This window comes from Ambystoma mexicanum, chromosome 7q (genome assembly GCF_040938575.1).
Source record: "Ambystoma mexicanum isolate Mex_15411 chromosome 7q, UKY_AmexF1_1, whole genome shotgun sequence".
Classification (NCBI taxonomy): domain Eukaryota; kingdom Metazoa; phylum Chordata; class Amphibia; order Caudata; family Ambystomatidae; genus Ambystoma; species Ambystoma mexicanum.
In genome coordinates this window covers 106,116,459-106,260,637 of record NC_090941.1, presented here as the reverse complement: position 1 = coordinate 106,260,637, position 144,179 = coordinate 106,116,459, and positions in this window count along the sequence as shown.

The following is a 144,179-nucleotide window of genomic DNA, read 5'->3' as shown; positions in this document are numbered from 1 at the left end:
TATATTGTCAAATATTAAAGAGCTCACAGACTCCTGGTCTCCCTTATTTCTGTCCTGGTGGGGTAGATTGGAATCTATTAAAATGATGGTCTCTCCTAGTATTATGTATCTGCAGTATGTGCTTCCACTACCCCTTCCATGTTCATTTTTAAAATCCATAGACTCATGTTTGACAAGGTTTTTCTGTGGTACCAAGAAGCATAGACTTTCTATTTGTAAGCTCAAGTATACACAAACATCTGGTGGAGTGGATTTTCTGGATTTTAGGAAATACCTTATGAACTTTGTCCTGAAGCAGACTCAGATGTGGTTCACACATGACCAATCTATTGATGCACCTCAGTGGCTATGTCTGGAGAGAGCTATGGCATCCCCACTTCCTCTAGCGGATTGCTATCTGATTAAAAAAAAAAATAATAAATATACAAGCATTATTTTGTCATCTCGATATCTTCGAATATACCTGTATCCTCAGACTTTAAATCCTACCAAATCTATTTCACCATATCTTTAGTTTAATCCATTAATTAAAATTAAAGAAAACATTCCATCTTCTGGGGGCAGTGGCTCTCTCTTGGCATCAAATATTTCAATCCAATTTTTGCATATGGTGTTCCAGTTACTTTCAATGATTTTGTTTCTAAATTTCATACACCAACCTCATTTATACAACAATATGTACTAATAATTGATGCTATTATGGAAAACTATGAATCTCTCATGTGTAATAATATAACTGCAGATACCGATAGACTTAATTCAATGCACGGTTCCTCCTTGACTGCCTCACAGTTTTATAAAATTATTTGTGGTATCGCTTCAAATGTCACTAATCAAAATTGTACTCAAGTATGGAAACAAAACTACTATTCCTTATGATGATGAACTACAATGCCCTGCAATATGGAAACACATATCAAGCGTTACTACCTCAGTAAACTTATTACAACCCTTATTTTTTCTTCATCACAGAGTTTTTGTCACTCTGTCATTACTCTTTAAGTGTGGTGTCTCACAGGATGACAACTGTTGGAGCTGCCTCGAACCTTTAGAAACTTTTAAACAAATGATTCTTAATTGCAGTTTTGTTAAGCCTTTCTGGCTTAGTGTTTGGGGTGTACTCAAGAAAATATTTAATCTACAAAGTAACTTTTGTCCCCAAGTTCTTTTTATTGGTAATACTTACTCTGTTTTAAACTCACCCTACACAAGCGTAATGTGAACCAATTTAACCTTTTCATGTTGATAGTTATTAGGACAATAACATCTAATTGGAAACATTAAGACAAACTTCATCTTAAGATATGGTAGAACTCTTTGTGTAATATTCATAGATTAGAAACACACCTAATCAAATATGAATTAAAATGGAAACCCTTCATAGAATTCTTAACTAATACCACCTCTCATTAATAACCATATATCTATTTCATTCTGTGTGCATTATCCGTATCCACCCTTTCCTTTTCTGTTCTCCCCACGCATCCTTTTGTATGTGTTTAGTTACGTTTAGTCTTGTTTGTCATGTATTGTCATGATCCCTGCTTCCAAGGGGTCAGGACTTGCCCCACGACCTTGGAAGCAGGCCCATAACTCTGATCCCAGGAACCAGCCAGTCCCGATTGGGACCTTTTGGACCTTGTCCTGGCGTCAGTGGTGCCAGGCTCATGATGGTGACCGGTCCCGGCACTGGAAGTGCCGGGCTCATATCTCATATTAGGTAAGAGTGCTTGGTGGACCTACCTGTAGCAGACCATGCTGCTTACTTACCAGCTAACTGGTCTCCTGATCCTTCTCTGCCTGGGACTACTTTTCTGTCTGGGTGGAGCAGGAGCCACTCCCTGGAAGCAGAACACAGGAACTCTTCTAGAAATCTGGAACTCTTTTCTTACCTGGGTGGGGCCGTGGAAGAAGACGCCTAAGCACTACGGAAGGCTATTTAAATCACACCCGATTGGTTTCACGTGCTTCGCGTTATTCTGCATCTGCAGCAGGACGCTCACCGTGTCAGCTCCAGGAAACCTCCAGCTCCAGATCCTGTGAATACGAAATAACCTGCTGGGATCCAACCTTCAGTCTTCTTCAGTCTTCTGCAGCTCCTGCAAGATAAGGGCACAGGTTAGGCTAAAGCAAAGGCAGCGAATCTACTTACCTAATCCAACGGCAGCATCCGAAGCGCCTTTTTCTGCCTTTCTCTTCCGGCATCCGACATCTGCAAAGAGAAAGAACATCGGTCAGTAATATTTAACTACAGAGCCTGCTTACCTGTGTTACGCTCATACCAACTCAGCTCGCGCTGCATTCCGGCACCTGCAAGGCAAGATACTTCGGTTAGTAACGCTTAGTTACAAGACTGCTCACCTGTGTTACGTTTGCTTCCAATCTGTTCGCGCGGCTCCTCGGCACCTGCAAAGACAAAAGAGACATTACGGTGCATTCTACAGCGCTAGAACAGTCTTTCTACTTACGTGTCATTAGAAGGATAATCTTCATCGCCACAGCATCTGAAAAGGGAAAAGACATAGACTTTAAAACTTAAGACTTTTGAAAGAGAAGAGAACAATCTAAAAGGAACTTTATTACTTACAAGGCACGCTCGTGCATTAACGGCGTCTTCGCTCTCAGCAAATCCTCTGCTATCAAGAGGCAGAGCTCGCATCCAGTGAAGCAACTGGACCCAGCGCCCCTGCACAGGACGCAGGATGGAGAGCCCGGCAATTACCTATATAAGGTAAGCGCAATATCAACCCAGTTCCATGGGGAAAGAAAGGGCGAGAGGGGCAAGGAACTTTCCAAACCTTCCAAACACTAATACCTTGGTTTACCCTTGCAGACATCTCACTCTCCAGCTTAAACTGTCGGTGGGAAGGGGGCCCAGTCCGGGAGCAAAACGAACCCTGCGCCTAACACTGAAGACAGTATCCTCGCCAGATCAAGACCTGCGCCTCCGGGGGAACCAGGTGAGCGTTACAGAACGCGAAGCCTTACCACATAATTCCCGCTCAGGCGCAATGGAAACCTCAGACACAGACCAGTTGGCCCAATTACTCGGGGAGTTGAGGGCGGAAGTACACGCTGCACGTCAGGAAACAAATGCCCTAAGGAGGGAGTTAGTGGTCTCCAAAGAGCGAACAGACGATTTGGCTAGACAATTGCTGCAAGCCCAAGCTGGACAAACTCCTCTACCAACCCCAAGTGGGGGCCACGCTCCTCCAGCTTCCTCGAATCCGGTGCAAATCAATCTACCAGGAAATATACCTTTGGCTCCGCCCGAACGCTTTTCAGGTGATCCGAAAAGGTTTGCTGTGTTCTTCAATCAATGTCGCTTGCACTTTTTGTGCAGACCCGCCGCTTTTCCAACGGACCAGGCTAAAGTGGCCTTCGTGCTCTCTTATCTCAGTGGCAGTGCCGCAGATTGGTCTGTTCCTTTAGTGTCTCAAGATGACCCCATTCTCCATAACTTCCAGGACTTCCAAGCCAGTATGGAGAAACTGTTCGCAAGGCACTATCAGGGACAGGCCTTGGACAATGAACTTCTTTCACTACGACAGGGCAATCAAGATCTTCTGACTTATATTGCATCATTTAACAGACTAGTGGTGGAAACCGGATGGCCGGAGGATAAGAGGATCACACTGTTTTACAGAGGTCTGCGTGGGGAATTAAAAGACGTTGTGGCTCAAGTGGTAAATCCTCCACAAGACTGTTCCGAATATCTCGATCTGGTAGTGCAATTGGATCATCGTCTACAGAATCGGAAAGCCGATCGATCCAGATTTGAAACCCGACTTTTTTCAAGGCCACAAAGTTCTACGAAAGGAACTGATTCTGTGGAACCCATGCAAATAGGGGGTGTAAAAGGACCTTTAACCCAAAAGGAGAGAGAAAAGAGGAGACAACTGCAATGATGCCTCTATTGCGGAAACTCAGGGCACTTTCTTCGAGATTGTCCAGTGAAGCCCAAGAAGAAGATAGTAGGGGCGTCTGATAAAGGTACCGAGAATTCTGAGCCGGGAAACGACCTCGCCCGGCAAGTGTAGAGGTCCGCTTGCCGAGCGTGAAAACCAGTTCTTTGACCTCGCATTTCATCATGCCCATGGTCCCCATGAGTCCTGAACAACCTAATCGTATGCATGCCATTAAAGCATACATTGATAGTGGCGCAATCGGGAATTACTTGGACTGTGAACTGGCCGCCAGGATGAATCTATCTCTTTGTCCAAAGACGGTGAAAGACGTCATTACCACCGTGGATGGGACGGAAATAGCTTCCGGACCCGTAACTCACACCACCATGGAAGTAACGTTAGTAAGCCAAGATGGGCATCAAGAGAAGATCGTGTTTGATGTGATCAAGGCCCCGCAGTTTCAAGTCATCTTGGGAGTTCCTTGGTTGGAGAAACACAATCCTCAAATTGATTGGCGAGCAAAGACAATCCGGTTTCCAGAATGCGCCTCTACCTGCTACCCTCAGCCCTCCACCAAACTAGCTGCAACTGTTTCTGAGAGTCCACAACTGCCTCCTGAATACCAGGAATTCCAAGATGTCTTTCGGAAAGACCAAGCTAATTCTTTGCCTCCCCACAGATCATACGACTGTCAGATAGACCTGATTCCCGGATCCACTCCTCCGTGCAGTCGGATTTATGCCCTTACTGAACCTGAAAATCTCCACCTAAGGCAATATTTGGACCAGTACCTGGCTAATGGATTCATCCGTCCTTCGAAGTCCCCAGCCTCCTCAGCTCTGTTCTTCGTACCAAAAAAGGAGGGAGACTTAAGAACGTGTATAGACTACCGTGCCCTGAACCAGATTACAATTAAGAACAGGTATCCATTGCCATTGATCCCAGAACTACTTGACCAAGTCAAAAACGCCTGCATATATACTAAGTTGGACCTCAGAGGAGCCTACCATTTGGTGCGAATAAAGGAGGGCGATGAATGGAAGACGGCCTTTCGTACCAAGTATGGACTGTTCGAGTATCAAGTGATGCCTTTCGGGTTGTGTAACGCACCGGCTGCATTCCAGTTCTTTATGAATGACGTGCTCCGTGAACTCATTTATGTGTGTGTAGTTGTATATATTGACGACATTCTGGTTTATTCGTCCTCTGAGGCAGAACACCAAAAACACGTCACCGCAGTACTGGAGAGGCTCCGCAAACACAAACTTTTTGCAAAATTAGAGAAGTGCGTCTTTCATGTCACGGAGGTCGAATTTTTGGGATTTATTTTGTCACCTAACGGAGTTTACATGGACTCGAGGAAAGTAGACGCAATCATCAAGTGGCCCTCACCAACATCTGTAAAAGGGGTTCAAACTATGTTGGGCTTCGCCAACTTCTATCGCAGGTTTATTCCAGGCTTCTCTCGAGTAGTCCAACCCATTACAGCTCTCCTCAGAAAAAACAAATGTTTTGAATGGTCTACCGAGGCAGAACAAGCCTTTCAGGAGCTAAAGACTAAATTTACCTCCGCCCCGATTTTAAAACATCCCCGCCCGGAACTACCTTACATCGTCGAGACCGATGCCTCCAGCCTTGCTATGGGAGCAGTGCTTTCACAAAGAGATCCAGAAACCAACCAGTTGCACCCCGTGGCGTTTTGGTCTCGCAAATTATCAGCCCCAGAAATCAATTACACCATTACCGATAAGGAACTGTTGGCTATTAAGTCCGCCTTTAAGGCCTGGCGGCATTATCTCCTAGGAGCCCGACACACAGTCACTGTCATTACTGACCATCGTAATCTACAGTATCTTAAATCAGCCAAAGCTCAATCCTCCAGACAACTTCGCTGGGCATTATTTTTTGCCGAATTTGATTTTATAATCACCTACCGACCAGGCAATAAGAATGGTAAAGCGGATGCCCTCTCTCGAATTGGAGTAGATGAACACATGGTTAACCCTGAGCTCGTACCTATTATTCCTGAACAAAGAATCCTGGGTCTGATCGGCATGCAATCCATTGAAGAAATTGAAGCCCAGGTTAAACAACTTGTAACTCCAACAGACATACAAAAATGGCAGCTTCAGGGGGAAGACTTCACAGTAAAGAACGACTTATTATACTTCAAGGAACGACTTTATCTACCCTGTACCAGCTTACAAAATCAAGTCATCTCTTGTTATCACGACTCCTTAATGGAAGGACACCCCGGTATGGCCAAGACCTCGGAAAAGGTCAAGCGTCACTTTTGGTGGCCATCTTGGAGAAAAGACATCAGAAACTTTGTCATGTCCTGTGGAGTGTGCGCCCAGAACAAGAGTCCTAAGGAAAAACCAGCAGGCCTCTTACAACCAATTGAAATCCCACCTCATCCCTGGCATACCCTTTCCATCTACTTTATCACCGACTTACCTCCCTGTTCCGGATACAATACAATCCTGGTAATCGTAGACTTATTTTCAAAAATGGCACATTTCATCCCACTAAAGGGGTTACCGTCAGCAGCAATCCTGGCTCGAGAATTTCTTGAAAACATCGTTCGGTTGCATGGCTTTCCTTCAGTTTTAATCTCAGACAGAGGAAGTCAATTCATCTCCCACTTCTGGCGGAGTTGCTGTCGGTTGGCTCAAATTGATGTGAGGCTTTCCACCAGTCACCACCCACAAACCGATGGTCAGACCGAAAGGACCAATCAGACTTTGGAACAGTACCTACGCTGCATGCTGCAACAGACAGGAGGAACTTGGAAGGACATCCTTTGGATAGCCGAGTACGCTTACAATAACTCAGTCCACTCTGGAACCGGAAAGACTCCGTTTTTTCTTTTGTATGGTAATCATCCTCGAACCTCTAACCTGGATCCACCTCAGGATCTTGGAACACCAGCAGTTGACCACCTACATTCAACCATCACCCAAGCCTTCAAGGAAGCTACTACCCACCTTCAAAGGGCCAAGGAACAATACAAGAAAGGAGCAGATCAACATCGAAAGGAAGCCCCTCAATACCAAATAGGAGATCAAGTCTGGTTATCCACCAAATATTTACCCCTAAAGGGACCACGCACCTTTAACCCAAGATACCTAGGACCCTACTCTGTCACTGCCATAATAAATCCAGTAGCGGTCAAGTTGGATTTACCCCCTCGCATGAAAATGCACCCAGTCTTCCATGTTTCACTACTAAAACCTGTTCAACCAGAAACCCGATTGACTAAATCTCCTGAACCTATCCTAGTCGACGGAGAACTTGAGTTTGAAATCAAAAATATCCTGGATTCCAAGATCTCCAAATCAAAACTACACTACCTGATTGACTGGAAAGGCTACGGCCCCCAAGAAAGATCTTGGGAACCTGCAGAACATGTACATGCACCCCGACAAATCAAGAAATTTCATCGGACATTTCCTAACAAACCAAGACCTCCGGAGAAGTCAACCTTGGGAGGGGCCTTGAGGGGGGGTGCTGTCATGATCCCTGCTTCCAAGGGGTCAGGACTTGCCCCACGACCTTGGAAGCAGGCCCATAACTCTGATCCCAGGAACCAGCCAGTCCCGATTGGGACCTTTTGGACCTTGTCCTGGCGTCAGTGGCGCCAGGCTCATGATGGTGACCGGTCCCGGCACTGGAAGCGCCGGGCTCATATCTCATATTAGGTAAGAGTGCTTGGTGGACCTACCTGTAGCAGACCATGCTGCTTACTTACCAGCTAACTGGTCTCCTGATCCTTCTCTGCCTGGGACTACTTTTCTGTCTGGGTGGAGCAGGAGCCACTCCCTGGAAGCAGAACAAAGGAACTCTTCTAGAAATCTGGAACTCTTTTCTTACCTGGGTGGGGCCGTGGAAGAAGACGCCTAAGCACTACGGAAGGCTATTTAAATCACACCCGATTGGTTTCACGTGCTTTGCGTTATTCTGCATCTGCAGCAGGACGCTCACCGTGTCAGCTCCAGGAAACCTCTAGCTCCAGATCCTGTGAATACGAAATAACCTGCTGGGATCCAACCTTCAGTCTTCTTCAGTCTTCTGCAGCTCCTGCAAGATAAGGGCACAGGTTGGCTAAAGCAAAGGCAGCGAATCTACTTACCTAATCCAACGGCAGCATCCAAAGCGCCTTTTTCTGCCTTTCTCTTCCGGCATCCGACATCTGCAAAGAGAAAGAACATCGGTCAGTAATATTTAACTACAGAGCCTGCTTACCTGTGTTACGCTCATACCAACTCAGCTCGCGCTGCATTCCGGCACCTGCAAGGCAAGATACTTCGGTTAGTAACGCTTAGTTACAAGACTGCTCACCTGTGTTACGTTTGCTTCCAATCTGTTCGCGCGGCTCCTCGGCACCTGCAAAGACAAAAGAGACATTACGGTGCATTCTACAGCGCTAGAACAGTCTTTCTACTTACGTGTCATTAGAAGGATAATCTTCATCGCCACAGCATCTGAAAAGGGAAAAGACATAGACTTTAAAACTTAAGACTTTTGAAAGAGAAGAGAACAATCTAAAAGGAACTTTATTACTTACAAGGCACGCTCGTGCATTAACGGCGTCTTCGCTCTCAGCAAATCCTTTGCTATCAAGAGGCAGAGCTCGCATCCAGTGAAGCAACTGGACCCAGCGCCCCTGCACAGGACGCAGGATGGAGAGCCCGGCAATTACCTATATAAGGTAAGCGCAATATCAACCCAGTTCCACGGGGAAAGAAAGGGCGAGAGGGGCAAGGAACTTTCCAAACCTTCCAAACACTAATACCTTGGTTTACCCTTGCAGACATCTCACTCTCCAGCTTAAACTGTTGGTGGGAAGGGGGCTCAGTCCGGGAGCAAAACGAACCCTGCGCCTAACACTGAAGACAGTATCCTCGCCAGATCAAGACCTGCGCCTCCGGGGGAACCAGGTGAGCGTTACATGTATGTCTTAATCCCCTCCTCTCCATATATCAAAATACGTTAGGTTGATTTACCTTTCATGCCTATATCCATGCAAATATTCAATTCATCTCAACTGTTAATCTAGATTTCCTTTATTCATTGTTAACTCATATGTTCTAATCAGTTGTAGCATCCTATTGTTATTTTGTTTTATGCTTTGTATGGTTATTGACAATTATAACATTTCTTAAACAACAAAAAATTAAAAACAAGTTTCACAAATGTGTGTGGTCTCTGTGGCTCATGTTTTTGATGGCAGCATGACGGTATGCATCAGGAATTGGTTACCAGCAATATCCTCGGTCTTTTTGCCGCGTGTCAATGGAGAGAGCACTCTTGGTCAGCGAGCTATCATTTAGATTCCATGTAATATCACAAAAAACCCATTGCCTGTCAGGGCTTGCCTGGGCACTCTGGCATGAGCCTTTCCTCCACTATAGGGAGTGCTTGAATGGGCCCCTCCCCTTTTGGTTTTCAGACTGCACTTTAGGGCAATTTGCGCAGCGAACATTGCCATGTCCATGTTGAAGTTCAGTTTATGGGGCTTGGTCTGTCTGGCCTAGCGGTCGGCAGTTTGCTCCGATGTGAGAATAGGGATGGCATCGACCTGTGTTTCCAGGGAAAATGCTATTATGAAGGTGCGCCTTTCATGGTGCGATGCATGTTAATGCTGCAGTTGCGATGTACGTGGTTGTGATTTGCTTGGGCGGGTGCACCTGCGTGTGTACCTTGGGGCCTGGGCACTGCTTCTTCCGTGACAAGGGCATGCTTAGGGTGACAAACAAAGTGACAGGATTCATAGTGCTGGGAGTGGTCTGGTGCCTTGCTGGGTTTAATCTCTGAAGTTGTGGCAGGTGGCCACTTGAAATGACCATCACAAAAAGAAATGACCACCACAAAAATAAATCTGCACAACAGGCGCAGTAAAACACACGTTTTGTGATATGGTGGTGTGAAATTAGGGAGCCTTCCACAGCACAAGGAGCTGCCCATCGCTGCTGCTGTGAGGACAAAGAGACCCGTGTACTGTCTTTCTGTCTGTGTCTCTCTGATGTAATGATTGGAGAGCTGGGGCACAGACAGTCAACGTGAAGCAGGGAATCTGAAGAAACTCTCCCCAGCCTTGCTGGCCTTTAATGCATCCCGGTTGCCCTGCTAGGGAAACCCTTCTGGGGTTCCTACTGGCCAGGCTCTTAATGGCGAGGTCTCTTCCGTATCTAGGTGGGCCCCACTATCGTAAGTGAGCGCCCTGATGTCCAGGAGAAGACATTGTGGTCGAGTGACGAAGCCGGGATTCCAATGTATAATTATCTCCATTGACCGGGACCCCAGTATTCATTTCTCTTACAATGCTTATAAGACATCCTTAATGGTTGGTGGGTATACATGGTTCTTCCTGGTCATGTGCCGCCCCTTATATGGCACTTTTTTAGTAGTTTGAGTCCCATAATCAAAACACATTAATAAGCTGGGGCCATGCGCTCCCTCTTTGACTGAACTAAATGGCCATATTCCATTACCAGGTTTCTAGGCTAATCATTGTGCAATGTTTTTCATATGCAAAAGAACGAATTACAAACACTCTAAGACCATCAGGGTGGTACTATGGCTCAGTAAAAGCCATGAGCAATAACATAACTGTGTACATTGGGAACAAAATGGGTTTCTCCACTCATATGATAAAGTTTCCGCCATTCTCTCTACACCCACCCTTCCCTCAATATCTCTACAAGCCCCCACTCTCTTTACACACCTTACCCCCACTCTCTTCCCCTACCCACATTCTCTTCTCCCACCCAACCAACCTACCTCCTTTCTCTTCCCCACCCCCACTCTCTCTTCCCCCAATCTCTCTACCCCCATCAAACCCACCCCACTCTTTTTACCACCGCCCATCCCCCATTATCTCTACACCTACTCACCACCCATCCCCCACTCTCTTTACACTCACACATCCACCTTTCATCCATTCTCTACACCCACCCTTCCCACATTCTCTCTACATCCACCCACCCACCAAATTTTCCCCATTCTCTCTACATCCATGCACCCCCTCTTAGCCCAGATCCCCCAACTTCAGAGTACGAGAGCCGTGCAGAAAGCGCATCGGCAACAGCATTCCACGAGATGAGATGGCAGCCAGAAAGTAAGGATCACGGATCCTCATTAGTGCTGGTTTTGGAGCTTATTTGTACACTTCTTTGTGTGTACGATCCTCGATTTCCTACGATTTAAAGATGGCCACCGCATAAAACCCTTTGTGCTGCTGGGGGCTACTGCTCCCTGTCTGCATGGAGCTTTGATTGGCTCGCACGCATATTTCGGAAACACTGCAGGGCCGGAGGCGGAAGCCGGCCACAACATTCCAAGGGCCGCTTTTACAAGGACCTGTCTGCGGCTGTCCGCGGTGGGGCCACGAAGGGGCTGCATTATCATCACTGCAACAAACTTTTACTCGCTCACCTCCCTGGGAACTAGACCACGGAACAGATTACATCTCCTGTAAGTAAAACAAGCCGTAGAGCATGCCGAAAAATGTGGATGACATAACTTTGACCACATTGCGCCCTGCGCATTATCAATCTGTGTTACAGATTGAGTATTCCTTTGACTTACATGATATAAATATTCTTGATTGTTACTTGTGTTCAGGACCTGATTACTTTAGATGCAATTCAGAACAGATATGATCACCTTGTCAGACCTAACAAACTATGCCTTCTGAGAAATGTCTGGTATACATCGCCCACTTTATTGATATTCCTGTTAGGCTATTAGCCGGGAAGATTGTTTGCAACTAAATAATTGTATGCCAACCACTTCAGGCCCCCTCTACTCTAACGTCTATGTACCCATCCACTAAGACTTGCATATGAATATGTTATGATTATTAAGTTATCGTCGTAACTGCGCAACAAACCTAGAGGCAATCATTAGTGCAAATAAGTAATCTAGGCCCACCTATGTTGTGATAAACTACTTATCCCAATTTAGAACGTTAGTATTAGCAAAGTTGAGGCTGTTATACTGCGAATCCAATACTAAAAGAAGTTATGACAGCCTGGTTTACTCTTATCATCTTTCCCTTTTGTATTGTACCCTCTGATTTGCCATGCACAGGATCTCATTTCATTTCCTACTTTAATGGTCTTAGTAGGCCAGCGTGCCAGAGACACCACCCCATCCCTTGTCTCTCCCCATTCCTACCCAATTTAAGCCCATTCCAGCCCTGCCATAACCAGAATAATTCACTTGCAGATTTAGCCAAAAAGTTATATCTTCCCCTATCCCATGCAGTCCCACCATGAATAGCAAGGCCATAAGGAATTCCTATCCGAGTATAGGCACATTGAGATGTGACCGTCTTAGATTTCACATGTACACCACCTCGCCTTCTCCTAATATAGATCACAGTAAAAAACAATGTAAACTTAACCCAATACAAATCAGTACTAGAAATTAACGGTTCAGGTTGCGATCCATTATTTGTCCAAATATCAGCACTGGAACCACTCAAGCTGAGACTACCTTCACCACTCCCATTGCTGATTTACTACCCAAACCCCGAAAAAAGACCATCACATATACCAGTACGCATCAGGCCACCCGTAATAAAGGCAGTAACACCCACTCAATACCAATACCACAGACTCAACCCTTGAGTAAACTCAAATTAGCACTCATTAACGCACGATCCATAGCTGCCCATGCCACAGAAATACATGATTATATCATTGATCAGGGACTCGACATGATCATTGTGACAGAAACATGGCTCCACCAAGCCTCTGGACCTATCCTCACAATTGCCATACCACCTAATTACACAATCTTCGGAATGGATAGAACCAATTTAATAGGTTGGGGAGTAGCCATTATTGCAAAAGCTCCTCCTCAAACTAAGAGCATGCCCTATAGAGAATCCAGCGGGATACAACATCCTACTGACAAAACTTGTTACTAATCATAAAACTACTATTAACTTAGTAACAATAAATAGAGCTCCCAATAATAACTCCCAGCCAGAAATAGATAAACCATTACTACTTACACCATTTATCAAACCAAAAACTAAATGTATCGTCCTTGGCGCCTTAAGCTCGGATTTAACGATAGCCAGGATAACAAAGCAGAAGCACTATATAATGCCCTCAAAGACATGCTATTCACACAACTTGTGAATGCACCTACCCATAATAAAGGTAGAACGCTGGACTGGGTATTATCCATCAATACCTCATTCGGCAAAGAAACAACCACCCCACTGCCCTGGACTGATCACTATAGCATACATTTCTCAATATCATGCAATGATCCTGGTCCACCTAAGTCCACCACAATGGACTCTTACGTAACTAGAAATATTTGCAAACTATCAGCTGAAAACCTTGTCCCAATTCGAAAGAATAGCCTCTCTGACACGATGATTACAAATGACAACCCTTGCTCTTGCAGATACCTACCGTGACTGCCTCACAACTACAATAGATATGTTAGCACCCTGTGTCACTAAAACTAGACGATCGGACAAAAAAACTTCATTTTGGTTCAACGAGGAACTAGTAGCACTTAGGAGAATTAAAAATGAGTGTGAACATCGCTACATCAAATCCCACAGTGCTGAAACAATTGATGCCTTTAACAAAATGCTGCAAACAAAATTTATGAAACAGCCATTATTGCACACAAAGCAAATGTGCTCAACACTAGGATCAATAATGCATCCTCAGACTCAAAAGAATTATTCTCTATCCTCCAAGAGCTGGAAAACCCTATCCCAATCATCAATCCTGTTCAACCCAGCAAAGAGTGGTGCTCTGCCACTCAAGATGCTCTTGCTGCTAAAATCCAACTATTACAAAATAAAATCACTTCTAAAAGGAAAATATTAGCAGAAAAACCTACCAGAGTGGACGCTAATCCCTGTCCCACAATATGTAACTCCCAAACCTTCCATTTTGCTCAAGTCTCCCAAGAATTAGTGCTCAATACCATAGGTAAATTAAAGGCATCCAACTTCAAAGGAGACAACTTCCCAGTGCACCTAGTGAAACTATGCGCTCCCACCCACTCCCCTATCATCACTAACTTTATAAATGCATCCTTCAGCTCCAATCTGGTCCCAGCCAGCATCAAAGAAGCCTGGGTCACACCATTATTAAAAAGCCATCACTGGACCCTCTAAGTCCGACCAATTATAGGCCCACAACGACGTCCCATTCCTTCTTAAAATCATTGATAAAATTGCATATAACCAAATACAAACTCATCTCAAACAGAACAAATTACTGGGAGCCAGACAATCAGGGTTCAGACCGAACCATAGCACCGAAACGGCTCACATGGACCTCAAAATCTAAATTGAAACCATCAGAGATTCAGGAAAAATGGCCATACGACTGTTGCTGGCCCTATCAGCAGCGTTCGACCTAATAGACCATGATAAACTGTGCGATACATTAGCCAAAGACTTTAATTTCTCTACTGATGCCACCCTCTGGATCAAATCCTTTCTATCTGAACAAACTTCCAGAGTTGCTATTGGGAAAGATGTGTCTGACCCTATAGCGGTGCCCATTGGAGTATCCCAAGGTTCATGCCTCTCCCCCAACCTTGTATAATGCCTACACCAAACTCATATCCTCAGTATTAGACGAAATGGGTGTCATCTACACAAATGTTGCAGATGACACCCAGATCCTTATCCCCATCACCGGGGACTACGCCCAAGATACCCAGACCATTAATAAAAGGTACTCTGTCATTCAAAATTGGATGGCAATGAACAGTCTCTGTCTCAATGATGACAAGACTGAGGTCCTCATCTTAGCATCCCAGTCTAGAACAAACTCTCTCCATTCTGACTACAGATACATCAATATTGACGGAACCTTGATACCAGTACTCAAGCTAGTCAAAACTCTTGGTGTGGATTTAGATGCCAATCTCACCATATGCAAACACATCTCAGCCATCTCATTCTCCACGGCATACACAGCCAAACTCATTGCCCTGAGCCGGCAATTCCTTAAACCCGCCAATTGCATAACACTAGCCAGAGCATTAACATTAGCCAAGCTTGACTACTGCAACGTCCTCCTGCTAGGAACCTCTAATGCCAATATAAACAAATTGCAACTGTTTCAGAACAAAGCTCTTAGGGCGGCTCTAGGCATGAAGAAATCAGACCATATCTCTAACATTAGGCGAGAAAATTATTGGCTGCCCATCAAGGCCAGAATCATTTTCAAAACTCTATGTACGATATACAAATGTCTCATGAATAAAGCCACTAGCTACCTTAACAATATTATAAAGAAAAAAACGACCAGTAGAGTACTCAGATCAAACAATAAGTCACTACTAGATATACCATGCCATAAAAGTACCAAAGCAGGAGGAAATAGTTTTAGAGTCCGGGCCTCCACGTTGTGGAACTCCCTACCACTCAGAAGCAAAAATGAAGAATCTATTGCGAGCTTCAAAAAATCACTGAAGACATGGTTGTTTAACAAATACTGATCGACTAGGCCCCCCCAACTCCACCTCCCAAATGCAGATTCATACCCTTGACCTTATGTCTACCTTTGTACCTTGCAGGACCCATCTGGAACTTCTATGTGTGTTGTCTTTTTCTTAAGGGCCACTTGCCCTACTGTTTATCAAACTGTCACTGTAACACTGTATAAGAATTAAGATAAGCTGTCTGTAACCTCGCCGTGATACATTAGGGTCTGGGCGTGTAACAAATGAAATAAATAAATAAATAATCCTTCCCCCATTCTCTTCACCCACCCTTCACCATTCTGTTTAGACCCACCCACCCTTCCCCCAATCTCTCTACACCCACCCACCCTGCCCCATTCTCTCAAAATCCACCCTTCCCACTTTCTCTACACCCACCCTTCCCCATTCTGTCTACACCCACTCACCCACCCTTCTCCATTCTCTCTACATCCACCCTTCACCCATTCTCTCTACACCCACACACCCACCCTTCCCCATTCTCTACACCTACCCTCGCCACATTCTCTAAACTAACCCTTCCCCCTTCTCCCTACACCCACCCACCCTTCCCCATTCTCTCTATGCCCACCCACACACCCTTCCCCCATTCCCTCTACACCCACCCATCTATCCCCATTAACTCTACAGCCAACCATTCTATCTACACCATCCAACCCTGAGCCCATCCTCTCTATACCCACCCACCCACCCTTCCCTCTACATCCACCCTTCCCCCATTCTCACTTCACCCACACTTCCCCATTCATGCTACACCCACCCTTCCCCATTCTCTCTACACCCACCCTTCCCCATTCTCTCTACACTCACCCACTCTACCCCCACATTTACCCACCTGCCCCCACTCTTTTCTGACCCACGGACCCTACCTCGTCTCTCTCTTACCCACTCTCTCTACCACCACCAAACCCACCCCACTCTATCTACCACTAATTAACCTCCCCAATCTCTCTACAACAACCCACCCAAACCTCTCTAGAAACCACTTACCCAACTCACTGCCTCTCATCCTTCCTCTCACACACTTGCTTTATTTTTTAGACTGTCACTCTCAACCTTTCTCACTCATATTGCCTCTTGCTCATCATCAATGCACCCTCTCTTAATCATTTCCTCCCTTGCTCATTTCTTTTTCCTGCTCCTTCTATTGCACACCTACTCCCCTTATCCCATCCTCCTTTAAAACTTTACACCCTTCTCCTTTCACCCTGGTACCTATAAATGCAAAATGTAAATAACATTGGTAAATGCTAAAACTATTGGCATTGCCAATGCTTGTTTCACTTGCACTCTATCTTCTTGCCCTGCACTCCCCTTCACACCCTAGCACTTTGCATTTAGCACAAACATCCCCCACCTGCTACATCGCACTTGTTACTGCACTTTCACGATCCGAATATCACAAGGCCTAGTAGGACCGTTATTGTTATCTTTCTCCCTGGTCCCCCCCACTTGTGTTGTCTTGTGGTGCCTTGACACGCCATGTGTTGTATAGGCACCTTACAATTATCCAATAAAATTAAATTAAATTCCCATGGCTCCAGACTTGTTCTCCTCCTTTGCCTCCTCTACCCCTTACAATTACTCCAATCTCCTTGTGGTATCTCCCTCTCCAATACTTCTTCCTCTCATATACATGAACCAATGTCACTCATTGCCCCTTCCACTCATACTCTCTTCTACTTCAGTTCTCTCCCACTCCCTCACGCCCTTTTTTCCGCCAAACCTCCTTCGTCCTTTACATTGTCACCTACAAATCCTTGTTTTCCTTTTCTCATTGCTTATTTCTTCCAGTCACCCTTGTTCACTCGCCCTTTTCTTTGTTTCCCTCATTCATTGCACTTACATTCCATTCACATGTTCTCCTTTCCATTTTCTCTACATGTTTCTTCATTCTCTTTTTTTCTCTCGCTCTCACCTACCTCTTCCATATGTCTTTTCACTCATGTTGCTTTCTGCCCTGTCATTAATAGGGTTCCTGATTGCATGTCATTAAAAACGCGGCAAGGTTCTGAAAACTTCAAATGTTGCATCTAAATGTCACGATGTGGAAGTGGATTTGAAATCTGTGTGCCACTTAATATGTCGATACACTGTGGATATGTTACATGATGTGAATATTGAACCAATATGCCATCCAACTACTAATCATTGAATGCAAAAGCGCTTTATCATGTGTATTCTTATTTTTTGAATCTTTATTTTTCACTTTCTTGAAACACTAGGTTGTAGTTAATCTGCTGTAAAGTGCATGGGGTGTGCACTATTCATTCGTGGGACTGCACCGCGTACGCATATTGAAGGATTTGATGGAAATGGTACAGCATACATTTGAACACATTACAGAATGTGAGTAATTTAAAGGAGTTTACGGGCAAAGTTAAAGTTCTTGACAACCTGAGAAATGTGTACATCTGTCTGATACAATTTAATTGACATTTCTGTATAAATGACTCCTACGTGGGGAAACATTGCCAACTGCAATTCCTTGCCCAATCTACCCCCTCACTCACCAAATTGGCTCAGTGTCTGCACCAATTAAAGACACATTAGTCATGCCATGTCGGATTTGAGGATTTTCTTTGACATTTCTGGAGATACTTGGTATGACTTCACCTTAATACTATTGCTCTTCGCGTGCAGCTGCATGGAGTATTAGTGCTAAAAAGCACAAATACACATTGGGAAGGCTTGTTCGTCAAACAGCTTTGAGTCTGCACAGTGACGCACTTTTGTTTACCACTGTAAAACAAACCCATCCCTGGTACCTCAGAGAAATTCAACAGCAATGCCACAAACCATGTCATTATTATCGGGATTTACAGCACAGTATGCGGTTTGGCACTGTGGTAGAATTAGCCGCATTCTATTGATCTTGCTCGTCCTGCTGTGTGCTGCAGGGTTGACGGTGACACTTACTGTAACTACAACCTATTACATTAAAAAACAAGCAAATGAAATGATCCTCCCCATGGGGCTCTTGTAAGTAGATCATACCGAGCACCAATTGATTTTCTCCGGTCAGCCTCAAGTAATGGCATTAGATTAAAGGGTACTGACTTTGTAACATGTTATTATTACCTTTCATTATGTGGAATGGAGTCAAAATTGATGCAATGTAATTACTCCATAAATTGGGACTCCATGCCTGAGGTTTCTTAAAACCAATTAGCTAAAAAAGTATGAGAATCCTTTTTAGTCATCTTATATAACTTCTGTCATGACATTGCTTTAACGTTGTCAACTTTTCAGTGACTGATATATATATATATATATATATATATACATGCCTGACATAGTCATTGTTTATTGCTGGGTTGAGGTTAGTGGATCCAATTAACCTCTTACTGATGTATTCCTCCCAAGTACATTTCAGTCTTCAAGTATTTAACCACGGGCGTTCTTTAGGCTGTTGCATTATGGCATGAATCCACAAAGGGCCTACTTTACAATATATTTTGCATCACGCAAAGTGACTTTGTGTGGAAAAGTACAAGTTGCGCCATGCTAAAGACTTTGGGATGACAGAAGAGGTGTATGGAAGATACCGATTCCCTCCCCATGTCATCCTAGAACTGGTCAGGTAGTGGGAGAATGACCTGGCATCACCAACCATGTTCTTTTCATGCACTGACACCCCTGTTGAAGGTACTAACAGCTCTACACTTCCTGGTAATTGGATCATTCCGAGGCACCACAGCCATTGTTGGGGGAATATGACAGCACATTCAGGGTGCTCAACTTGCAATTACTCTCCCTTGACCACACAGGTGACGTATTGCTATAAGCACCTACTGTAGTATGCAAAATCATTGTGGTATGTTGTGTCTTGTACAATATTGCCACACATTGTTGCATAGCAGTAGAGCTGCACGAGGGACACCACCCTCATCAACAGGCACCACTCATTCCATTAGTAGGCCAACGTCCACAGGGATAGAACACATGCAATCAGGTTGAACAAAGATACTTCACCTAAACGGCAACCCCTGTGGAGCACACACACAGAGGCCACATCCCTGATGACCTTCACTGGTGCAATAGGGACAATCCAGCTTTCCCATAACAACACCCTGAGAATGGGTATCTGTTAGAGGCAAATTGTGAAAAACGACAAGGCCACCCCATTCACATCCATCACATCAAGTGCACAAACCCCCTACAGAGTCATAGCAAGTGAAAGTAACAGTGTCCTTGTTACAGGCACAACATCATAAAAAGAGTGAAGGCATCCCCAGGCATAATGTTGCAATACCATGTTTTCCAGTGAGTGGCATGCAACAACTGCAACAAATGCCTCACCTGTCTGCCATCTGCATGAAGTCTCCATCTGCACCATTTTAGCTGGATCTGCTCACCTGCACCCAACACAGATCAAATCTTAGAATAAAGTGAAGACATTCCCAGTAACAATGTACCATACCATGTGCTTCCCTGAGGGGCATGAACCAACTGCAACAAAGGCCTCATCTGGTTGCCATCTTCATGATGTCTACCTCCGCACCATTGCCACTGGACCTGCTCACCTCCACCCGAAATGGGTCAAATCCCAGATCACAGTGATGACATCCCCAGATACAATGTCCCCATACCATGTGCTCCACTGAGTGGCATACAACAACTGCAACAAAGGCCTTGCCTGGTTGCCAGCTTCATGATGTCTCCCTCCACACCATTGCCGCTGGACCTGCTCAACTTCACCCAGCACAGGTCAAATCTCAGAACACAGTGAAGACATCCCCAGGCACAATATCACAATGCCATGTGCTCCCCTGAGTGGCATGCAACAACTGCAACAAAGGCCTCACCCGGCTGCCATCCTCATGATTTCTACTTCCACACCATACCGCTGGACCTGCTCAACTCCACCCAAAACAGTAAAAATCTCAGAAAACAGTGAAGACATCCCCAGGCACAATGTCACCATACCACTTGCTCCCTTGAATGGATGCAATAACTGTGACAAATGCCTCACCTGTCTGAAATCTTCATGATGTCACCCTCCGCACCATTGCCGCTAGACCTGCTCACCTCCACCCAACACAGGTAAAATCTCAGAACACAGTGAAGAAATCCTCAGGCACACTGTTACCATACCATGTGCTCCCGTCAGTGGCATGCACCAACTGCAAAAAGGCATCACTTGGCTGCCATCCTCATGATGTCTCCTTCCACACCAGTTCCCCTGGACCTTTCTACCTCCACCCAAAACGATTCAAACCTCAGAACTCAGTGAAGACATCCTCAGGCACATTGTAACCATACAATGTACTCTCCTCAGTGGCATGCAACTATCTTCATGATGTCAGTCTCCTCACCTTTGCAGCTGAACCAGCTCACCGTCACCCAACACAAGTCAAATCTCAGAACACAGTTAAGACATGCCCAGTCACAATGTAACCATACCATGTGCTCCACTGAGTGGCATGCAACAAATGCAACAAAGGCTTCACTTGGGTGCCATCTTCATGATGTCTCCCTCCGCACCATTGCTGCTGGACCTGCTCAACTCCACCCAAACCAGGTCAAATCCCAGAATGCAGTGAAGACATCCCCAAAAACAACATCCCCAAAAACAATGTCACCATACTACGTGCTCCAGTGAGTGACATACAACAACTGCAACAAAGACCTCACCTGGCTGCCATCTTCATGATGTCTCCTGCTGTACCATTGCCGCTGTACCTGCTCACCTCCACCAAACACGGGTCAAATCTAAGAACACAGTGATGACACCCCCAGGTACAACGTCACCATACCATGTGCTCCACTGAGTGTCATACAACAACTGCAACAAAAGCCTCACCTGGCTGCCAGCTTCATGAGGTCTCCCTCCACACAAATGATGCTGGACCTGCTCAAATTGACCCAGCACAGGTCAAATCTCAGAACACAGTGAAGACATCCCCAGGCACAATGTCGTCATGCCATGTGCTCCCCTCAGTGGCATGCAACAACTGCAACAAAGGCCTCACCTGGCTGCCATCTTCATGACGTCTCCCTCCACACAATTAACACAGGACCTGCTCACCTCCACCCAACACAAGTCAAATTTCAGAACACAGTCTAGACATCCACAGGCACAATGTTTCAATACCATGTGCTCCCCCGAGTCGCACGCAACAACTGCAAAAAAGGCCTCACCTGGCTACCATCTTCATGATGTCAGCCTCTGGACCTCTGCGGCTGAACCAACTCACCTTCACCCAACACAAGTAATATCTCTGAACACAGTTAAGACATCCCCAGTCACAAGGTAACCATACAATGTGCTCCACTGAGTTGCATGCAACAACCACAACAAAGGGCTCACCCGACAGCCATGTTCATGCTGTCTCCCTGTACATCACTGCCACAGAAATTGTTATCTCCACCCAACACAGGTATAATATCAGAACACAATGAAGATATCCTCAGGCACAATGTCACCATACAATGTGCTCCCCTCAGTGGCATGCAACAACTGAGACAAAGGCCTCACCTGGGTGCCATCTTTATGATGTCTCCCTCTGCACCATTTCCTCTGGACTTGCTCAACTCCACCCAAAACAGGTAAAATCTCAGAATACAGTGAAGACGTCCCCAGGCACAATGTCACCATACCACGTGCTGCACTGAGTGACATACATCAACTGCAACAAAGGGCTCACATCATTGCCACAGGAATTTGTTCACCTCCACCCAACACAAGTAAAATATCAGAACACAAATGAAGATATCCTCAGTCACAATGTCACCATACAATGTACTTCCCTGAGTAGCATGCAACAACTGTAACAAAGTACTCACCTGACTGCCATCTTGATGATGTCTCCCTCCACACAATTGCCACTGGACCTGCTCACCTCCACCCAATCCGGATCAAATCTCAGAACAGAGTGAAGACATCCTCAGGCACATTGTAACAATACCATGTGCTCCCCTCAGTGGAGTGCAACTACTGCAACAAAGAACACAACCTGAACAAACATGTCAAGGCCATGGCCTTCTCTGCAGCATACTCAAATAAAAACCTCAATCTCTCTAGAAAATTCCTCATCCCCAGCAACTGCCTCACTCTAGCCAGAGCAACGATCGGCAGCAAGCTTGGCTACTGCAATGCCATCCTAGCAGGGACCTGCACCAAAAACCTTAATAAGCTACAACTCACAGAGAATAACGCCCTCAGAGAATTTTGGGGTCTCAAACGCTCAGAGCACATCTCCCAAATCAGACACGAAGCCCATGGGCTCGCCATGAAAGTGTGCATTGGATTTAAAATACTATCCACCACTCACCGCTGCCTCTACAACCAGCCCCCCATATCTCACCCACCGCATCTAAAAAAAACAATCTGCGAACATTACGCTCAAACTCCTCCATTTCACTTACTACCCCTAGATTCACCAGAAAACGATCAGGGGGATCCTGCTGCACCGTCATCCCTCCCACACTATGGAACACGCTCTCATGCCCAATCAGGAACGAACCATCCCACCTTGCTTTCCGCAAACAAGTCAAAATTGCACTATTTAGCAAATATGCATGAGTCTCTCTGAAACCATTGACCCGAAACTCTGTACTGTAACTACCTTTGCCTTACTATGCATGTAATCTAGCACTGTGATACCTCCCGGTCCTCAGCGCATATAACAAATGAAATAAATAAATGAAATTAAATAAAAGATCCTGACTACTATACACAACACATAAATATACTGCCGGAAACCTATGCACAAGTATGGTATGGATCCATGCAGTTGGTATTTTCATGCCTCCAGTTCTGCCATCTCCCCAAGTGGGATTGGAGCTGTGCATCAGGAAAATACAATGCTCTTTGTGCACCAAAAGGAGTTATATCATCATATTGCGCATCTCGGCTTCGCAGGTCCACTGGGTTCTACGTTGCCTCCAGCATACAGTCTGAATGCCTTCTGCTCCCTCACTGTGCTGCCAATTTACTCCAGTGACAAATCAACCCGACGGTCTCATCCCTTCTCACCCTGATGACATTTCTGAGACGGATCAGATTTTCCGTAGGGAGGAAGTACCTTGGACCCGAAGTGTGCTTCCATCTCGCAGGGAAATTACATAACAGCAATGTTATTTTTTTCATTCGTTTTTCAGTTCTAGTACTTCTTGGCTTCAAGCAGCTGCAATATTTCCAGCAATGAAATGAGTCTTTCTACTGGCAGGACTCTGCATTCACCAGGTTATGTTGTATTTCACACAAGATCCGTCTTTGAACTTTACCAGCTTTTCAGTGCCAGGAAAAGCAGAGGGGAATTGGATTTTTTAAACAAAAAAAGTGGCTTGCACAAAACCAATGGGTAGTGGATGCGTGTGTGTTTATGCTCACTGCTAACTCAAACACACCTTGAAACACTGTCAGGAAAAATGCGATATGAATTTGAAAGATTTAGGAAGGTTGCGGAACGTGGGGTGATCTGATTCCACTTTGATGGTACTTGCTTTCTGCAGTCCACCTTTGAGTGTGTTGCCCCTTGACAGGATGAACCCCGGCCACCAGAACCCCTGAGACATGGCACCCACCTGTGCACAGGAGATCGCAGGCAAAACAGAGTCCTTTTGGCTTCTCCCCCTGGTTAGATGGTACAAGCAAATTCAAAGTGCAGGGTGCTCATTGTGCAAGAAAAGTGCCTCCACCTATTGAGTTATGGGCAATAGGACCTGAACCACCTAATGCTTTACTCAACTGACATGCCTCAATCACACCATAAATAAAGGACAGTTCAAGGTGTGATTGGTGTGTTTTGTGGTTCAGACCTAATAGTATACACAACTTATAAATACAACTGCTGGCAACCTATGTAAAGGTATGGTGTGGATCCATTTAATTGGCATGTACGCTCATGAGCAGTGAGAGTCTCACCACCTTAGTTCAACTCCCTGTGACAGACACCATGCTATAGGACTAAATAATTTACCCTAAGAGATGTTATTGTACACCGTCAGAGCCCTGCCTGCCTCCTTTCAGACACAGCCGGGAAAGGGCATTGTGCGATAAGAAGAGTCGTAAGGAAGCTACTAATCCTATATATATGCCCCCTCACACCTGTTAAGACCACCATGGATCTGTTCCCTAAATAGGTATTCATCAAATCTAGCTACTGGAGCGGCAACCCAGTCTTTTGCTGCAATCAGCTCACCAAACGAAAACAATACTACCTTCTCGGTGAAGACAAGGACATTGTGGATCTCCATCAGTTTGTGGTGGTGGATGCCTGTGGGGCAACTCACTTACAATTTAACATGACAACACTGTCAATATATTCTATAACTCCAGCATCTGGTGCCCACTACTCCCATAGTCACTCACTTTCCCCTCATTCTCCAGTCACACTTTCGTATAGTCATCTTGGATGAAGGGTGTCCATTCCCTCTACCATACTACTCACCAACACCCAATTAGGAATGATTGTTTACAATCCCCTTGGCAGTCAATTGATTTTATTTTGATTTTGATTTTGGGAATTTATAGCGAGCACAGAACAGTCTTAACTGTATTCGGGCTAGGTGACAACTATCAAAAAAAGAATTTAACTGTATATGAGCAATGTGAGCGGTCTGTGATAGAGATTGCTTATCTAAACAAACAGGTTTTCAGCATCTTTCTGAAAAGTCCAAAGGACTGACATGCTCTGATTTAAAGTGGGAGCTGGTTCCACTATTAGGGACCAAACACACCAAATCTCCTGTCTCCACTGGATACCAGTTTGGAACGCGACACACACAGACCAGTAATTTGTCTCCAGAATGTAAGTCTCTGCTTGGATGGTATAGACAAATCATACCTGTAATATAGTCTGGTGCTAGCCCGTTGAGGCATTTGTACATCAGGCAAGCCACTTTGAATTGAATCCTATCCTCTACCATTAACCAGTGATGGGATCTACGCAAAGCAGAGACATGGCCCCTCTTCCACAGATGTCAAATCAACCTGATTGCCACATTCTGTGTCTTCTGTAGTCTGACAACTTGTTTTGCTGGAATCCCTGCCATCAGGCTTTTATAGTAGTCAAGGTGTGTGTTGGTCATTGCCCTCATCACCACTGCATGGTCTTCCAATGGGATAAACGGGAGGACGTTCCTCACCATCTGCACAGACTGAAATACTGCCTTCATCTTGGCCCCTACCTATGCTTCACTTCCCAGGTTCTCCTGCCACATGCCACCAAGGTTTTTGATTTTCTTGGCGTACTGGACTTCCTCGCCCAAGATCAAAGAGTGGCATCTGTCTCTCTACTGACATTTTCCCATTCAGGCCAAACAGTACTAACTCAGTCTTAGCTGCATTCAGCTGGAGCTGATTACATGCCATCCATCTGTTGATGTCAACCATACATTGATACATTTTCTCAAAGGCATCCTCAATCTCTTTTGTCTCAGTATAAATTAGTGTATCGTCAGCATAGGCGGGGAACCTCAAACCATGCCTCCTCAATATATAGAACACGGGACAAATGTACAGGTTGAAGATCAACAGTGATAAAGATGAGCATTGTGGCACACCACAGTCCAAGGTCAGCATCTCAGAGGTAAAACCTCCCAGAACCACCTGTTGATTCCTATCCGTCAGAAATGATCTGAACCATTTAACCACCTGTTCTGATGCTTTCCCAACCTTTCTAATGCATTGCAGCATAATCTGGTGGTCCACTGCATCAAAGGCAGCTGACAGGTCCAACATCAAAAGTACTGTAGAAACCCCAGCGCCCGCGGCCTCTAACAGATTGTCATGGACTGATAACAGTGCTGTCTCTGTCCCATGTTTGGGTCGGAATCCAGACTGGAGTTCATCCAGCAGTCCCTCGCTGTCCACAAATGCCTGGAATTGGGCACTGTTAGGCAGAGTCCTGTGCAGTACCCTTAGGGACCACTATACACAATTAAGACTACAAGTGGTAATACAAGTTCACCTTTGGTACAAGCCTGTACTACACTGTTAAAGTGGTAGCAGTAGCAGAGCAGCCAGGCCTATCTCAAGAGTAAGTGAGCAGTAGTAGAGATTACACAAAAGGACCACAATTACTGTGACTCAAGCAAACACTGACTCAAGGTTTCAGGTAAAAAGTATAAGTACATTTATTTTAAACCGTCTGTTCACAAAACACTTCACTTCTATAAATTCAAAGCCACACGTAAAATACACTACACACAACAACTTCCACTTATTCCAGCAAATTCAAGGTAAGTACATTAGGATTTGACAGACCGGTGTTGTGATACTAACGCGTACCCGCGGATAGAAATGCTCAAGAAGTTAAAACACACTTTGTACTTTAGAATTTCAAACAAGGGAAAAAGGGGTTAAACACTCACAGCAATACTTTTGTCAAGGCAAGGTACTCAGAGAACTTGTTCAAAGATACAGATTAAAGTCAATAGGCCTGCACCAGTGTCAATAGAGCAGATGCTCAGTTGCCGAGGATCACACGTTGAATAGTTCGAGATTCGAGATGCCAAGAGTACTTAGATATTGTTAGATGGAAGGAAAAGTTATAAGAGAGAGGGAGGGAAGAAAGAACAAATCTTCGTGGAGGAAAGGGTTCACACCGATTCCGGCTGGTCAGTCAGAGAGAACGACCAAGGGGGTAATTCATAGAATTCAGCGCACAAGTGGCGCACGCGGCTGGCGCACAGTGTGCGCGTGCGAATCCCTGCGCCAGCCGCGTGCGCTAAAATCCATTTCCGCGCACAGCGTATTCATAGATTCCAGCCACCAAAACCAGCCGTGGTGCACAGTGGCGCAGCGACCCTGCAGCAGCGCCAGTTACGCCCCCAAGAACGCCTCTCGCGCAGGGAAAAGCCATCAATATACCCAATCCAGCGCAAAGGGCTGCGCTAACCCTGTACCAGCACAGCAAGCAGGCTACGTGTATCACTGGGGTGCGCGGGAAGTACCTCACGCGATTCCATCAGGGTACGTGTATTTCGGGGTGCGCGGGAAGTTCCACACACGAATGGCCTGGGCGCGTGTATTTCAGGGGTGCGCGGGAAGTTCCACACGCGAATGGCCTGGGCGCGTGTATTTCAGGGGTGCGCGGGAAGTTCCACACGCGATTGGCCTGGGCGCGTGTATTTCAGGGGTGTGCGGGAAGTTCCACACGCGAATGGCCTGGGCGCGTGTATTTCAGGGGTGCGCGGGAAGTTCCACACGCGATTGGCCTGGGCGCGTGTATTTCAGGGGTGCGTGGGAAGTTCCACACGCGAATGGCCTGGGCGTGTGTATTTCAGGGGAGCGCGGGAAGTTCCACACGCGAATGGCCTGGGCGCGTGTATTTCAGGGGTGCGCGGGAAGTTCCACACGCCATTGGCCTGGGCGCGTGTATTTCAGGGGTGCGCGGGAAGTTCCACACTCGATTGGCCTGGGTGCGTGTATTTCAGGGATGCGCGGGAAGTTCCACACGCGATTGGCCTGGGCGCGTGTATTTCAGGGGTGCGCGGGAAGTTCCACACGCGAATGGCCTGGGCGCGTGTATTTCAGGGGTGCGCGGGAAGTTCCACACGCGATTGGCCTGGGCGCGTGTATTTCAGGGGTGCGTGGGAAGTTCCACACGCGATTGGCCTGGGCGCGTGTATTTCAGGGGTGCGCGGGAAGTTCCACACTCGATTGGCCTGGGTGCGTGTATTTCAGGGATGCGCGGGAAGTTCCACACGCGATTGGCCTGGGCGCGTGTATTTCAGGGGTGCGCGGGAAGTTCCACACGCGAATGGCCTGGGCGCGTGTATTTCAGGGGTGCGCGGGAAGTTCCACACGCGATTGGCCTGGGCGCGTGTATTTCAGGGGTGCGTGGGAAGTTCCACACGCGATTGGCCTGGGCGCGTGTATTTCAGGGGTGCGCGGGAAGTTCCACACGCGAATGGCCTGGGGGAGCGTGTGCGTGTATACCAGGGGTGCGCGGAAAGTTTTACACACGATTTCAGCAGGGTACGTGTATTTCAGGGGTGCCGGGGAGTCCTACATGTGATTTGACAGTGCGGGTCCTCCCAGGTGTTCCCTGTACACCCTCCACGGCCCCTGCAGGCAGCCCACACCACAGCGGACTACCCTGCATCCCTGGTCATGTCCCGCAGGCAGCCCACCCAACATGGGCATGCCCCCCAGCAAAGGCACATGTCTCCTTGAACTAATGAACACCAACTCATGTCCCCTTGCACCCCCACCCCCAGCACTGTGGGGCACCTGCCAGCAGGACCCCACCCATGTCCAACTCATGTCCCCTTGCACCCCCACCCCCCAGCACTGTGGGGCACCTGCCAGCAGGCCCCCACCCATGTACAACTCATGTCCCCCACCACCCCCCAGCACTGTGGGGCACCTGCCAGCAGGCCCCCACCCATGTCCAACTCATGTCCCCTTGCACCTCCACCCCCCAGCACTGTGGGGCACCTGCCAGCAGGCCCCCACCCATGTCCAACTCATGTCCCCTTGCACCCCCACCCCCCAGCACTGTGGGGCACCTGCCAGCAGGCCCCCACCCATGTCCAACTCATGTCCCCCACCACCCCCACCCCCCAGCACTGTGGGGCACCTGCCAGCAGGCCCCCACCCATGTCCAACTCATGTCCCCCACCACCCCCACCCCCCAGCACTGTGGGGCACCTGCCAGCAGGCCCCCACCCATGTCCAACTCATGTCCCCTTGCACCCCCACCCCCCAGCACTGTGGGGCACCTGCCAGCAGGCCCCCACCCATGTCCAACTCATGTCCCCCACCACACCCACCCCCCAGCACTGTGGGGCACCTGCCAGCAGGCCCCCACCCATGTCCAACTCATGTCCCCCACCACCCCCACCCCCCAGCACTGTGGGGCACCTGCCAGCAGGCCCCCACCCATGTCCAACTCATGTCCCCTTGCACCCCCACCCCCAGCATTGCGGGGCACCCTCCACCAGGCCCTCGCCCATGTCCCATCCATGCCCCCCTGCACCTGGGTCCCAACAATCCCCAATCATGTCCGTAATGGCCATCCTCCCCTGCCAAAAGGCCCAACCAACTATCACATCCACCCACATATCAAAGGCAATTACATGTTACACACCCAATGTAAATAATGCAAATGAACACATGTCTGTCACACACAATGGCTGCAAGTGAATGTTAAAACACCCAACATGACATGCATGAAAGTAATGAGATGATACGACACATTGAAGGATGAAAATAAAAATGCATTGAAAATCAACTAGAATGGAAATGAAATGAGAAAAACCACAAAGCAAAACAACAAAAAGAAGATGAATGTCCATGAAAAAAATCCAAAAAATCAAAAAATCCTTAGAAGAACTATTTACAAGACAATCCCGGGTCCATGAGCCCAACCAAATGAAACCTAACTATGTCAACTAACTAAAAACTGAACTATATACAAAAAAGTGGCGCATTGTCCAATCACAACCAAATAAAAAAAAAATAATTTAAAGGAAACCTACCACTAACTATATAACTATATACAAAGGCAGCGGGCTAGTCCGACGGCTCACTGGTTGTTGTCATAGGCCAGGGCACCATCGAACTCCCGTTCAATGGCTTGGAGGCGGGCATGTTCCCTGGCCCCGAGGTCCTGCAGGGATAATGCAGTGTCCAGCTCCAACTCCCTGCGAAGACCCTCGAGGCACTCAGCCCGCCTCAGCGCCCTCCGCATGGAGTCCTCCGCCCTGACCATTGTGAGCCGTTCCTCCTCTGCCCGCTGCCGCTCCGCACCTATCTGCTGGCACAAACGCTCACACACGGAAGCCACTCCCATTCCAGGGTTCTCCTGCCCTCCGGCCGATGCCTGCACCCCTGATGTTGATGGCCCCGAGCCATGATGCCTCCCACGTTGAGCCTGCTGCTGCCTCCGACGCAACTGCCTGTGCCAGCACGACGGCATCCAGGGTGATGGAAACCACCGACGCCGTCGTGCACGTGCCCTGTCCGATCATGCCGTCACATCCTCCATCTGCTGGGGTCCAGTTGCTGGTGTGTCCACCCCTGCTGGACCTCTGACTCCCGACTGTGGCAGGGATGGGATCCCCACCGAGCTGGCTGCATTGGTCAGGGCAGGTCCACAGGGGGCCCTGGTGGCATCTGGGCCGGAAGACGGCAAGGAGATCGACTGGCGTATAGTCTCCACAGAGGAGGAGAGGGCCGCCAGATTGGCCGACACATGCAGGAAACCCCCCAACATGGACGATCCCAATTGGGCCACGTCGGCACAGTGCTCTTCGTGATGACGTGCGTGCTCCTCCTGGGAAGCACGCACGGCATCACGAATCACAGCCGTGCGCATCGCGACCCCAATCAGGACCTTCTCCATATGGCCAGGGGTCCCCTCGTCCGCAGGTGGAGGGGAGTCAGATGACATGGACATCCCCTCTACCTGCGGACGGGCCTGGGACGGGGCATCCCTGCTGGTGCATGGTGGTGCACCCACAGGGTCAGGGACAGCGACATGCACAGGCCCCTTCACGGTGACCTGTGCTGCCTCCTGCCCCTGCCCCTGGACTGCACCACTTGCACCAGAAGGAATGCCCCCACCAGGCCCCATGTGCGCCTCAGTGGCGGCCTCCTCCTCCTCTGTGGAAACCACCAACCTGGATGGCTCCTCACCGTCTTCCGCCGTAGCAGGCCCCTGTGGGGGCTCACCCACCCCTTCCGCTGCAGCCGTGGGGGCATCCCCGCCGCCTTGCTCCACAGCGCCGTCTCCGCCCTCTTCTTCACTAGCCGCTGCGTAGAGGGAGACATAGAACACAAGCATCAGGGTACTGTACAATGGTCCCCTAGACAGGAAGCAATAGCAGATGAGTGCCACTGTCAAAGTACACTTCCATCATGTCCCTCCACAACACATGTGTCAGTCCAGGCAAAACACACACAGTGACAGTCATGGTGCATGCCATGGACATTTCCATACATGTCCAATGGACTCTCAAAACATACAATGTAATGGTACTCACATGCATCATGGGTCATGCCTATCACATGCACACACTTCACCTCAGTCACATCCATCTGGCCCCGTACACCCCAATCACAGTATATACAAGGATGACTAGGCTGCATCAGTGAATCTGTACATTGTCACAGACATGTGTCATGCATCCATGGCATTCACAAGTCACAGACACGCAGGTCAGGCACACAGACATGGATACCATATATGTACCTGGCATCAGCACCCATCCCTCACCCCCACCCATGTCCAGGAACAGAGACTGCCATGCTCTCATGTGTACAATCTGCATAGGGCTCCCCATGTTGCATTTAAACACATGCAACGACCGTGCAGTTCACACATTGCTGATCGCACATGCATTACCATGATGTCCCTGCACACATACATGCGTACATGGCCTATGTCACACATACAGGCAAGTATCAGACAACCAGCACACTGCAACATTCCCTGTCTCACACAGCAATGCTTGGCCATTTACCGCTCAACTCCAGACGGGTCTCCCTCTCAAGGACCTGGGCGTGGAGCGCTGGGTGTACGCGTTCCAGGACCCTCATCTGGATGGAACTCATGCGGCCCCGGCCCCCCTCCACGAGGCGCCGGGCCTTTATGAGGGTCCTGGACCTCAAGTCTTCCCAGCGCTTCTTGACCTTCTGGATGGTGCGGGTTGCCACCCCCTCCGCGTTGATGGCAACCACACAGTCGACCCAGATCCTCTCCCGTCCTTCCTTGTTGGCGCAGGACGATCCGAAGAGGGCATCATACTGCCCCAGGACTTGCTCCACCAGGACACCAACTTCGGTGGCAGTGAAGCTGGTGCCCCTCTGCTCCTCTGGCCGGGGGTTGCCACTGGTGCCAGATGTGGATGTGCCCGCGTGTATTTCAGGGGTGCGCGGGAAGTTCCACACGCGAATGGCCTGGGCGCGTGTATTTCAGGGGTGCGCGGGAAGTTCCACACGCGAATGGCCTGGGCGCGTGTATTTCAGGGGTGCGCGGGAAGTTCCACACGCGATTGGCCTGGGCGCGTGTATTTCAGGGGTGCGCGGGAAGTTCCACACGCGAATGGCCTGGGCACGTGTATTTCAGGGGTGCGCGGGAAGTTCCACACGCGAATGGCCTGGGCGCGTGTATTTCAGGGGTGCGCGGGAAGTTCCACACACGATTGGCCTGGGCGCGTGTATTTCAGGGGTGCGCGGGAAGTTCCACACGCGAATGGCCTGGGCGCGTGTATTTCAGGGGTGCGCGGGAAGTTCCACACGCGAATGGCCTGGGCGCGTGTATTTCAGGGGTGCGCGGGAAGTTCCACACGCGATTGGCCTGGGCGCGTGTATTTCAGGGGTGCGTGGGAAGTTCCACACGCGATTGGCCTGGGCGCGTGTATTTCAGGGATGCGCGGGAAGTTCCACATGCGATTGGCCTGGGCGCGTGTATTTCAGGGGTGCGCGGGAAGTTCCACACGCGAATGGCCTGGGCGCGTGTATTTCAGGGGTGCGCGGGAAGTTCCACACGCGATTGGCCTGGGCGCGTGTATTTCAGGGGTGCGCGGGAAGTTCCACACGCGATTGGCCTGGGCACGTGTATTTCAGGGGTGCGCGGGAAGTTCCACACGCGAATGGCCTGGGGGAGCGTGTGCGTGTATACCAGGGGTGCGCGGAAAGTTTTACACGCGATTTCAGCAGGGTACGTGTATTTCAGGGGTGCCGGGGAGTCCTACATGTGATTTGACAGTGTGGGTCCTCCCAGGTGTTCCCTGTACACCCTCCACGGCCCCTGCAGGCAGCCCACACCACAGGGGACTACCCTGCATCCCTGGTCATGTCCCGCAGGCAGCCCACCCAACATGGGCATGCCCCCCAGCAAAGGCACATGTCTCCTTGAACTAATGAACACCAACTCATGTCCCCTTGCACCCCCACCCCCCAGCACTGTGAGGCACCTGCCAGCAGGCCCCCACCCATGTCCAACTCATGTCCCCTTGCACCCCCACCCCCCAGCACTGTGGGGCACCTGCCAGCAGGCCCCCACCCATGTCCAACTCATGTCCCCCACCACCCCCACCCCCCAGCTCTGTGGGGCACCTGCCAGCAGGCCCCCACCCATGTCCAACTCATGTCCCCTTGCATCCCCACCCCCCAGCACTGTGGGGCACCTGCCAGCAGGCCCCCACCCATGTCCAACTCATGTCCCCTTGCACCCCCACCCCCCAGCACTGTGGGGCACCTGCCAGCAGGCCCCCACCCATGTCCAACTCATGTCCCCCACCACCCCCACCCCCCAGCACTGTGGGGCACCTGCCAGCAGGCCCCCACCCATGTCCAACTCATGTCCCCCACCACCCCCACCCCCCAGCACTGTGGGGCACCTGCCAGCAGGCCCCCACCCATGTCCAACTCATGTCCCCTTGCACCCCCACCCCCCAGCACTGTGGGGCACCTGCCAGCAGGCCCCCACCCATGTCCAACTCATGTCCCCTTGCACCCCCACCCCCCAGCACTGTGGGGCACCTGCCAGCAGGCCCCCACCCATGTCCAACTCATGTCCCCCACCACACCCACCCCCCAGCACTGTGGGGCACCTGCCAGCAGGCCCCCACCCATGTCCAACTCATGTCCCCCACCACCCCCACCCCCCAGCACTGTGGGGCACCTGCCAGCAGGCCCCCACCCATGTCCAACTCATGTCCCCTTGCACCCCCACCCCCAGCATTGCGGGGCACCCTCCACCAGGCCCTTGCCCATGTCCCATCCATGCCCCCCTGCACCTGGGTCCCAACAATCCCCAATCATGTCCGTAATGGCCATCCTCCCCTGCCAAAAGGCCCAACCAACTATCACATCCACCCACATATCAAAGGCAATTACATGTTACACACCCAATGTAAATAATGCAAATGAACACATGTCTGTCACACACAATGGCTGCAAGTGAATGTTAAAACACCCAACATGACATGCATGAAAGTAATGAGATGATACGACACATTGAAGGATGAAAATAAAAATGTATTGAAAATCAACTAGAATGGAAATGAAATGAGAAAAACCACAAAGCAAAACAACAAAAAGAAGATGAATGTCCATGAAAAAAATCCAAAAAATCAAAAAGTCCATAGAAGAACTATTTACAAGACAATCCCGGGTCCATGAGCCCAACCAAATGAAACCTAACTATGTCAACTAACTAAAAACTGAACTATATACAAAAAAGTGGCGCATTGTCCAATCACAACCAAATAAAAAAAAAATAATTTAAAGGAAACCTACCACTAACTATATAACTATATACAAAGGCAGCGGGCTAGTCCGACGGCTCACTGGTTGTTGTCATAGGCCAGGGCACCATCGAACTCCCGTTCAATGGCTTGGAGGCGGGCATGTTCCCTGGCCCGAGGTCCCGCAGGGATAATGCAGTGTCCAGCTCCAACTCCCTGCGAAGACCCTCGAGGCACTCAGCCCGCCTCAGTGCCCTCCGCATGGAGTCCTCCGCCCTGACCATTGTGAGCCGTTCCTCCTCTGCCCGCTGCCGCTCCGCACCTATCTGCTGGCACAAACGCTCCCACACGGAAGCCACTCCCATTCCAGGGTTCTCCTGCCCTCCGGCCGATGCCTGCACCCCTGATGTTGATGGCCCCGAGCCATGATGCCTCCCACGTTGAGCCTGCTGCTGCCTCCGACGCAACTGCCTGTGCCAGCACGACGGCATCCAGGGTGATGGAAACCACCGACGCCGTCGTGCACGTGCCCTGTCCGATGATGCCGTCACATCCTCCATCTGCTGGGGTCCAGTTGCTGGTGTGTCCACCCCTGCTGGACCTCTGACTCCCGACTGTGGCAGGGATGGGATCCCCACCGAGCTGGCTGCATTGGTCAGGGCAGGTCCACAGGGGGCCCTGGTGGCATCTGGGCCGGAAGACGGCAAGGAGATCGACTGGCGTATAGTCTCCACAGAGGAGGAGAGGGCCGCCAGATTGGCCGACACATGCAGGAAACCCCCCAACATGGACGATCCCAATTGGGCCACGTCGGCACGGTGCTCTTCGTGATGACGTGCGTGCTCCTCCTGGGAAGCACGCACGGCATCACGAATCACAGCCGTGCGCATCGCGACCCCAATCAGGACCTTCTCCATATGGCCAGGGGTCCCCTCGTCCGCAGGTGGAGGGGAGTCAGATGACATGGACATCCCCTCTACCTGCGGACGGGCCTGGGACGGGGCATCCCTGCTGGTGCATGGTGGTGCACCCACAGGGTCAGGGACAGCGACATGCACAGGCCCCTTCACGGTGACCTGTGCTGCCTCCTGCCCCTGCCCCTGGACTGCACCACTTGCACCAGCAGGGATGCCCCCACCAGGCCCCATGTGTGCCTCAGTGGCGGCCTCCTCCTCCTCTGTGGAAACCACCAACCTGGATGGCTCTACACCGTCTTCCACCGTAGCAGGCCCCTGTGGGGGCTCACCCACCCCTTCCGCTGCAGCCGTGGGGGCATCCCCGCTGCCTTGCTCCACAGCGCCGTCTCCGCCCTCTTCTTCACTAGCCGCTGCCTAGAGGGAGACATAGAACACAAGCATCAGGGTACTGTACAATGGTCCCCTAGACAGGAAGCAATAGCAGATGAGTGCCACTGTCAAAGTACACTTCCATCATGTCCCTCCACAACACATGTGTCAGTCCAGGCAAAACACACACAGTGACAGTCATGGTGCATGCCATGGACATTTCCATACATGTCCAATGGACTCTCAAAACATACAATGTAATGGTACTCACATGCATCATGGGTCATGCCTATCACATGCACACACTTCACCTCAGTCACATCCATCTGGCCCCGTACACCCCAATCACAGTGGATACAAGGATGACTAGGCTGCATCAGTGAATCTGTACATTGTCACAGACATGTGTCATGCATCCATGGCATTCACAAGTCACAGACACGCAGGTCAGGCACACAGACATGGATACCATATATGTACCTGGCATCAGCACCCATCCCTCACCCCCACCCATGTCCAGGAACAGAGACTGCCATGCTCTCATGTGTACAATCTGCATAGGGCTCCCCATGTTGCATTTAAACACATGCAACGACCGTGCGGTTCACACATTGCTGATCGCACATGCATTACCATGATGTCCCTGCACACATACATGCGTACATGGCCTATGTCACACATACAGGCAAGTATCAGACAACCAGCACACTGCAACATTCCCTGTCTCACACAGCAATGCTTGTCCACTTACCGCTCAACTCCAGACGGGTCTCCCTCTCAAGGACCTGGGCGTGGAGCGCTGGGTGTACGCGTTCCAGGACCCTCATCTGGATGGAACTCATGCGGCCCGGCCCCCCTCCACGAGGTGCCGGGCCTTTATGAGGGTCCTGGACCTCAAATCTTCCCAGCGCTTCTTGACCTTCTGGATGGTGCGGGTTGCCACCCCCTCCGCGTAGATGGCAACCACACAGTCGACCCAGATCCTCTCCCGTCCTTCCTTGTTGGCGCAGGACGATCCGAAGAGGGCATCATACTGCCCCAGGACTTGCTCCACCAGGACACCAACTTCGGTGGCAGTGAAGCTGGTGCCCCTCTGCCCCTCTGGCCGGGGGTTGCCACTGGTGCCAGATGTGGATGTGCCCGCGTGTATTTCAGGGGTGCGCGGGAAGTTCCACACGCGAATGGCCTGGGCGCGTGTATTTCAGGGGTGCGCGGGAAGTTCCACACGCGAATGGCCTGGGCGCGTTTATTTCAGGGGTGCGCGGGAAGTTCCACACGCGATTGGCCTGGGCGCATGTATTTCAGGGGTGCGCGGGAAGTTCCACACGCGAATGGCCTGGGCGTGTGTATTTCAGGGGTGTGCGGGAAGTTCCACACGCGAATGGCCTGGGCGCGTGTATTTCAGGGGTGCGCGGGAAGTTCCACACGCGATTGGCCTGGGCGCGTGTATTTCAGGGGTGCGCGGGAAGTTCCACACGCGAATGGCCTGGGCGCGTGTATTTCAGGGGTGCGCGGGAAGTTCCACACGCGATTGGCCTGGGCGCGTGTATTTCAGGGGTGCGCGGGAAGTTCCACACACGATTGGCCTGGGCGCGTGTATTTCAGGGGTGCGCGGGAAGTTCCACACGCAAATGGCCTGGGGGAGCGTGTGCGTGTATACCAGGGGTGCGCGGAAAGTTTTACACGCGATTTCAGCAGGGTACGTGTATTTCAGGGGTGCCGGGGAGTCCTACATGTGATTTGACAGTGTGGGTCCTCCCAGGTGTTCCCTGTACACCCTCCACGGCCCCTGCAGGCAGCCCACACCACAGGGGACTACCCTGCATCCCTGGTCATGTCCCACAGGCAGCCCACCCAACATGGGCATGCCCCCCAGCAAAGGCACATGTCTCCTTGAACTAATGAACACCAACTCATGTCCCCTTGCACCCCCACCCCCCAGCACTGTGAGGCACCTGCCAGCAGGCCCCCACCCATGTCCAACTCATGTCCCCTTGCACCCCCACCCCCCAGCACTGTGGGGCACCTGCCAGCAGGCCCCCACCCATGTCCAACTCATGTCCCCCACCACCCCCTCCCCCCAGCACTGTGGGGCACCTGCCAGCAGGCCCCCACCCATGTCCAACTCATGCCCCTTGCACCCCCACCCCCCAGCACTGTGGGGCACCTGCCAGCAGGCCCCCACCCATGTCCAACTCATGTCCCCTTGCACCCCCACCCCCCAGCACTGTGGTGCACCTGCCAGCAGGCCCCCACCCATGTCCAACTCATGTCCCCCACCACCCCCACCCCCCAGCACTGTGGGGCACCTGCCAGCAGGCCCCCACCCATGTCCAACTCATGTCCCCCACCACCCCCACCCCCCAGCACTGTGGGGCACCTGCCAGCAGGCCCCCACCCATGTCCAACTCATGTCCCCTTGCACCCCGACTCCCCAGCACTGTGGGGCACCTGCCAGCAGGCCCCCACCCATGTCCAACTCATGTCCCCCACCACACCCACCCCCCAGCACTGTGGGGCACCTGCCAGCAGGCCCCCACCCATGTCCAACTCATGTCCCCCACCACCCCCACCCCCCAGCACTGTGGGGCACCTGCCAGCAGGCCCCCACCCATGTCCAACTCATGTCCCCTTGCACCCCCACCCCCAGCATTGCGAGGCACCCTCCACCAGGCCCTCGCCCATGTCCCATCCATGCCCCCCTGCACCTGGGTCCCAACAATCCCCAATAATGTCCGTAATGGCCATCCTCCCCTGCCAAAAGGCCCAACCAACTATCACATCCACCCACATATCAAAGGCAATTACATGTTACACACCCAATGTAAATAATGCAAATGAACACATGTCTGTCACACACAATGGCTGCAAGTGAATGTTAAAACACCCAACATGACATGCATGAAAGTAATGAGATGATACGACACATTGAAGGATGAAAATAAAAATGTATTGAAAATCAACTAGAATGGAAATGAAATGAGAAAAACCACAAAGCAAAACAACAAAAAGAAGATGAATGTCCATGAAAAAAATCCAAAAAATCAAAAAGTCCATAGAAGAACTATTTACAAGACAATCCCGGGTCCATGAGCCCAACCAAATGAAACCTAACTATGTCAACTAACTAAAAACTGAACTATATACAAAAAAGTGGCGCATTGTCCAATCACAACCAAATAAAAAAAAAATAATTTAAAGGAAACCTACCACTAACTATATAACTATATACAAAGGCAGCGGGCTAGTCCGACGGCTCACTGGTTGTTGTCATAGGCCAGGGCATCATCGAACTCCCGTTCAATGGCTTGGAGGCGGGCATGTTCCCTGGCCCCGAGGTCCCGCAGGGATAATGCAGTGTCCAGCTCCAACTCCCTGCGAAGACCCTCGAGGCATTCAGCCCGCCTCAGCGCCCTCCGCATGGAGTCCTCCGCCCTGACCATTGTGAGCCGTTCCTCCTCTGCCCGCTGCCGCTCCGCACCTATCTGCTGGCACAAACGCTCCCACACGGAAGCCACTCCCATTCCAGGGTTCTCCTGCCCTCCGGCCGATGCCTGCACCCCTGATGTTGATGGCCCCGAGCCATGATGCCTCCCACGTTGAGCCTGCTGCTGCCTCCGACGCAACTGCCTGTGCCAGCACGACGGCATCCAGGGTGATGGAAACCACCGACGCCGTCGTGCACGTGCCCTGTCCGATGATGCCGTCACATCCTCCATCTGCTGGGGTCCAGTTGCTGGTGTGTCCACCCCTGCTGGACCTCTGACTCCCGACTGTGGCAGGGATGGGATCCCCACCGAGCTGGCTGCATTGGTCAGGGCAGGTCCACAGGGGGCCCTGGTGGCATCTGGGCCGGAAGACGGCAAGGAGATCGACTGGCGTATAGTCTCCACAGAGGAGGAGAGGGCCGGCAGATTGGCCGACACATGCAGGAAACCCCCCAACATGGACGATCCCAATTGGGCCACGTCGGCACGGTGCTCTTCGTGATGACGTGCGTGCTCCTCCTGGGAAGCACGCACGGCATCACGAATCACAGCCGTGCGCATCGCGACCCCAATCAGGACCTTCTCCATACGGCCAGGGGTCCCCTCGTCCGCAGGTGGAGGGGAGTCAGATGACATGGACATCCCCTCTACCTGCGGACGGGCCTGGGATGGGGCATCCCTGCTGGTGCATGGTGGTGCACCCACAGGGTCAGGGACAGCGACATGCACAGGCCCCTTCACGGTGACCTGTGCTGCCTCCTGCCCCTGCCCCTGGACTGCACCACTTGCACCAGCAGGGATGCCCCCACCAGGCCCCATGTGCGCCTCAGTGGCGGCCTCCTCCTCCTCTGTGGAAACCACCAACCTGGATGGCTCCTCACCGTCTTCCGCCATAGCAGGCCCCTGTGGGGGCTCACCCACCCCTTCCGCTGCAGCCGTGGGGGCATCCCCGCCGCCTTGCTCCACAGCGCCGTCTCCGCCCTCTTCTTCACTAGCCGCTGCGTAGAGGGAGACATAGAACACAAGCATCAGGGTACTGTACAATGGTCCCCTAGACAGGAAGCAATAGCAGATGAGTGCCACTGTCAAAGTACACTTCCATCATGTCCCTCCACAACACATGTGTCAGTCCAGGCAAAACACACACAGTGACAGTCATGGTGCATGCCATGGACATTTCCATACATGTCCAATGGACTCTCGAAACATACAATGTAATGGTACTCACATGCATCATGGGTCATGCCTATCACATGCACACACTTCACCTCAGTCACATCCATCTGGCCCCGTACACCCCAATCACAGTGGATACAAGGATGACTAGGCTGCATCAGTGAATCTGTACATTGTCACAGACATGTGTCATGCATCCATGGTATTCACAAGTCACAGACACGCAGGTCAGGCACACAGACATGGATACCATATATGTACCTGGCATCAGCACCCATCCCTCACCCCCACCCATGTCCAGGAACAGAGACTGCCATGCTCTCATGTGTACAATCTGCATAGGGCTCCCCATGTTGCATTTAAACACATGCAACGACCGTGCGGTTCACACATTGCTGATCGCACATGCATTACTATGATGTCCCTGCACACATACATGCGTACATGGCCTATGTCACACATACAGGCAAGTATCAGACAACCAGCACACTGCAACATTCCCTGTCTCACACAGCAATGCTTGGCCACTTACCGCTCAACTCCAGACGGGTCTCCCTCTCAAGGACCTGGGCGTGGAGCGCTGGGTGTACGCGTTCCAGGACCCTCATCTGGATGGAACTCATGCGGCCCCGGCCCCCCTCCACGAGGCGCCGGGCCTTTATGAGGGTCCTGGACCTCAAATCTTCCCAGCGCTTCTTGACCTTCTGGATGGTGCGGGTTGCCACCCCCTCCGCGTTGATGGCAACCACACAGTCGACCCAGATCCTCTCCCGTCCTTCCTTGTTGGCGCAGGACGATCCGAAGAGGGCATCATACTGCCCCAGGACTTGCTCCACCAGGACACCAACTTCGGTGGCAGTGAAGCTGGTGCCCCTCTGGCCGGGGGTTGCCACTGGTGCCAGATGTGGATGTGCCCGACATGGCAACCCCAGGGGCAGGAGTGGGTGGGCAACTGGGTCCTGGGGCTGGGCTGTGGAGCGATGTTATCCGAGTCGGGAGTCTTCTGTTCCAGCAGGGGTGGACACAGCAACTGGACCCCTGCAGATGGCTGATGTGCAGGCACCAAATGGCAGGGCACGGTGGCAGCAGGCAGGCAGGCAGGCAGGCAGCAGCAGATGGCACGTGGGAGGCTGCTCGGGGAACTGGGGGGCAGTAATTCGGCCTTCTGGGCAGGAGCGTGGCCTTCCGTGTGTTTTCGCGTGGCCAGCTTGATACGGAGTGATTTGGCACATGAAAATCCTGCACGTCAGCGTGAAAATCGAGGAAAGGCCCTTAGCGCGTAAGCGCGTCAGCACGCGTACGCGATTTCATTGGACCAAAGGCCCTTACAGCGAAGCGCGTCTGTGACGTTTTGCGCACGGGCGTTGCCCTGGCAGGGCTTGGAGATCCCGCGGGCCTTTATGTTCTGTACGTGCTTTTCATGCGGTGCGTGTGTTTTCCATCCGTTGGGGTTCACACCCTATTACTTCACAGCGGGTGTTGGCTACGCGTTCTTCTACACGCAAGGCAGACGGTGAGTGGTACCCCGCTCCCCCAGGCCCGATCGCGTGAAAAAGTTCACGCGAACCCCTGATATGTACGTAGCCCGCTCCCCCAGGCTCGATCACGTGAAAAAGTTCACGCGAACCCCTGATATACACGTAGCCCGCTCCCCCAGGCCCGATCGCGTGAAAAACTTCACGCGAACCCCTGAAATACACGTAGCCCGCTCCCCCAGGCCCGATCGCGTGAGAAACTTCACGCGAACCCCTGAAATACACGTAGCCCGCTCCCCCAGGCCTGATCGCATGAAAAACTTCACGCGAACCCCTGAAATACACATAGCCCGCTCCCCCAGGCCCGATCGCGTGAAAAACTTCACGCGAACCCCCGATATACACGTGCCCCGCTCCCCCAGGCCCGATCGTATGAGAAACTTCACGCGAACCCCTGAAATACACGTAGCCCTCTCCCCCAGGCCCGATCGCGTGAAAAACTTCACGCGAACCCTTGAAATACACGTAGCATGCTCCCCCAGGCCCGATCGCGTGAAAAAGTTCACGCGAACCCCCGATATACACGTGCCCCGCTCACACAGGCCCAATTGCTGTATGTTGCCACTTTTGTAATGCGCAGGGACGCTACCGCCTGCCTTCGTGTGCCGGACGTGTTTCGGCTTGTGCGTGTCTTTCGCTGTGCGTGGCTTTGCCCTATTCGATTCCATGAATACGTGTGGTTCGGGTGCGTGTGGGCGTTCCGTCTGCTTCCCTGCAGTACATCCCCAGTTACGCCCTTGTTTTCGAGAGTTGTTCCCCATTCCGCGCGTTACGCCCCATGTTCCGCCCACTTTCTAGTGTATGCGCCGAGGTTGTGCGCTTTCACTGTGCGCGTCGCGCACGTCTTTCGGGATGTTGCAGTGACGTCTGCGCCATGCACGGGTTTGTCGCACATCCCGAGGTAAACACGCGCAGGGACTTCCATGAATCGCACGCGTGCGCGTGCGCCTGTTTTTTTTCGCTTGCGCCTGCTTGCGCCTGCTTGCGCGAAGATTTTCGGCGCACGTTTGTTCCATGAATCGGCCCCCAAATGTGCAAAGTACCTTATTCCGTTGGAGAAAGCTGGCGCCACGGCAGTTGTTCCTGGTAGTTCCTGCAGACTCACGGTTCCTGTGGCTTCTGTCGTGGGGACAAGAAGGAGGATATCTGGAGCGATCTGCACTACCCAGGGATGAGGCCAGCAGCAGCGAAAAAGACAACGATGAATAAAAAGGTGCACTCTTTTAAATCAGGAGAGGGCTCTTCTGATGGCTATCCGGACTACTATGGCACAGCAGTGATTTCGACCCAAGAGAGGATTCTCTGACTGAAGAAAGGGTGAGCTGGTTGATCCACCAGGCTCAAGGGAAGAAGACTCCGGACTGGATCTTCTCTTGTTGTTGAAGTGGAGATAGCTCTGGGCTGCAGCAGGGCTTCACCGGGACACTGGGTTGCAGCAGCCGTCTTCTTCTTCGCTACTCTTTGGTTCCTTGCAGTTCCAGTGGCAACTCTGCCTTCTAGCCCAAGAATCCTGCCTTTTATGTTAAAATCCCCCATTCACACAGCCTGGTCAATCACTCAGCAGGGGGGTTGTCCAGCTCGGACAGCCACTTCAGCCAATCAACACAAAGTGTGACTTGGGTCTCCAAGGAGACCCTGTGCAGGGGGTGACTACACCCCTCCCTCACATTCAGCCCGCCTAGACACCCAGACGTCAAAGGAGGGCTTCTGGTCAGAAGCCCGCCAAAGGTCAGCACACAAAGGAAGCAAACCTGGTTTGCCGCACAAAGAAAGACCCAAGAAGGATGTTAACAAAAAGAAATGGTGATTAAACCCAACCAGAGCCAAAATAAAAAGTATTTGGGCAAGCGGGTTTAAAGTTCGAGGCTACTAAAATAGCCTAAAATGGTACCACGTTAAGTAACATAATCGCAGTAGGAAGATAGGGGTAGATACCACTGCCACCAGCCAAGTCTTAATGTTAAGGGAGCGAAACAATGCTCCAAGAGGCACAGATAAAAAAGGCTAAGAATTAACCCTTTCCGATACTCCATATAAAATGGTGTGTACTGGATCCGTGGTTAAAAGTGACTGTGTAAAGTTAATGACAGTAGTCAGCCCCAGAAACTGGAGTCGGTGGGAAGTCGAAAAGACAACCCTCTGTCACTGCTCTGAAGGTGCTGTGTAACACACAAAGGGTGGGGCTACTGAAGTGGTGTACTCCAGAGTCCACAATCACAAAAACTGTTGAAATACACATGGCAAAACACAGGGATGAGTAGGGGAAAAGCTCACACTCTTACCAGGTGGAAAAAATAAACTCCAGAAATCCAGCCAAGCTGTTGAGGGACTAGCTAAGGTAAATTAGCCATAGAATGAGAATTCTTCTTTACAGGCACATACCACCTTTTCTAGAATCTTGGTTGGCTAGATCATATTGGCCACCGGGTGGTATTTCTTTGGGACTACTGGGTCCAGGTTTTTTTTTTTTTTTGACAAGTGTTTCACAAATTCTCTCTTCTGAACATTTGGGACCTGGCCCTCCAGCAATGACTTATTCACAAATGCTGTTATAACAGGTGTGACATTAGCCACCAAATGCTTGGCGGTGCATGCCGGCTTTGCAAATGTCAGATCAATAGTTGGTTTTAATTGGAGAATCTAGCAGTAAATAAGTTCCTCGTTCATACACTGAAAGCGGAAGGCCTCTTTCTCTACCTCCCTCTCCCCTATATCCTCCTCTTCAGTAGGGTCCTCCTGTTTCTCTAGAGCCCTCATGCTTGCAATGCTCTCCTGAATGTTCGCAATCTTTTCTTTAAAGAAGCTATTGAACTTATTTGCTTGGTCCTATCAGGAATAATAGGGGTTGCCGTGCATGCTGGGCTCTAAAATCTAGAGACCACGGCAAACACTGCCTTTACTTGATTCCATGCCTGTTCAAACTCTCTATGTAGAATTTTTTTTTAAAGTTTTAAACAAGGTCGCCTTGTAAGATTTTAGTACCCCCTTGGCTCTGACTGCATCACTGCACAGTTTAGTTGACCTCCAAAGTTGGTTCGCTTGCCGCACTTGTTTACGCAGCAAGGCAAACGTGGGTCCAAACCTAGGTTTGGATTTCTTCATTTTTTTTCAATTTTAAACGGGCATAGTTGGAACATATGTCCTCTAAGATGCCCGTTCCTGTCTTGAAAAATTCTTCACATGGAAGCAGGACATCAATCCCTGCTAATCTTGCCTGCATGTCTTCTCCTGGAATTTTAGCCAGGTCTTCTATTTTACGCATTCATACTTGTGTACCATCCCTACCCCCTACTCTTTGTACCTTATTTCCCAACAATCCAAATAGTTGAACACAATGGTCAGACCATAGTATAGGGAGCGTCTCTTCTTGCTGCTACAAGGTCTTATAAAGTGATGTTGCCGTCGCCATAATCTATAGGCCATTGTTATTCAGAAGCTCAGCTGAGTCTGGATGTGTAGTACTCTTCAGCCAGATGTTCCAATTCTCCAGACACAGGAGTTATTTGTATTTACTCCCGGTCAGCATTATATACAGATCCAACTTCTCCAGAAAATGTCCTACTGGACCTGGTGGTCTGTACCCTCAAAACACTTTTATTTACCTTGAGTGGGACACTGTGATCGTAAATTCCCACATCTGCACATCATCCCCTCAGTCTCATTCATCCATGTGTGAGATGGCGAGAGAGTATTTATATACTATAGCAATACCTCCCGCTCTCCTATCCATTCGGTTGATTATCTGGATAACATAATTATCAGGCACTGAATTGTGAAAAATGGATTGAGCCCCCTCTATAAACCAGGTTGCTGTCAACAGAAGGAGCTTGAGGTCATGTTCCTAAATCAATTCCCACACCTCTACTGCATGTGCCACAGCAGATCATGCATTCACTAGTGCAGCTTTTATCACTATGAGCTCACCCTCCACGGTCTCTTGCCCATCCGTCCCTTGCAATCCTTTATTAATTCCCAACAATCGTGTTTTGTTCATGGAGATCGGACCCAAGCTGCCCCTCCCATTATCCAAGCCTCTCAACTGTTGGGCTTAATAATTTTAGCCAGTCACCTCTTCCACCTGGGGGGCATCTTACCTACGTATCTGCTTGTTGGAGAGGATTAGGAATTGGCAGTGTGTCCTGCTGACTGCCGACTCACATGCCGCAAACCGGCCTAAACAGTCAGTTAAGGCCTGTGCCAGCACGAAATGACGCGATCTAGCTGCATTGTGCGCAGGTAATTCTGGGGGATGCAGTTGGTCTGTTATCGATGCATAATGATATCTATTCCTTTCCTGTGTGCTCCATCCATGCCTAAATGCATGAGTTGGCCCCTATCTAGGGATCTTGTTAATTATACCTTAAACCACATAATAAGTTTCCCTGTCATCATGTGATTTGATTCTCTGACGAACTTCTAATTGGGACATCTCTATGTCAGAGACTCTGTTTACATCACCACACACCTGAAATAGAGCTGCACCTGCCTCATTATTCTTCTTCTTATTATTATTGTCACCATCATGGTACTTATCGAGCACGGACCCATCCCTGAGAAGCAACAGAATCACTCCACAGAGGTATACAACAATATAGATTCATATCAGAACACTTTCAGAGGTAACAATAGAACAGATATACAGTGGGGGTAGGATACAGAGGGGCACAGAGGAGGGATACAGCTGTACCGGGTGGCAGGGAGTAGAGGGGTGGGCTGTTAGGGAGAATTCTCTGTTTAGGCTGAATTTCCTAACCTAGTGAGTCCCCCAGCAGCTTTGCTGGATTTCTGGAGTTTGTTTTTTTCCATCCTCCCAAGAGTGAGACTCTTTTTCTCCCACTCTTGGACATGAATGTGGTTAATTCCTTTGAATGTCAATGTGTTCTATGGGCTATGGGGTCTTTTACTCCATAGGGTCTCCAAGTGTTGCTATGTGTGTTACAACGCACCCTCCGTGCCGTAACACTGGGGCGTCCTAGCGGACCCCCACCATAGACTCCATACCCGTGGACGGCCTACTGTCTCCCCGGGCATGTAAAGAAACCATTGGCTTTACTAGGCCTAAATTTACTAACAGAACTAGTACAAACCATCCTATTGTGGACGTACTAGTAGGGGTAATTCGATTACTCCTGGGTCTGTTATTCGAGGGGGCATTGTCCCGTCCCCCCTCGTCGAGATTTGGCTGGTGGCAGTGGAAACTATTTGTTATATTCAACCCCGAATATAATTCTATGGGATTCTTCCCATTGTTGGAGGTTAATACTTTTTCTCGTTAATCTCTAACATACCACCGGTTTATTTATCTTAAATAAATCTATCGGTTGGTATTTTCTGCCAGAACTCGGTTTTTAAAAATGGCATCTGTGTTCATCTCTGTGACTCCTAAACCAAAGGTTGAGCCCTTTTGTTCCACTTTTGGCGGGCGTCTACACAGAGGCCCTCCAAATTGGTGCCATTCTGTCTGGGTACCACAGGGGGTATGGGAGGGGGTTTAGGCACCCTGGACTGAGTTGCCTTGCCAACTCAAGTCGCACTCTGGTGTGATTGGCCCAAGTGCTGAGCCACCCCGCTCACCTTCTAGCGTGTTTTGATTGACAGCTAGGCTGAATGAATGGGGGTTTTCTGCATATAAGCAGGGCTTTTGGGACTGGATCTTCAGAAGTCGCCACAGGACCTAAGAATCTGACGAGGGTAAAGCTGAGCCGACCTGCAACGACGACACCTCTGGTGGAGCCCTGCTGAACCGACTCACCACTTCCCGACGACAGAGGAGATCTCCCGTCCGGAGAGTCTCTTCCCCTGACTGGTGGGAACAACCAGTCCCCTTTGCTTTTTCTTGGTTCCAGGACGTAGTGGTCGAATTGCCCGTGCAGAGCACCCCGGCAACCGGATAGCCACTACCCCTGTACCGCAACCAAAAGGTGGTGCCTTGTGACGGAGCACTCCGCGGCTGGTCTCTTCCCTGGTGGTGCAACGATCTTCAACTTTCCTTCGACGACGAGATCATCTCTTCTCTTGGCAAAGACCCGACGTGCATCCACCACCAGGAACAACTGCCCCCACCGGAGCTGTCTCTCCACAAACAAGGTACCGTGTTCGATGGCTTCCCGTGTGTCGGTTAGTGTGAGGTGTCTGAATCCTCGCCTCTCCATTGGGTCGCCTCCAAGCTTTCTTAACTTTCCGTTCTGAACTGGTCCAATCTTTCTATAACAATTTGCGACAAAGACTCGAAGTGCATTTCCACTGGGATACTTTTTGGGACATATCGCCTTGCCTCTCTCCGAGTGGGCCTGGCCTCTGAACTTTCAATCTACAGTAGACCCTGCCTTACTTGCCTTGCATTTGTTCGAAAAAGTGTTGGTACCGAGTTGATTTCATACCCTGCCTTTTCTCTCCCGTCCTAACGAATACTAGAGTGCCATCTAGGTTAAAGCATTCACCTCTGTCTGCAAATAAGTGGTGCCGTTGAACCTAGACTTGTCGAACTATTGTTAGGGGGATTAATTTTTCTTATAGTAATTGTGATTGAAGTTGTTTGCCGTATTAGTGCCCGAGTGTTTTTCTTAGATGTGTTTTTATAAATAAATAACTATATATCTTTATACCGAAGCCTTGTTCCGTGTTTGCTTGTTCTACTGTGTAAATTGCCCTATTTTGTATACTCCACATACTGCCTAACTCTTCTTGAGGGAAGTCTGACTGCTCAGCCACAGCTACCAAGTGAATCTGTGTGGTACAGACTGCTACCAAGTGGGTTTACTGCCAAACACCTGTAGTCCTAAATCTTTTGCAGTGGTCCCAGAGGGAACTGCACAGGTTTCCGCCTAACATGGGCGGCGTCTAGTGAGTGAGGTGGTGTGAGGGCTGACAATATGGCCCGGGTACTGAAGAGGAGAGACTCCTTGAAGAGGTGGGTCTTGAGTTATTTTCTGAATTGTAGGAGCATGGGGGCAAGTCTGATGCTGACGAGGAGGAGGTTCCATAGTCTTGGCGCATAGTCCTCAATCTCCTCGCCTTCTTCTCACAGAAAGCCCCCAGCTCCCTATCATGTTAACAGTCCTCACAGTCAATGGGTCAGTTATCTGTGAGTCACACAGTCACCAAGGAACAGCTACTCGCATGCAGTCTCTCAGAAGACAACATACTGCAATCCACAGTCAAGTACCCTTCACCACAGTTCAGAACCAACACGCAGCCACCATGACATCACGTCAGGAACTACAGAGGTGGAAGCGTATCCCCTTCAGTCTCAGCCAGATGTGTTTGTCAAGTTCCTGGACAGTAAAATAAAAAAAAAAACATAGTCTGAGCTCACTAAATGATATATGGGTTACATTTCTCCTAATAGTAGAAACATTGGATTCCTCTTTTCAGAGAGTGGCAAGTTCGAGCAAGAAAAGACCAGGAACAGAGTGGAGGCAATGGGTGGGCTTATTATTAGCATGAGATAACAGAGACACATTAGGGCATGTTTGAGAAAGTGCTTAGCTACGAGAAGCATGTTTAAACTCAAACCCAACTTCCACTCCCTTCTTTTGCATAACAAACCACAAGGAATGCTCCGTGTGAGTGCCTTTCTTGATGGATGGACAATCTTAAACACAGTCCTACAGCAGTACAATGTGAGAGAATATAAGCCCAGCCACATTCCCTGTGATGAATATAACGCAGGATTAGATACTAGCGTGGAAGCAACGGCCAGAGACTCTACAGAAATCTCACAGGGCTGGAGTGAACTGGGGACCAGCATAAGCCTTAGGAACTCCCTACTAGTCAACTATGGCTGAACAGTGAGTGTCTGAAAGACAGGTTTAGTTAATTGGTCATAGCACACAATAGAGTTGCGTGCAGTGCGTTTTTATGTGGTTTCCATTTCGACAGGATAGTCTAACCAACTTCTACCAAAGGACACAAGTATACCTCTGTAAAGCTCTCCGACGCCTCCTGAAGACAGGTCCACGTTCAACAAATACCACGATAACAACAACAATAATAATAATAATAATAATAATACTAATGATAATAATAATATGAATAATAATCATAATCATACTAATGATAATAATAATGACAATAATAACAATAATAAACATAATGATGTTGCTTTCTGTGGGCTCGTATCTTGGTAAATTATGGATTGTATGATGCGTCTTACAACCCCTTTCTGTAACATTAGTTTGCAAAAGGTTTACAACAAACACATTTGCAGTGTTAATCATTAAAATGTAAAACACTTCTTGCATCTTAGCAATTATCTTGGCATTTGTTCCTATTATACCTGTTTGTATGATATTTAATAGAAAGAAGTTGGCCAGTAACAAAACGGCTTGACTGAAGGTATCTTGCCCTGTCACCTACTTTATTTAACTGCAAAACATACCTGGAATAAACCTCATTGCCAGGGCATGTCACCAAAAATGCAGTAAATGGGATTATATTTAAAAAACGGAGCTGGATTACACAAACATAGTTAAAAAAGAAACATGGCCACAGTTAGGAGGTTAAGGGCATAAAAAGGGAAAACAGGCAGCATCGAAAAAACAATATAAACAGGAAAAGAAGGCAAAGGGAGTTTGCAGGCGCATGGAAAGGAAATATGGGGAATTCCCTGCATTAATCATTAGCTAATGGCACACATAAAAACATACTAACTGGGAGATGTATTTAAATAAAGGTTCTATGCCTATTTCCTGTGCTTTTAATGTCTTACTTAAAAAGGCCACCCTTTTTTGGCCTACTCAGAGCGGCCTAAAACGGGATGGGAATAGGTTCTCATTAGGGATTTCACACAATGATCCCTAGATACCATTCACCATCACACACTCGGGTCTATCCCTACCTACACTGTTGTGCCCTATGCTTCATGTACCCTCCAACCTGTCTGAAATCTCTGTTACACCCCTCTACTCCATCCTTCATGCGCCCCAATCGAGAACCCCGAGCCCACAAACAACTAACCTGCTCTGGCGCCCTAGACCCCTGTTTTGGGGTTATGCTCCGTTCTTTGTGGACATCCTCTTCCAATGCGGGCAGCGTTTCCGGGATGGTCACTTTCCCGGACAATCTAGGAAATGTGGGTGCAAGACCCGAAATGAAAATACAATATAAATAAAAAGCAATTGAAGTGAAAAAAGTTAAAAACAAGGGGTTTTGTTTAGTGAATACTTTTGAGGTGAAGTGTCAAAGGTCCCCAGCGAAATGCTATTTCCAAAATTAAAGGTACCTATGAGAGAGGTTTTCAAAAGGTATTTATCTGCAGAAAAAAATAAATCTTTGTCAGCACAACTGAGTGAAATGGATTTTCAGATCCATATACATATTTCTGCATCCTGTAGACTACATAGTAAACAAAAAATAGTTATCTCTCTTCTGTCGGGTGAGGTAGAGCGACGTTGGGCGACCTCTTTTTCCTTTAATGCTAATGTTAAAAGTTTTTATACTGCACACAGGTGCCCCTTTTGTGGTCTCTTGGCGGTCTAGTGGTTCTGTAAAAAAAAAAAAATGGGTGGGGTAGTTTAGTGGGAGAAGCGGGAGAAAGAGCAAGGGAGCTGTGATGTGCGGTTGGCAGCTTCAGTACGGATGTACTGTTCACTGAGCTTGGGTGCGAGATTCAGACGTCATGTGGTGTTGTGCAAGGTTGCGTGTGCTATGTCTTTTTGCAGTGTTGTGAAGTGTGTGCGGTTTGCTGTGCTGAGAAGTTCTGGTTGTTTTAGTGTAATATGTGAAAGGTGTATGCTGAGGGTGAATTGTTAGTAACAGTTTGGGTTGTTAGTGGCTGTGGCTGATCTTCAGCTTTTCAGGTTCATTAATTGTTTCTTCCCTTCTTTCGCATGCCCTTTCTAGTTGTATCAGTAAAGGTGCCTTTGAGTGAAGGGTTCTTGCGCTACTATGCTACTCTGTCTGTTGCCCAAATTCTGAGTGCAGTCCCTATTTCTGACTAGATGCCAGTTCCTAGCCCAGAGAGTGATCAACGGCGTGGGGAATTCTTTAACTGGATTCCCTTGGGGGTTAAGTTCTAGTAGGGTTGTTTTGTCCAGTTCCCTCTTGTTGGCCTTACTCGTGGCATGCCTGGGGGTGACCATCTCTTTCCCATATCCAGCCCTAAGCGTTTCTGGCCTATCACCATCTCTTTTCCAGTACTCTATGTTTTTCCGGGGAGATGGGTGGGCGCTTCTCTTTCTGGTCCTATCCCTCAATCTTGTTTTCACTGGTTACTTCTCTTTTTTCCTCTGCTGGGTTGATCAGGATTCAATGTGTTCGGATTTGAAGAGCCAGGCTTTATGTGGGTTCCTGAATTTGTATGGTCCTCCATGGCTCAAACTGACCTCAGAATGGAGTTCCATAGATTTGCGGCTAAGCAGAAGAATGCTGAGCCGCCCAGTTTTTTCTTCCAGTACTATTTGGGTTCAAGATGGATGTCGTTGCAGCATCTCGGGGTTCTAGCTGGTTTGTAGATGGAGAATTTCCTTTGGATAAAGTCTGCTCCCTGGCCGTGTATTGCTCTGTGTATTATGCACAGGGCTTTGAAGGAGATTCTCTTTTTGACTGGGAGCCAATCTAGCATCCGGAGCGCTGGTGTGATGTGATCTCTTCTACTGAGTTTTAGGAGGAGACTGGCTGCAGCATTTTGTATTTGTTGTAGTTTCCTCATTAGGCATTCTTGCATTCTGAGGTATATGCTATTAGCATAATCAATCCTGGACAAAATAAGGGATATGATGGCCAGTGTTTTGTGCATGAAAGAGAAGAATGGTAGGATCATTTTGATCATTTGTAGGAAGCAAAAGCCTTTCCAGATTATTGCATTCACTTGGGGTTCAAGTGTTAACTTGTTGTCCATGTGGATTCCAAGGTTTTCTACAGCTTTGGATGGTGTTGGTTGGTTTTCCAGCTCTAATGGCCATTGTATGTGGTGGTTGTTCTTCCTGTCTTCCGGTGTAATCATGATTTCAGTGTCAGGATTGATTTGGAGTTTGTCATGTTTATCCATTAGAGCTCCTTGATACACTCTACTAGGGGTGTGTTCTCTTCTTCTATGTCCCTGAATTTGAAGATGATTTATGTATCGCCGGCATAATTGTAGCATGTTAGTCCATGCCTTTTGATGAGGGTGATTAACTGTGTCATGTAGATGTTGAAAAGAAGCAGGATAGTGAGGAGCCTTGTGGTACTATACAGGAGGAATCCCATGGCTTCGATTAGAAAGGCTTTAGCCACATCGTTTTTGGCCTTTCCACAAGGAATTATTTGATCCAGATCAGTGCTGTGTCAGTGAGCCGTGTGTCTTCCTTTCTTTTTTATTAGGATGTTGTGGTTGACTGTGTCGAAAGCAGCTGAGAGATCGAGTAATATCAGTGCTGATTTGGTGTTGGAATCTGCGTTCATCTTTAGGTCATCCCATATTGAGACTAGTGCTGTTTAAGTTCCTCTCAGGGGTCTGAATCCTACTTGCGCCTGATCCAGTAGTTGGTTATTTTCAGCATGCTCCAGTAGTTGTTTCTCAGCATAGATCTCAATTATTTTTGCTGGGTAAGGGATATTAGAGATTGGTTTGTAGTTTGAGAGGTCTTCCACTTCACCTGTTTTGTCCTTCAGTAGAGGTATGATGTAGGCTGTTTTGAAAGCTCTTGGTACTTTGCCTGTTGAAAGGGATTGATTCAAGAGGTTTAAATAGTATTCCACTGGTGTGTCCTGTGCAAGGATAGATTTATAGATGTCTGGATGTGCATCAATTTCCAGAAAGTCATCGATGTGGAGATCACTTTGGGGGATCACCAATGCAGGAACATGTATTATAACTATATAACATATTCATCCCCAAAGTATAGGTAGCGTCATATAAGCCTTGGATCCACAGGCCCAATAGTGGCCAATTAGCACAGCAGTTCCTCCTTTCATTCTGGGTACATCAATTATTTGGTTGCATCCTTTATTTTCTCCAAATTTGGTCAGACCACTGTTTCTGAAACACAGTGTTGCATTCTTCATCGGTAGTATGGATACAGGGCCTGCTTCATCTTCAACTCATGTTAGTAACTTTGAATACTTGGCCCATTCCTTAAGGCCTCCATCATTTGCTACCTGCACTATCTTTACTGGTGTTGTCATTAATAAGTGTGCACTGCATCCCATCATTCTTTCTTCCCATACTGTACTTGTGAACACTTCTCCATATACAAATTGCTGAAGTCTCTCCCAGCATCCAGGTAATCCTGGTGGTGCCCATGTGTCTGCACACTCCAGTCTCTTTTTTTTCAATAAAGCTCATCTATCCTGCTCTCAGACCACTAAATGAGTATAGGAGCATTCGGCTCTTCCAAGTCGGGTCCTTTATCATGTTCTGTGTTTTTATGTAAGAATCTTCATATGGGGATGTTCTCTTTGACATCCATCATAGGGTTGCCCATTTCCCTTCAAATTGTGCTTGTCATACATGCTGCTAGATGGCTGAGGCACTTGGCATCACGTGTAGGTATTTCTCTTGCTATACATGTTCTGGATGTGCTCATGGTTACGAGATGAGAAAACATACATAGAAACTCTCATCTGACGATCTTCTCCCCCTCTCTCCTGTGCTGATACCACATGTTATTTTTTAAATGGGCTGAATTATAAAGATATGTATTTATATCCTGTTAATCCTCTCCAGCATCCCCCTTAAGTTGGTTTATTTGTTTGGAGATTTCAGTGAAAACATCACCTGTGCTTTTGTTGGGGATAGAAACTGCTGTTTTGTTGTTAGACACTTCATCTATATTGAAAAACATCATTTGACAAAATGTTATAAGAATAAGGAAGTTAAGACTACACACTGTACAAAACGTGGCTACAAGAAATATTGCAAAATAATTCATGCACCATACTGCATTCTGCATATTAATTGGTCTTCTTGCTAGCAATGTGTGTCTCACAAAATGGAAAATTCCCATTCTCCTTCATCAACTTTTAGTTCTTGTTATAACAAACATAGGGCCTCATTACGACCTCGGCAGTAGCCATGCCGCTATTGGCGGCATGGCTGCCGCTGAAATCGCATCCGGGTCAGGGTTCCCAGAATGAGGAATTACCAGGCCATTCCGAGTTCTGAGGGTCGGTAATTCCTCCTTCTAGGAACCCGGACCCAGACCTTCCCCATTCCCATTTCGGCCCCCATAGGGCTGAATGGTATTGGGAGAGGGAGCAAACAACGGGTCGATTACGAGCGGCCTGTTTTTTGCTCCCTCCTCCCCTTGCGGGACCCGCTCTGCACGTCTGGTGAAACCAGACGTGCAGACCGGGTCCCGCGAGGGGACCTCGTAATTAGGCGGGACGGGGTTGACGGCGCTGGCACCTTTACCGGCGCCGTTAACCCCGTCCCGCCTGGGTTATTATGAGGCCCATACTGTTTTATAACAGAAATTGTAATATCATTGCACCGATGATCTAGTGAATAATGGGGGCTGTCTTAGGATTTCCAAAAAAGGTGACAATATTAACATTTTGTCTCACTAGAGCTGGATAGGATCAAAGTATATATGTAAAAACGGCATACTTAAGTGTGTAATGTTATAGGCAACATAAAGTGTTGTGTGTGTTCTTCTTTTTCTGACTTCAAAACATTGTCTCTTTAACCTAATAGGAATAGTTCCACGAGCATTGCAAAGTTATTAGTTTCTCTTTAAACTTGAGATCGATCGATATTTTTAATTGTTTTTATTTCATCTGTTCTTGTTGGCTCTTGGTAGCCGATCTAGTTTGCGTTCGCAGAACTGCTTCTCTTACTTCACGGTCAACAGTTGCCAAAGGGGTATTTTATATAGCGACTCTCCAGATATTTGGGCAGTTGACAGTTTGTCAGACACTCAAGATCTATGAGGAAGTGAAAGTAAGTGATAATGGAGGCCATTGTTTGGCTGTTTTTAAACTAGCCATCATGCAATGGAAATCACTGCAAGCCAGTTGAGACACACACGCTGCAAAGAAAACACATGTAGTGAACACACTCAGCCACAAATGAGGACACAGTGACAGAGGCAAAAAGCAATAAGCATAGGGCAATTATTCCAGCTTCTATAACTAAATGCTCCACATCACATGCTTGGAGTACCTTTTAGACAGTCCTGAAATACACCTGTGGGAAACAGGCAGTTTGATTCGGTGCAACCCTTTAGCAGCATCTAGAACAATGTCACCATTGTCTCTTTCGAAACAGAAAACCGAACAAAGGTTGGCCTTGGCCAGAGAAGTGTACAGGAAGGTGAACTTGAAGACAGTAGTAATCTTTAAAGGGCAGTTGATCAATTTTCTCATAACAGTACAAGCACATGTCTAACTTCAGACCTGAAACCAATACTTAATGAAACCAATCCATTGTTCCTTGCCCTCAAATTTTACCAACAATATATTCATGACGTCATTATCATTTGGGACAAGGAAAAGGGGAACTATGAGGAATTTCTAGCATGGATGAATTCCCTCAATCCATAACTTAGGTTCATGATGCAAACAAATAACAACCATATTTCTTTTTTGGACTTTTTTGAATAAAATTAAGAATGGTCTGATTATAGTTTACCTTTTCCAGAAGGACACTGACAGGAATACCATCCCTAGATATGACAGTTTCCATTCCCAGGCCTTAAAGAAGAACATCCCCAATGGTCCATTTTTGAGGGCCAGGTGCAATTGTACTAAAATTGAAGACTTTGTTAAACAGTCTGATATTATACAGGACATATTGTCAGAGAGGGGTAATCCCCAACATCTTCTCAGAAAATCCCTCAAAAAAACAACATGGAGATATATTATTTGAGAAAAATAACAGAGAAAGAATCACTAATTCAAGATTAGTTTGTACCATGATCTTTAACACACATCATACTGAAATTAAAAAAGGCAATTTCTAAACATTGGTACAACTCAATAACCCTGGCCTAGAACCTCAAGTATATGCCTTTAAAACAGGAAAGAATTTGAAGAATAGGTTTGTGCAAGCTGATAGAGGATCAATAGAGAGAAATCCAGCGACCATTGCATCCATTTGGGGGGGCAAACCAGTGACCGGGCATTTTCCTTGCAGCTTTTGCTGCCAATACAGATCTTCTGTGGCATGTACCATTTTTACTATTAATTTCAAATCATGGAATTTAAAGCATCATACCACTTGTAATACCAAAAATGTGATTAAGGCTATCACATGTCCAAGTCTCAAAACATATATAGGCAAAACAACATGGCCTATTAAGCAAAGGATTAAAGAGCACAAATCTAAGATCCGTACTAGGAATTTGACATCTCCATCAGTAGCCCACTTTTTGGAAAACAATCATAGTTTTGAAGATCTCAAGTGGTAGGCTTTGGAACGTATCTTGGGAACTGATGCCCAGGGCACATCCACTAGATTAGCACAGCTAAAGCAGTGGTGGATGTACCACACCTTAATATACCAGGTGGGACTTAACCAACAAGAAGAATGGTTACATTGCGTCCAGTGGGCTGCTTTTATTACCATTGGTTCATCATCTAATGCTCCTTGCACCCGCAGATGCCTTTATAGTATCTTCCATCATATGGTTTGAATTGCACACAGCTGGTTGGAATGGTCAAGTAGAGATAGCTTTGCTACTGCCCCCACTGAAAATATGTGCAATTAATTTTGACCACTCTAATATGTACATATGGGAATTATGTAGGCATTTCTAATGTCCTCTAAATTGTTTGCCTTATAACTATTTATTTGGGCCTGAACACATAGTCCAGCAAGTCTTTTGACTAGTTCTTTTTTTCTAGTGGACGCATTTGCGGATTCGATTTTTCAGATCAGCATTTATTACAGGCTCTGATGCATATTAGGCACTTTGATAATGGGGGATGTGAGATTTGCCTGACTAAGTACTTTGCTAATGTCCATTAGATTGTAATTTGTGTATAGTCTCGACATGCAGTGAGACTCGCAAGCCCACAGTCCTCTTTCTGTGACCATGATTGACTCCTATACATAGAGTCAGTCACGCGGGAAGATTTCCTTCCATTTATAATATAGTGACCACAGCCGCTTTAGTGCTACTTGCCGCAGCGATTTTATGAGAGATGATTGCTCTCTTCTATGTGGCTCCAACTGACGGGTGAGTTCTTCTGTCTATTTCTTGTCCAATCTCGCTTAATACTCTGCATTTTAAACCTCACGCAGTGGCCTTTCACAGCTTTGCAGTAAGTGTGTTTTACAACGAAGCTTTTCCGTTGATGCCGTAAGTTACACCATGTGGTGCTCTGTTATTGTGATCAGTATAGGAGAATATATATGCTCAACAATTTAGGTATGTGAACAGATTACCTCTGACATACCTTAAGTGTAACCCATTTATTAATCTGTTTGCAATACTCCTCATTTGAAGCCTGATACAGCAGTATTTAATAGTTTTGCTCTATACATGACATACCACTACAACACTTATCACTTATAGCACATTTGTTTGCAATTTTTGTGGATTTGTACTTTTCATCGAATTCTTTTGATAAATTGTTTTAAGGTTTTAATAGTACCATGGTTTTGCTGAACATGTGGTATTGTTTTATGATGTTATGTTAATGAAAACCTGATATGAATTGATCATGCTGTTTCCTCACCTTACACACTCCTTTCTAGTAGTTTGAGTCCTTTAATTGATTATACTTAAAATGAAATGTACCGTGTGACATTATTTTGCTTCAGTATTTCCCCCAATGTCCAAGGTGAAGGGGATACCCATCGATAAAGTTTGCTAACTTCAGAGCTGAAACATGCTCAAAGTTCCCCAACTTTGGTCCAAGTCATGTCACAGTTTACGAGCAGCATCAAACTATCACTGACATATTTGAGAAGAACAAATATGATGAGAAACAATACAAAATTAACTGTCATCATCAGGGCGTTCATTCCAGAGTTACTAGCCAAGAATATGCCATAATCAATGTTGTAGAACATGAAAGTTTAAAACCCCTTTAAATTACTCGCCCCGAGTTACATAATGCAAGGTCAGATTTTTTGTTCAAAAACAGCAGTGCCAGAATTGAATGAAGGCTTGCAAAACAATATATTTTGCCCTGAGGAACAGTGAAAGTCATACTGTCCACTTGACAAATAATATCTGGACCAGGACTCAAATGCTAGTTTTCATGCTCGTCACTAAACAGTGAGTCTCGTCACTGTAGCCCAGAGAGTAGAATATCTCATCTTCCAAAGACCTCATCTCCAAAAAGCTCCTCCACCAGCTATACAGGCCCACATAATCCGCAAACAATATTTTAATTAAACTGAAAGAAAAAAATGTTTTTTTTTTTTTTTTTTGCAATGCAAGCTCCTGGGCTGTGGCCAGCACCATGTGGCTCTTTACTTCTGGAGTGGCTGGCTTTCTTGCTCAGGCCCCTTAAAAAATAAGAAAAATAAGAACATGAGGGCCACAAGTCTAACACTTTCAGCACTGAACCTAAATAAGAAAGAATAGGAATGCCAAAAAATGTGTCTTTCTGGAATTCTATACAATACTTGCTAGACTCAATAAATGTTTATTTCAGGCACACTTCAGGGGGTGAGTCACTGATTTAGTCTGTTCTCAAATGCCTCACCTCAGCCTTTCATCCTTCTGAGGTCGATATATAAATCTAAATAAATACAAATAAATGGGTACCAACACAGGTTGGGTGATATTGGGTGTATATTTCTTCTATGTAAAGCGCTTAAGCGTAAGTGCTATATAATAACACATCATTTACATTTGGTCATGGACGTCTGCTTGCAATCACAGTAATTTGGTAATATGGACCTATAGACACTGATCTTAACGATACATATGGCGATCCATTCAGGTATGAAATGTACATCACATTATAGTGATATCGTAACCATGTTTTTCGTAGTGTACAATGCTATGTGATGCCACGTCCTGTTTTGTCAAGGAGTGAAAGGTGGTGTTCCGTTGCTTCCCACGATATCACTTCGCAGTGGGGTCAAATGACATCCCTTCCTGTGATGTCATCAGGCGTCAAGGGTCGTGTGATGTCACTTCCGCTATCCCTGGCATTTTGGTGAAATGACATCCCTGACTATGTCAATTTGGTGGTGTCAGATAAGTGATCAAACATCTTTTCTATATTACAAAAGGACATCATACAAACATAACCTATGCTTTGTTTCTTCCATGAATCTTCTTTTACGTGAATACTTAAGGAGCACATCAATGTGGCCTTGTTGGAATTAGAAGAGATCATCTGTGGCCATTTATGACATTCTGTGAAAACATGCAGAACATTCAGAAAAATATCACAAATTATCAGTGCAATAACTTGTGCAAGGTGTGCCAATAAGGTGGAACTCAATGTTGTGCATGCTTGAAAAGGTTATAGGTACAAATGTAGGCAGTTCATGACTAGATCATTTTGTGGCAGATGGTGTCATGTTTAATTTCAGTTCAGTGGCTCAAGTTGGAGGCGCTAAGGGTCCTTTTGAAATCTTTAGAGGAAGATTCTTTCCACATTTCAAGGAAGCATACCACACTCGGTGAAGTCATACCATGACTAAAGCTGCTAAAGTAATAGATCGCTACGCAACTTCGTTCCTTTCATTGCAATGGAGACGTTTCTGTGACGCAAATGTATGCTACTGCTGCCTAAAGATTCACACAGCTTTAACAAACCTGATTGCATTAAAACCCCCGAAAATCATTGCATTGGGGAACTCAGGACCGGATGAACTCGGCGCGTTCCTGTTGATCTCCTTTTTATACTTTAACCTCCAAAATGCCATTTTCTATGCCATTGTGAATCCCTTCTTGTCTAATAAATATGTCCTCTTGGGCTCTGCAATGGGAATGTGCCGAGTTAAGCTGGTCCTGAGTTCCCAAATATAGGGGTTTAGTTGTGATAAGTTTCTTACCTTAACTCATCATCAACTAAAGTTTATTCATTGAATTGCAAGTTTTTTTTTTGATTCCATAGATTTATTCTTCACCACTGGCCATGACTTCCGGCTGTGCCCTCTGTCCATTTTAAAACACTACGAGACCACTAGCCATGGCATTTGTGCATGGCAAGTGGCCACGTACTTTGGCCATGCTCACTGTATATTTTAGAACACTACCAGCCCAGGCTATTTTTTAAATCTCTATCTGGTCACTAACCACAGCCTTTGGCCCTGCACTTTATGTACCTGTTAAAATTATTAAAAACGTGTTTTTAATTTATTTTTTGCCATAGCCGCGCGTATAATTATAATTAGGCTTTCCTGTTTGCAGTGTTCCTTTTTTTTTACTTCTGGGGGTGTTTTTGTTGCCTTCAAACAATTTCAGAATCTGTGCTTATCAGTGTTTTCCTGCGTGCCCCATTCAAACAATCACTGATGACTGTGTTTTCCAGTTTAAACACACAAATATTCTTTTACTGTTTCATTGTTTACATAAGTAGGGTAATATCTATCATGACCTTCTGCAAAAATAACATGTGCCCAGGTTTGAGAGGTTAACCTCAAAATCCACGCTAATGCAACCATCGTTCAAAGATGTTCATAAATCACAGACTGATTTTGACCTGCACAGTCAGATTCAATTATTTGCCAAGGATCATGCACTCTGGTTAAGCCACGTGCGACAAGCCCCTTGTTTTATGGCGGTCCCTTGATGACTGTTGTTATGCATCGCACAAACCCAACTAATCGCATTTAAGCAGCATGGACAAGGGAAGCAAAATGACTGGCTGTAAGAATAACATATGCCCAGGTATGTGTTCCCCCATAGCAAAAATCAAAAGCTGGCACCCATGAATATATGCGCAGTAATTGTACAAAAAAAGTAAAGTGAAATATTCAAATGTAGTTCCATTGACCATCAACTGCGCAAGACAAAATAGCATTGTATTGAAAAATAAGTAATGAACACCAGAAACATAACTTGAGAGAGGAAATGTTCCAATAAATATGCAGCCATATAAAAGATGCTCAATTTTCCCTGGAATACAAAACAAGTGCTTGTGGGTAAGAGTCTGCACTGGGAACAGGAAATCTGAGAAAAATCCTGGTAGCCATATACTTGAACAAGCTTGCCAACCTCAAATGAACTCAAGGAGTTGTGTCCGCCCTCTGTAAAGAAAATTACTTTCCACCCACATGTGTGCTTTACTTGTGCCCTGAAAAGCACCCACAATCAGGGGAGAATAACTGCACCAGTGTCCAGCCTTGCAACCTCTCTTGCCACATCTTGGACATATAGTAATGACTTCCTTGCCCTCTCATCATTTTCCCTCCTCATCCTCATGTCTGGCTTTCAACAATGCTCTGTTTATAAAGGTAACCTGAACAGTACACATACCATAGTGTCACACAAATATATAAATTCTTATAGAACTATGTTAGGCAAAAGGTGTTTAATTGTGGTATTATTTCCCCCATCTTGACTGGGAGACTACAACTACCTGAATGCAAGTCAGCAAAAGGCAAACAAAATTGTCTCTCACAGCTTGCAGAGAGCATTGGGAACATAAAAGGTCTTTAAACAATGTTGGGGCATATTATTAAAGGGCAGCAGGTGACGCCATATAGTTAAGGTGAGTCGAACTCCCATAGGATCCTCAAAGAATTCTATTGCTAATAACTTTTGCCTTGTGTGATTGATGGGGTTAAAATTGTGATGTCAATTAGGGACGCTGCTCCCCACCCCCTCACCCTCACCCCAGAACAAACCGCTGGGTGAATTTGGACCAGGTCACGAAGCATTTACTGGAGGACATGTGTGGTTTGAAGTTATTCCGTGCAGTAGTTTAAAAAGAAATTTGATGGAGAAGGGGGTGCCACTTTCTCAAAAATAGTTAGTTATATCTCAGGTAAATTGCCAAAACCAGGGATTTTTAAAAATGAAACAGACACCATCTTTTTTTTCTCAATGTGAGAGATGGCCCTGCATCTATAGCTGAGGAAATCGGGGAATGAAAAGCAGGAAATAATCAATTTGCAGGTCAAAATACAAGTAAATGCCCTTGGGCTAGAGGACACCCAGTGAAATTTGGGAGTGAGAGGGGGTCTAAGTACTGAGTTTGCAATACAAAGCATTCAGTAGCCTCAGCTGTAGACGCGAATAGACGATATTTGAAATGAAACTGCATCATGAAAATAGCATGTGTTATGGGGGAATGGGAGAGGGCAGGGGAGGTGAGGAGGCCATCAGTGGTGTGTGGGGAGCTGGCACTGAGTGTGTGTACACTTAGTGAGGGCTTGGTGCAGGAAGGGAGGCATTTTGTTTGCACAATCTTTTTTGCTGAGAACCACGGTTATAAAAAGTCTACAGATAGCCGAGGGTATGTGTAGTTCCATATCTGCATCAAAAGTTATTTTTTTAAAGATATTTTTACAGCTATAGTGAAACCAAAGGCCATGGCCAGTCGCACAGTAGGCATTTGGCACTCTTATGGAGTAAGTGTGACTGACTCTGCCTAGTTGTAAAGAATCTGCAGGCTCCCTTAGGGTATGCTGCCTAATAAATTAGCAAAAGTTACTTTACAGCTAGGCTTTGTGTCACAGCATTTATATTTATATTTAAGTATTTTTCTTTTTGTACACAAGTGACTGAGGTTAAAGGTGTATCTGTTTGCACTGCTTCTAAACTTTCATTGCAGCTTTTCAATCGAGTATATCCACTTATGAGGGTAAACAGAAATAAACATCCGGAAATCTGGGCTGCATTTTGTATACAACTTTTCAAACTGATAAACCGTACAAATCAAATACCCTCCGCTTGGCAAAAAACAATCTTAATTCCAATATACAAATGAGGACCAACAGAAAATCCAGGGGAACCACCACCCAATTGCTCTGTTGGACCCCCTAGGGAAAATCTTTGCTAACATCTTGCTAACCAAACTTAACAAGTGGGCCACCTCAGAGAAGAGACAAACAATTTGTCAAACTGGTTTCGTTAAACAAGTGGGGACGAATGTCAATCTATTCATCTTGAACTTGTTAAAACATGAAACAACAAAGACAGGAACTCAAACATATGCAGCATTCATCGTTTTGCATCTTGCGTTCGACAAAAAAAAAAAAAATGAAATATTTTATGGGACATGCTTCAGAAATGGGGTTGTCCAAGAGACATTATTGAACCAATTAAGTTGCTTTACTCAAACACAAGAGTCGAGATATGGATGACCATGGATGGTCTCATAACTCAGCCAATAGGAACATGGCATGGCCTGAAACAAGGCTACCTACTTCATATTTTGAAGAAAATTTCACCACTCCTCTCACAAATCCCCCCAAATTAAATTCAATCATCTTGCCGTGCATCCTTTACGCTGACAATATTGTAATCTTTGCAAAAACTCCAAGAGGCTTACAAACTGCCTTGAAAAAACGGCATGAATACATGATGACAAATGAACTCGAAATAAATGAAAACAACACCAAAATAATGACACTAACGTGGCAACAAAGATTAAAGAAAAATCATCTTTCATTCTATCTACAAAAGCAAAAGATCGAACAAGTACTGACGATCAATTATCTAGAAGTCTGGATTAACCAATCTCAGATTGAACAGCCCTGAATCAAACATCTCAAATTCAAGGTGCATGCGTTGGCAAAACAAGGGTTTATTATACACAAAACCTTTGGGAAGTTCTCACACAAGCCGGTGGGTTTGTTCTACAGACAAAAAGTGACAGCCATTCTGACCTACAGCCCTGAGACCATGATGAACATACACACAAGCATATGGGAAAAACTTGAGAGTATATTTTGGAGAAAGGTCCTAGCCCTCTCACAATCTTCCCCTACGCCACGTATCAGATATGAACCCGGCCTCCAATCTCTTCAGTGAATCATAAGATGGAAGCAACTGGACTTATTCAGGAAAATGAACAACGAGGAGCATATTCCGCCCCTGAACATCCTCCGAACAAAACCCGAGGATATCAATGCCATGGCTTTGAACAAATGGAAAGACTTTGTCAATTCAAAGATAATTGAAAGTGAGATATCCATGTATACATTGATCAACAGACCGCAAAGAGCAAAAATTCATCTTGCCAGACTAGACTGGATAACGACCCAGAATCTTAAAAATCAAAACACACTAACCCTTAACTGTAAGGGCGAAACCAGAGCCTAGAGTCAAATGCCACACTACCTTAACCTCTTCCAGGACCAAGGGATTTTCTACACTTTTATGAGACTCAGACTCAGTCTTTTACCGACTCAAGAAATCGAAGGAAAAAGAAGTCAGACTTCCAATGTTTACCAGGCGTTTATATTCTACAAGAACACAGAAACAATCGAAAGCATTTATCATATACTGATGCAATGCCCAGTCCTTGCAGAAAAACGCCTCCACATCAGCCAAATCTATCTGAATTTTACAACTGAACTAGATCCCAGCAAACAATGGTCACTCATACTCATCGGCAACATTAGAACAATGATAATGACCGCCAACCGATTCTTGGCAGAGATTTTGACTGAAATAAACGAACAGATGAACTAATAACTCTGAAGATCTAAAATGAATCATGAACCCATATATAAACGTATAAATGTAAGGTTTAAGATATAAACCGTACACATTTTAATAAAAAATAAAAAATAAAAAACATATGTGTAGAAGTGTAAATAATTGTGAATTTTAAAGTATGTTCTCTAGGTGATTGTAACATCAACAATGTAAACAATAGTGCTACAAAATGCATTCCGCAGTTGAAACTATATGCTTTCATGAAACTAACTCTATTCCTATCACTATCTACATTTGCATTTTCATTCAGTGGTGTCATTTCCATCATCGTTGCACCTGCAGAGAGGGTGAGAACGGGTTGGGTAAACAGAGGCAGAAGAGGGAAAGAGAGAGAGAGTGAAAAAGAGAGAGAGAGAGTTACTTGTTGTATCTCATGCGCTAGCAGCAGTGCATGTTCTTTCTTACAGTTTCACATGCACAAATAAAAAATGTCATAGTGCTACTTATGTTGAGGTGGTAGTAGTTCCCCAGTTTGGGTACTGAGAGGGGTATTGCTTTGTGCTTTGCAGACATCTGAGAGGTGTATCCAGTATCACAACCCCTTTACTTTTACAGCAAGCAGGGTGGAGTACACCACTTCGTATTGTTCGTGGAACCTTGGTGTGTTTCACTTTCAGACAAAGCTCCGCTCATAGATCCATTCCCCTGGCAGAACGGGCTGGTTTGAGGCAGCTTCCATTGGGGGCCCCGTTGTAAGGTCTCTATCTTCTGTGTGTGGGCGTGCTAATTGTTCCGAGATGCACCTTATTGCACGTGTGAGCTGCGTGAGGTACTGTTTGAATTCCTCTCCAAGACAGTGGCTGTTCTGTGTGCGTCAGATGCCTTTCTTACTGGTTATAGTGACGTTTGCATGCACCAACCAGTCACTTTCGTGGGGGGATAAATGGTGGTCCTAGCTGGGCTATGTGCGCATTTGAAATAGTGCCAGGAGTAGGCAATATTCCCAATTCTTTTTCAGTGTGTTGCACAATTTGGACAACCTGCTCTTAAGGAGGCAGTTTATTTTTTTGACCACCTCATTTTCTAACGGGCGGTAAATTGAGCACATCTTGTATTTTATCCCGAAGAGAGTTGTTTTATAAATAACTCATTGAAAAAGTGAGTCGCATGGTCTGAACGTGTGACCTCACATACTCCCAATCAGGGGAATACTTCTCTTATGATGAACTTTGCAGCACACTTTGCATCCGGTGGGCACAGGGCCCTGCTTCCACCCATCAGGAGAATGGACACACGACTGCAATCAAGTATCGGGCCCCATTGCGCCTCTCTCACATGTCTGTGTAATCAATGTACAGCTCATGTAATTGGCCCACAGGGCAGGGCAATGTTCCCCATAGTGTTCTCAATGTCATCCCTCTGCTGAACACTTGATATGTGGTAAATTGGATCACCATTTGTGTCAAGTGCTCCTGTAAATTCTGAATGAATCAATCTTCCTTGAGATCGGTAGCAACATGTTGCTTTGAACTGTGTAATGGAAAATGTAGCTGTTTAATGCTGTGTATAGTAGCTCGACAGGCATGACAACCTTTCCTGTTGTCTCCACAGCAGATCAGTTGGGGATTGGGTGCATCAGTATTGAAGCCATAGATCCTGCTCTTCGGTTGGTGCCCTCCTCTGCAGTTCAATTATTTGTGCTATGGGGAGTGCAGTGTATGCGTCTGCTTTCTTCGCTGTGTCTGTACTTGCTAAAATACATTCTGCGCTCATGTGCACCAGGAGATATGCCTCTTTTTTGACTTCCGCTTTGGCGGCTGCGTTCCCCATAGATATTTCGTTCATGTTCTTTGTGTGCACTTCCCATTTAACAACTGTTACTACACAGGGTTCTGCGAGGGCTAAAATCAATGTATTAAATAGCTCGGCATGTTGTAGTGGGGCTCCATCTGCCCTTCTAAACCCTCTTTTTCTCCATTTGGACAGTACTGCATCTTGGTTATTGTTTCCTGATCAATGTTTCATACTCTCCTTCCTCCAGTCTCACTACAGCTGCCACTTCATGTTTTTCACCTGTCTCTTGATCAATGGATGCTGACTCATCAACGAAAAACACTTCTTCTTCTAGGGCATACTCTTCTGCCTTTGGTATGTCATCCTCTTCTCCCTCGTATGTGCACAGTCATGTTCCTGCATGTCCTCAGCAGTGCATGGTTCTGTAAGGAATGTGGCTGGATTTACTGTTTTGCATCTCACCACATGGATATTTAAACTGGACAGAATGATTTTGTAGGCTGATGCTCTCTGTGTGGTCAGAGTAGATTTCAAACATGCTAATATTGCAGACAGTTAGTGCTCGACATACAAAGTTACGGAGCACCTCATTACGAAAGTGGAGCTTTTTTCCATAGTGAAGGCTGCAGCTGCAAGCGCTTGTTCTCAAGCGAACTCTCCTTGCATCACTGAGTCCAGTGTGCCACTGTAATAGGCAAGTGGTTTGTGCCCCATAGAACTTTCCTGTGTTAATACTGTGGTCATGAGTGTACCGTTTGAATGTGAAAACAGATATAATTCTTGGCCATAGTCTGGGGTCGCTAGAATTGGAGCTGTTGAGATCAGATTTTTTAGGTCATTGAACCCTGTTATCATTTCTGCTGTCCACTTGATGGGTGTTTTCTCTTTTTGTGCTTTCTTAAGAACTTGGAGGAGTGACCGGGTGTATGCTGCATAATCTAAAATCCAAACTCAGCAATAATTGCAGAGCCCTAAAAATGTTTGCATCTGTTTCACTGTAGCCGGGTTTGCAGTGAATGTACTGTTGGTGCTCTTTCTGGAATTATCCTTTTGACATCTTTGGAAATGAGCTGGCCCAAGTACAGGATCTCTGCCAGCCAAACAGTACTGGAGTTTTTTCTTGTATAGTTTGTACCCTTTTTGTGCTATGAGTTGAAGTAAGGTGATGGAGTCCTTTCGACAGCTCTACTCACTGTCACTGCAGACCAATAGGTCATCTACTTACTGAATGATCGTGCTTGGGACCCGAATATTACGAAGATTTTCATGGAGTATTCTGTTGAAAATGCTGGGGCTTTCACAGTACCACTGGGGTAAGTGACGGTGTTCACAACACATCCTTTCCTGGGTAAATGCTTTAAGGTACTGTGACTCTCGATCAAGGGGCACAGAGAAAAATGCATTTTTCAGGTCCACCACAGTGAAGTAGGTGGCCTGTTTTGGGATGTTTCACAAGATTGATGCCGGGTTAGGGACAAGAGGAAATTCTTTCTGTACAATAGCATTAAGAGGGCATTAGTCCTTAATCATCCTCCAACTCCCACATTGCTTTTTTAATTGTATAGATAGCAGTGTTACATGGGTTTGTGGAGGGGTCACCAATTCCCTGCTGTAGTAATGCCTGAAATGTTTCTTGAATTCCTTCCTCTGCTTCACGGAATAAGGGGTACTGTTTTACCCTTGGCAGAACTGTACCTGGTTTGATTGTGATTTTTATGGGTGTCATTTCTCTTAACACTCCGACATCATGCAGGTTGGTGGGCCACAAATTAGGTGGGACCTGCTTGCAGATCCGTCTCACATAAAGAGGGGGGCCCAATGACAATGGCCATAAGGGGACTCAGCACTTTCCTGTACTGCATCATGATGTCACAAGGTATTCAAAACTCTAATACTATTTCTGCATCATTGTTGTCATCCCCAACCAAGTCTTCATCTGTCAATTCTCATAGTGGTATATTGGAGTCAATGCATAACACTGTGCGCCACTCGCACCCATGGATATCAGTTCCCAGTACTACAATATTTTTTGCAGATACTTACAATCCCTCTAGGTCTAGGGACAGGATGGTGCCAGACACCACTTCAGATACTGCTACGGGGTGGGAGATACAATCTGCAGGTACCCTCCATTCTTTCCTGGAAAGCTGGTGTACGGCTCTGGCAAGCACTCTGATTCCATAAATAAACATATCTGGGTTCACTGGTATCCCTCTCACCACCATCTCATTTGCCACTGCATGGATCACTAACATTGCTCGGAGGGAGCAGATGCCGGGGTTGGCGCAAAGAACCCCTCTGTCTGTGAAGGATGTGGTCATGTTTAGTTTTCTGAGCAGGTCCCTCCCCAGTAAGTTGACAGGTGAGCTTTCATAGTAGAGGAGCGGCGCCCATACAACCTTTCCCCCTATTTTGACATCTAAATATTCTGTGTTTGGAACCGCTACTACAGCCCCAGTAAATCCCTGCATGTTGAGGATCTGTCCTGGAAACAGGAAGTCACCTTCGCAGATGCATGACTTTTCCTCCCCTGAGTCCACCATAAAGATGAATTGCTTATTTCCTAGCTCTGCCACCACCAGCGGTTCCTCTTCTGGATGCAAGGTCATTGATAGTACTGGATAGTACTGGATACGCAAGTGCTCTCTGTAGGCTGTTCTAGCCAGGATATATGTCTCTGCCTGGGCAGGCAAAGGGGTCTCCTCCCATTACGCAGGCATCTTGATAAGGGGCAGCAGCGCCATTCTGTGTAGTGGCAAAATGGTGTCTGTTTGACTCGACCTGATGATTTGGGCAGTGCTGTTGTGATTGCATGGTGTGTGGGGGGTAACAATATGTGCTGGGGCCCGGCATGTGGGGAGGTAACTGGGTGTAAGGTGCAGCACTGACTGGAAATCATTGTGCTGCAAAAACGAACGTTTTTGGCTTTTAAACCAGCATTGCGAGCTGTGAAGGGGCTCTTGCTGGTGCTGGTGTGCTTCCTGGAGGAGGCTGGGCTAGCGCTGGACACGTGATGTATCACGTGACTTCCATCATCCTCAAAGCGCTGAGCCAACCGCCCGAGCGGTGAAAGGTGCTGCACTGACTGGAAATCATTGTGCTGCAAAAACAAACGTTTTTTGGCTTTTAAACCAGCATTGCGAGCTGTGAAGGGGCTCTTGCTGGTGCTGGTGTGCTTCCTGGATGAGGCGGGGCTAGCGCTGTACACGTGACGTATCACGTGACTTCCATCATCCTCAAAGCGCTGAGCCAACCACCCTTGCGGCGTAAAGCCCATTGGGGTCAAGGCCACTGGCTGTTGCGCGGCTGTTTGGCGCTGAAGGCGTGACCACTAGGCGGGAGACTGCGGAGGTATTGGCTCTTTGATCCCGGCCTAGTAACTGAGGTAAGTCCCGCTGTGTCGCTCTGTTACAGCGCAGCGGGGAGCTAGAGCGGAAATAAACCACAACGCTATTCCAAATCAGCAGAGTGGCACGTTGCCTTATAGGATATTTAAATTGTGGTGGTTCACTCAAAGAGATTGCCTGTGTGGATGTTAACAAACATTAATGTTTACACTCTGCAGAGTCATGCCCGGCCCTGAAAAACTGCGTACCATATTTCACCCCACTTTGAAAGAAACTCTTGTATCTACACCAAAATTTGCCCCAGGGTAAAAAGTGCGCCCTGGGATAATCGACCTTCATGAAAAAGAACACATTCTACCATTGGAACTGGTGATTTGCGCAAATTTGGGTTTGTCACAATAACTTCTCCTGCTCTAAAGAAACCTATAGCAGAAGCAATAAACTTGAGTGTCTCGACTGTGGAGCCGCGACCACTCTTAAATAATCAAGAAAGTGCTATAGCTCTGCAATTGTTAATGAGTTCTCCTACTAATATGGAAGGGAATGATGGGACTAAGGATGCTAAATACTTGTGTAACACTTCGTTATCGGATACTATGATTTTGCAGAATGTAGTTGAATCAAACCTATCAAAAACACTGACTATGTTTCAGGAGAGGAATTCATCAGAGTCTGAATCCTCAATATCTTACATTCCTCCAAACCCTAGGAGACAGACTAGGAATGAGTCGGTTACAAATATGGGTTCACAACTTAAAGAACCTTCTGTGATGACTGTGGAAAATATGAATACAGCTCTAATGTCTCTTGCTAGATTGTTTGAAGCTCTAAACTCCAAGGTAGACCTAATTCATATTAATGTGGAAAATATAGCTATATGGCAAAAAAATTGCGGTGATACATTGGTTCGAAAAACAAGTCTCAGATGAGAAAGAAATGGAAGAACTGGCGAAACATTTTGAGGACATTGCATCATTGTATAAAAAACGTATGGGCCAATTAAATTTAAAATCAGAAACTCAATCAATAGAGGGCAAACCAAAATGCTCAAAGACTGTAGCTCCTTGTTTAGAGGAAAATCAAATTATAGATGCAAAGGTACAACGTGTGGAGACAGTAGTTCCGTATGTGGAAGGCATTATATATGAAACTTCTCTGGATCCTGCAACAAATGTACGAGGGGGCGTACAATTAATTGGTGCTAGTAAAACCGGTAAGCCGCCGGAGGTGGTCATGTTTAAGGACAAAATTACCAAACCAAGTAAAGAGGCGTATACAATATTTGCAAAAAATCCAGCTACTAAGAAAACGGATCTTAGAACCAACTTGAAGAAAACAAAAAATCAAAAGCCTAAAGCCAAGAGTGTAAACGGGAGTGGACAAACAAAGCAGTTTTTTAAGTCTATCTCCAAACCAGTAAATTATTCCACATTAGCGGCAAATGCGATCACCAAAACATATTTGAATCAAACCTTGGAAAGAGACAAGACTTTAAAGAATGGTAAAGATGTTCTACAAGTTGATTTATCGCATTCCTCCTTGGATAAGCTGGTACAGGTTGCAGAGGGGCTGAGTTATAGCGAGGTGAATTTGGATGCTGAGCCTAGTAGAAAGGACAAGGTCGTGAAGCATGTCTTAGTACCAAATAGACAAGAGTTCAGAAAAGCTGTGGACGAATACATGAGCAAAGTCAATGCTGAGTCAAATGTGACCCATCCTTTAGCTAAACAAACTATTCAATCGAATTCGAAGATATGCCCGCAGAAAGAAACTAAAACAAATTCAATGGGCTCCCCTGCAAGAATCCAAGCTAAAACAAAGGAGAAGGAAATGAGTGAAAAATCTGCTCTTCTGAATATGCAGAATGATCTGCAAAATAATATTCTAAATAAAATCAAAGACTGCTTAGAAGCCTTAACTGCTGAACAGAAGACACTTAAATCCTCTATGAAAGCGATATTAGATAATAAATTTGAAGTAACCAATAGGTGTGAGGAAAAAGTGTCGTTGAAGAATGTCTCATTCAAATTACCTTCTGAGAAAGAGAATTGTGGCTTACATCAAGAAAGTAAATTAAAAATGAAAGAGGGGAGTTCCAAGGGGACAATAAGGAATACGAAAACATCTCCAATGTACTCAGTGTTCATTAGTTGTCGGGGAGGCTCCTTTCCTCTATATATTTTAAATAGAATGAGCATTCTACAACTAATCTCGGACATAGGGCCTCATTCCGAGGCTGGCGCTATCCATGGAGTAAATAGCACCATGGTAAGCAACCATGGAGCTATTTACTCCATGGAAATCCGGCATGGTGAATGGAGTAATTACCGGTCCATTCCAAGGTTGGAGGGACCGGTAATTCCCCATTCACCATACCGGTTCCCCATCCCCATTCCTGCCCCCATAGGGCTCAATGGGAATGGGGAAGGAGTAAATTACGGCACCGTAAATTACGGTGCCGTAATTTACTCCAAGGTCCCTTTGCGGGTTGGATTTTTAACGCCTGCTAAAAGCAGGCGTTAAATGCCAACCCGCAAAAGGGAACTCGGAATATGGTGGTAAGTGTTAACGGTCACCGTTGCCGTTAACGGTGACCGTTAACCCTTACCTCCAGCCTCGGAATGAGGCCCATAGACAGTTTGGAGGACATAGTCTCAGGAGATATTCAACAAGTTGAATTTCCGGATGACAATGACTCAACTGTATCATGTATATGGATGAGGTCGCGCATCATTTATAATATAATATGGTCTGCACAAACTGCTTTATATGACCTTGGATTTATGCTAATCGCTACCACAAAAGAGAACTCATTTGAGGAGGCGCCACAACAGCCTCGAATGCAAGAGGAGAAAAATGAGAGTGTGGCAAAAATGACATTTAATTGTAATAAAACCTAAATAGAATTTAATGAGGTATGTCCAGCAAATCATAATATAATTATCTTGAGTTGGAACACGAGACGGCACAAACATTTACTCAATAATGATAATCACTATCTTAAGAAATGTGATTTAGTGTTGTTGCAGGAAACTTGGCTAAGTGTACCTTTGTCATGGGATAACCATTTTGTTCATCTATTGCCAGCGATACAGGGTCAAAAAGGCAGACCAATGTCTGGCCTAGCTACCATATCAAACATGACCACTACAAACTATATAGCTGAGTGGCCCTCTATGAATTCCTTTGTGCAATGTTCCATAATAGAAATACAAAACTCAAAATTTGCAATAATTAACATATATTGGAATCAAATTGCAATTATAGCTGATAAACTCTTCAAAGATATGAATTTATTGATGGAACAAATCATGATTACTAAAAACATTGCCCATGTGATTATAGCTGGGGATTTGAATATTCATTTGGTGGCAGTAGGGAGAAAAAGGAATTTGGAACGGGCCACGCAGTGGCTTGAATTTGTCAAGGCTTGGGACTTAATTATGTTGAATGGAGCACTAGAGTCTGACTCCCCTCCTTCACATACTTGGTCAAGCGGAGGACAAAAGGCAACTATTGATTATATGTTTGTGGACAGAGGTTTGTTTGCTAAAACTGTTGAATTCTCTGTTATACAAACATCAGCGAGTGATCATATGATGGTGGAAGCAGAATTTGCGCTACAGCAGCCCCAAAAAGTTCAATCACAACAAAAAATGTTGGAGAATTTAGTTATCAATCCACAACGGAATAGACTGCATTGGACTGCTCCAATGCTAAAAGATTTTGCGGGCAGCTTAAGGGAAGATCGATACTGTGCTGAGAGAGGATTGATGCCTCCGGAGTACTCTGATAAAATACGCCTATTTGCACTTGCTTCTGATAATAACAAGTGCAGCACTGCACAAACTCATACATTTGATCATTTTGTAAGAATTAGAAAAATGGCTTTCCGAAAAGAAAAGCGACAGATTCTCCTGCTGCCAGAACAGAAGCGTGAATTAGCGCTACGCAGAATAAAAACAAAGTATAAAAACTCGATTTGTATGCATAAGGCCACTATGAACCAAAATGATGGTGAACACTGGTTGGAAGTATTTAAGAACAAACGTTCATCACAAATTTGGAAGTTGCTAAATATGAGTTCAACTCGCCCGCAGATGCAATCGCAACTAAATGGGGTTGCTGAAAAAGATTGGGTGAGTTATTTCACCAATATGTATGCACTTCCTCAAACAAGTATTGCACAAGTAACCGCCAATTGGAAAAACACTCCCTTTTCAATTACATTTGACCAAGAGGATGTGCTATACTATATTTAAAGGGCGAGCTCTTCGAGTGCTCCCGGGCCGGATGGCATATCAAATTTTGTCATGAAACAGAACCTGACAATATGGGCATCCATACTATATGCTGTTTTTCAGACATTATTGATAAAACAAAGTGTGCCAGCGTCTTGGTGCAAAGCGATTACAGTGCCAATTTATAAGAAAGGAGAGCGGACAAACCCGGCCAACTATCGGCCTATATCTCTGCTGGATGCGCCAGGGAAGATCTTCAGTAAAATTGTACTAAGAGATCTTAATGCCTGGATGACTAAGGAGAAATGCTGCGATCCGTTTCAAACAGGATTTGTCGCAGGCTTTGGCACAGCGATTAATATCACAACTCTACATGTAATCAAGGAGCTTTATGCGTTGAAAAAACAACCGCTTTATCTGGCATATGTAGACTTCCGAGTTGCCTTTGATTCGGTAGCTCGCCATTTGTTAATTCAAAAACTAGTGAGCTTTGGGTGTCCTCCATCATTAGTCTCGATAATACACTTATTGCATTCAAACACCTCAATGCAAGTAAAACTGAATTTGGATGGCCTTCTGTCGGAGGTGATTTTGACTGAGCGAGGAGTGAAACAAGGGTGCATACTAGCGTCCACTCTATTTAATCTATTCATTTTGGATCTAGGATTGGATATTATGAAAGCAATGCATGATGCACCAAAACTTGAAGGCCAGTCCATCGCCTGGCTTTTGTATGCAGATGACCTTGTACTTATTTCACAGACGCCTAGTGGTCTGCAAAATATGTTACATAAACTAGATCTGTATGTTGATAAAAACAACTTAACACTAAATCTAGAAAAAACTCAAATTATGATACTAGGCAAAAAGAAAAAAAGACAAAAAAAATTGCTTGAATTGGGTCCTGAAAAACCAAAAGCTTACGATAGTTGATGAATATAAATACCTTGGAGTATTATTCAGCAACCTCAGCTAAACAGTATAAATAATAAACTAAAAGTGCTCACCTCTCAAGCAAGGATTCTCCAATATAAGTTTGGGAAATTCTCTTGTGCACATATTCTTTTATTCTTCCATCAAAAAGTGGTACCGATCATCATCTATGGAGCTGAGACGTGGCTGCCGCAAAACAGAATTTATTGGAATAAATTAGAAGCACAGTTTTGGAAAAGAGTACTGAATCTCCCTAATTCAACTCCCACTGCTCTTCTTCGTTTTGAGTTGGGCAACTTATCTATACACGTACAAGTAACCTGGAAAAGATGTTGCCTGTTCCGAAAATGTGTATTAGGTTTAGCTGAAAAAAACGTGCTTGCAATATTGGCAAATCACTTATTAAGATCAGAAAATGCATTCCCATTGAAATGGAGAGCGGCTGTAATTGAAGATATGAGTAACGCTAACATCTCGCTTGACACTCTGTTAAATAACCCTAACAAAGCAAAATTGAAATTGCACCAGTATGATTGGAATAACACCCAACAAAAATGTCTGCAATTAAAAGATTTTGATAGAGCGCTTTTCGTTAATAAAAAATTTCGACAGGCGGCAGACTATTTACTAAAATGTCCTTCGTTCAAATTAAGAAATCAAATATTACGGTTTTGTTTGAACCTGTGGCCAACTAACCAGATATTAGTAAGAAGAGGTCTATTACAAGTCGAAAATGTAACGTGCCGATTTTGTAAAGTATCAAATACTAAAGAAACATTAAGGCATTTATTAATAGAATGTGATGAATTAAGAATGCAGAGAGAAGTGATGATCAAGAAATTAACACAACGTCACCTTATTAAGCGGTCACATGAGGAATTGTGGCATGAGCTATTTGCCACTCCAAAAATTTCCATAAGAATAGCGACAATGCAATTTTTAAATACAGTATTGCTCACTACGGGCTCTGAGGAATAAATGATTCTAGTAAAATGATCGATTATTAGTGGTTAAAGCAATGTATACTTGAAGAAATGTGTGGCTTATATCCACTTATATGTTCAAATTTACTCATTACTAGTTTTAATGTTATTATCTTCATAAGTGTTTATCAATTAGCATTGATCCTAATGTTGCTTTTAAGTATGTATCTTAAAGTCGATAACAGACAGTCCCATTTGTAACTTTTAATGTTTGATGTGTCTTAGAGAAACGTTTTATGTAATTATTCTTCTTGTCTATGATATGTTTGTTTTGAAAGGTTAAATAATTAGCCAACCAAAATAAAAAATAAAAAACTGGGTGTAAGCTTGGTGTATTTCATATGGGATCATGGTCGATCCTTGGGTGGGTCCCTGTGGGCTACCGGGGTGGGGGGTTTCATATGGTGGCTGATTACAGTGGTAGGTCCCTCCTGCCCTGTTGTGATACTCCCTGGCGAAGTTCCCCCACCTCCTGCATGACCAACACTGTCCTTGTCCATTTACTCTTGGTCCTTATCCCACAAACACTTCCCCTTTTTCCCCTTGGAACCCACCTCGTCCGCTTGGTGGCCCTCATTGCCATTGGGGTCCCGCATATTGTTGTTGTCCGTTGTCTGCCCACACCTCAGGAGGATAGCTCAGGGGCAACCTGCTCGCCTTGGAAGCAAGACGACAGGAAGCACCACAGGTTCTATCCCCAGTTCCGCACTTGATAACTTCTCGGTATTAAGCGCGTTATATATAACCTATCATATCATACCACTGCCATCCTTGCCTGTGTGGCAACAGAGACACACCCTCCTTCTCCCATCTGTTCTGGGGGCGGTACTGCTGATATAGCTACTACTTTCACGAGTTTATTCTGAACTAGTTTTGCTACCTCCGCCAACCTCCTCTGAATAGTTTCCTTTTACGCGCTCTTAGATCCTCCTACAATGGTGCACTATAATGCTTTGAATTATGGGCCATCCTTTTGCTTCCAACCCCGCTATTTTATCTAGGGCCTTCTGCACTTCCTTTGGGAGGCCCTTCTTCACAATAGAATAAAATAAGGATGTTGATTGGTCCCACGTGCTGCCCGTTTCTGCCCTCCACATTTCCTGGACCCGAAAAATGTACTGCGCAGCATCTTCCTCATCCCCCATAGTGCATTGCATTATTGATAGTAAATCGGGGGTATCGGGGAAGGACCTCTGCAGTGCACCCCAAACACGTCCTCTGATATTGTTGAATGAAGCCCCATCATGGGAGTCATTGCTTAATGTTACTACCGGGTACCCTGCCTTCACCCACACTGATTCTGCCTGGTCTCCTACTGCTCATAACAACAGGCTTTTAATGTCTCCTATTACATGGGCATCCCTGCAGTGTGTTTTTTGGATGCATATATCCATTTTCTCATGCCTGCTGTGAGTGGGGAATGGATTTAAGAAGGTTGTTTTTGTCCTGAACTTGACATATTCTCTAGTGTCCTGCATCAAGGTAGGCCACCAGAAGTATCTACTCAGTAATTCAATCGTGTTGGCCACACCACAATGGCCTGCAGTAGGGGAGTCATGGCACCACTGTAAGGCATCTTTCTGAAGCTCAAGACTAGGTAAAAATACAGAATTCTTGTGAAATGAACACCCTTCCTCTAGGACCAAGGAATGTTCCGTCCGAAATTGTGGATGCTGGTGCACAAAAGGAAGCGTTTTATCAGCTATCCTTTGAAGAAAAGTCTGAATCTGATTGATTGCCTGTAGATTGGAAAATATAGGTTCTGAATGAAAACGGAACATATGACTCATTTCCTTTCTAGACAGTGCATCTGCTTGAAGGTTATTTCTTCTGGGAATAAACTCAAATTCAATCTGAAATGGTAAAAAAAAAATGTGCCCACTGAGCTTTTCTGCAATTACAAGTTTAGGTATACGGTAGGGCCCTAAGGTTATGGTGGTCGGTTCAGACTTTGATGGGGTATTGAGCCCCTAATAATAGATGTCTCCATTCTTCAAATGCGTTTTTAATGGCCAATAATTCCTTTTCTAATACTGTGTAGTTCAGTTCTGCTGGAGATAACGTTTTTCATAAATAAGCGACTGGACATTCTATGCCTTGGTGATTGGACTGTAGTAGGACTGCTCCAATTGCGTATTGAGATGCATCAGATTCTACAATAAAGAGTTTTTGTTAATCTGGAGACACTAGAATAGGAGCTGCAGAGAATATGATTTTCAGATTCTCGAAGGCTTCTTGAGCTTCCGGGTTCCATTGAAAATGGACGCCTTTCTTTAGAAGCTGCATGAAGGGATGTATGATATCTGAAAACTTAGGTATAAATCGTCTATAGAAGTTAGTAAAGCCCAAAGACCGCTGAACTTCTTTTACTGTTTTTGTTGCTGGCCAATCAGAGATTCCTTGTATTTTTGCTGGGTCCATGGAGATCCCTAACGGAGACAAAATATAACCCAAACAAGCTACTTGAGTCTGGTGAAATTTGCATTTTTCAAATTTGCAACATAGATGGTTCTTTTGTAGTCGATCCAAGACTTCCTGTACATGATGAACGTGATCAGTTGTTGAGGATGAGAAAACTAAAATATCATCCAGGTACACAATGACAAAATGCAGAAGAATATCAATGAATATGTGATCCATTAATCCTTGGAATACGGCCGGAGCGTTGGATAATCCAAATGGCATGACTCGATATTCATAATGCCCAAATGAGGTCCGAAAGGCTGTCTTCCATTCATCCCCCGACCGTATCCGAATGATGTGGCAAACACCCCATAGGTCAAGTTTCATAAAAATGGTGGAATTTTCTACAGCTTCAAAAATGTCCGGGATTAGAGGCATGGGATATTTATCCGGTATGGTGATCTTATTTAGACCCTGGTAATCTATACAAGGGCGTAGCTTCGATGTATTTTTCTTCGGGATGAAGAATAATGATGCTGCAGCGGGAGATGTAGATTCTGCTATCAAACTGTTTTGTAAATTGGTCTGGAGATATTAACAAAGTACTTCTTTCTCTTTAGCCGATAAGATATATATTCGACCAAATGGCAAGGGTTGATCTGGGAGCAATTCTGTTGCACAGTCGTCTCTCCTATGAGGTGGTAGTTGTGAAAATTCAGTGACTGAGAACCCTTTCTTATATTTCAAATACGTCTCCGGTATTTCTTGAACATGGTTTAGCATGGCAGGTTTTGGTGTGTCTCTATCATGGGAGGATGGAATGTGAAATTAACTGCAGCCCCTGATAGACAATGTGTTAGACAATATTCTGAACCCAAAAAAAAGTCTCTGCTGTCCAATTCACAAAGGCATTATGAACCTTTAGCCAGTTAAGTACCAAAATAACTGGATAGTGTGCAGTCTTTATCAAATCTAATTCGATCTCTTCTCGATGAGAAGCCATGACCATGCATATAGAACGTGAATGTTCACGAATGAGGGCAAAAGTTAATGGACTGCCATCCACGCTTTCTACAGCTACTGCCATTGGTTTTGTCATCCTTGTTATCCCTTGTTGTCTGGCCCATTGATCATCCATGAAACATCCTGCGGCTCCACTATCTATTAAAGTGGGTACTTTGGCTATTTGTTTGTCTTCCAAGACAAATGTTACCATGACTATCATCATTCATAGATCAGTATTTCCATATGTTGAAGTAGTAATCTTGGTTACTTGGAAAGTAGCAGACTGACTCCATTCCGTGATTCCCTTCACGGACGGGTTGTGGCATTTCCCGACCTTCGGGGAGGTGCAACGGGACAGTCTCAAAGTAAATGATCTTTATCACTGCAATACATACACAGACCTTGCGACCTCTGACCTGTTCTTTCTTCGGGTGTCAAAAGCCCTCGGGCTGCTCCTAGTTGCATTGGTTCTTCAGTGGTTTGTGAACGACTGGTGGAAGCCGGTTTGTCAATAACAGGAAGCGATTCTAAGGGAGTTCGGCCCTATCTATGCTTCCTTTTTTCTCTGGCACGCTCTTGTAATCTGTAATCTAGCTGCATAACCAGGGCTATCATTTCTGCAAGGTTGGGAGGGCAAGGTACAGGTGAGACCTCGTCCTTGAGTTCTTCGTTTAGCCCTCTGCGAATCAATGTGATCAAGGCATCATCAGCCCAGGAAGTGTCATTGGCTAGTTGTTTGAAATTAGTGATATATGTTAGAATAACCTGGGTACCCTTTTTATAATTTATTAACCTTTCTTGGGAAGCCACTGTAATCTCCTTTCTACCAAACATAGCTTTCAAACTGTTGCAAAACCCTGGGAATGAGTCTAGTATAGGGTTGTTGGATACTACCAAAGGTGTAGCCCAAGCCAAAGCTGGCCCGGTTGGTTGTGATATCATGTGTCCCACTTTGTCTCTTTCCATGGGAAAACAATGCAGCTTTAAAAGAAAAATGGACGGTGCATGTGTCCAAACATTTTGTTAATTTGTGGGGATTGCCGTCAAATCGACCTCCAGGCAGAGGGCCTGGAGGTATTTCCGAACTTTGAGGTGAGCGGATCATTTGCCGTAAAGTGGCATTTTCCTGTTTAAGGTTTTGCACATCTGCCGTGAGGGACTGGATTGCAGCCATCATTTGCTGCATCTGATCCACGATGAGTGAAAAATACTCGTCATCTCGTCTGTTTACTGCAAATTCTTATTTTAGGTGTTGCTTACTGTTAACGTTGACCTTTAATAATAGTGTCAGCCAATTTACAGTAAAGAAACAAGTTAAACAAGAGATCTTTCACTAACCTGGATCCTGAATGGGCTTGGAAGACAGTGAAAATCTCCCGAGTATCTCTACCTCCTCTGAACCAGAATACAGGGCAGATGAGGCAGAGAACCCCGGGAAACCCTCTGGGGAAAAAAACCCAGGACGTTCTTGCTGACAAGGTCTTCACGTTATCTGAAGTTATAGGAATGTCTTCACTGGAGTATATTCGTGCTGGTTGCCCTCTCTTTCTCTGATACAGAATTTAAAGAGGATAGTAATAAGTCATTTATCCCATATTCATTACATACAATCTACTATATGTCTCAAAGGTTACCTGATAGACTGTGATTCAGTGTCGGAATGATCTGCGGCCAGATGAGAGAGCAGTAGGTAAGAAGCAGGAGAGGGCTGAGTATTAGAATAGAGCAGAAGACGATTAATCTCAGGGTTAGCATAGGATATGTGTTCGTGGATGTGTGCCTGAGCAAGACCTATCCTGCAGGGTGAAAATACTCGGCGTGGATGGTTCGGTGTACAACAATTCACTTTCCTGGATACACCAACAGGGTCGGATTGGCCCCTCGGCCTTTCGGCCTGTGGCTGGGCCGAAATCATCCCTGGGGAGTGGGGGCCGGTTTCTGGCTATGCCTGGGCCGGCATGGAAGAAAAAAAATGGGAAACAAATATTTTTAATCCCATTTATTTTTCTTCAGAAAGCCTTTCATCCTTCTTAAGTCGATAAATGAGTACCAACACAGGTTGGGTGATATTGTATGCATATTTGTTCTTTAAAAAGAGCTTAAGCGTAAGTGCTATACAATAACATATTATCATTTGGCCTTGGATGTCTGCTTGAATTCCCAGTAATTTAGGGTCCTTAGTAACAATGCTATTTGATGCCACTTCCTATTTTGTCAAGAGGTGAAAGGTCGTGTTTCATCACATCCCCGGATGTCACTTTGGGGTGGGGTCAAATGACATCACTTCCGGTGATATCATCAGAGGTCAAGGGCCGTGATGCGAAGGGTGGGACACTTTTTTGAGGTGAGGGGTGGGCCACTTTTTTTTTGGGTGACCGGGCCTATTTCTTGTTCCAGCCCGACCCTGTACACGGACTGATGTGGGTGTTGTAAAATCGGGACCGAACGGTTCCCGCGTTCTAAATGTAAGGAGAGCACATTAGCAGACAACAGAGGGGGATCAAAGGAGAAAGGATAGTCTAGAAAAGGTTTAGCAAACTTACAAGCGTTGAATTTTGGCAGAAGCAACGTGGAGAAAGTCTTGGGAAGCCGGTAGATGAAGCGAGTCAAGGTTTAGGGGCAGAGCCAATTGACCTGTAAGTATCTGTGAGACTAGAACTGCACATGAAACTTTAGCCGCCATCTTGGGAGTGGAAACAGATAGAGAAGCAATCCGCCGCCATCTATGCCACAGGGACGATCTAAAATGATCCCTCATAACAGATATATTGTCATGAAGGTTTCAGATCTGTGGTGGGCATATTGAGTAGGTGAGGACCTGGGGGTCGGATCAGTGGAGTGTGGCAGGCTCTGACCTGGCTGGGTGGGGGGTCAGAAGCCTGTTTGCAGGTTAGTGGATATGAATGGACGCAGCACAGAGCCTAGTACTGTCTCACACTCTGTGCAGGGCACATTCCTAGAGGCGATACTAAATATTCACAACATTGGAGGGACAAGAGAGAAATGGACTTCTGTGGGAACAGGGCTCATGTGGAGCCAGTTTAGATTGTCGATTGCACCTCTGTGTGAACTCAGGACATGAGCATTGCAGGCCAGCAGCTTGTCTGTTCTGTCCTAATACAAAATGGAGATGCAGGACAGGGGCAGGCCTAGTGCTATTCACCTACTTCTATGCATTACATGATATTTAGGACTGAGGGCCGCTCCCCCCCTTGTGTGCAAGATAGCCTTGTATGGGGTTTGCCTTGTTTGGAAGTTTTCAGGGGGTGGGCTAGACTCATCTCCATCCCAACAGTCTCTCTACCAGCCAAAATAGTCACTCTTCATGTCCTAGTGCCATGCACACAAAACTGGATAGTCTGCCTGAATGCATGCGACTCCATCAACCAGTGGAGTGACCCTCTTACTTTTAGGAGTGTAGGGTGGTATAAGGGCATGTGCTTCTTCATGGCACCCATCACTACCCCATCAAGAGTGCCTGTATCCCTCATTGCTCTGTCTCGTCGGTTCTGCAAAAACGGCACCACATCTGAATTCTACCACCACCAACAGGAGGCTTCACTGCCAGTCATGATAAAGTGACTATCCTAGAGGCTGGTGCCACTTGGTCAGGCTGTGCTTGGTCAGACATGGGAGTCAGGGAAATTGTTGGGCTGGCCCCGATGATTCCAGGTTGCGGATGTGGGGTTTGATTACTATAGCTCCTGCTACTCTCCAGTATCATCATTCAAAACTTCCTTACATTTTTATTCTGCTTGACCTCACTGCTGCCTTTGTTGTTTTCAATCACTCTAGTCTGCTTTTCAGTCTTTATTCTTTTTAGGATATCTGGTCCAGTTCTACAGTGATTTTCCTCATATCTGCAGAACCAATCTTCTGTTCTTTCTTAAAAAGGTTTTTCTTCAAGTCCTTTTCCTCTTTCTTCTGGCGTTCTTCAAGTTTCTATTTTGGGTCCCTACATGCTGACACTTTACACTTTTTTTTGTTTTGTGCCGATGATAGCCAGATTTTCCTCTCTTTTGCCTCTCTTTCTGCTACAAGCTAAAGGACGACTTCTAATTTCCCTAAACATCATAAATCTTATTTGCTACAGATATCCTTTTTTTGTGTTTGTTTCTTGATGCCATTGGAGTCACATTTAAGTTCATGCTTTTGACATTTTCATTTATGAGTTGTACTTGTTTTTCACTTGTGCAGCACTTTGGACAAAGGTGCTATATAAGTGCTCTATAAATAAATAGAGCATGAGTAGCAGTGAGCTGGAGCATCATCTAGACTTCACTCGCGGCCTCTGTCAACACTTCTGAAGGGGCTGCACTAGCCACTTCTGTGACATATCATGTCAATTTCTTGAACACATCAGTGTACCACAGCCTACAGTGCTGGCACATAAAGGAAGTGCCTTGTACATTTTTTCTTAGACTACCACAATAAACTCACTTCTGGCAGATATTGCATATTACAGTGACAGCTGCCACCTGAGAGTCAAACCCTCTGGCAAGCTGAATTATTTTGAACCCATAACCAGATAGGTGGTGATGTCCTAGGTGGTGATGCCTTCTAACCTGATATTACCATGTTGGCTAAAGCCTGGGCCCTGCTTGACCCTTCAGTACTAGCAGGATCTAGCAGGTAATGGTGCAGCGCCCAAGTCCCCTCCTACCCAGCCATCTTCCGGGGATAATCTTTATCTTCTCTAACAATGTTCTTCCGTCTCCTGCAGCAGCAGCAGCAGCTTCTCTCCCCTGTGCCTGACTTGGCTCTAGATCTCTGTGACCAACTCTTCTTGCTGCTCCTGGCAAGTTCAAGTTCATGGTACTCACCAACCTTTTGGAGGTACGACTTGAGTGACTGCCTCTACCACAACCTCCTCCAGAATGGTCCTCCTCATACTCTGTATCCCCTCCACATGTTCTGTCTACCCTTCTTGTTGCTCCCTCTCCCCCTCCTCAAGCACTGACTTCCCCTTCTCAACAACTAGTCTCGCCCCCACCTAACATTTCACCTCAAACACAGTATACCCTTCTTCCTCGGGCTCTGTCTCCCCCTTTCTTTCTGGCTACCTTAACCTCTGATATGGCAGGAGTAGTTCAGCTTCCATATGGTAGGAGTAGTCCAGCTTCCCATCTCCACACTCCCCTGCACTCCTTCCAAATCAAAGGAGATGTTTTCTATCATTCCAATGTACAACATATAAATGTGCTTAATGTGTCCAGTGTGCTTAAGATGCCAATGCGCAAAACACAAAACACATGACCAAGACAAGCAATGGGATTCTCGCAAGACTCACATGATGGGAAAGGGTTCTCAAAACACACAAAGAGTGGGGAATATTACAGAGTACAGAAAGATTTCACATACTGAAGTGTCTCTATAAACACAGGGAAGGAAATGTGATAGGAAACATTTTAATGTTTGGGGTGACTCAAAGGGAGCAGGCAAAAATACTAACGGCACTTTTTTAATAGAATAAAAGTAAAATGGGAGGCTTAGAGACAGAGCCTGTAGAACATAATAGATAAAAAGAGATACAATAGTAAAGATGAAAAACCAAAAAAAAAGTGAAACCAATGAGCAGACTCCTCCAAAACACTAAACAAAAACACCAATTTGGAGCCTGTCTTGACCACTCCTATCCTGACAGTCAAATAAAACCCACAACGAGAGCAGGGATATTTTCGGATATTTTAAAGGCCCTCAAACCCCTTGTAGAGTGTCTCATGAACTCTGATTGGATGGTCAAACTCCCATCTCGACTCTCGGACTTTGCAATTGAAAGGCATTGCTTAAACTACTTGTGAGACTCACAACAGGGTTCCACCCACAGGAAAACTCATCAAAATACCATGGCGCCAGGGACATCATTTCACCAAAAGGCCAAGGGTAGTGGAAATTAAATCATGTGAACCTTGGCCTCTGATGACATCACAGGAAGTGATCTCATTTGACTCCACCTCAAAGTGACATCACAGGAAGCGTTGGAACACGACCTTTTATCCCTTGACAAAACAGGAAGCGGCATCACATAGCACTGTTCCTAACTATGGTTACAATATCACTGTAAAGTGATAAACATTTCATACAAGAATGGATCACCATATGTATCAGCAGAAAAAAACATGCTATAACTGCAACTTACAAAAAGAAAAATACATAGTCAGAAATGGATGCGTATTCTACTCTAAATGCATTTTTTGAGTATTTTGTCTGCATTGTGAATTTGAGGTTTTTAAGAACAGACCAAACCAGTGAGTCACCCCCTGAGGTGTACCTGAAATAAACCTTTAATGAGTCTAGCAATTATTGTATAGAGTTCCAGAAAGACACATTATTTGTTATTCCTATTCCTTCTTATTTAGGGTCACTGCTCAAAGGGCTACTCTTGTGGAACCCCCAGTGTTTTTTGTTAAGAAGCCTGAACAAGACAGCCCGCCACTCTAGAAACAAAGAGCCACATGGCATTGGCCACAGCCCAGGAGCTTCATTTTTTTAAAAAAAACAAACAATAACCTTTCTTGTTACCTTTTTTTAGGGGTAGCAAAGGAGACCACAGGGATAGCAAAGGGGGCCTCAGGGGCCGCAGTGCTGGACAAATCTGCACATTTTGAGACATACAAGTACCACTACGCAGCCCCATCTCCAAAGTGATGTGCAGGGGGACAGAGGCTTGCAAAAGTAATTTCATCACATTACCACCAAGACAGTAAAAGAGAATATATTTAACTAAAAGCCCAGAATTGGAACAAATCTTCAGCAGAGTGGAGCATTTTTGGGATTCTCTTATGCAAATGTGATTCACAAAAATGTTCTATAGGACATCTAAGCAATGCTCCAGGCAGCTCCTCATTTGCTTAGTTTTAGAATTTGTGACACAGATATGCAGTGATAGAAGGCAATCTGGCCATCTCCTGTTTCAGTCCATTGAAAATCTTTGTGAATCAAGCCCATTCAGCCAAAAATGCATCTAGGTACTTCTAAAACAAGAATTGTTATTTGTGAATTAGGTCTGCTAAATGTCTGCGTCTGTACCTATTGTGTGTCCTTACCTTGTCTCGAAACTGCGCAGGCCTTGCTACAGTGTCGTGTTTGTCTGTGAAAAATGTGCTGTGCCACTGCCCGAGGTTTCCACTTTCCCTGATGTCCTCGTTCTGCATACCAGCAGTACTACCACAGCTATGCATGTATACTGTGCAAGAATGTATTCTTGAACCTTGGTGTCTCCACTCAGTTGTGGCATGCTGTCGGCCAGTTTTGGAGTCACTGACGCAGCTCAGTCCATTTTAATGTACTTCACTATCTTGGTAGCGGAACTCTTCTACCTGAATGTCATCTCAAGTCCCAGCGGAAGACACAAAGTGTAGCGTGCAACATGCTAGAACAAGCCATGTATCATCACCATTCTTAGTTCACCCGACCTCAGACGTTACCCATTAGAGCCTTCTTTTCATGACAGAGTACGGCACGATTGTTCTCCGTGGGAAAGCAGTGCATGCAAACGGAGTATGCAACTCGGGGAACAGCAGTATGGTCTGCGCATTGCTTTACTGTGATATCATGAATTATTCTGAAGCTGTTTCGTTTAGTTGTCTAAAAGCTGCCCTGTTCCCGTCTTAGAAAATAAATGACTCTTGTGTTATCTCCTGCCCTTGGATTGTTCCTAATGGACGCAGGCGATATTTGAACCAGAGCGAATCACAATAATTCCAACTGTGATTAATCATGGAAAATAGATCCATCAAATGACACTGCCCTGGGCCGAAATGCATTAGTACGACATGCATTTAATGCACGAGTAGTCGGTCTGCATTTCAACACGCATTGATTTTGCCCAACAGGCTTTCTTACTATACCATTGTCGTTTGCAGCATGAGATCACCTATGGCAGATTTCTGACGAGTGAGGAGTATGCACATCGATATGTAGAAAATGATCAATTAAACACATCACTCAACAACATAATGCACGTAGATTATGTCATTGACAGACAGGTGGGTTGCAAGCATGCAAACGAAATCGACAATCGTCATATAATTGAGTTTTGCGTTAAATGAAGTAGTCTTATTGCATAATTTGAGTCACTAGTTGTGAATCATGCTAGCAATAGTGTGGATTTTTAAAAGAAAGGATACTTTGAACCAACTGCTTTTCTGCGCAACCAGTCACATATATACAATAGGAGAAGTGTTTTCATCTGATAATATTTAATTCAGGACTCTTTCCTTTTTGTGATGTGTAGTTGATCAGCATTAAAGAAGCGTTTCATAATGGTACAATCCCATAGGAAAACTTTCTGTGAATCAGGCCCGTACCTGTCTGCAATACTTTGCAACAGTATCATGCTACCCAGTTTAACCATGGGTTTGGGCCTCAATTCTTACAAAGACACGGTTGACCATACAGGTGGCACAGATGAAGTATTCAACAAACAACAAACTAATAAACTAACAAGCAAAGTTTGTGGATATAATTGAGTAGCATGATGTCCATGTTTCACTTACGTTAATAGCTAATAAAACAATTTGGGATTAGGGTCATATAGCTACTTTACTTTGCAACCTAAATTTGATGAATAATTAGTTCAGTAATTATTCTTGTACAGAGACTGTAACTGATTTCAATCTGGCACAGATGCAAGTCTCGCCCAGCATGTAGTGCACAAATGAAACCCTTATTTATTTTTATCTATTGCAGCTTGGCTGACATTCAGAAAATTGGAGAACAGTTGAAGGGAAGGAGATTCATCAGCAAAGCCATGTTCCGGAAACTCCCAAAAGATCTAGCCATTCCCACGTTTAAATTGATAGACATGTGAAATGGACCTGCAAACACCCACTCCAAACATCTCCTGCCTAGCAGGTGTATGCTCAAAATGTCTATAGGCAACAAGAGCATAGTCCATAATTGTTGGGTTGTGCGAGATGTCCCTGCTGCATTTTATTTAGGCGGTGGTATTCTCAAACGCTTTGCCATTAGTTTGGACCTAATAAACTTCAAAGCCTGGTCCCGATTAGCGGGTAATCCCATGGACTTTGATGATCCAGAGAAAGCATTTTGGTCAGCTCAACTGCTGCAAAATGCAGTTGAAATTCAGATTGGAGAGGAAGTCACCATCCCAGAATGGACCCGACAATTCTAACAAAGTAAAAATTAAAAGAGGACAGAAAATGAACAATCCTGACGCATATGTTCACCTCAATGCCCATTTCCAACAGCAAGGGTTGTGGTTAAACCCAACCCCACTAGTCAATACAGAACATGACACCATTCCAATGGAGGTGGATAACAGCGACCTTGTGAGTATCACTCTGGGCGCAGGCACCATTATTGGGATGGCAGTTGATGAGCAACATTTTTGCATAGATTTAGGTAACCAATTGGTAGGACCAATCCCCAATGACTGTTTTGACAGTGATAGCAACAATGACACAACACGAGACAGGATCTTCACCCGGCTTGGGGGGAATGTCCTGGTGTACTCTTCCTGTCCTTATGGTAAGGAAGAGTTGACCTGTGACTTCAAGAGGGATGAGGTGATCTTTCAAGTCCACCAGGACTGCCTTCCCCACCTGAAGCCATCAGTCCAAGTCAGTACTTTGACCAGGGACCTCTCCACCCAGCTGGAGGAGGCCAATGAGATAGCCAAATCAGAAGTCTTTCCGGGCTTCAGGCAGATGATTGAAGAGAGAGTAAATAGCTGATGCCTGTGAGACTCTGAAGCAGAAGCAAAAATTGAAACAAGTTTTCTTAGATTTTCAAGATCTCTTTGCGGGGAACTCATATGACTGTGGTTGCACCGACATCCACACAACAACAATTCCCACGGACCCTGGCATGACTCCAGTGTTTGTGAAGCAATATCGCTTGCCTCTCGCATCAATGGAGACCCTTACAGAAATAATTAAGAACCTTGAGTCCCGTGGGAAAATGTGTCCAGTCCACAGCAACTTCAATAATCCGGTGCTGGGGATTTTGAAACCAAATGGCCAGTGGAGACTCTGTGCTGACCTAAGGGAGCTCAACAAATGGGTCCATACTCCCCGATGGCCTCTTCACTACATTGACCAAGGGCAGGCCCAGATACAGGGGTCAAAGGTATACACTTCAATTGACCTGACCAATGGGTACTGGACTGTTCCTGTCAGTAGGGATGACTAATACAAGCAGGCCTTTACCTTTGGGGGGCAGCAGTACACTTGGACCTGGACTCCCTTTGGATACATCAACTTTGGCAATTCATTTAATATCTTTCTGCATAAGGCCATGCCCGACTTGGGTGAAAGGGGTAACGAGGCCTATGTAAATGATATTCTATTCAAAAGCTGAACTGTGGAGGAACACAAAGCGGTGATCTGTTATTTTCTGACGCAGTTGCGGGCTGCCGGAGCAAAACTCTCTTTCCAAAAGGTACAGTGGTGCAGGACAAGTTTCAATTTCTCGGGGCATTAGATAACTCCTGAGGGTCTCTGTCCCAGAAAAAGAAAGTAGAAGCACTCCAGAAACTAAAAGACCCACATCTCTCCGGGAGCTAAGATGCTTCCTTGTACTGACTAATTACAACAGAATGTTGATTGAGGATTACGCAGAGATCACAAGACCCCAGATCCATCTGTTGAAGGGGGGGTCAAGTGGGAGTGGGGTCCAGAACAAGCCGAGGCAGTAAGACAACTCAACAGAAGCCTCCCAAAAGTGGCTTACCATGTCAAAAACAAGGGGTTCTTCTTGGAGCCAGGGTTCTCAAAAACATGCTTGACTGCAGTATTATACCAAAAGCATGACAAGTTCAATAAAGTAATCTCCTATGCGAGTAAGACTTTATCCTCTGTGGAGGAAAAATTCAACGATTGTGAGAAGGCACTCCTGGCAAAGGTGTGGGCATTGTAGAATTACCGCCCGTTTATCCAGGGGGAACACATCGTAGTGGAGACTCCACACCAGCCTCTGCAATATCTTCAAAGTGACAGAATCCGGGCCAGAAATGTGAGTAATTCCCGAATTACTTCCTGGATTCTGTCAATGCAAGGCTTTCCTGTGGAGGTCAGATATGGCCAAAACAAGAAGAGTCCCCTCGCGCAAGGTCTGGTTGACTTGCATGTTTGTGCCAGAGAAAACTGTCTTGATGACGAAAGTCTTAAATCAAGGACAACATGGAGGCATACCTTAATTCCTCACACAAAGTCTGTGACGAAGACAAGTGTGAGGGAATGCCCATTGTGTATGTGGATGGGTGCTCCTACCATGTTGACAACAACGGGGAAAAGGAACTTGTGGGTGGCGTGGGGAATGCATGGCTGAATGATGCCATCCTCACTGCAGTCCAAAACCAACTCCACAAACTGGTCATAACCACTGATTCAAATTATGTACGGAACGGGTTCGTGGAGCACTTGGTTAATTGGAAAACCAGAGGCATGCTACGTGCTAACAATAAACCACTGAAACAGGGAAAATTGATACATAATATTGATGATCTGGTCACCTCAAATGGGATGACCATCTACTGGAAAAAGATTAAGGGTCATTCTAAAGTAGAGGGACCAGACAAAACTGGAAATTACTTAGCTGATCAGCTGGCCAAAACCGGAGCCATCCAAGGGGATCTACCTGAGATTGAGTGCCTGTTGGGGGAAATCCAGGTCACTGCTATCACTAGGTCCCAGAAAAATGCTCACAATGAACTCTCAACTGCCCAATGGAGTAAGGAGACCCCAGAGGCTGATTTGATTATGGCTCACAAAGGGGATCCAATAATTGGTAAGTTTTATCAACACATTGAGGACCCTGAGAACTTTCCCCTGACGGATACCGATTCCATTGAGAAAGAGGACCTCAGAGTGTTGATGAAATGTCCAAAAATGTTCTGAATCCAAGACGGCTTGTTGGTGAGGAGATCCATATCTGCTCATGACCAGTGGGTGGTCCCTACCTCATTCCGAAGCCTGATGCTAAGTCACGCCCATGATGCAGCCACAGCCGGTCATCGGAGGTTTCATACGACATTAGAAATCTTGCGAGAGGTTGCATACTGGCCACACATGGGGCAGGACCTCGACCAATACTTGAAGGGGTGTCTTGTGTGTGCACAATTCCGGCCAACATCACTCACACACCGTGCTTCCCTCCAAAAGAGGGGGATGACACTGTCTTGGTCAGATTTGCAAGTTGATTTTATCTGGCCCGTGATTCGCTCCTGTAGTGGGAACAACTACATGTTAACCGTAACATGCCGGTTTACTAAATGGGTGGAATGTCTCCCAGGCCCAAATTGCAAGGCAAGAACGGCAGCTGCCCTGATGATCAATCACATCTTCTCGCATTTTGAACTACCCCAAAGGATTGAGTCAGACCGAGGTAGCCACTTCACTAGCGAAGTAATGACAAAGATGTTGGAGATACTTAGGGTAAAAAGGAAACTTCACATTGCCTACTGACAGTCCTCTAGTGGTGGAGTTGAGAGGTACAATAAAACTATTGTGAGCATATTAAAAAAGTTTATGGCAGATTCTGGGCCAAGTTGGGCCATTCGATTACCCCTTGTCCTGATGGCCATCAGATATACCCTTTCTTCTGCAATAAAAATGTCTTCATTTGAGCTAATGACTGGACGAAGGATGGTGCTACCCCAGCATCTGGTCTACAAAACCCAAGAGCAGACCTTGATAAATGCCTCCACAACTCATGAGTATGTTGAGAATTTGAGAAAACACCTTCAACATGCTTTTGCGTATGCTCAGCGGAATCTAGAAAGATCTGCAGACAGTATGAAGACCCACTATAACCTTAAGACAACTAAAAATGAATATCAAGTAGGAGACTGGGTCTACTTGTACAATTTCCAAAGGAACCGAGCCAAAGAGCGCAAATTCCTCCCAACTTGGCTGGGTCCTTTTGAAATTGTGGACAGAATCTCACCAGTTGCCTACAGAATATGCATCCCCGAGGCCAGTTTGACAGAAGGGGAAGACAAGTGGGTCCACATAAACCAGCTAAAGAGATGCCACCCCAGGCATACTTTGCGACAGATAGAAGGGCTTACCGGAAACCCAGAGTAAAGGATCCTTGAATAATAGAGGGGGAATATTGCCAATTGTTAAGGAATGCACATGTCTTTCCCACTGCTGACATCCCCCAAAGATGTGTGGACACAGTAGTGGGAAAATTTCCATAACCATGCTATGTTCTGTCTTCTAGTATTTGAATTAAGAAGCATCCCAAGAATTACCAAGGAGGACTCTTTTGGGACCAGAAAAATAACCAAGAGCCAAGAGTGTTGCTCCACACCCCAACCAGAACCAGCAAGGAGAGCGTGTTGCATCTGTCACTGAGGGGAGAAACAACCAGATATTTCCACATGGACTGAAAGAAAAATAATCCAACTTGCCCAACTCCCCCACGACTGGATGTCACAAGAGAGTCGGGGGGTATGTGGAATATTTTTATCCATGCCACTGTGCCACACTGCACCCTTTTGCCAATGGGGAAAGGAAATTGCCAAGAATGGAGGCAATAACCCCGGTGTGCACTAAGTCTACAAAATTGTGCAGACTTTCATAACCCACCAAAGAGCTAAACGCCCTACCACATACACTGGCAAAGTGGTGTGAAAGCAGGAATCACTACTGACATCTGTCACCTGTCATCACTGCTGTCATCTGTCATCTGTCACTGGAAACATTCCCACAGAATGGCTAAAATCTGAAAATAATGCCCCTAAATACAGTTTCATAATCAGTCGCTATCTTCAAAGTGCTGTTTTGGTGCTAAATTCAGTTATTTTCCCCAGTGAATTATTGAAAGGAAAGTGTACTGGAATCATGGATCCTCCAGGCAGTCAGAGGAATCCAGGTATCACAGCCTGACAGCTGCCTAAAGCAATTGGCTGTAAAACTCAGCTTAAATGTAGTTTCTTTGTCCTGAAAAATTGCAAAATCCACTATTTCAGGCATGTTGGTGAAGGGCTAATTATTTTAAAATGTTTAAATCCTTCATACATTGTGCTTATATTTTATATTTGAAATGAAAATACTTTAATATCCAAGAGCCCAGTCTGGGGCCAATCCACATGTGAATTCCGGTCTCACAGTGCCTGGCCTGGGAAAACTGACATCTCCGTTTGACACTCCCTTGAGAACAGGAAGGCTAATGGCTGTTAATGGTTCACGCATAACCCAGCATGCCACTCAAACCTGGACTGGATTTTGAATGGAAATTACTTGTTTTGGACTCAGAACTTTATGACATTTAACATGACAGCCACAGTAAGTAGACAAATGAAAAATACAAACTTATAAATCTGAACTCATGCTAGAGTGTTGAAGATGTGGTAGGAGTTCTTAATACATAAGGAACCAAAGATACACCAAAATACTGATTGTGGCAAAACTAAAAATGTTGCAAGCTTAACAGTGTATGTACATGATCCACTGATCAGCATCCAGAGGTATATCACATTAGAAATGATTAATCCAAAGTGTTATGGGTAAAACTGATAAAAAGCATAGAATGACCAATACAGCTCTCACAAAGATGTGAATTGAATGTAAATGTAGACAATCAAATGTGAAAAAAGCCATGAGGTGAAAGGGCGAGCTGTTCCTGTTTGGCTGTTTGGGGAGTGGCGGCTTTGGCTGCGACAGTCTCTGGAAAAATACAAGTCCACACGATGTCTAGTGTACAACGCGAGCGGGAGCGGGAGCTCGTTGTGACTGCTTTGCCACGAACTCGTGCACAGAGAAAACGCAACGCCAGGTATGAGGAAGCCGAGGCGGGTCAATCCCGACATACTCAAGTAAGTCGCTTCTATTCCTGCGTTTTGGATTCAGAGGATACTAATATGCACGTACAATGCAAGACGCCGTCTCCAGCTGCCGCATGCATTATTGATTCAAATGTTATATGTAAGGAAGATGATTCGCTGGAGATACCTGAACTGGCGCATACCGTGACTACAAGCACAGCTTACGTGGACCTGACATCAGTTTATCCACAAACCTGCCTCACTGCCAGGACGAACGCTTTGCCGTCTTCGAGGGTGTGCGCTTCACGTGGTGCCAAGGCCAGTGGGGATGTTTCTGCTTGTGTGCCGCCCTACCCCCTGCGCAACTTGGCGCGGTGGGCGGCTGCCTCGCTTGATGCGGGATACAGTGTACACTCTGGGTCGGCGGTTGTGGATATGGGGTGGTGCAGCCTTGTCCCGAGCCAGGTCCAGCAATTATGCCACGTCGCAGATGGAATGCCAATTGCAGTTGACGTGCTGTATGTACCATAATCCCCTGTTTGTGCTGATAACTTAATTCAGGACAAGGGTGTACAAACCCAAATCGACCAAGTACTGCCAAAAAGTGCCATGATTGCTAGTAGTCAAGACAGACACGTCATACTTGAAACATGCGGTCTTAGAATGGCAGTGACACCTAATGGTAGTGACACCTGGCGCTTGTCCAGTGATTTACGTGCCGAGTAATAGCACTGACTTTGAGCCCCATGACGACGTTTTTAGTTCAACGTTCTTGTCAGAACCTTATACAGCCCCTACTCCCAGCCTGCCCACTTTAATTAAAGGTGCCACAGCTCTCTTAGGTGTCGAACGCTTGCAGTAGGTTCCAACGAAGGTGGAGGCATGCTCAGACAGGAGGAATTCACTAGAAGTTGTGAATAATGTCTTACGAAAATCTGGTGCTAATAAATAAAGCTCGCACTACAAATAAACTACAAGAATCAGTTTCAGAAAACAAGCCCTCTGCAAAGGCGTCTTGAAAGAGAAATAACACTAACCTCACAGACACAAATGAAGACATCTGGTCCAGTGTCAAATACAAACATGCAAGATTCATTGAGGGGCTGTCCAACTGTGAGTCAGCTCAAATTTCCCTGACTCTCAAAAAAGAACCAACAATAAACCGATTATTCAGTCTCAAAGTTGTCATCGAATTAAAAAAAAAACTATACTTGCAGTCCAGCGGCGAATCGGAGTCAGATCAAACCTTAACCTTGGATTCTTCATTGGTGGACCGTCCTTTCCCAAAATTAAGGAGGACCAATGCCACTGTCTCACAGAGTTAACGGCCAAATGAAGGCCCACACAATGACACAAGGGCTCAATTGGCAACTTGCGTACATGTGCCAATTAACGAGTTGCAAGCTATTCTAATCTCCTCAATGGCAATTTCACTAGTGCCTTTCACTAAATTATATGAGTCCATTAATGAAAACACAAAGGACTTGACGACCCTAGTGGCACTAATGAACTCGAAATTATTGCGCCTAGAAGAGTTATCTGGCTGGCACAATAATAAACAGGACGACACAACTCAAAAGTTGATGGCATCACTCACATGCGTGAGTGATCAAAAACGAAGCGATAATCTCGACAAAAAATTGTTCACGGAAGTCACAAAAGAGGCACTGGCCATATTTCGAAACAATCACATGGAGGTAGTGTTGACTTCACAAACCCATTCTCCAAGTGCCCAGAGCACGGCATCAAAAGCCTTAACTCAGTCTCCAAACGCATGGCCTCAGTCGGTAGTGCCTGAACCTGGGTCTGGTTGTTGACGCTACAAAAAGTAATCCAGCTCCTCCCATTTGCATTACAGCCCCCAAGGCCGTCAATTCATCGAAGGTGACAAGCAATGCATTAGCGGCAACATCCTTGGGGAGCAGTATAGAAAAGCGGCACTCGTCTGATGATCCTTTGTTAATTATGACTGAAAGCCGTACTGTATCTGATAATCTCTTGACCGAAAATACAGCTGAGACTTCATTCAACACAGCTTTTCTTCATGCAAGAAGTACTGCTAATTTGGCAGAGCTCAATGAACAAGTAGCGGGGTCCTCGCTACTTCAAAATCATGTCCTGATCACTTCCATCAACGAAGCAGATGTGGTAGCTAGCACAGCAAAGACAGCGGGCATTTTCGCCATTTTCAACACTGCTGGTCATACCCCCCCAGAAAACTGCGAAACCAAAACTACAACCGCAACCTCAGATAAAGAAATCTAAAAATCTTCCTGGGCGGAAGAAAACACAATTAACAGGGGCAAGAAAATTCTTGAGAAACATCAAAGTGATACAGGGTGATAGAGAAGGTGGACACTAGGCATACATGTCCACACTCGCAGATCACTAAGAATAAGAAAAGTATGGAAGTCCTGCCAGCCAAATCAAATGAGGATGAGGTTGTACATATTGACGATGCTGGACTGGACCTTTCGGATGAGCTCTTAAACATGTCTGTTTACCATGACGCAGAATGTGAGGATAGCGAAAGGACGGCAGCCGTGCCTGTGTCACTCAACGAATCAGGAGTCTCTAATCTTCACGAAGCCTTTGGAAGTGTCACACCTACTGCTTCTAATGATCCTCAAGTGTGTGGCCGAAGACGAGTATGCTCCATCTCGCAGTAAGCTCAACAAATGGGATGGTCGATCTCAACAGCGGTAGAACATGCTCAATAATTGTTGAGCCTGTTGGCCTGTTGCCAACTGGGCAAGTGCCTTTGAGTCCTGTGTTTATCACGCTACAGGAAAAAGGAGAACTTTCAAGAGCAAATTTACAAACAAAGGTCTCTGGTATCTTGAAGGCCACCCAAATGTCATCTGATGCTGAACGTGTTGATGTTGAGAACGACTTCTTAAGTGGACCAATGTCTGCAAAAAAACATGGAACTCAACTTAATAAGGGAAGACAAACAATGAAACCAGCCAGTAACAGCCTTGAAGCTCTTAAAATGTCTAATGCGGAAAGCCTCGTAGAACAAAACCTAGTGCCTAAGAATATGCTGGAGAGTATTGACTCATGCAAAAATGTGATCCTTAATCAAGTCAACGTGATAAAACTACTACATCACATCCCTCGCCTACGTGCGTTAGGCTCATGGGATGTAAAAATTGTAGAGTTCCCTGACAACAGGCGCAACAACAAGGTGGTGCTGCATCTAGTATCACATATAATTGCAGGAACCATCTTAGAAGCAACAGACAATTTACTATCACTGGGTTTTGACACTTATAAAATAAAGAAAACCGCATCTAGAAAGTACGAAGAGCTCGCAACATCTTCTACATTGGTTCTCACGGCTAACAACACTCATCCTCTCCAGATTTCAAAAAAACATTCTAGTCAACCCTTTGATACAGCAAGGGAAGTAATCCCTCGGACTACTGGTACTCAGAAACTAAATGGAATTCTGGGCCTTCCAAATTATCGTTTGTCGGCAACCAACCAGAGGCAACGATTTGTCCCATGGATAAAATCAGAATAACCATAAATGCTCTTAACTGCGTTGAGACCACTGAGACCATACTTTCAAGCAGCCCCGACTTCAAAGAACAAAAAGGGTACTGGAGGACTGGAAATGGCTTGCGAAATCGCTGAACATCAAACTGCGGACTGCCAGACTGAGGAATCTACCCACATATGTACATTTGCGTCATGGAACACGAGGTGTTTTACACACTTAGTCAACTCGAATTGGCTGCAAGATCTTCACTTCGCCTGCTTACAAGAAACCTGGATGAGTCAACCGCCGGTTGTCTCAGAGTTTGAGCATGCCCTCAACCCAGCTTTAAAGTCAGGGTAGGGGCGCCCAATGGTTAGCCTCCTAACATTCATTAAGTGATCTTCCGGCTACCGCTTATTAAACTCTACAAACTACTCACCCTACATCCAAGTGTCTGAGATATGAAAGATTGATTCTTCAAACAACTGCTCGGACCTTATAAAAGTAGTAAACCTGTACTGGAATCATGACAGGGTAGGAACTTACTCTTTCATAGATCAAGTAACAACCATTCTCGATAGCCTGACCGAACCTACACGAACTGCAAGCTTAATAATTTGTGATGATATAAAAATTGACTATTTCAAGCTTCTGAAACCTGAAAGAGCATGGCTAGCAAAAGAATGGCTCGAGGAACTAAACATACATGACATACAGATGCTAAATGGGTGCACTTGTGGCGACATACCACCGGAGTCAACTTGCAGCGCGGTGACCAGTCATGTACCATTGACTACATTTTTATATCAGACACCCTGCACTCGCGAGTGAAATCTTTGAAGGTCATTCAAATGTGTAACAGTGATCAGGAAATGCTGAAGATGGAGCTGTTAATGGCCAAATCCCAGCAAGGTTTTAATTGGTCAACAAAAGTTAATGTAGAAGCAATTGGGCTCCAGAGAAAGCTTGACATGGTTCAAAAATATGTGACCTTGAACCAACCAAAGATCCAGACCACCAAATGCGAAATCTTGACGCTTAACAATTTAAGAACGGCAAGAAGCAGCCTAGACAAAAAGGCTGCCTGGAAGTTGGGGCAAGAATCGTTGTGCATATCAAGCAGCGTGAAATATCTGGGGGTGCTGTTAAGCGTAAGCATATACGATGGTCCGTGGTCTATTGAAATTAAGAGAAAGTGTTGACAGTTGGCTAGCCAAGCATTTCTTTTGCATAAAAGATTCGGAAAGTTTTCCCTAATACCAGTATGGAACTTTTACCAACAAAAAATGCCTTTGATACTATTTTATGGAGCTGAAAATGCACTGGGCTGCTCACATGCCCTCTGGCCTACTTTAGAGAACACATTCTGGTTAAAAGTGTTGGGTTACCTAAAAGACGTGTCAACGGCATGTCTAAGGTATGAGTTAGCTTTAATACCTTTACATGCCAGAATCAGCTGGAATGTGCTGTCCCTATACCATAAATCAAGAGCATGTGAGAAAATTCCACAATTCCAAATTCTCTATGGTGCATCCGCGGACAGAAATTACATTATTTGAATGTGGGTCAAGCGCTGCAAAAGCCTGCTAGTAGAGTTTGATATTAACCTGGAACCACTGCACGAAAACCCCAACGACATAACATTAAAAATCTGGAGGGCGGACTGGGACGCAACCTGTTCTCAGAGATCTGCTAGCAGACTGATGGCTACCACACCAATCGAAGCGAGGGGCTTCAATGAGCTCCAAAAATATGTACATCTGTTTCCGAACTCCAATGCAAGGAGACTGTTCATGTTGTTTCGTTTGATCGCTTTTAAAACCAAGGAACGCCTCTGTGTATGGGCACGTAATGCAGCTTTAGACACATCCTGCAGATTCTGCACATGAGAAGTGGAAACCCTTAAACACCTGGTCCTGTTCGGTTGTGAAATGACAAATGTGAGATCGATTCACTTGGGTCCGTGGAGCGAAAGCCATTAATCTTTGTGTGCCGACAAATGGTGGCAGAAAATGTTAAATGACACTGATATAAAATTGATAATTCCATTGACATCTCTGTTAGCAGTGATTGAAAATGTGTTGAAATTAGACATATCTCACCCTAAATGAAGTAATAAGAAAGGGTGCAGGCTGAGAACAGACTATAGGAATTTGGAAGCTAATGGATTAAGATGGGATGTGATTTATATCTTGACATATTTTAAAGGTTTTTATTGAAACCAATACAATTTATTTTTAAAAAAATGTGAAAAATATGTGTCTAATTTTATGAGGGTACGTAATGGTAGAAATGTACATTTGTGCAAAAGTATTTTTTGGGTAAAAATCCAGGTGGGAGTTCCTAAATCCTGTCATAAAATGACAGCTCTGTTTAGGCTACCAACCAAAACCAAGCACATGCCTGTAGCCACTCACAGACATTGGGGTGTGTTTTGATGTTCTGCCCATGCCATAACATTTTTAATGGATAAATATAGGAAGGGCACTACACATAAGGACACTGCTTCCAGAACACACTGCTTCCCGAACACAATGCTTCCACAACCCATCCAGATGTCCGCACAGAAACTTTTTACAGAACTTTTCATCTTATAGCTGCCTCCAGAATTTTTTGAAAGATTCAGATTTCTTTGCAAAATACAGATTCTAGCATTGCAAAATTATTGCTACCCTGAACCCATTGCAAAACATCACAAACTTGAAGGGACTTAATTTTAATTCAGCTTGGCTGGCTACCATTAGGCTTGGGTCCAGTAACCAGAAGGGGCCCTTCCAAATCCAGCCTGAGGTGCAGTCCAAACTTGACCAGAACTGCACCGCTGATCCAAATCCCTCCAGAGGTGCCTGTTTGCCGGTAGACCTGCCCAATCCAATGACCAGAACTGATGGTCCAATTTAGGGGGAAATTCATGTATTATTTGAGCCAAAAAAAACGGGATTTGTGCGCCATTCTGCCCGCAAATCCCTGTTTAACAAATGGGGATTTGCGGGCAGAATGGGGCACAAATCCCTTTTTTTTTAGGCGCAAATAATCCATGAATTACCCCCTTAATTACAAAGGACTGTAAGTATGAATAGGAAGAACAGTGACCCATAATATATCTGCATTGTATATTGTATGGTCCCAATCTCATACCCATCCCATCTTTAATTCAGAACCATAGTATTGTTAGAACTATCCTTGCGCTGACTTTTCTCTCATCTGTGTTACTAAACAATAACTCCTTATTGATTTGATTAAGAAAAGTAATTCCCAAACCAAACGGAAACTAGAGTATCATGCATGAAGAGTTATGATCAGCCGTGAATAACTGATTCCTGTGGCATTCTCTTTTTCATAGTCCTTAATATAGTATAAGAAAACCTATCTTTCATTCTTAAACCCAAATTTCTGTTTTTCATTTTCGCGCCTATTTTGCAAAAACACCTCTCACAAATACCTCTATAACTCCTTCAGTTTTTAAGATAGAAACAAAATTTCACCTCTCACTTGTACCTAACATACTTAGCTATCTCTACAACATTATATCAAAAGTCTCATAAGGAAAGGTTTGCCGCAAATTGACATTTGAAAGTTTTACACGTGTGAATTAGCTTTAAATGTTTTCCCACTTTGACTTAGAGATACAAATAGTTTCCTTTTGATTAAATCATTGCTTTTGTTTGCTTCCATCTGTTCAAAGAGGCTCCCATAGAAATTTATAATAATTTAAGCATTTTTGACCACATTTGGTGTTTTCGCTCAGCCAATTTCAAAGCCATACTGATAGTTGAAAAGTCAATTCCGTTTTTCTCTTGTGTTTAACGGGGGAATTGGGAGTGATATTCTGTTTGTTCTGTGTTATTTCTGAGTACCTGCTCTCTCCTCACATCTATTTAAATTGCTTATTGGTGGGTTGAGGGGTGTTGCAGGGGGAACCCCTAACCATAGTATTAGCTGTTCCAAACCAACCCAAAAGTATCCTTTTCTGTGCTGCAGTTGTTTTGTGCTTATTACTTGATTCCTAGTGCATTAAAACAATTATTCAGTGTTTCTTTACCCCATTGGTGATTGTTGTTACCTATTAAAATATATTGTTATTTAAATTCTAAATACATAAATAAAGATGTACCTTTGCAAACTAGCCTGATTCCTGGTTCAGTGTGACCGTGGAGGAGGGTCTCAGGAGAAGGGTGTGATATGTGTGGTATATTATTTGGGTTAAGGGTTTCATGTGTGCACAACATGCTGGGCGAGACGTGGGTGTGTGCCAGATTGAAATCACTTACAAGACCATAAAAAGAGCAAGGCCACCTTTTTCGATGGGTTGGATCAGGGTGGAATAAGCTACTCTCACCGGCTTGCCTGCCCAGACTAGGTTGAGGATAAGTGTCCGTAGTTGCTTGAAAAAGTACTGAGGCAACAGCAGTGGTATCTTTACAAATCAATATAGTAGCTTAGGAAGTATAACCATCTTGACAATAGAGACGCGACCCCAGAGTGTTAAGGGAAGATGCTTCCACCGACCTATCTTCTCCGTGAGTGATGCAACGACCCTGCGGTAGTTGTCATGAAAGATGTCATCATGATTCCTGGACATCATGATGCTGAGGTATCTGATGTCTGATGTCTCCCATCGGAACTGAAAATCTTCAGCAAATTCTACTGTGCCTGATGTCAGCAGAAATAGTGTGGATTTACTATTGTTGATTCTCAGTCCAGAGAGGGCACCAAACTTGAGGATTACCCTCATTACCGGGTTCAGGTTGGTCACCAGGTCGCTGAGTAGTAAGGCCATGTTGTCTGCGTAGAGGGATAGGATTAGCATATGGGGCCCAATGGAGATGTCTTTATCAATACATTTTCTCCAGAGATTGGCCGGAAGGGGTTCCATGACCAGGGCAAATAGTCGGGCTGATAGGGGGCACTCTTGCCTGGTGCCTCGCTGCAGTTCTATAGGGTTGGATTTCACTGACCCTAGCGTGACATAGGTCCGAGGGTTATTATACAAAAGTGAGACTAATTTCAGGAAGGTAGAGCCGAGGCCCATTTTACGAAGGACAGTGAAGAGGAAGTGCCACTCGACGGAGTCTAATGCCTTTTCCGTATCAAGTAGGACTGCCACGGGTTGCTTCGATGGGTCTAACGCTTCCATGACGCCGAAGAGATGGCAGATGCCAAATGTCATGCTCCGACCTGGTATGAAGCCAGCTTGGTCGGCCACTACTAGTCCGGGCATTAGTGGAAGGAGCCTATTGGTCAGTAGCTTGGCCAGGATTTTGTTGTCTAGATTTAACAGCAAGATTGGCCGGTATGAGGCACAGTCTTCTGGGGGTTTACCGGGTTTATGTAATAGGATGAGGTTTGCCTCCCTTAATGTGGGCCGCCGCCGCTTCATTGAAGACTGACAGAAGGAGTGGGGCAAGCAGTGGTCCCAGTGCCTTATTGAACTCTCCTGTTAGGCCATCCGAGACCGATGCCTTTGAGCTAGGTAGTTCTTTTATAACAGTCAGGGTTTCTTCGGCTGTGATCGGTTTGCTGAAGTGATCCCGCATTTCGTCTGACAGCCAAAACAGCTTGGGGTCATATAAGTATTCCTGGAGTGTTTCTGTGGTGCCTGTTGGTTTGGAGCTATATAGTTCCTGGTAAAACATTCTAAAGGCCTCAACAATCTCACTTTTCGTGTGGACCAGCGCACCTTGTTGGTTTCGGATGCTATCGATTGCCGGTAGCTTTCTGTCTGCGGTGAGCATTCTGGCCAAGAAGGCCCCAGGCTTTTGCCCTTCGCCATATTGGCATATCTGATGGCTTCTTGTTAAAAAGCGAATCTCACGCTCAGCGTTGTCCCTGAAGGCCTGCAATTCCTTTTAGATTAGAGCCAATGTGGCCTGATCTCCTGTGCGGTCATAGGTACATTGTAGTTCTTTCAGCTGCGCTTCGTTCTTCGAGAGGTCATTTCGAATTGTCTTCAGGACAGCAAGCTCCTTGGCGATGCAGATGCCTCTTGTGTAGCATTTCAAGGTCTCCCAGATGGTCCCTTGCGTTAGGGCCAGATCCTGATTGAGGGCCAGGAAAGATGCAATCTCCTCTTTCAGTTCTTGGGTGAACACTGTCTCATTGAGAGCCCCTCACTTGAACCTCCAAGAGCCGTTCCGTATCTTGCAGCCCATGGGTGTAGCATCCAGGACAATCGGGGAGTGGTCGGAGATGGTCTGAGGTAAAATCTGGCAATCAATCCACTGGAGCCTTCCTGTTCTTGACACGAGCAGGTAGTCGAGGCGTGAGCCAATTCTATGTACCCATGAGTGGAACGTGTACTTACGGACGGATTGGTGAGATTGTCTCCAATTGTCGACCAGGTTGTAGGTGTCACATTGTGAAGTCATGCCTCGAGTGGTGCCGCGGCGTGCACTCAACCCGCACGAGCCCGGAGACACTGGACACCCTGGCGGCGTGCCCGCCCTCCTATCCATGCCCGCCCTTCCCGTTGTAGCAAGGAAGGGGGAAGCCGCCGCGGACAGCCGCGTTGCTGGCGGCCGCAGCGACGCTGCGGAAAGAGCCGCTATAGACGACCGCGGCAAAGCCGCGAGAGAAGCCTCTGCGGACAGCCGCGGCGGGCCCGCGGAACACTCACCTGGGTTCCACTCCGGTCCGGGGAATGGGGAGCCGTGCTCGCGGTGGTGCCGGGACACAGGAGAGCAGCGACCGGATCGCCGCCTCCGTGCTCCTTCTGATTGTGCCAGGACTACATGTGGCTGGAGAAGGACGCCCATCGTCCGGATGCGTCCTTACACCACGCGGCCACGGCCGCATGGCCAACGTGAACCCTCACCACCTCAAGGGAAATGGGAATGGCGACAGCCCGGGGCGGCAACCTTTAAGGGAGGCGGGACAACGTCCCAGGAACCAATGAGAAGGGGGTTAGCCCAGGCTCTCAGTGATTGGAGGGGGTTTGAAATCTCCTGTTATGATAAAACGGCGACAAACCAAACTAATGGTTTGCTCTCATTCCACAGGACACGGAGAAAGGAGAGAGGGGAGAACCAGAGTGGTGGGCCTATCCGGACACCTCAAGATAAGACCAGACCAGGACTAACGTCGTTATATTTTGGAAGACCAAGACACCGGTGAAGTTAACCGGGAGGACTTGATAGTAATTCCCTTAAACATAACGCTATCCTTCGACCAGTGATTAAATTATTGTTTCAGCATCCACCTGTCTCCAAGCTTAATTCTACACTGGCGACGAAGGTGGGATTTCTGACAGCGCTATGGAGGCATTGATAAAGACCCTGACCGAGGGTCAACAGCAATTGCAACAGATGGTGCAGCTACAGTCACAACAAGCAGCTGCGGATCGGCAAGCCTTTCAACAGGCCATCCAGCTGCAGGGTACTATACAGACCACTGCGCAGGACAAACAGCATGAGACCATAACCCGTCTCACGGATGCAGTAGCCAATACGAGAAACCAACCACTGGTGCCCTCGGCCCTCCTGCAGAAGTATAGGGACGGGGAGGACCCTGCCTTTTTCTTTACCAGTTTCGAACGCATAGCCAGGAACGCGCAATGGCCTCCGGACCGGTGGGGTCAGTATGTCGCCCCCCTTCTATCTGGGGTGATGCAGGGCGCCTACCAGGCGGTAAACCCCAATGGCAATACGCCGTACGGAGAGATCAAGGCCGCAGTGCTAGACCGTTTAGGCCTGGACGATGAAGCATACCGGATCCAGCTAAGGGAAGCCAGACTCAGGGCTGGGGAAAGCCCACGCCAGCTGTATTATAGGTTAAAGGACCTAGCCGAGAAATGGTTGCTGGCTCCAAACCCCGCTAACCAACCCCTGCTTGATAAAATCATACTGGAACAGTTCATAGAAGCCCTGCCCGGGCAAATGCAGAAATGGGTCAGGCAGCACCATCGGCCCACACTAACTGAAGCAGTGGACATAGCGTCGGCATATCAGAAGGCAGGTCACTTCCGGCTACCACCCACAGGAGTATCAGCCCGCATTGCCATCCCGGTTTCCGACCCCCATATTAGGGGTAGCCGAGTCCTACCCTTCAGATGGAAACCCTCAGACGAGAACACCAGGAGACCAGAGGACAACGGACCAGGAAGCGAAGAGAAGGCCCCAATGGCGACACCTGGTTACAAGCAGCCGCAGTGTTATGAGTGCAACGAGTGGGGCCACATAGCCCGGTTTTGTCCCAGGAGAAGACCGGTTGAACCCATGGACATCGGTTACCTGAACCCAATAGACGAGGAGGGCGTCCTGGGACCCTATGTGGTGGACATTCGTGTCGACGGCCGACCATCACGTGCACTCTTAGACAGCGGCAGCAGGCAGACGGCCATATCACCAACCGTGCGTAACTCTCCCTGCTTATCTAACGTAACGGTACCTATCCGATGCATTCATGGGGACACCAAGTGTTACCCAATGAAGGATGTAGTGATTGACTTAAATGAAACCTCCACTCCCTTGAGGGTTGCCGTCCTACCTTGTCTTCCCACCCCCGTGGTAGTTGGGACTGACCTTCCCCACTTCAAACAGACCTTAAGGGACCTAAGGGAAGAGAAGTACCCGCCCGAATCCAATATTACGGGAACGGACCCTGTTCCCCGGGAACCCCTACCAGGCCGAAAGAGGCGGACCCGGATGGCATGGTGTCAGGCCAGTTATATGACCCGACCCATCGATTGGAAGCTTGAAGATAACGAGGACACCATAAGGGGAGAGACCCTAACCGACCCAACCCTACATGTGGCCAGGGAAAGGGCAGCCCGGGAAGGGGAACCCAACCTAGCCAATGGCCCAGGGTTACTTCTACGCCATGGTCTCCTATACCGGAGGTATAAGGGTGACGATGACGCCGTAAAAGAACAATTAGTGTTACCGAAGAGTCACCGTCTTATAGTACTACAACTGGCCCACAATCATCCCTGTGGGGGTCACATGGCCTCCCTTAAGACCCAACAAAATCTTCTAAAGAGGTTTTACTGGCCTGGCATTTACGGGGAGGTAGCCCAACATTGCAAGAATTGTTCCACCTGCCATCTTACCAGCGGGGTACTACCCGCCAAGGTACCACTACAGAAAATGCCCCTCATTTCGATCCCATTCCAGAGGATCGGCATGGACATAGTGGGACCCCTGGAACCAGCCAGCCGCGGTTATAAATACTTATTGGTCGTAGTCGACTACGCCACCTGCTACCCAGAGGCCTTTCCCCTAAAGGGAACATCGGCCCGGGTATTATGCGACCAACTAATCCCGTTCTTTGCCCGAGTGGGGATACCCTCCGAGATAATCACCGACCAGGGCACTAATTTCATGTCAACCCTCCTAAAACAAATATGTGGACAGCTTCAGATCAAACAATTGAGAACCTCAGTATACCATCCACAAACTGATGGGCTGGTAGAACGATATAACCAGACGATCAAAAAAATGCTAAGAAGGGTGACGGGACCAACCGGGAAAAACTGGGATCGGGCAATCCCCCTGGTGTTAATGGTGTTAAGAGACACCCCCCGGTCTTCCACCGGTTTTTCTCCCTTCGAGCTCTTGTTTGGGAGACAACCTCGGACGATACTGGACCTGGTTAAGGAGGAGTGGGAATCCACGGAAGAGGTGTCCTTAACCGAGTATACAGAGGAATTAAAGGAACACCTAACCGCATTACGTACACTGGCCCAGATCAACCTTGGACATGCCCAAACAACTCAAGAAAGAAATTACAACAAGGGGAGCCGGATGAGAACCTTCAGCCCAGGGGACCAGGTATAGGTACTCCTGCCTACCAGCACCAGCAAGCTCTTAGCCAGATGGAGAGGGCCCTACAAGATCATTGATGTGCTAAGCCCAGTGACCTACCGGGTACAACAACCCGATCGAACTACCCCAGAAAAGGTCTATCACATCAACCTTCAAAAAAAATGGAACGAGCCTCTTCTGGGCGCCTTTGTGAGCATCGAGGAACCCGAATCAGAAGAAATCCTGAACACCGTTCCCCATACCCTGGATGCAGTCAACTGGGGTGACACCCTTTCCCCCGAAATGAAGACGGACATTAGGAACAGGCTGTTCCCCTATGCTGACGCCTTTTCCTCCTTACCTGGACGAACGGACGTGCTTGAGCATGTAATCAAAACGGACCCCGGACCACCTGTGAGGCTTAGACCGTACCGGATACCCGAAGCCAGGCGGAACATCATTAAATCCAAGGTGGATGAAATGTTACGGATGGATATCATCGAGCCATCTGTCAGCGTTTGGTCGTCCCCCATAGTGCTCGTTCCTAAACCGGACGGTTCGGTTCGTTTCTGTATGGACTACAGACAATTAAATGCGGTGTCCCGATACGAAGCCTATCCAATGCCTCGGATGGACGAACTACTGGAGGGCCTTGGAGCAGCCCATTTCTTAAGTACTCTGGATTTAACCAAGGGCTATTGGCAGATACCCCTACGCACCCAGGATAGGGAGAAAACTGCCTTTTCCACCCCACAAGGGTTATACCAATATAAGGTTCTACCCTTTGGACTCCATGGGGCCCCCACCACGTTCCAGAGGCTGATGGACATCATACTAAGACCGCATGCTGGATACGCTGCTGCTTACCTGGACGACATTGTCGTGTACAGCCAATCCTGGGGGTCGCATCTGGACCATCTGGAACTAGTAGTAGCTGATTTACAGAGGGCAGGGTTACACATCAACCCCAAGAAGACTACGATGGGAACCCACGAAACCAAATATCTGGGCCACATAGTGGGTGGGGGAGTGCTTAAACCTCAGTTGTCCAAAACCCAGGCTATACGCGATATACCGACTCCCACCAACAGGAAACAAATACGAGCATTCCTGGGGTTGATCGGGTATTACAGGAGATTCATCCCTGACTTCTCCTCGGTGGCCGCACCTTTGACAGACGCGTTAAGGCTCAAGGGAAATCCTTATCTGATCAATAACCCAAGTGCCCTGAATGCCATAGCGGACCTGAAGCGACGGATCACGTCAAACCCGGTCCTCTGCTGTCCGGACTTCCAGAAACATTTCTTTTTACAGACAGACGCCTCCAATCAGGGCCTAGGAGCCGTACTGTCGCAGGAGACCAGTGGGGATCTACAACCGGTGTGCTTCATCAGTCGGAAGCTGTTGCCCCACGAGGCGGCTTACTCGACCATTGAGAAGGAGTGCTTGGCCATCAAGTGGGCCGTTGACTCACTCCGGTATTATCTGCTAGGTCGCCGGTTCACCCTGTATTCCGACCATGCCCCCCTCCAGTGGCTGGCTCAGCATAAGGACACTAACCAGAGGGTTCTCCGCTGGTTTCTCTCCCTTCAGCCTTTCGACTTCATCACGTTGCACAGAACTGCCAGGTTCCAGCTAGTGGCGGACTATCTGTCTAGATGCTCACCCTGGCCCGAACGGCCTGGGATCGGGGTGGGGATGTGTGAAGTCATGCCTCGAGTGGTGCCGCGGCGTGCACTCAACCCGCACGAGCCCAGAGACACTGGACACCCTGGCGGCGTGCCTGCCCTCCTATCCATGCCCGCCCTTCCCGTTGTAGCAAGGAAGGGGGAAGCCGCCGCGGACAGCCGCGTTGCTGGCGGCCGCAGCAACGCTGCAGAAAGAGCCGCTATAGACGACCGCGGCGAAGCCGCGAGAGAAGCCTCTGCGGACAGCCGCGGCGGGCCCGCGGAACACTCACCTGGGTTCCACTCCGGTCCGGGGAACGGGGAGCCGTGCTCGCGGTGGTGCCGGGACACAGGAGAGCAGCGACCGGATCGCCGCCTCCGTGCTCCTTCTGATTGTGCCAGGACTACATGTGGCTGGAGAAGGACGCCCATCGTCCGGATGCGTCCTTACACCACGCGGCCACGGCCGCATGGCCAACGTGAACCCTCACCACCTCAAGGGAAACGGGAATGGCGACAGCCCGGGGCGGCAACCTTTAAGGGAGGCGGGACAATGTCCCAGGAACCAATGAGAAGGGGGTTAGCCCAGGCTCTCAGTGATTGGAGGGGGTTTGAAACCTCCTGTTAAGATAAAAGGGCGCCAAACCAAACTAATGGTTTGCTCTCATTCCACAGGACACGGAGAAAGGAGAGAGGGGAGAACCAGAGTGGTGGGCCTATCCGGACACCTCAAGATAAGACCAGACCAGGACTAACGTCGTTATATTTTGGAAGACCAAGACACCGGTGAAGTTAACCGGGAGGACTTGATAGTAATTCCCTTAAACATAACGCTATCCTTCGACCAGTGATTAAATTATTGTTTCAGCATCCACCTGTCTCTGAGCTTAATTCTACACACATATTTCTCTAACTTGAGAGCTCACCTTCGACACTTGTCTGGCGCATGCATTGGATTTGTCCAGCGTGGGGTCTAGTACTGTGTTGAGGTCCCCACCCCATATGATTGTGTCATGGTCGGAGTCTGCAAAGTGGTGCATGACCCTGTCCAAGGAATTGGTGCCATCAACGTTGGGGCCATAGGAGTTAACCAAGACTAGGTTGATGTCTGCTAGGATTCCGTATACCAGTAGCATTCTTCCCTCCATATGACCGGAGACTTTGATCAATTTGAAAGTGATGTTCTTGTTGATCAGGATGGCGACTCCTCTGGTGTATAATGAGAAGGAGGAGTAATAACGATGACATCCTCAAATGGGGGCCCACTGATTTTCAGAGGTGCGTGTCAGGTGTGTTTCCTGGATGAGGGCGATGTCGATCTTGTGTCGATTCAGATAGTGGGAAATCTTCCTGGTTTTAGCGGGAGCATTGGCCCCCTAATATGCCATGTTATTAGCTTGAATGGATTGCAGAGGCAAGGTATTTTAGTGGGGTATTGTAGACTCAGAGTCTCGTTGAAGCTGCTGGGGCTTGTGTCCAAATGTTTCCCATCTTTTCCCTGTGGGGGGGATGGATGGTGTCGAGCTGGTCTGAAACCCTTGCAACCTTTGAAATCTTTGAAACTTGACATCCTTATTCCATTAATCCCTCCCCATTGGGCAACCCCCAACTTGCCCACTGTTGATCCCACCCCCTCGAGCTGAACAAGAGTAAACAGTGCAGAGCGTGGGGTGCTATTGCCCTCCCAGAGCAGTTACCCCTTGTGAGGATCTGACGGTTGTGTGCTCATGCACTGTTCCTGGAATTGTCACTGGCCATGCCCCGGTCAGGTAGTTGTGTTTTCATGGTGGTTCTCTCACACCCCTATCTGTGCTGTGCAGTTTGGGACTTTCCCAAAGGGGGCCGCAGCAAAGACCATCTAGAAAGGAGCTGGCATCTTCAGAGGAGGTGAAGAACTGGGTCCTCTCCCCATGGACATCCTCAGTTTGGCAGGAAATAGTATTGAGTATTTTATTTGGTTGTCGCACATATCGCGCTTCACCCTGGCGAAGGCCCTCCGTAATGTTTGCACCGCAGGCGAAATGTCTGGAAAGATCTGGACTCTGTCTCCATCATACTGTAGGTCGCCTTCATCCATGGTTAGCTTGAGGATGGTGTCCCGGTCTTTGAAGTTGAGAAGCCTCCCTATAATGGGGTGGGGTGCCGCTCCAGGGATCGGGCGGCTGGCCGGGACACTGTGTGCTCGCTCCACCATGAATAATTGGGGAAATGCTTCTTCCCTAAAGAGATCCTTGCACATCTTCTCCACAAATTCTTCCATCTTTAACAGAGTCTGTCTTTCTCTTAGGCCGACCAGCCTAATGTTATTTTCGGCGGGCACGCCCTTCCCAACCCTCGTTTTTGTCGACCACTGTTTTCTAGCTTGGAGTCAAGAGTGCTGCTGCCCACCTTAAGCTCAGGGAGAATCCACTGAATGTCAAATGCCTGAGGTTGCATGGTGTCGCCATCTTGCTCCATAGCTGGGGGTTGAGCTGATGCTTGACATGCTTGTTTCGGGTTCTTCATTATGGCACCAATTTCAAAAGTCAGTCTCTGCTGCAATTTATCTGTTTTGCCCATTTTAATCTGGATGCCAGCTGAAACAATGACAGGGGGCAATGAGTGGAGGCAGTTTGTTGGGGCTTGTCTTCTGTCAACTCCTCTTTGTATAGCCCAGGCACAGTAGGAGGCTGTATAGTTCAATAAGTGTAGGGTCACTCAGGGGCTAATTTAGTGTTGCTGTGGGGGCTACTGGAGAGCACTGCTTTGATGATTGTAGACTGTGGGGAACCTCAAGTTTGTTTATGTGGCCTCTGGGCAAAGCCTGTCTACAACTTGCATGAACCCACGTTGGTGCCGAGTGCACTTAGTTGGTAGTGCGTGATGGCTACGAGTGGAGTGGCGAATAGTACTGGGAATGCCTCTATAGTAAGGTCTCTAGTGCGGGCCGGGGGTGTTGGGCGTTGGACTTGACCCCTGTATTGGTGTTTAGTGATGGCAGAGGCAATCAGATGTGTTCTCCTTGAACTGTCTTGATGGAGTCTAATGAAAGGGGAAGGGGGCTTGTGCTGTAGGCCTCTGCCGGGGGCGAGTCATGTCTCAACTGTACCCAGCTGGTCCCGGACTCGCTGCTGGGAGGTCATGGGGGGCGCGGGATGTTTGTGCGCCGCTCCGAGTCCGCCGCGGTATGCTGAAGGACTGCCCCGAAGGAGTGTTCTGCTGGGCCTCGACGGCGCCTGTTGCAGCTGGGTTCTGAGGCCCCCACCTCGTTATGGTTGCCGGCGGCAGTGGTGTGTTGTCAGGCCAGGAGGATCCAAGTGGGAAGCTAAGATCTGCAGGTTCGGGGATGGGGCTCCTCCTCCACTCCGGGAGACCCCGTTTCAGGCCCACCACCTGGGCAGTGGATGTAACTGGCCGGTAGGGGACAGTGAGGAGGGATGATGCTGCCCCTACCTGGTGTATTATCGTAGCGCTGCGACTCGGCCACAGGAGTGCTCCTCTTACACTTTGTCACACCATGGGTCAAGTTCATGTTCCTCCTCAGGCCACAAGGCAGCTGACAGAAGGGTGGCATCGAGCAAAGCACCCCGTCGGAGGCCGATGTGGGCTGTGGCGCCACGCTTCCCACATTGCGGTGCCATGCTGATGTGACCAGAAGAGCTCCGAACTGCCTCCGTCTCGATCCCCACCTCTGGCTGGTGATCCTCCACTCTTGCTAACCGTCAGGCTGGTGTATCAATGATCTGCGCCCCAGCTGCCGCGGACCCCTTGGGATGTAACCCCGGCAGGTGCCTTGTCACAGTTGTCAGTATAACAAGCCAGGGCAACCGAGGCACATCTACTTTGTGTCAAAGCCGTTCTCTCCTCAGAGTCGCAGCCGGGCCATGGCCTCACGCCTTGCTGAGACCACTGTGGTGATGGTGGTGGTTGGCGCATACTCGGGACACGGCTGTTAGCCCCCAGGGCTTCTCTAGGGGTTCAAGTTGCAGGGTACATCGGCGGGGGTAGTGAGATGGCACATAACATGCAATATTTCCAGGATATTTTAGGACACTGCACGGAGCTCTCTAGTGAGCTGCCATCTTGGATGGCTCTCTAGCGCCCTCTAGAGGGAACAGCATTCATGCAGTGATGATGCCATAAAGAAATGAGACGACTGTGAACACCTATGAGGGAAAATGATGATGTGGGAGGGGTATGGGTTATATTTGAAAACCGAAGTATTATCGTTTGCATATAATGACTGAGTGTTTATTATTTTTATTTAAATACCAGCAAACATTGGATAGGCAATGTACTACTGATTGATTTTAGGCAATGCTTGACCCAAGTATTCATTCAGACACACATGCACTGTAGGACTGTTGAGGCAGCACTTTCAATAGCTTTGGGCCACTCTTTGAAGGTCACCTGTGCCTCCATCCTGGACTATGCAGGCCCAGACTGGTTCGAATAATGGGACCTTATGCTTGGACGGATGTAGATCAGAGGGTGGTGGCCCAAATCCCTTACCTTCTGAGAACAATGCTGGATATCATCATAGTAGTGTGACTGACCTGGAATCAGAGGATTACATGATTATGGGAGACGGAAGACGGAGGGAACAAGAAGGGTTGTTGTTATGTATTGTGGGCAGGACAGGTCAAACAGATGTAATGCATATTGTAAGTGTCCAGACCATGGGGAAATATAGGGGAAGGCAAAATGGAGGTGGGTTTGGTTAAATGTGGGTGGCGGGCTGATAGGGTGCTGTTCTTTTATGTGGTTTGCAAACAGGTAATAAAGGGTGTCTTTCTATGTCCATTTTCAATGCCACTCCTGAGTTCACTTTTGTGTTGATACTCTTTCACAGATGGCAATTGCTACTCGGACCTGTCACGCAAACCTGGCCTCCATCTGGACATCCCCATCAGTGCTCAGAAAGATAAGATAGGAGACCTACTTGCAAACCTCCAAAGGGGGTTTCCAGATGAAGTTATCAGGGCTGGTAAGAGTGCATGTGGGGCAGGACCAGGGGGAAGCAAGGGTTCAGTTTGGACCAGGGAATGGACAATGAGGGATTGAATGTTTTTTGGTGATATGCTGACATGGGATGGGCATTATGGGCTGTGTATATAGTATTGGTAGAAGTGTTTGCTTGTTTTCTAACTGTGATTCTTTTAGTCCTGTCTCTCAGTTACCCAGATATTAACCTAGCAAAATATCATGGGTAGGGACTGAGCCCTATACAATGTATCGGTAGTGGTTAGGTAATGGGGTGCTTTAAAATAATGCCTACAACTAACTAGGACACGTGGAGGATTGAGTGATGAAAATGCGTATCCCTGTGAGCAGTATTTTTGTATTAGGGACTTACCTGCACACAGGTCTGCATACTCCATCGGAAGTGATCATTGCTGCCCCGCACTCGGAGGAACCTCCACCATCGCCAATTTAGTCATTTACTAATGCCTGTTGCCTATACCCAAGATGGTGATTCTGGGGACAGCACCAGACTCAGAAACACACTGGGGGCACCCGGAAGCACTTGGGATCACTTCCAGTTAAACATGCCAAAATGTGACAGCATGAATGGGGTCGCATCTGATCAATTGCATTATGCCAGGATTCCCTCACCTATGAATAGATCTGCCACTCAGTCACCCTGCTTGAAGATATCAATTTTTGTGAATAATGGATAAGGCTACAGCATTACAAGCCATGCAAGCTGATATGGCAAGTTATCGTCAAGTTAAAACAGCCTTTGCTGACCAACTGTCTGCTTTAGAACAGATGGTTCATACCCTGCAAGGGGACAGAGGGACATCCGGCACTTTTGAGAGGTCAAGGGGAAGCTTTACAGAAACCCTTGAGAACAGCATCCTTTCAATTTAACTATGGTTCCATTGTGGAAGGAACAGATACCCCAGATAGTGACCTTAATCACTCCAAGAACAGGTAAGATTGTATATACCAGCAGCCCCCATGCTGTGTAAATATACTGGAAAATTCAAAGGCTTCCATAGATCCATGATGCAGTGCTTGCTAGATTTTATGAATCAGACACTTTTATATCTCTTGGGGTAAAGCCAAAGTTAAATTTATATTAATTAACCTAGATAGGATATTAAAAATGCTATTGTACACCCTTCTCCTTCCAATGTAGATGAGTTAATGGTATTGGCCCTCCAAATAGAACAAAGACAAGGGGAATGGGAAAAAAAAACAATGCGTTTTGAAGTCAAAAAGACTGCCTCCAGATTACCTGTAGAAACCATAGGCGGAGGAGACATATCAGAACCCCTGAAAGTGGGTGGGGTACAAGTTCTGGTTAGCCCAAAAGAAAGGGAATGAAAAATAAAACATAATGGGGGTCATTCCGATGTTGGAGGTAAGGAATTACCGGCACCGGTAAGGGTGCCGATGCCTGTAATCCCTTACCTCCGTATTCCGAGGTCCCTTTGCGGGTCCTTCCTTACCTCCTGCTTTTAGCAGGAGTTAAGTACGGGACCCGCAAAGGTACTTCAGAGGTAATTACGGTACCGTAATTTACGGTGCCGTAATTACCTCCTTCCCCATTCCCATTGAGCCCTATGGGGCAGAAATGGGAATGGGGAAGGGCAAAAGGTGAATGGGGAATTACCGGTCCCTCCAACCCTGGAATGGACCGGTAATTACTCCATTCACCGTGTCGGATTTGGGACGGTTTCGGGGACAACCATGGAGCTAATTACTCCATGGTTAGCTCCAAACCCGGAATGAGGCCCACTCTCTTTTATTATTGTGAACTGGCTGGTCATTCGGTTTAGGACTTGTCCAAAGAGGCCGGGAAACAAATCGGGCTCGTAATGAATCAGGGGGAACAGGTGAGTCCCATTAAAAACCATGTACAAGACAAAATCTCTCCTACACCAGCAGTAAGCCATATCTATTTCATTATCACGCTAACACAAGGTGGAATAGACCCTGTAGAGACTGGATCATTAATTGATTGCAGGGATACAATCAATTTCCTAGACAATCACTTTGCTCAACTACAAGGGTTTGCCAGACATGACAAAGGGATGGCAAAATCATACATCCCATTGATGGGTCATTTTCAACCTCAAGACCTACTACACAACAAACTAGGGTCCTCATAAAGACCTGTGGGGTATTTCTTCATGATTATATTGTGTTTGACCTCATTGATGCCCCATACTTTCTCATAATCTTGGGCATACCTTGGTTGGCCAAACATAACCCCTTCATAGACTGGAGTAAGGGAGTAGTTTAAATCCAAACACCTTATTTTGCTGACCCCTCATTGCTACCACCAGATGCTTCCATCACTTAGGATCCCAGGAGGCGCTGGTCCCGAGAAGAGCAAAGACCCTTCCGGCTTCCCATGGCTCATTCAGAGCCTGTCTTTTGTCACTGGTCAACAAAACACTGCCTCGCCGTCCCGCGGCGTTAACGGCCAGGCTGTGCAACAGTGGCTGTGAACACACAATACCAACAGCACCCAGCAGAAGCAGCCTCAAGCGCAGGAAACACTCCGCCAAACACGGTTACCTCCAGAACAAACTATGTAAGAGAAAAATCCTTATATCTTACACCCTACCTCGCGACAACTATGGAACCTCAATACCCCAACAACACCGGAATCTTGACGCATACAAAGAATCCCCGGAAACACCCGGAAAAAAGATGAGACCCCCCAAAAAGAAAGTGGAATGATACCAATCCCCTCGCCCCATACATTACAAGAACAGAGGGGCACAATCAATACCCACAATATACCACACAGGACGATGCATCCTTGATAACCAACAACCCTACCATTAACCTAACAGACCAATTCAATGTAGAAGAAGCAATCGTTGATCTTCAACCCATTGTCATGACTGGAGAAGCGCCACGATTAAACAGTCACACTATCAACCTAGTGGACTGCTTCGATGAAGAAGCAGCCGTAGCTCTTCTTCATCCAACCAACATCACTACAGAAATACCACGACCTGACAACTACAAACCGGAACAAGGAACAACCACCAAACATAATCACACCAAGAGAATCCACTGCAATTTAATCAATGCAAGGTGAATGTCCAAAAACTCAACCGAAATATATGACCTCCTATCAGACGGAGGCATCAGCATCCTATTTGTAACCAAAACATGGCTAGACGACAATTACAAGATCACCCTCAACATTTGCCTGCCTGAAAACTTCAAATGCATCCAAGCAAACAGGAAAGCCAAAAGAGGGGGGGTGGGCTGGCATACACAAGGAAAAACTGTCTATCAAACTGGAAGATCCATTAAACATTGATAAATGTGAATCCTTAATACTGCGTCTATCAGTAAACCCCAAAACAAACCTGAAATTCATACTGATATACAGACCACCAATCTAGGATGCAACCTTTGTTGATGCTGTCGCGCAAGCAATCACCATCCTAGCCATCACGCACACTCATCTGATCATCCTCGGAGATTTCAACATCTGGTTCGATGAAGAAACCACAACCACTCAAGAATCCTTAACTGCTCAACTAGCAGCAATGCATCTACAACAATTATTCAAAGGAGCAACACACTCAGCGCGCCCTACACTTGATGCAATCTTTGCCAACAATAAACTCATTTCCACAGCACTTCGAATTCAAATACTCTGGAGTGACCACCTCATCATCCCATTCATAATCACAATGGCCATTCCAATAAACAAGCAACAAGACAAGCCACCGGCCACCATGAAAAAAGTAGCCTTACTCCACACATGGATCACAACAACTCTAGACGACATCGCCAAAGAAAAACTTTTCACTCCCTCACAGAAAAAAAACACAGCAAAATGGTTCACCCCATTACTGAGTGCCATGAAAAGAAAAAAACAAAAACGAGAATCAGAATGGAGGATCAACAACAACACTGCAAACAAAATGACATTTCTGCAACAGATCTCCTCCTACAAAAAGGAAATACAAAAAGTGAAGAGGAAACACTACGACGACTGAATCTTCAAAGCACCAAACACCCAAAAAGAACTCTTGAAAAGCATAAATGAAATAAAAAACGCACCGGGAAGCAACAACATGCCAACCCCATTGATGAAACTATGCACTGACTTAGGAGAACACTTCAAAAATAAGATCACTACCATCCAGGAAACCATACAAAGCAGATCACACCTTAGACCCTACACATCCTCACGATGAACACACAAACAAACTACGAAGCTTTCCCGAAATATCAGTGGAGACATTTGTCAAACTGGTAAATCATAGCAACAAATCAGGCTCTCTGGAAGACCCTTGCCCCCGGACATATACAAATCAATCCTCAAACAAGGAACTCCCATGGAATACCATAGAAACATAGTCAAACTTTCAATCTCAACAGGTAAAGTAGCGCAGGCTTTTAAATCGGCGTACACCAGGGCGTTACTCAAAGACTGTTACGTTCACCTGTTCTCTGCGGGGACGTTGTGGCACGGTTGCATCCCTCCCTTGTACTGGCTCCTCTTCGTCGGCTTCTTCCCCTGCTCATGTGTTGTGGACTGCGCTGGTTGTTGGTACTGCCCATGCGAGAATACCAGAGGCCATGAGAATGCTGTGATATGACTGTGGTCTCCCTCGAACCCTTCTTCCCAGAATGTGGTGAGCATGCGCCTACTCATATAGCCTCACCTGTTTAATTATGATGGTGAGCTCTCCGTACTGCTTCTCACTGCAGGTGCGCTTTTAGATAGACCGAGTTCCTTCACTGGTCCATGTGCGTGGCAGCCCAGACTGGATGTGGCTGAACCACTTTAAAGGTAAGTATCCTTTGATAATGATTATTGTTTGAATCCTTCTGTAATGTCTTTTCCTTGATTATTGTCCGTACCTCTTGTAATGTCTTTCCTTTTCCCCAATAGGTGATATGAGGCCCAGCTGTAGTTGCGGTGCAAGAAGCGAGCCCCGATGGAGGAAAAGGGAATTCACGATGTCCAAATAGGCGGTACGTTTTTTTTTGGTCAAGCGTGAGGATTGGTTGAGCGTGACCATGTTTTAATTTCTTTATAGTTTTTCTAGCCTTATTTTGTCATTTTCTCTTTCCAGGGATGGCCTGGCAAAGTCGGACTGGGATGCTGTTATCTGAAGATCTGCTGGCGGATGAAGGATGCCTGGATCCGTGATGAAGCTGGCCGAAAGTGGAATCAGGTTAGGACACACTCAGACTGCGAATGCTGCTGGAGTCAGGTAAGAATGTGCTCCGACTGCAGTTGCTGCTGGAATCATGTAAAGATGCCCTCCTACTTCGGTTGCTGCTGGAATCATGTAAGGATGCGCTCCTACTGCGGTTGCTGCTGGAATCAGGTAAGGATGCTCTCCGACTGCGATTGCTGCTGGAATCAGGTAAGCTGCTGGAATCAGATAAGCTGCTGAACCAGGTAAGGATGCGCTTCAGGCGGCGGTGAGCGTTACACTGCTATAAGCAGACTAACGCAAAGCACCTGCATGCAGCCTTGGCAGGCTTAAATAGCCTGGTCCCAGCCACGCGCATTTGTTCCAATTCGTGGCCCCACCCTGCCACTCCTAGATGATGCTGCACGTGCGGCCCCATTAACTCCTGTGTCCACGCCCGACCTGGAGGCCCTGCAGGGGGAAAAAAAGGCACGTCCACCAGAATAAAGTCTGCAGAACACACTTACTCATGAGCTTGACGCCAAAGGCCTGGGTCCAACTGGACGTTTTAACAAAGACACAACAGGAAACATAGAGGAATCAACCAACTATAGACCCATCTCCAATATCCCATACTGGGATGTCGAAAGCGGCTGATCTGAGAAGCACGAACTCAGTGCAGGATCAGTGCGGCTTGACGGCCAGAGCGTTCTGGGCGTAGTTCTAGTTAGGTCCTTTCCTCAAACCGCCAAACCCTGCAAAGCTGGTATCTGTGACCTGAGAGACGTGCTGAGAGATGTGCTGCAGACGTGGTCAGCAGTGTGGGCCATCCCTGCACTGTGCTACACTGTGCTACACCCTGAGAGTGAACCGGGTGACAGCCCACCCCGATGTATATTGCAGAGCGCGGAGCTCTCGAGGTGGGTAAAGGTGTGGGAAGGTGAGGAGCATGGGCTTGAGACGCGTGAGGCTCGAGGCTGCCGCGACCAAGATCACAGACTATTTGTTACCAGTTTGGTAACTGTTCATATACAACAAAGTTCTCCCTGTCTTTTGTTTTTTTTCTTGGGAAATTGTAAATATTTGCAGTATCCTTGTTCTCCTTGTTCTCACTGTCTGGTGTTCAGTGGTGGGGACAGGGGGCAGGGGACAGGATCTGCTGGATAACCCTGGTAAGCATTGTATACAGATAACAAGAGAATGCAGATATGCTAATGAAGCTATATATCTGCACTTCATCCACCGTTTATTGCCTAAACTTTTGAATGGTGTCTTTGACAAGCAATCTCGTTTTGTTGTGATTCGCCGTGATTGCGGGGTTTCACGCGTCAGATAGTGCAAGACACTTTCCTACAAGTAAGCAGAACATGAAATGACCGAATTTCAGCTCTGTGTGCTTTAACATTACCTTTCACATCTGCATTTTTTGCTGGTATTCGCTGGTATACTATTACAGCATTCTGAGGATGTCGGAGAGAGACTTTCTTAACAAGTTCTTCCAACTCCACTAAAGGAATTCACTGCACAAGGACTGTCAAGACTCATCACATTAAAACAACTTTAACTGTGATCTGTGCTCTGAGATTTATATTTTGTAGTGCGACGACTGTGGGTGCTGTGCCTTTGAGTCGTACTACTTTCCAGGACCTGACCAAGAAGTCTTCTGAGTTGCAATCTGGTTATTGAAGTGCCCATTGGTGAAGAGCTGAACTATTTTGTGCTAAATTGGATTCCTGACTTCTAAGTACTGTATCTTTGTAGTGCAGAGACTGTGGGTGTAGTGCCATTGAGCCGTATCACCTTAAAGGATCTGACCAAGAGGATTTCCGAGTGGCATTCTGGTTAAGGAAATGCAAATTGGTGAAGAGCTGAATTACTTATTCTGCACTAAAGCTGACTCCTGATTTTCTCTTGTGTTTAGTTCTGTACTCTAGTAGTGTGGTGACTGCGGGGTAGTGCCTTTGAATCATACTACTTTTAAGGAATCGACTAACTGGGGCGCAGGGGAATGGTGCTTACCCCTCAAGGATATTTTTCATACTGAGTCTCTGAATACAGAGTGATGGGGCTTTAGCACTTCATTAGTGAGGAAATTGTCTGAGTGCCTAAGTGTGGTCTGACAGCTGTATAGCACTGGCAGTGGTTTACTTGTGTGGCACCTTCTATGACTTATCTGCATAACTCTTGCTTTCTTTGATTACTTACTAAAGTTATGAAGCTCCAAAAATATACTTATCAAAGGACGGTGCCTTTTAACGTAGATTATAGGCGGCTGTCACCACTACCCTATTCAAAGATATTTGGAGCTAAATCTTGTTTCCAATCTAATGGACCAGGGAGGGTCCAATGTCTCGGTGAGGAACGGGAGGCTTGGAGGGAAAAACTGGCCCCTGTGGAAGGTGGGAAGGAATTTGAGACTAGTCCTCAATCTAATGGACCGGGTTGGGGCCAATGTATTGGAAAGAAATGGAAATATTGGAGGGATAAACTGGCTCCAGTGGAGGGTGGAAAGGAAGTTGTAACCATAGATAGCGGCACAGATGATATAAAGGAACTTGAGTTAACCTCAACTGAAAGAATGATTTGGGGAGTTATGAAACAAATGCTTGAAGGGGCAAAGGTAGTACCTAGCGGTAATGGGGGACCTTTTCGTGAAGAGTTTGTGGGTGAACCATCTAGGTTTGAACGGACCGCTCAGAGAGTGTTGAAAACAATGATGGAGGATCCCGATAAGGTGCCCTCAGTAACTGTGTCTGAAAGCCACGTAAACACTGAAGCAGTTGAGCTTGGACAGGGCGAAAGTACGGGCAGAAAGCTTGATATAGTGAAATCACAAGATAAGAAGGTAACTCAGAACAAATCATATGGGGAATATATATATAAATATTCCTACCCGAACCATCAGTCTTGCAACGAAATACAGATGAGACAACCACATTTCTTGGAACTTCCAAGTGTCTTAATATGCTACATGTTCCCACAAGGTGGCCCTGACTCATTGAATAGAAGGCGAATTTTGGCCCTATTTAATGAGATACCGAATCTTAGTCTCATCTCATCTGGAGACATTAAATTGATTGATTATGTCCATCTGTAAAGATATGACTACGTCCGAATAGTTTTTCACTCCAGAGCAATCTATTACTAGAGGTGGAAATATTTTATAGGTTTGGATAAGATGTCAGTAGCTACAGCTGAGGTATGCAAAATGCCGATGGAGGCCGTGACCTGCACGCTCTAAAAGATATGGGCATGGAACAGCTTGAAAGGTTAACTATCAAGCCTCTGAAACAGAATGAGGATGATTCAAATGATTCTAGTTTAAGGTGGTTAGCTTTGACCCTACGTGATTCTATTGCGCAGCTTCATGGCCTGAAACCGAATATTTAAAAATCTAGGCACCTCTACACGAGGGCCCATTGTTTTTTTAAAAGTTCCCCTGAAATCTGTACTATGCTATACAAATGCATTTATTTTGGTTTGCAGGAGACCTGGTTCACCTCTTCATGTGTCCTATATGGTTTTATTGTGTTTTCTGAACCCGCGACACAAGGTAAGCTGGGTAGGCCCTCTGGGGGTTTGATAATTTCTGCACATGTTGAATGAGGACCCATTCTAATCAAAATCTTTATACTGTCAAATTGGTGTCTCACAGTACTGCTCAAGCTTACGAACTGTACGGGTCCTACTTATTTTCTGATTGTGAATATTTACTGGAACGTAAAAAATCATTTGATTGATTCCCTGGAATTACTTGGGGCAACCATAGAAGAAGCGTACTTACTTCAATCAGAGATGGTACTGATAGTGGCGGGTGACTTTAATGTTGAAATTCCTGTATGTACGGGAGGGAAATGCTCTCTTAAACCGGAATATTGCTTTTCAGGGGGGACTACATAAATAAGACTGTGCAGGGACAACTGTGGGCAAATATTTTGCTGATTGGGGTTTGACCAATTCAGCAGAATTGTGAGGGAATGTGGTGGATACGCCCACATGGTCTAATGGCAAGTTCTCATCAAAAATTGATTACATTTTTTTTGTCTCTCCCCCTGTGTAGTCTGGCCAGTACAATGAGCATTAGGAAAACTAAATGCAGTGATCATAAGATTTTGGAGGTGGAATTTAAAGGCATGGAATGCGAGGTGAAACATGGGGTACAATCTGATACATATGTGGTTAATCAATCCAGAATGTGTATTACTTGGTATAATGACAATGTGGATCGACTTAATGTCGTATTTCAATCTGATTTTGATTATACGAGTTTTGGGGAAAAAGTATCACTGTATAGTGGGGATTATTTTGATCATTACGTACAAGCAACCATTAAGCAGACAATACCCGCACCTAAAATAAATGCAAGAAAGTTAAAACACCCTCATACCTATGATGCTGCAATTAGAACATTGAAAAATAACCGACAAAGGGAGCTGAGACACATGTATAGACATAAAATACCTGACACTGAGAGAGAGGCTCTGGGGAAAAAAATCAAAAACAAATGGAAGAACCAAATTAAAGCCCATAGAGCAAAGATGTACCAGGGGGATAGTGAAGCTATGCTAGCAGCCTTAAGGGATCCCACTGCTAGATCTTTTTGGGCCCTAATAAGCAATCATAACATTCAACGGGCCACAATGCAAACCTGTATAACATCAGAACAACAGTGGCGGGGTCATTTTGGTTTGGTTTATGTCCATTCTAAGATTCAAAATCCGCTACCAAATTCGGTTATAGACCATCCATGGGATTTCCCATTTGATAAAAATGATGTTAAGTTGCTGATAAGTGAGGCATCCTCCTCGAAGGCGGCTTGGCCTAATGGATTAGCGAATATTATCTTTAAAGGTAACGCAAATGTTTGGGCAAAAATTCTATTCATCCTATATAAAGACATAGTCAAGGTCCAAGTAATATCAAACACATGGCACATTGCCTATATAGTACCAATCTACAAAAAAGGTGATAGGTCATCCCCGGCAAACTATAGACCTATCGCACTCTTGGATGCGGACCCCAAGATTTTTTCAGGTTTGGTACTCAAACATATTCAAGAGTGGGCAGAGGTAAATAAGATCCTATCACAATTTCAATTTGGTTTCCGCAAAAAGGTTGGCACGGATGCAGGGGGGCTATTAATGAACATCCTCCAGTGGAAAACGGGGAAACAAGGTAGCGTGCCAGTCTATGTCACATCCATATACTTAACTATGGCTTTTGACATGGTGGATAGGAGCATCCTTTGGGGGAAATTACATCAAATGGGATTGCCTCCTTCCTTGTTGTCAATTTTGTATCATTTACATGAAGGTTCCAAACTACAGGTACGCCTAAGTAATACAGGAATATTATCAGAGTCGATCAATGCTGATAATCTGTATGTATCAGATGCTGGCAAGGTCTTGGACACAGTTGCTTTTGTTCCACCGACAGTCGAGGGAATAAAGGTATCCTGGTCTGCCTACGCGGGCGATTTTATGTTATTTGATCATACCCTGCGAGGGCTGCAAAATTTGGTAACCGCATTCAGAGACTACACAATTGCAAATTTGCTTCTGATAAATGCAAAGAAAACTGTAATCTTACGATTTCATTGCAGTGTCACAAGGGGCAAAAAAAATTGTGCAACAAGTTACATCTGCTGTATTTGGGTTACTCAAATTTTGAAATCCAAAGGAAACAGAGTTACGGGCAATTTTTGAATACGAAGGTGCAGGTATAAATCATTCACCTAAAAAAAATTGATATGAAATATGGGAAATTCTCATTTACACCGGCCTTGCGCTATTATAAATGCAAATTGATTCTGCAATTCTGCTATGGTTTGGAACTGTTTCCTAGATGGGCAATTGATGAATTGGACAAATATGAGGCAAAGATATTAAGATCTGTGTTTAGATGCCTACCTAACTGTGTGCCACTGGAAGTATTGCGTTACGAGCTGGGTCTGTGTTCCATCAGAAGTATGGTTATGTATCACAGAGTATGCCTATTTAGGAAATTAATTGTGAGCTCTAAAGATACTATTTATGACCTGTTGGGAAATGGGATACAAACTGGTACATGTGCCTCAGATTACTTAAATGAACTAACAAGGGAATCCCTAGCGTACCTAACCTCATTTGGTGCAACATGTGAGTTGCTTATATTTAATCCAAACAAAGCAAAGAAATATGCAGAGCAACTAGATTGGAATATCACCTGTGCCAAGGTCGCAGGAACTAAACTATACAAGCATTTGGTATCAGGTCACAAAATTGGGGGTAGAATGGAGCCATACTTGATTATGTTTCCGGACAAAGGTTGGTGCAATGAATGTATGCGTTTTAAATGTAATGTGTTGTTGACCAGGGAAATAACTAACCTATGGGAAAGGGGGAATGGAACATCGTCATTGTTTAGGTTCTGTGGTACCTCTGGGCTGTCTGAAACTCTGCAGCACCTCCTGATTTACTGTGATGCATTACGAAGTGATCGCATACACCATTTCCTAAAATTTGTGAACAGGGATAATGTTGATCTTGAAAGATTATGACTCGAAATACTATACGGGAGTAATTTGTCATTGCAACACGCGGTAGTCAGATTTCTAAGAAAGATCTGTTTGTTAATACCACAATATGAATTGTGTAAATTAACTGAATTTTTTTGGGTATATTAAGTGGCTGCTTTAATGAGATGTTGCTGTGTTTAAATACACAGATAATGAATGCAATACAATTCTCTTTGGTATTTTTTTTTCTCTTTTTTTTTTGCTACATACTAATTGTGTTTTAAATGATTTATGTATTTAAGCTTAAATATCATAATTGGATTTAGTTTTGCTTTTGTACATTGAAATATTTTCGTAAAGGTTATGTATAACCAACACAAATAAAGAAATAATAATATCCCATACATAGCCAAACTGCTAGAAACTTACATTTACAATACAACCCAAGAATTCATAGAAAAGCACTGCCTACTAGACCAGGCACAAGTTGGATTCATACCAATGAGAGGAACAGAATCAGCTCTCCTCTTAATATGGGATGACCTAAAAACAAATGCATACTCGGACAACAGCACCACCCTGATACTTCTTGACCTATCTGCAGCATTCGATACTGTTAAACACAGCATCCTCATAGCGAGATTAGAAGGATTGGGATTAACAGACAACACCCTACTATGGATCAAATCCTTCCTAACAAACAGAACGGAAACCATATGAATGAAACCTTTTAAATCCAACCCAAGAGACTCCACATGTAGAGTACTACAAGGGTCATCCTTCTCCCCGCTCTTATTCAACATCTACCTATATCTTTTATCAAAATCATCAAAAGACATAGCCTCACCTGCTACAACTACGGCGATGACACAAATTATCTTCAAATTACAAGACACCCGAGAAGAAAACAAAACACTAGAGATTTGCCTTCGGGATATCTTCAATTGGATGAACTTGGACTTGAACCACCTCAAAATCAACCTGGGTAAAACTGAGATAATGATTGTCATAAAAAAACGGACGAGACATTAACTACATCCCCTGGCCAAAAGAACTCGGCATGACCCCAATGCCATTGTCAATTGTGAAAAACCTAGTGGTCCTGATGGACAACAATCTCACCCTATAGCCACAAGTAAACGCTATACTCTAGAAATGCTTCTTTCTCCTACGAGCAGCAAAAAGGATCCTACCGTTCATGTCATTCACCAAAAAAACTCTTACCATCATCACTCTGGTCATGTCCAGAGTAGATTATGCCAACAGCCTATACCTGAGCATGCCTGGAAGACTCCTAAACAAACTATAATGCATACAAAATGCGGCGGCCAGACTTCTTCTCAAACTACCCTGACGAGAACACATAACACCTCTGCTAAAAATATTACACTGGCTACTAATAAAACAGCAAATAAATTCAAACCCATGTGCATCACTCACAGAGGTATACACAACCAAGGTGCAGAATTCCTGAGAGATAAATTACGCCTACACCAGCAACAAGAAAGCTCAGATCAAGCAACAACATACGCCTAGAACCGAAACCCTATAACCAAAGAAAACTTGGGGGATCCTTGTTTTCCCATCGGCACAGAGAACATGGAATGACCTACCGAAGAACATACGGAACACAATAAACCACCTAGCATTCAGAAAACTGCTCAAATCCTGGCTCCTCACTGTGTAAGCTTGAAGGGTCTTTGCTCTTCTCGGGACCTGCACCTCTTGGGGCCTAGCGGCAGGGCATCTGGTGGTAGCAATGAGAGCTCAGCTTCCCCCAAATAAACGGCACTCTCCCATCCCAGGAACACCTGCAAGGGCAGGCAAGGCTCAGACACGATGGTTTGGGGAAGTTATGCCTGCTGTGGATGTTGTTGGTAAAAAGGAAGAAGCAGGTTTTGGACATGGGGAATTTGGATCCTTATTTTCTCACCAGACATCGAGAACATTTAATGACCTACCGAAGAACATACGGAACACAAGAAATCACCTAGCATTCAGGAAACTGCTCAAATCCTGGCTCCTCACTGCGTAACCAGAAGACAACCCACAAAAACACCCACACTGCTTATCAACAAAGAATAAAGAGAATGACATTGGCCCCCACCAAACATCCAAACTCGATCAGAATGCACTGCACGACAGTCCACAAGACATCTCAAGAGATAGTCATAAGAGGAGGACACTACAGACAGAACACATAGTCAGACCAAGACGAAACCACTTAGTCGACTCACCCACAACATCACTGCCTGTCCCAAACCGAAGGTATTCAAGCAGACATATTCACTTAGATGGTAGGGCAAGAGGAGACCCCGACTCCTGCGTCACACGAAAACCGAACCTCTGTCAGGTGTGAGCCTCTCTTTCCCCTTGCGGGACTCTCGATTCTAGCGCCGTTTTAAGACTGCACTGAATTATTCAATTATTTCTCAATCACAACGAAGTAAGTTACTATACCCAGTTCCTCAGCTAGGCGTGGGCCTTTCTCCCACTCTTAATTAATGTTGCCACTTGGAATCGTTAATGAACTCACCTTCATTTACACACACAAGTTGTTGCAGTGGCACTTAACATCCCCTCAGAATACCTTCACTATCAAGATGTTTTTGACCCCAAGGAAGCAGAGAAACTTCCACCTCATTGGCCTTATGTTTGTCAGATCAATTTGATTCCAGGAGCTCCCATAGCTTGCGTGAAGACCTATGCTCTCACCCCAGAGAGACCACAATACTAGAAAATGGTATTACCAAGAACTTGGCCAAGTGATTTATAATACAATTGACTTCACCCGCAGGGGCATCTATTTTCTTTATCCCAAAGAAAGACTGTGCTCAATTAAGACTGTGTATTGACTACCGACAGATGTACAATCTCAACATTGAAAACAGATATCGATTGCCCTTCATACCAATGCTTCTCGATCAAGTCCAAGGGGCATGGCTGTACACCAAACTGGATCTGAGAGGAGAATACAACTTCGTACATATCCATCCCACAGATGAATGGAAGAGAGCATTCCAAACTAGGAAAGGACATAATGAATTTCAAGTGATGCACTTCGGGCTGTGCAATGCCCCCTTACCTTCCAGTATTTTCTCAATGGCATCTTTAAGGACATTTTGGATTTGTTTGTTGTCATGTACTACGATGACATTCTTGTTTATTCAGAAAAACTATTCCCAACATGTCCAGCACGTAACAGAGGTACTACATCAACTTTGCCAACAAAAACAAAGAGTCTTAGGCTTTGCTCACTATTATAGAAGATTTATTATGGGCTATTTACAAATAGCCTACCCACTAACTCGTCTTCTAAAGAAAAGCATGGCCTTTCCGTTGGGATTCCCGGGCCAAGGAGTCTTTCCTTAGTTTGAAAAGAGCCTTTTCCTCAGCCCCCATTCTGCGATTACCTAGAGCTGAAAGTCCATTTTTGGTGGAAACCGAGGCCTCCAATCATGCCATATGAGCCATTCTGTCTCAAAAACAAGAACCCACCAATAAACCACAGCCAGTGGTTTACCATTTCCGAAAACTCAACTCATCAGAGCTAAACTGCAGGATTTTTTATAAAGAATTGTTAGCCATAAGGCATGCATTTATTACCTGGAGCCATTACCTGGAAGGAGCTCACTTTCCCATTACGGTATTAACTGATAATTGAAACTTAGGCTTCCTTAAAACCAACCAAAGCACTAAGCAGAGACAGTACCACTTAGAGAACGTCTCTAGTCTCTTTGATTTCATCATTACCTTCAATGCCAGAGTGCAAAACACAAAAGCAAATGCCTTGTCTCAAAGCTTCTACATCCCCAAGATACCTGACAATCATGGTTTACCGTTCATCCTGCCTGAAAAAATAATATCCACTATATGGCATCCAGTGCCCAGTTTTTGGATGCTCTCAGGGACTCCTATCAAGAAAAAGACATCCTACAGTTCTTCCAAGAAGATCATCACCATGACCTGAATGGGCTGTTATATCATAACAAACAACTTTGGGTCCCCAACCATGCCAAACAATAACAACTCCTTGAATGGTGTCATCTGGCAGGCCATTATACGCAAAGGAAGACCTGTGATCTAGTAAAAAGGTCTGCATGGTGGGAAAACGTGGACCAAGACATTAATGAATATGTCACTCATTGCAAAGTCTGTGTTAGAGCCAAAAGCTCACTTAAAAAAAACTGGTCAATTTGCTCTGTTCTCTCCTTATGCCCCCACATCCTTGGCACTCCATCAGCATGGACTTCCCCCCAGACCTCCGTGACTCACCAGGCTTCAACACCATCTGGACAGTGATAGATTCCTTCACGAAGATGGGCCATTTCAAACTCTGCCTGAATTACCATCTGCAGCAGAACTAGCTTAACCCATCTTTCAAACTATATTTAGACATTATGGACTCCAGATGTAATTGTTACTGATCAAGGATCCCAATTCATATCACAGTTCTATAAAAAGCTGCATCAACATCTAGGAGTTATTATTCAACTTTCCACCGGATATCATCCCCAAAGTAACACTCAAACGGAACAAATATATCAAAACCTGGAACGGTATTTCTGCTGTTATTGTGTCCAAAGAGAACATGACTAAGCAAAATAGCTATCATTAGCTGAATCACATATAACAACTCCCTTCATACTTTAACTGCGGTCTCACCATTTTATGGATTCACTGAATAACATCAGAAAATCATTCCTCTACTATTACTACGGACGATGAATGCATAAAAACCTACACCACGAATAAGAAGCAATCCAAAGTAATCTCCACCAGTCAGATTCAAGCCCAGAAATATACTGTTATAGACACCAAGAACCTGTCTACACTGTCGGACAAAAAGTATGGTTATCCACCAAAAACATAAACATTCTGGGAATATCTCAGAGAGTCAAACCTTGCTTCACAGGGCCCTATGGTAACACTCATCAAGCCGGTAGCCATCAAATTTTTGCTTACACCCTCCTTCAAGATCCACCCACTATTTAATGTGTCTTTTACAATTCCATCTCAAACACTTCCGCTACTTCGTACAAATACACTTCCTCCCCCGTTACTTGTGGAAGTGGAGGAAGAATATGAAGTCTCTGAAATCATTGGTTACAAATGGCAAAAGAAAAGTCTATGGGCCTCATTCCGAGTGTGGCGGTCTGGAAACAAGGGTGCCAGTAAACTCAATAGCACCCTTGTTTCTGGAAAGTCACACTACGAGTCTCTCTGCAGGGGCCATTCTGCCCAACAGGGTCAGACCTGCAGACAGACTTTTCAGGGAAGCTACGGTACCGTTAGCAATGGTGCCGGTGCTTCCGAGTTTCGCCTGCCTGACTTCCTGCTCCGCCGGGACTTGTAATGTCCTGCTGGCAGCAGGCATTCAGGTGGTGTATTTAGTGTATTGAGGTCGGCGGCCTCCCACCGGTAGCACCGGTAGGTCACCATCGACCTCATATTGAACGCCCTATGTACGATTTTGAAATGAAAAGGGTAAAACCTCAAAGACTGCACTGGGATACTTCGTCGAACTTACATACCCATGAATTGCTCAAGGAATACCATGAGAAATACTCTCCCAAACCTGGACCGCTGGGGGGCCTTGAAGGAGACCAACTGTTAGAAATGTACCTGCACCCCAAGGCTGCACACTCCATGGGAAGAGATCAACGCTGCCTCTGCACTTGAAGGAACCACTACAACTGCCAAGTGAGTTACACACTGAGACCTGGCACCTGTACCCAAGATGGCGATTCTGGGGATGGCACCAGGCTTGGAAACATGCTGACGGGCACCCACATACACTTGAGAGCACTTCCAGTTAAACATGCCAAAAGGCGATGGCAAGCATGGAGCCACGTCTGATCAACTCCATTCTGCCAGGATACCCTTGCTGATGTGTAGATTAAACCACCCAGCCTCCCCTCTTGAAGACATCACCGTTTGTGAGTATATTTTGTAGACAGGGACAGTTAGGAAATTATTGTTAACCTCATTGCAAATAAACTGTATCCAGGCACCTAAACTACGGTTGTAACCAACCAATCCCTACCCCCTTCAAGGCAACAAAGCTTCTCTAATGCTCTTTATTTTGTTTTCTTCATGTACTGTGACGCTAGATCCACACTACCTAACCAGTGAATAGACACTAATTAGGGAAGAGGGATGTGGGCCGTACAGTCCCCTGTTGATAAAGTGACAAATCTATTTCCTTTGTATTTCCAGACTTGGAAGATGGTTCTCACATAGAATGGTTTGGTTGCCTGAACCATGCACTGCCTCCTTAGCTGTGGACAGGACCAGTGACAGTCAGTCTGATAGTATCCCATTAGGAAATCGGGGGTCTCGTCACTCCTCTGGTCCCTGGCATTTGCACCCTGATGTGAACACGCTTCAGCCACGTATTGATACTCTAGTTTTTAAACGTTAGCCTTTCGCTCTCTTGACTGCAAAGGAGTGGTGTCAAAGAGCTCTTAGAGCATGGGGTGCCTAGGCAACGGGGTCAGTGACTGGTTCATGCAGATTCAAATAGGGAAAGGAAAATGGACAAACAATAATCAAAGCAGGTGGGGGAACCCCAAAAGGGACTGCTGCCCATTATATGTTTGAGTAGCTTAACTGTTTGTCTTATGCTTATCTTGAGTCATTGCACTATTTGACATGACGTAACTGACAGACTCAATTCTCGATTAAGGGAAGAATTAACATTGGATAAACTGAGAGCCCTTAGAAACTATCTGGAAAAGGAAGGTATTAAATTACCAGCAGTACAGAGGGGAGCATTTGCCACGAGGCTATTGGAGGCTAAAGCGATGAGAAATGATGGGAAAGTAAGAGGACTTAGGGAGGTTGATGATCGATTGGGGGGGCAGATGCAACTTTTGAGAGGAAGGAGGGGAACAGCAGGGGCTTCACTGTACCCCCAGAGTGTTGAGGAGGAGGGGGTGATGGACGCTGAAAAGGCAGAGGAGGATTAAGAGGAACAGGATAGTGAGACGATGCACAATATACTTGACTTCACTCATAAGAGACCAGGATATGCACAGGTTGTGGAGATATCTCCTTTTATGCCCTCCTCCCACAGGGTGCAGGGGCCGAGTAGGATGGCTTCCAATGGGCAACAACATCCAGGGGCAGCCACTCAGATATGACTGCTCAGTGATGAGTGATGAGGGGAGGTACGATATATGAAATGGATTCACAAACCTTTCAAACACTCCTTAGGCAAGTACCATCTTTCATGAGGATGGAGAGCAGATGCATTGACTGATTACAGTCCATATACCCTGGACATCTGGGGACCTTAGGACATTGGCTAAGGAGTTCCCGAATATAAGAGAAAAGCCTCAACAATTTGTGGAAGAACTGCAAATAATGCTGCAGTGTTATAGACCATTGTGGGCTGACATGAATGAACTCTTGAGACTAGTGATGCCACCGGAGGTAAGATAGAGATTAATGGAACAGGTTGCTTGGCCAGCCAATGACCCAGGCAACATAGGCTGCCCAGGCTCATGTGAGGGAAAGTTTAGTGACAGCAGTTGCATAGGTGTGCCTCAGGAAGACTGACTGGGCAAACAAATCAAACTGTAAACAGAACAAAGGCAAATCTCCTGCAGATTACTTAGACAGACTGAAGGTGGTATTCACTCAGCACTCTGGTTTTACAAAACCAGAGGAGACAGTTGAGGAGGCTATAGCAAATTAATTTTTTTCGGGACTACTCCCATAGGTACAGATGCAGCTTAAGAATGTGTATATGCTGGCAAACTAAGCTGTTGGTGGAGCTGGGGCGGTGGCAAATCAATGGCCTTCTTGATATTACTCACTTCAAAATCAGCTGCCTCAAAATCAGCTGTAAATGTTAATGGGTGCATCTAAGTCAAAGTCAATGCAAACGGGCAATAGCACCTGCAGTATAGTTACAGTTGTTTTTGTGATTTGCCTATCTGTGCTGGCTTGCACTAATGTAGTTGTAGGGGAACATGACTCTGTTGTGCAAAGTATTTTAACTATGAAAAACTTGACTAACGTTGTTACATTGGCTAATGTCAGTGCCTGGCTGTGGTATAAGAAATTATGGCTAGTACATTGGCAAGGGGGAACCTGAGAACTAAATGGAGCCTGGGAATGTGGGTTGGACCTTTGTTTGGGTTTTTATACCATGGCCAGCTGAATGTCCTGTGGGCGTAGTACCATCTCCCTGTAATGCTCTACTGAATTGGATGAGTGATGAAGATTATTTGAAAGTTCTGAACTCTAAATGGGAAGAGCCCAACACAAGGCCCCAGCCTAACCTTAGAAAAAGATAAACAAATGCAACCACTAACTAATTGGTGGTAATGGAAGCATAGTTCCCGACTTGGTAAATTGGCCCATGGCTATGCACACAGTGGTGGTGCTAGGGCATTGTGAGATGGAAGATCTTTTGAAGGTAAATGGAAATAACATCCAGTGCATCTGGAATGTTATTTACTAACAACAGTGGATGGGAAAAATAGTATCATGTCAGTGAAGGTGTGTACGAATTCTACTGATGCCCAGTGTCATTTTTCAGACAGCCTAAACAATTGAACATGTACTATGATTTAGCATTTGCAGCACCCAGAGATGGAGATAGTAGAAATCGGGAAGTATACTCAGGTGTATAACCAACGGTTGTGGTATAACACTGTGTCAAATCTGGATAGAGTTGGATACAGATATATGGTATAAAATGCAACTGTAGCCACGGTTTTGTTTACTGTTCCTTTGTCTTCTTTTCAGGTGACTACCCATTACCGCAACTGGTGACTCTTTGACTCCTCTCACTCCTTCTCCCAACACATCTCCATCACTTCTCGCACCTGTCGCTTCCACCTCTTCAATATTTGCAAAATGTGTCCTTCTCTCACTTTCCACGCTACCAAACTCTTAATCTCCTCCCTCATCTTCTCCCGCCTCATCTACTGCTGTTCCTTACTCTTTGGACTTCCTGCTTCTCACCTTGCCCCTCTTAAATCTATCTACCACTCTGCTGTTCGCATCCTCTGTCTCCTTACCTCCCGTGACTCTATCTCTACCTCTCTCTCCTACCTTGGCTGGCTTCCTTTTCACTCTCAACTTAAATTTCAATTTCTCTGCCTTGTCTTCAAACCTCTCCATGGTCTTGCACCCCCTTATCTCTCCTCCCTTCTCTCCTTCTACTCCCTCTCTCATTCACTGCGGTCTGCTGACCACTTTCTTCTCACCGCACCCCCACCCCCCTGTGCCTCCTCCCGTTTTTGCTCCTTCCAACTCCTAGCACCTCTACACTGGAACTCCCTTCCTCTTACTATCCGTTCTTCCCCCACCCTCACTTCATTCCGCACTTCCCTTAAATCTCTCCTTCTCCATTCTCCTCCCTGAAACCCCTTCCTCTTCTGCTTTCCCCTCCTCACTCTTTTCCCCTGACTTTCTCCCCCTCCCCCTCCCGCTTCCTCCTTCCACATATCCCCTTTCCCCCTCCTACTCCTCCCCTTCACTCCCCCTCATCCAGTCCCTTCTCCCTTTCCTCCCTATCCCCTTCACTTAATTGCTCTTCTCACTGTTTTATTGTTCAATTGACTCATATTGTAAATGCTTTAACTGTTATTTCATTTATGTTTTATGTATTATGTTGTTCCACTGTACAGCGCTTTGACGTAAGGCACTTTATAAATAAATTAGTACAAATACAAACTGCACCAGGGGGGATGATATTGGATGTGCTCAGCAGCGATAGGCAGTGTTGGAAGTATAATAGAAAAAGGAAGTATTTGATAAAATGTGGAGTGGTGTTATTACTGCTCTTGCAACCTGGGGATTATTTAAAGGCACAAACTTAGATGGTCAAATTAGCTGACTTGAGAAGGCCACCAGACTCCTATCTGGGGCATAATTGACAGGTAGTGAGGCAAGGATTGGCGAGCTTCGCGTGATAGGCTCTTTGGGTCAGCTTACCAACGGGGCATGCAGAAGCTGTTGGACGACATGCTGGAGCAGACAGAAACTTGGAGTGGGATATGGCATGTGTAGAGGTGCAAGATTATCTGAACACCCAAATGATAACGGTCAAAGAAGATGTGTGACATAACAGCTTGCCGCGGTTGTTGAAGAATGACTCCAGGATACCTGAACATCTATTACAATGGAGAAACATTTGGAAGTACAGTGGCTGGTATGGTTAAGAGAAAGAGTGTTTGTTTTCAGCACAGGGGCCAATCAAAGGACTTTGATGCTGGAAAGAAGAATACTGTCTGCACCGTGAGCAGGATGTAACTGGAAATGGGTGATTATGAACTGTGGGAAATCAAACTACCCAACAATGCCTCCTGATACCTGATCTCTGACATGGGGATGGTTTAATCCTAGTTCAAATTGGGATTTGTGGTCTTGATAGCCCACGCCATTGTAATGATTGAGCAAATTCATTGAGGTGCAAATAGTGTTGGGTGGCAACAGAGTTTGCTGGGAAGGTTAAAGAGCTCGATATAGTTTGTTAGGGAGAAGATTGTTTCAAGGAAAGGATCACTGTGTAGAATGAATATCTGTGCAGGAGTCTGATGTACATTTCACTATTCATGGAAGTACTAAGCAGTTTACTGTTTTCTGGCCAGCTACAGAGAGGAGGATGGTAAAGGTGTATGTTGAATTTCTGAAGCGGTGGCCAAAGTTAGTGCCACATAGATTTTATGATTTGGAGGAGGTAGAAGCAGTGAGACAGGTAACAGATGTGACAAAGAGTTTGCAAGTGCTGGAGACAGTGTTTTTATGAAAGAGAAACACACATTTGAATTGGCCCATCACACAGTCACGATATATATTGCAGGACATATTTTGTGTGCAGTAAATCAGGAAGTGTCTGAACAGACTTACATTGCCACAACATTATTTCTTACAGTATTTTCTCTTATATTGGATGGGATAATCTGGTGTTGTACAAGGTGCTGTCACCATTTGTTAGCTGTGGTAATACAAATCAGACCATCCAGCTCAGATGGTTTACCTGAATAAACGAAAAGCAGGAGTGGACCATAGTTAAGAGAGGATTAGAAATGATTTCCCTGCACAAATGAAAATCATATGAATTAGCAATCAGTACAGGGGTATAAGAGGTTTAGTTTGATTAGTTGTGCAGTAAGTGGAAAAGTGGTGCCTGTTAACGCAGATGACCCCCCCCGCAGAGGGGGGTGGGCAGCATTCATGTGATGATGCCATAAAGGCATGATATGACCGTGAACACCCCTGAAAGTAAATAAGGATGTTGGAGGGGTCTGGAATATATTTGAATACCTGACGTGTTATTTGTTTGCATATAACGCCCAACTGTGTATTATTTTTCTTTAAATATTAGCAGACATTAGAAAGGGAATACACCACTTATTTGCACAGGCAATGCTTGTCCCAGGGGCTCCTTAAGGCAGAGACATGTGCTGTAGGACTATTGAGGCAACGCTTTCAAGAGCTCTTGAGGCACTGGATGAAGGCCACATGTGCCTCCATCTTGCATTATACCTGCCTAGACTGGTTCGAACAATAGGACCTTATGCTTGGTCGGAAGTACATCCCACACCTCAATTGATAGGACATCACCAGATATCGTCAGAATAGAGGGACTGACCTGCAATCAGAGGAACATGTAATGATGGGAGATGGGGTGGAAACGGAAGATGGACTACGGGAGTGAACCAGAAGGGTTATTGTTATGTCTTATGTGCAGGAGAGGTCAAACGGATGCTATGTTTATTGTGAGGGGCCAGACCGAGGAGAAAGATAAGGGGAAGGTGAACTGGATGTGCGTTGGGTTAGATTTCAGTGGCAGGCTGATAGGGGTGCTGTTTGTTTATTTTCTTATTTTTTATTGTGCATTTGGTTATACAATGGACACTTAGCACATAGTTTAATAAACTAATTGATCCACAAATGATTTTAAAACAATCAGATTCTGTACAAAACTACATGCATTATTACATTTATCAAACATCGAATCTATCAATGAAATACCAATGTAACATCATTATCATCAATGCAATAAAATTAAAAAGTACAATCATAAAATGCCAATCAAGTTAATATTTTGCGGCCTAACAATAATATCCAAATACCAGCAATGATTCCAAACTGTCATATGAGTAATATAAAATAAACCATTTGTATCAATTTTTAACATACTAATGGAACCACAAAGGAGGAGAGTCAGAGATGATAGTGTAGAAGAGATGTACATTTAACTACAAGCCTATTCTTCTACACAGAGGTGACTCAGCACCATAAATGCGACACCAAAATTGGTCAGATTCAATCAACTCAGAATTAGCTGTCAGATGGAGATAGCTTTTTATGTACTGGGTTCTCAGTTTGGGGCATGCAGTTAGAATATGACGTAATGGTTCTACTGTAGATTTACAAAGTAGGCATATTGGGCCTCATTACACGGAAGGCGGTGAGCCATGGCGCTAGTAAAATACTGGCACCGCCTTGGCGGAAAGGGGATTTACCGCCCCATTCCAAGGTTGGAGGGGCGGTAAATCCCCCTTCCGCCATTGCCCTTCCCCATTTCTGCCCCATAGGGCTCTATGGGAATGGGGAAGGCGCTAATTACGGCACCGCAATTTTGCGGTGCCGTAATTAGCTCCGAGGTCCCTTAGCGGGTTGGTTTTTAACGCCTGCAAAAAGCAGGCGTTAAAGCACCAACCCGCTAAGGGACCTCGTAGTAAGGCGGTAATGGTTAACGGCCACCGTTACCATTAACGGTGGCCGTTAACCATTACCGCCTTCCGTGTAATGAGGCCCATTGTATCTTTATGAAGTAGACCGATCCATATAACAGTATGTTCTCGAGTAATTAAAATAATAAAGAGCAAGAAGGTAGTACATTTTCGAATTTGCAAAGAACATCATTTAATGAGATACGAGCATGGGGTCTTTACGCGAAAGCTGTGGGTGCAATATCTCTGAAACATCTTTTTGATGGAAAGTTTAGCAGTGCTCGAAACAATATCCATGTCTCTATTTTATTTTTTTAATATCACAACAGCATTAGGAGTGAACAGTCCACCAGATCACGTGATTTTGAAAGCAATACAAGACTGCATTTATCAGCATATGTGTTCATATTTCGTTTCCTGGCCTCATGCTAAGCTAGTAAAAATAGGGAGCTTGAATATACAGGGCCTCATTACGGGTGAGCCTGTCTGGTAAAAATTCCGGAATCAATGCCGGTAATACTGGCTCTGGCATTTTTACCAGACTGGCTCACTCCGAGTCTGCCGGTAGGGGTAGTGAACTGACCTGCCCGGAATTTGGGCCACTACCGGCAGAAAAATTACTGCCAGTGATTCAGTGGTTCCCATCCCATGGAATGGGACCTTACCGTCATTGCCGGCACCCGCAATATCCGGTAACACTGAGATATCAAGCGCCGGTAATGGTAAGGCGAGTTTGCCGGAAACCCACTGGTAGCACAGGCGTGTTAACGGCAAACTCGTAATGAGGGCCACAGTCTTTAATTTTTGTTTGTTTGAATGCTACAACATTATCACTGGAGTGGGTCTCAGTGCCTAACCTTTGTCAAAAAGCTAGAAAGTACTGATTTCAGGACCGCAATGTTTCCTCAGAGAACTTAATACTTCACCAATGTGATGACATATTTGAGTCAGAAGCGTTTTGATACATTTGAAGTCATCCATATTCATCTAAGTGGTGCGGGAAAACGCCATAATGTAGACATGACCTTTAACCCTTACTATCCCCAAACCACTCTTTGTGGATGAGTACACACCCCATGCTTCGCTGGAAAGGCTTGGCAGGTTACCAGTCAAAATAGACTATTTCATGTATTGTAACATACATTAATGCATTTTACAGTAGTCTGGTATAGTGGATTGGCTGCCGTCTTGGCAGCCTCTTGGGACAAGTGTTTAATTGCATCTTCCAACTGTAGAAATCGCAAGGAAACTACTGTTCCCTATTCAGGCAACCTGAATCCATAATGGCATGAGTCAACTGGTTTACCTAGATTGAAATGTGCTATGTTCATGTTTAGAGGTGTTCTGGAAAAAACAGTAGTTGATAATGAAGTCTGAGTGTTCAGGAGTGTAACAGGAAAAAAATAAATGATTGTCCTGGGGTGTAGGAACACCATGAAATGTCGATATGAAAACGACTTTCCGAAATCTGGCTACCCCAAGCCCTCTTGAAACACCTATTATTTTCTCCCAGGCCATACATTTATTCCAACTGCTCTTTGGGGCTCAAAAACAATAAATGATTTCCTAAAGTGAAAGAACATATACAAAATAATAAAATAATGCATTTTAACCATTTTGCACACATCTTCAAACAATAAGCATGAATATTGAAATGTAGAAAAAGTATATTATTTTGTGTTAGATGTATGTTTTTTATCTGCTGTTTATTTTGTAAAACGTGAATGGTTACAGGTGGTCCTCTAATATAATTGTTCAATTTTTAGTGCAGTAATACTGAACTGGAATTAAATTTTCAAAAAAGGCTGTTGGATATACAATTTCCCTTTTAAAAGGTTTCCCATTAGTTTAAATGAATGATAAGAAAAGAAAGAAAATACAGATATTTATCTGATTAAGTAGTTTCTCTTTTAGGTCCACAAATGAGCATGTTCTGTCTGTAAGTGACCCATTGAAAATAAAGGGTGAGGAATTGATATTGTACATTTGAATATGAAGTTTAGTAGAAATACAGAGAGTTTCTGTGGCTGTTGAAAGCGAGAGACAGCGTATCTATATATATATATATATATATATATTCAGTAAAAAAAAATTTTTTAAAGGGATGTTATGTATAAGTTGTGCTACTAAAAACCTATGAAATTCAGTGAAAAGAACTTTGTTAAAGAGACGTTATGGTTCCAAGTAAAACTGAAAAATCCCTGAAATTTGCCAGTTATGGTAAGCTAAGCAACCATAACTCGCGCCACCATCGTGCACTGCTAAGACTAACACCAGGACATCAACGATGACATCACAAATGTCATTGATGACATCACTGATGACATCACCTGTGCATTTACTTTTCATGAAAAGTCTGTACAAGGGATTTTTATTGTAATGTTAATAAAACATTGTCTAGGATCATTGGAATAAATATCGTGAGGTACATAGTGCATTAAGCAATGCATTAATCCAAATAGCATTTTATTATGAAGTTGTTTCCAGTATATTAAGGTACATATGTAGAAACATAGGTATAGTGTGCAGCAGACATGATGGAGGTGCAAAATTAATAATCTTGCTATGTTAAATACTAAAATTATAAATGCTTTCTTATTAGAGTTCTGCATACGGTAAGCATTTAATAAGTAACTAATAAAACCCACTTACTACATAATTACATTATTGCAAACAAAACACAGACAACAACACATACAAATATGAGAATATACAGGGAACATGAAGTAAACAAAAAACAGCAGTATTACCAGACAATCTTCACAACCTAACTGATTATCTTCATGCACAGAAATGATTGCTCTGCTTCAAAGCTACTACTTCCCTATGTATAACTGTCACATAATGTGACTGGACCCTAAGGAAAGTAGTGTGGTGAGTACAATGTATACAAATATGAGCATGTCCAGGGAAAGTACAGTAATACAAAAACAGCAGAACTATAAGAAATTGGTCACAACCTTACTGATCATCTTCATACATAGAAAGCATTGCTGTCTTCCGAGTCTGTGTTTCCCCTATGTATATGTTTCATATGCCATGAGTGAACCCCAAGTGAATTACTGTAAGAACATATTTGAAGTATAAGTCTACAAATATAGTACTTTTAAATGTTTAGTTCCTGACTGTTACTGGCCTAGATATGTCAGTAAAAGTAAAAGAGGGAGCCAGACATGTCATGTCATCAATGAAATTTGTGATGTCATCTTTGATGTCCTGTGTGTTAGTCTTAGCAGTGCACGGTGGTGGCATAAGTTATGGTTGCTTAGCTTACCATAACTGGCGAATTTCAGGGGTTTTTCGGTTTTACTTGGAACCATAACGTCTCTTTAACAAAGTATTTTCACTGAATTTCATAGTTTTTTAGTAGCATGCAGATCACAACCTTGGCCCCCTATTGTGCCTTCCCGAATCTGTCCGTCGCACGTGTGTCGCACTTTTAATTAGTTTGAGGATTGGAACACTGTCCTTAAAACAACTGCACGCATGCATAGGCCCCGCACATCTGGTGTCCTAGAGACAGCAGTCCCATTCGCAAATGTGTCCGCGACATCATCATGTGACCGCACCCGCGCTAAGCGTAATGAACACTGTCCAGGCCCCAGGACACCTAAAAAGTTTTTTTTTTGGGCAATCCAAGGTATTTTACTGGGAAAGTTCACCCTTGCACATGTTCCAGACCATGTCCCTGGCGATCTGCATTCTTTCTGGAACTTTTTGAGCCCTTTCTTGGTGTTCTAAGTGGTCGAAGACAGTGTGGGTGTCCGGAAAGCATGCCCCAGCACCCCTATAAAAGACCACATCCCAGAGCTGCTCCTTATTCTGTTTTTGGGCTTCCAGGACAGAGACTGTTCCCTGTTGCATTGGACTGCTATTGCTCTTTAAAACTGCTGTCCTCATGGCATCCATGACTGCTGCTGGTGCTACTGCTGGCTCAACACCATCCTCACCCACTCCACCACCAACACCTCCCCAAGGGCCTGCAGAGGGGAACAGGCACGAGGATACAGAGGAGAGTGATGAAGAGGATGAAGAGGATGAGGTAGTGGAAGTCCCTACTACTCGTGCTCGACATTATTCTTGGGTGTGGAAGTTATTTACCACTCTTGATAGAGTAACAAAAGCATGTGCAAACAAGGTGACCTGCAATCAGTGCAAGGTGGTGCTGAGTCATGGGAAACTGGGTTTGTACAGCTATGGTATTACCTCAATGAAGCAACACCTAAAGTCGTTCTGGGTGGGCTATTCGTAAGGTTGTACCTTGTGATAAACGTAGTAGGTTGAGTTCCCTTGCAACATCCTCTGTTTCCACTCCTGCCACCACAAGAGACACTCCTGTGGGGCAGCACATCCCTCCAGCTGCCTTGCAGGCCATACATGATACTGTTGATCCTTACCTTTCAAAGCTCACAGTATTGTGCATGTACTGCGACACAGTACTCTGCAGGGGGAGAACCTTCGAAGTGCTTTTGAGAGTGAGGTCAAGGAACATGAGAAGGACAGCTACCTACTTGAATAAGGCCACCCTACATCTTCCTCTCTCCACCTGCCCTTTCTTATCCCTGTGGTTGGTGTCCCTTCCTTACCCTCCTTTTCCTTCCTTTCCTTGTGTGTCATGTTTAAAAAAACAAAAAATATAAACCAATAAAAAACAAAATGAAAGAAAAGGCTCTTTTCAAATCAGCCTTTCACAGTGCAAAAATAGAAGTGCCAATGAAATGCTGCAGGGCCCTGTTCATTTTTAGAAGTCCACATACTGTCTGCGGAACTCTACAACATTTTTGCGGTGCTGCCCTTTCAGAACCATTGCACTTTTCTCTGGGAGAAAGTGGTGCCTCTGAAAAGAGCCTTTTTGTGTTTTTTTTGTGTTTTGAAAACTTCAAATGGTCAACACCTACTGCAAACTGGATTGCTGTAATTCCAAAAAAGGTTGCAATGCATTTTGTATATTCCGAAAAAAATCTGATTGCCAGCATAAGTAAGATGTACTCCATCTTTGCGAAAAATGTGTGTACTACGAAACATAATGTTTTCATTGTGAAAAGAGG